The sequence below is a fragment of the Malaclemys terrapin genome, chromosome 11, assembly GCF_027887155.1.
Source record: "Malaclemys terrapin pileata isolate rMalTer1 chromosome 11, rMalTer1.hap1, whole genome shotgun sequence".
Classification (NCBI taxonomy): Eukaryota; Metazoa; Chordata; order Testudines; family Emydidae; genus Malaclemys; species Malaclemys terrapin.
Window position 1 is genome coordinate 21,007,387 of NC_071515.1, and position 115,694 is coordinate 21,123,080.

At 44.7% G+C, this 115,694-nt stretch overlaps 1 protein-coding gene across 2 annotated transcripts; it reads right to left on the reverse strand.

Annotated features, from left to right (window-relative positions):
* Positions 1-10,724: 10,724 nt before the first annotated feature.
* On the reverse strand, positions 10,725-97,716 carry FAM117B (family with sequence similarity 117 member B). 2 transcript variants are annotated; one of them, XM_054044533.1, is made up of 9 exons: positions 96,990-97,716; positions 61,738-61,889; positions 59,727-59,819; positions 53,531-53,644; positions 35,114-35,257; positions 34,048-34,273; positions 30,325-30,445; positions 16,017-16,114; positions 14,799-14,874 (listed from the first exon to the last, which is right to left on the reverse strand). In XM_054044533.1, the coding sequence occupies exons 1-8, from the start codon at positions 97,606-97,608 to the stop codon at positions 16,045-16,047; spliced, it is 1,539 nt and encodes a 512-aa protein (XP_053900508.1). In that variant the 5' UTR covers positions 97,609-97,716; the 3' UTR covers positions 14,799-14,874; positions 16,017-16,044. The 2 variants fall into 2 exon arrangements, with proteins under 2 accessions (XP_053900507.1, XP_053900508.1); XM_054044532.1 differs by lacking the exon at positions 16,017-16,114 and having other exon boundaries at positions 10,725-14,874.
* Positions 97,717-115,694: the final 17,978 nt, after the last annotated feature.

The window sequence follows — 115,694 nt, forward strand, 5'->3', positions numbered from 1 at the left end:
CTCCCTGTCCCGATTGCTCTGAACACTCTCCCCACCCCTGCCCCCTGACAGCCCCCCCCCAGAACTCCCAAACACACCCCCTGCTCCTTGTCCCCTGACTGCCCCCTCCTGGGACCCCTGTTCCTAACTGCCCTTCAGAACCCTACCCCCTACCTAAGCCTCCCTGTGCCTTGTCCCCTAACTGCCCCCTCCTGAGACCCCTCCACACCCTAACTGCCCCCCTAGGACCCTACCCCCTACCTGTACCCTGACTGCCCAAAACCTTATCCCCACCCCCAGAAAGCCCCCCCTGAACTCCCGACCCCCCCCGCTCCCTGTCTCTTGACTGCCCCCTCCAGAACCTCCCTACCCCTTCTCTGACCCCCTTACCCTGCCACTCAGACCAGTGTGGCGGGGAGGAGGAGCAAGGGGAGGAGCTCCAGACTGCCGGTGCGAATGGCCAGCTGGTGATCTGCAAATGCAGGGAGGGAGGAAGTGATCTCAGCTGCAGGGGAGAGGAGGAGGGGCTCTCTCGGGCTGTCGGAGCCCCATGTAAGTGGCACCATCTGGCCAGCTGCCCTGTCAGCAGCGCGTGCTCTGCATGGGGGGGGGGGGGGGGCGGGAAGTCCGGACATTTACAGATTCCCCCCGGACTCTATTTTTAACTCTAAAAGCCGGACATGTCCAGGGGAATCCAGACGAATGGTAACCCTATACTGGAGCACCATTTTGCAGCACTTAGTTTTCAGGCTAATATTGAAATACTTCATATAAGCAATTACACCAAGAGGGATGCAAAAAGTGTTATCCATTACAGACGTGCTTCTGTATCAAAACAAGTCCAAGAGTCTTTGATCTGTGGCAAGGTGCTGGGTTAGGGCTGGGGACCTTTTCTGATGCATATGCTTTTGCTGCACACCAAGGCCTTGTCTACACTAAAGGGAAAAGTCGATCTAAGCTACGCAATTTGAGTTACGTGAATAGCGTAACTCAAATCAACATAGCTTAGATCTACTTATCACGGGGTCCACACTATGTGGTGTTGACAGGAGACGCTCTCCCGTCCACTCCCCTTACTCTTCTCAATCAGGTGGAATACAGGAGTTGATAGGAGCTATTGGCAGTTGATTTAGTGGGTCTTCATGAGACCTGCTAAATCAACTGCCGATGCATTGATCGCCGCAGCATTGATCCTCCTGTAAGTGTGGACAGGCACTTAGAGACAAGAATTTACATACCCCCGGATGCAGAAGAGTTTTGTATTAACACTGTTAGGGGCCTGCCTAGTTCTCACTACACATTGCATTGGGGAAGATCTAGAATAGTTCTACTTAGACTTGTAGACTTTAAGGTCAGAAGGGATCATTATGATCTTCTAGTCTGATGTCCTGCACAACGCAGGCCACATAATCTTACCCACCCACTCCTGTAACAAACCCTGACCTATGTCTGAGCTATTGAAGTCCTCAACTTGTGGTTTAAAGACTTCAAGGTGCAGAGAATCCTCCAGCAAGTGATCCATGCCCCACGCTGCAGAGGAAGGGCCTCTGTCAATCAGCCCCGGAGGAAAATTCCTTCCTGACCCCAAATACTGTGATCAGCTAAATCCTGAGCATGTAGGCAAGACTCACCAGCCAGACACCCAGGAAAGAATTCTCTGTAGTAACTCAAATCCCACCCCATCTAACATCCCATCACAGGCCATTGGGCATATTTACCACTAATAGTCAAAGATCAATTAATTGCCAAAATTAGGCTATCCCATCATACCATCCCTTCCATAAACTTATCAAGCTTAGTCTTGAAGCCAGATGTGTCTTTTGCCTCCACTGCTCCCCTTGGAAGGCTATTGCAGAACTTCACTTCTCTGATGGCTAGAAACCTTCATCTAATTTCAAGTCTAAACTTCCTGATGGCCAGTTTATACGTGATCAAGGTAGATCTGGTGACTACCTTTCTTCTATTCAAAATCTTCAAGGGATTTGGGGGCAGCAGGGAGGAGAAGGGAAGGCAAGTTGCGTCCCAGTGGTAAACTCTCTTTGAAGTGCAGGTACGCTGCTTGGGGAACAAGAGCAAGGCGATACTGGGAAATGGGTGAAGTCTGAGCCCAGGGTTGATAACTGGGAGTAGAAGGTTGTGGAACTAGGGCCAGGATGCTGCTAATGAATTGGGAGGTGATAAGGCTTACTTGTACATGGCAGTTCTACTGGGGGAGAGGGGAGGGGAACTGGAGAAAAGGTGTAGTGGTGATATATACAGATGGAATAAAATTTCCTCAGGAGTCTTGGGCAATACAGCATTCACCTGAATATTTCTTTCAACTGTTGAGGGAAATGGGCAATCAATGGATTCCCCAAAGGCCACTCTAGCTCCTATAATGTCTCCAGGAGTGATGGCTTCAGATAATATATAAAACTAGTTGAAATTCTGGAAAGAGTAATTAAAATACAAAAATGAGGTTGGAGGAGGGGGGTATTGTTCTTGTCACATGGCAAGAAAGCCCTTTCCCACTCCTCTATTAAGCAATAGTGGAAAGGCAAGTCAGTCTCTCAGTTGTCCTGAGGACAATTTGGGGTGCGGGTGGGGGAAGAAAACAAACAGTAATGTAAATTTTCTTACCCAATAATTTCCTTTCTGCTAGCAGCATCTCCTACAGTTCTGTTACATCTGACATCAAAATTGTGCCACAAGTTTCTCAGTTGGATGCAGTAGCCTTGGGCAGAATGAGGGAAAGATAACGTCCTGGGAAACAAGGAAAGGGGAGTTCACTTTGGGGAGAAATGTCTGTGGCGTTCTCAGCACCACCTTATCATGGAACATGCAGTAAGTTTCCTGCATAAATAAGGTTGCCACCTGGTATACTCACCTAGCAGACCTAATGACCACCAACAAACAGGTTTTGATGGAGAGATGGAATGCTGATACTGAAGTCAGAGGGTTGAAGCGGTGAGCTATTAGGGCTTTCAACACCAGTGGTATGTCCCATTTTGGGAAGACTGACCTGACCACCAGTTTGGCCAATTTCACTGCTCTTGAACCTGGGTACTTGGGGGTTCTTTGCCAAGGAACACAAGGATCCTGCTACTAGAACGCTACTAACAGTGGATACCTGGCTGAAGATCTTTGTCCATGCCTTCTTGGTGAAAGTCTGAAATAGCTGGGATCCCTGCACCTTACTGCAGTGTGCTCCTGGCACCGGACACTGACCTTGGCCCAGACGGAGTAGTAGGCTTCTAGTGCAGAGACTCTCCTGAATGAGAGCAAAATGTCTTATGACTGGAATGGAGGCAGTGTGTTGCTAACACTTCTTTTTCAATAGCCAGGCTGATAGTTGCCATTGGTCTGGAAGGAGAAGAGGACCCTGGAAAAGAATGTCTGGTCTCACTAGTAGCTATAATGTTGGTTCCAGTTTCAGCTCTCTTGGGTCAGAAAACCAGGGTCTCCTTGACCAGTGCGGGATTATCACTGCTTGTTCCCACTTTGTCTGGATACCTATCCTTCCCTTTGCTAGGGAAAGTATGTGGATAGCAGGCCTTAGGGCCATTTGTGTGACGGGGCATCTGTTTTCCTGGTGTAGTTCTTTGGACTTTTTGCATTCCTTTCTATTTGCTAACAGGTCGGCTGACAGCAGACCGAACCTGTGCAAGATCAGGTTAAAAACTTCTTGGTTCAGTCATGATTCCAAGTTTTTGACTTTCCATCTGCTCAGCCAATCCACTTTCTGGTTCAGCTCTCCTTTTATGTGAAGTACTCTTAAGGAAGAAAGAGACTGTTCTGCACATCTGATTATGTCCATTGCTTCTACATGTAGCATCAGGCTCCTTGTCCCTCCTTGGTTGCTTATGTATGTGACGCTGGTCATGTTGTCAGACTGAACTAAGATGTGATTTCCCTGTGGCTCTGGACCCTCCATAGGGCCAGTTTAACAGCTCTCAACGCCAGGAGATTGGAGCCTTGGGAAGAGGAAACACAGCATCGGATTCCTTGTGGTGTTTCAGGTCCCCAATCTGTCAGCTGGCATTGCTTTCAAGAAGTAGAGGGTCTGGAAGGTCTATAGGGAGGTCCTTGTGGACATACTCAGGACTGTGCACCATCTTAAGGAAAAGAGCACCTGATTTGGGACCAGCACCTGATCTGTCATGCACTTGGGGAGTGGTCCCATATTTTGAGCAGGCAAGCCCGGACACATCTGAGATGTGATCTTGTTGATGGAGTGATCCCCATGCATGATGCCAGGAGGCCCAGTAGCTGAAGACACCAAGCTATGGTATCATGCACTTGCACAATATGGATAAGAGATTCTGGATCTTCTGGAACCTGTCAAGTGATGGGTAGATCATCACCACGGTGCCCATGTCCACTCCCAGGTGAGTGATCCTTGTTGAGGGAATCAAGGAACTTTTTTGATGTTTATTACCAGGCCACACCCTTGTACTAGATTCAGAATCTGAGTCACGGTGCTGTGCACTGAAGCCTGGATTGAGGCTCTGATTAGAATGATGTCCAGGAAGGGGTATAGGTGAGTGTACGTGACGTGAACCTGGCTATGGTCACCACCAGCATCTTTGTAAAGACACTAGGGGCCAAGTAGAGACTGAAAGTGAGCTTTTGGTACTGTCAGCGATATGTGCCAGAAGCAAATCTCAGAAGCCTGCAATTACATGGATGTATGGGAATTTGGAAACAAGCATCTGCCAAATCCAGTAAGGTCAGGAGGTTTCTTTGAGACAGGAAAGACACCGTAGAAGTAGAGTCTCCATCCAACATTTTGTTTCCCTCACTCACTTGTTAAGCCTCTTGAGATCAAGGATGGCTCTGACCCTTCCACCCCCGCGGGTTTCTGGATGATAAGTAGAAGAACTCTGAGAACCCCTCTTCTGAGGGAACTTCCTTCTATCGCTCCTATGTTCAGGAGATGAGAGATCTTGTTCCAGACGAGTGTGCTTTTGGTAGAGTTGCTGAAATGGGAGACTGGATGAAGAAGGGAGTAACCCTGACTCATTGTTTCTGTTACTGGCTTGTCTGTGGTTGATGCAGACCATTCCTCTGAGAAATGGGTGATTTTGCTCCTCTGTTCAGATCTGGGTAGAGGCACATTCGCTTGTTGTCTTAATGGGGTTTTGGAAGCTGTGGAGTCTCCTCTGGGGTTTCTGCTTGTGCCTACGTGCCAAGACTTTCCCTTGGCACATCTGCTGTCCTTCCTCTGAGACTTTTGTGAGGAGCATCTTTGCCTAAAGGCAGGTTTGTATTTCCTTCTTAAAGCACTCAATGTGGAAGGAAGGGACTGTTTATATTTTGCAGTATTTTCTGCTACTATCTTACCTAATGCTCTAAAGAGGAGATATCCCATTGTAATATTACCCAGTGTACAATCTGGACTGATTCTCCCCACAATTCTCCAACCTACAGTGCCTTCTACACTGCTTCACTGTGAGAGCAACCATTCCTGGTCTGCCCACACACAGCCTCCAGCATGTAAATCACCCCCAGCTATACTGTATGACACCAGCATTCCCAGTCCCAGACCTCCCCCCAGAAATGTGCATGTCAGGGTAGTTTGTGTCTTTTAGGCAGGGCTGGCTCCAGGCATCAGACGAGAAAGCACGTGCCTGGGGCGGCACATTGTAAGGGGTGGCATTCCGGCCGCCCTGCCGTGTTTTTTTTTTTTTGCTCTGGCAGCCTGGGCCGCAGCTCCGCCAGTCCCAGCCCAGCCCTGCAGGGGCACAGGCCCCGACGCAGCAGGAACTAGCGATCCCTGCCGCTCACCATGCCGCCGGGCTCTCTGGGACGCGCCACTCCCTGCTGCCTGCACCGGCCTCTGCCTCCCGCGCCACTCTGGGCCCAGCCTGGCTAAGCCGCCTTTAGAGGAGCGGCTGAGCCAGCACCTCCTGCATGCCCCAGGGGCTCCGCCTGCCAGGCTGGGAGAGGCACCCCAAGGCTGGAGGGGGGAGCCCTCTCGCCTGGCTGCCCACGGGTGGAGGGAGCGGGCGGGCGCCGCCCTTCACCCCCGTGAGCCGCCTTGACCGCCCTCCACGCGCTCCCTGTGGCTGCTGGGTTTTTTTGTTTTGCTTGGAGTGGCAAAAAAAGCTAGAGCTGGCCCTGCTTTTAGGACCCTAATATCCTCCAGGCAGGACATCGTATCTATCACAAAAATGTGGCTGTGAGGAATACTCTGAAGGTGGTGGAGGAAGCTTCGAAATCCCTTCTGAGGGTGGCTTCCACTTTGCTGTCTATTGGCTCCTTAGGGAAGAATTCCCCTTCTGAAGAGAGAACCAATGTTCTGAGCTAGGGATGCTACTGCAGCATCAACTTTTGGGACTTCAGTAATAGCATACATTAGTTTCTACAAGCTCCAAGAACCAAGGTCACTCATTAGCAGGCATATCTTTTCCAGGTTTTTCCCATTCCTCTCAGATGACATCCTCAAAGGAGGAATGCACGGGAATCGCTCTCTTGAGGGAGCATTTTGAGGGGAGATATTTGCTTTGAGGCTTATCCTCAGGAGCCTGCTCAGGTTGGATCTTGACTGTGGACACAATTTTTTTTGCATGTTGCCTCAAATTTCCCACGGGGAAAATTTTCTGTTGCATTTTTCCAAGTCCTGCTCAGATTTGGGGTCCGAAACCTCTCCCTCGAAAGAGGAGAGGTCTGCATTAGGGGATGAATACCTTCTGGGTTTTTTTGGGTACTTCTTCCTCCCGTTCTTGTGAGTTGGTGGTTACTCACAAAGTGAGTTTGTGGAGGGGTTAGGGAGGCTAGACTTTTTGGTGTGTTTTATGGGCATGGGTGCCCAACCGTGGCCAGAGTGAGTCCTTTTGTGGCTTGCCTTACGCAAAGCCCTCTAGAAATTTCTTCCTCGGTCCTCCCCTTTGAGGTCCCACTCCCCTCTAACTGGGCTGAGGACAAATCACTTCTTAATAGGTCTCCTGCCTCAGGAGCCCTGATAAGCATTAAAAAAAGTGATCTTGTTCTATTATTCTGAATTTCTGATTAGCAGCCTATTTATTTTTCTGTTCAATCTATTCACTTTATTTTTGAAAAGAAATCTAATACAGTTGGAAACTCACCTTGATTTTACTCCTTGTGGGCATTTCCAGGAAAGTTTCAGTCCCACTCCTCCATCCTGAGCTCACATATGGCTCAGGATGATTTGTCAGAAGGGAAAATGTTCTGGCCTTCTAAACAGAAAGGACCTACCTAGAGCAGGCAGATCTTAGCAACCATCAGCACTCTCACCTGACTTCGAGGAAGTGAGCTACTGTTGCTCACAGGCATAGGATGAGCATAGTTCCAGTCTTGCTGCTCTGCAGCAAAAGCCTCCTCTATCAGTAGGTCTGATTGTGTGTGTGGAGATCAGCAAAACAAGCCGATTCTGACTCAGGGAATGAAAGGGGATTTCGGGAGGCTCCTCGAACCAAAATCCATTAAAAAGAAAAAACCCAGACCAGTCTGGAGCTTGATTTGCAGGGAACGTCTGAGCAGCTTCCTCTGTAAGGCTGCCCACTCTATTGGCCACTGAGTTAGTAATGAAGTGCAGCGGCTTCAGTGAATTAGGTTCCAGAGGAGTGCAGGTGTCCTCTTCTCTCCACTGATCCATTCAGGGAGCCATCTGCTGGAGCTTGCCTCTCCAATTCTCTAGATTGCTGTTATTTTCCTTAAACAGGTTGGACCATAGGCATGAGGGGTGCCAAAGGATCTATACAACCTATCAAAGAGGTGGGAAAAATCACTCTCAATGTATCTTTGAGGCAGTGGGGTGGGGTGGGGCGGGGGTGGGGAATAGGGGTGAGGATTAACCTGTCTTCCAACCTAATTTTCCCTATATCCCCCCTTGCTAACTTTGCCTTTGAAAGGGCCATGGCTCAGGTGTGATGTAGCGAAAACATCCACCACCCTCAGGATAATAAATGAAGCAAATGTTCAGGCCACCACAGCACATAAAACCTTCTCAGCTGCCAAAACAACCATCAAAGGTAAAAAAGGAGCTGGAAATTTTACTACTTTATTTTAGGCAAATTCACCTATTCTAGATTTTGAATATTTTCAGTGGAAAGAGTTCACAAATCAGAACTCAGATTCATGCTTTAGGCAAAAGTAGCATGGGTGCAAATAGCATATCAAAGACAGAATACTGAAAATCCAGAGTAACTCCATTTAACTCAATTGAGTTATTCCAGATTTACAACAGCATAAACTCAGAAATAGGTCCTTTCGTCACAGTGTTCCTGGAATACACCTCACTCACTCAGCTTACATGTAACAAAGCAATCTACAGCAGAACCTCAGAGTTACGAACACCTCAGGATTGAAGGTTGTTTGCAACTCCGAAATATTTGAACAAAATGTCACGGTTGTTCTTTCAAAAGTTTAGAACTAAACATTGACTTAATACAGCTTTTAAACATTACTATGCAGAAGAAAATGTCACTCTCCCTTTATTTTTTTAGTAGTTTACGTTTAACACAGTACTGTATTGTATTTGCTTTTTTGGTCTCTGTTACTGTCTGATTGCGTACTTCCAGTTCCAAATGAGGCCTGTGGTTGACTGGTTAGTTCGTAACTCTGGTGTTCGTAACTCTGATGTTCTACTGTATCAGTACAATATATATGAGCATCTCCACAAATTATCACTGTAACAGAGAAAAAAATGACTGCTAACAAAATAAAATTGAAGGGCACTTTTGGATATCTTCTTACCGATAGCCTCCCAAATTACAGATTTTTATAAAAAACAAGCAGTTCACAAAGTGTAAAATCAAAATGATATTCTTGTTTAATTATCAATATACTGAGGATTCAGATTGGAAGAAATGACTAAATAGGTTATTTTTGAAGCTGTGAATGCTTGCAGGATGCATTTCCTATGAAGATCTGATTTGAAAGGTTGACTGCAATTTTTGATTACCTTTCTGCAATTCAGACAAATAGCCCAGCCCAGCCCTACGAGAGCTGCTGCTTTGCCCAACATCAATCCTTTAGCAAAGCTGAAGTTCACAAAACTGTGTGTAAAAGACCAAACGAATCCAAGAAAGCAGTAACAGGATGAAATATGGTTAATATTGTTTCCCTGTAACTATACACACAAACCAACATTTGCAAAAAAGTGTCTCAAAATTAAATTCCGAAATATACAGGAACCTATATAACAGCAGTTTGATTTTCTGAGGAGCTGAGCACCCCCACATCCCATCTAAATCAATGGGAGCTGCGGGACCCTGCATTTTTAAAGTGCTCTGATTTTAGGTGCCTATGTATCCAGTTTTGGAAACTGACACCATAATCTCATAAAAGCTCTTTAACAGTAATGACATTTATCTCTTACATTGTGCTTTTTCATCCATTTTGATTACGCTGGATGATCTCTTTACTAACTTGAGCTTTATCAGAGAAAAACAGCTTTGGTCCTGAGAGCTCTCAACTTCTGTTGAGTACAATAGGTGTGAAGGGTCCCTTGACTTCAGGACTGGATGAAAAGACCCTGGTCCTCTAGCAACAATCATTTTGGGTGCCTATGGCCAGGCCCTTTATTTTTGGTCATTCATTGTTTATTGTGAGGGCAATAATTAAATAAAAACAAAGAATAAATGGAAACAACACACAAGCCCTGTTTTGGAGATATTTATTGAAAATGTGTGAATAAATTCTGGGTGGGTAGGACAAGTCTGAACGTTTGTTCAAGAAGAAATTTCTAGCAGACATAAGTCTCACATCAATCTATAAAAATAGAGGAAAAAGTCCCCAAACAAGACTAATATGTGCATTAAGAGACAGAGGTGGATCAAAATACCTGTGGGTACCCAAATATTATTGGTCTTTGCAACTACACATTACACATTTTATTTCCATGCAGTTTACCAGATCAGATTTTTCCCCCCTAAGGTTTTTGTGGAAAAGATGACTGGTCTTCAGCAAGAGAGAAAAATAAATCAGAAAGGGTAAAACCTTTTTGATACCACTGGCAGTGAACTGATGTGTGGAAGTCACACCACATTATTTTAGAGATGGTGGTGAAGGAAAAAAAAATAGGGTACTCTTGTAAGGGACTTTTGCATTACCATTTATTTGCCACCAATGACACCAATAGCAAAGCTAAATAAGTCCTGAGATTGGGGAAAGGCTAATGGATGTCCCTAGTTGTTAATTTCCCCCCTCATTACCAAAATTTATTTATTAATTTCTCATAACTCCTTGCTTGAAAAGCTTTCTTGGCAACTTTAACCCATTGGGAATAGGAATTAAAAGTGGTAAATTGGTGCATAAGCACTGAGAAATGCTATTCTTGCCGTAGGCCTAAAACTCACCAGGATTATGGTTTTTCATGTGTTTGCTAACAGGTGCATAACGTTCATCATATTTTAACTTCCCCAAATACTACAAGGATGAGGGATATGTAAGTGCCTATCGATACAGGCTCCTATTTTCCCCAATAGGATCAACTTCCACAGTATTCTCCAATAATTTCAATGTTTTGAGATCAGTAAACCATAATTTAAAGTAAACTAAAAGAGTAGCTTCGAGAGTAAATATCCTTGAAGAACTGCTGTTGGCTTTATCAAAAAGAACGAGGAGTCCTTGTGGCACCTGAGAGAGTAACAAATGTATTTGGGCATGCGCTTTTGTGGGCTAAAACCCACTTCATCAAATGCATAGAGTAGAAAATACGGTCGGAAGATATCTATAACAGTACATGAAAAGTACATTTTTTCTTGTACTGTTATAGATATCTTCCAACTGTATTTTTCACTCCATGCATCTGATGAAGTGGGTTTTAGCCCACGAAAACTTATGCACAAATAAATTTGTTAGTCTCTAAGGCGCCACAAGTACTCCTCGTTGTTTTTGCTGATACAGACTAACATTGCTACCACTTTGAAACATGTTGGCTTTATGGAAATCTTAAAAAGTTAGCCAGTTTTGCTTCAATATTTTCTGTATTTTCCATCCTTTCTTCTTTACTGGGGTCACATGGATGAAAACAGGATTTTTCTTGAAAGTTAATACTCCTGACATGTCATTCTTTTTTCTCTATATCCCATTAAACTGTGATGTCACACATGGGATTATGGCATCAGGTGAGGAGTAAGCAGCAGAAGCAAATGAAAGTTTAATAAGATCCTATTATCCTGTGTCTTGAGTAAAGAAGGAAGAAAAATATTTTAATAGTTGCAACTGCCAACCTAGAGCTATATTACTACTACTACAATAGCACAGGCCTTTTATACTCTACAGAGCTTATGAACTCCACAGACATTGGACTGTTTTTAATGTTGGTAGAAAATAAGGCCAACAAGTGTTCACTAACTTTGGATGCCTCACATTTGGGATGTCCAGTTTAGGATACTAAGGGCCTGATTTTCAGCGATGGTAAGCACTGAACCACCCACTGCTTTGAACTGTAGTTGGGAGTACTCAACAGAAAAACAAGTCCTAGGTGCATCAAGTTGTGAACCCATGTAAATGGTCACTGGACAATTTTTGACTAAATAATTAAGAATTAGAGAATTCAAAAAGGTAGCCAGAGTTGTGCACTAGTTTTCACTGGGGATAGGTATGTCACAACTAATTTGAAGTCTTTATGTCAGACCATATTTGAGAGATGTATGGAACACCAACACCCCCCATTTTCAAGAAGTTAAAAACCCATACACTATTCTAAGATCCATGTCTTTAAAAAGACCTATAAAACTTTACCAAATACCTCTGTTCTGGAACAAGAAAGAGCATGAAAAATTTAAGGCTAAAGAATTTTTTTGCAGAAGTTGATCTTCAAATAGAAGCCATCTTACCACCTTAATATGAGTCATTGCTGTGGCATGTTAAAAAAAATTTAACATTAAAAACGTCTAATTCAGTTTTGGGGTTTTTCAACTTTTATAAAAAAAACTAGAATTTACATTTGGTTCCTAGTGGAGTAGCCCACTATTTTATATAGTACATTGTCTCCTAATGCACTTCTATGTGAACTAACTAAATGAGGGGGTAATGTTCAACTATTACAATGATTGGTACTACAGAAAAATCTAAGATAGGAGATCCCATTTCCTATTTTAAAATATTCACTATGTTGAACAAAGACATTAGAATGCATTTGGACGGAGGACGGTTAATAACCCCAGACTAAAAGTTTTATTATATGCTGACTTTAGCCCTTTGGTACTTAACTATCCAGTTAAGATCTCCTGATAAGCACCATGCTGTTTGGCATTAATGGCAGAAGCACTTTATCTGTTACTATGAAAGAAGTAGAAATTAGTTTGGATGCCATACAAAAAGTCCCCTTGCCTAAGTATTTCCATCTTCCACAAAGACAAAAATATCAGATTTTGTCCAAACCCTAACGCTGTCTAAATAAGCTACCATGATTTTTAAATGTTTTAGAAAGGAGACCTCTCTTAGGTGTCCATAGAATTTACTAGTAATGTCCCATTATTCCTAAAATGGTAATCTTTTATAATGTAGCTTGGATGTACTAACCACTACTATTTTATCAAACTCTCCCCTCCCCCAACTTTATTGGTGTGCACCAAATGTTCATTCATGACCAAGTGCTCTTACTCACATGAGTAATCCCACTGATTTCAATGGGAATGAGTAAAGTGAGTAGGATTTGGTCCTCAATTTGTTAATTAATTTAACAGATCTAATAACCCTATAAATAACCACAATGGACTAAGTGTTGAAATTTGGTTATTAGGTAACTTTAAAAAGGGTGCTCATTATACCATAAATGCAGCACTTATGTAGGCTGGTGCATTTTACAGTTATTCTTTTAGTAGATTTATTGCTATATGTTATTATGTGGGATTTATAGGAACTACCCAATGTGCATCATAAGTACATAGAAACTATTAGCTGCTAAGACACACAAGTATTTTTCCTGGCTCACGTGTCTGCAACCAAATTCTCAGTGTGTTACACAAAGAACAAAACGATTACATTTGCGATATGGTTCTTAAAAAGATGTAATTACAAACAGGTGTGTGATTATGCAGCTGATCCATGGGAGTTGTTGGTATGTAAGTCAATGAGAGCTGCACATATGCAGTGGGTGACTATTCAGGCCCAGAGACTATACATTGAAACACCTACTTTGAAATGACTGAAGCCACCTCCCCAAAACAGGGATTCTGTCAACTGATTTTTGTAACCTGAAGATACTTTGGTATTAAAGCAGTTGCAGATGTTTGGACTGGGATATTTATCTAAAGAGAAGAAGTGCATTTCAGTACTCTGGGAGAAATCTCACTGCAGTCCCTGAACAAGCTCTCTTTGAACATCCCTCCCCATTTTCATTTTTTATTTCAACTGTCAAAGAACCACAGAGGCATAAAGGAAATTGGTAACAGCTGCAAACCAGAACCAGGCATCAACATATCCTCTCTCTGACACACTCGACAATGTTGCTAGTCAAAAAGGGAGAACATATCTGTTGCTGTTGACTGCTGTGTAACAAATACCATGCCTAACAAACTACTACCCTCAACACACCCACAAAACAGCATTATGACAAGGATGAGGAATCATGCATAGCCATTTCAGTATCATGTGGCTAGGGTCTATAGTACAGTGATCAGCCACAACAGAGTGAATTTTGTGCCAAAAACTGATGCATGATTCAGACTGTATTACACAAGTAACCAAGAGATCTCTCAAGAGCCAAGTGGCAGGTTTTGTTTTTGTTTGTTTGGGTGGAGGCAGGGAAGAGACATTTTTTAACCCAAACAAAAGTTCTAGGGAAAAGTGATTACGCTACTGGGACAAGTGCTCTAAAATGCTATTTTCTGCCCATGTAATTAAATGTACACAGGAATTCTATCTAGGGAGTAGCAGTTCAAGAACAATGTGGTTTACCAAAGCACAAACCTCTGATATCAAAACCAAATGCACATAACATACTAATATTGTTTTTTCTTTCCTTTTGTTTTACATTTTGTATGCATTAATTTATTTGCTTTTGTTGGAAGTAGGGACCGTTGAACAAGGTCACATGACGGAGACTGCTAAAGTATTTCAACAATCCTTTGGTCCCAGCAGCTGGAAAACAGCTGAGAAAAACGTACCACCCAAAGAAGGGAAAACAGTGGCTATGAAAGTGTCTTTTGAACATCCTGCTCTGTATCAGAAAATGCAAACTTGTTATAAAATATTCATTTTCATACAAAAGATGGGTCTTGCAGTGCCATATGGTTACCCCTCCCTCTGCAAGTTACAGTGCTTGCTGGCATCAGCTGTCTCTCAAAATGTTTTTTGTTGTTGAAAAAGTCTAAAGGACACAAAGCATCACAATCACTGATCCTTCCAATGGCAAAGAATTAGTAACAGTCTTTGTCTTATCAGAGCTTGGGGAAAAAAAAAAGCAGGCGAGAAATTGAACGCGAGTCTTCACAAGTAGAGTACGGCACTGCTTCCTCCTAGATTTCTCAGCATGCTACCAATATAGTCATGGAGATCAGGAGAATATGACTATGACAATGTCATGAGCTCTTAAAATGAACAATCAGGTGTGACCAGTCACAACTAGTTTAAACAAGGTCTTCCTAGCAGTCTCTCCAGAACAATGCCTGCACAATGGAGACCCATCACTCAGCTTCTTCGATATGCCCTGATTGCTGGAGTATAGAGGTCTGTGGTATTACTGTACTTGTTCCACGAGAGATCCGGTCTTGCTCAGTGTTTGCAGACAGGGAGGCCATGGCAATGGGCTGTAGCAAATTAGGTGTCATGCCGGAGGAGACAGTCAGGCTATGAGTAGTGCCTTTGAGCGTAAGATCCGGTGTGGGAAGAAGTGGTTTGAGAATACTGACAAGGCAGAAAGCAGAGCCACTTTTAGGAATGAAATTCACTTTGTTCTTGTCAGGACAGTAGAAGGCTGGAATTTCATGCAATGGCTTTGGCCTGCAAATAAAACACAAAACAAAATGGTTTAAATTCAACACAGAAAAATCAGATTCACCCTCTGGCAGAAAATCATAGACTATCTTTAAAAGGTGACCTGTACATACTGTGACAAAAAATCAACATATTTAGAATAATTTGCAGCATGCCCATACAGCAAGAGTAAGAGCATTCATCACATAACTGACAGCATTTGTGACTTGGAGAAGAACTGAAGATCAAACACTTACGTCACACCTTGTAGACGAACTGTCTCCTGATTCCCAAGATGCACTATGGTATAACTATGGAAGTCTGCTCTAGACTACATCAGGCTTTTTAAGTGTGATTCTACTCTGAAAAGTAATTCTGTTCAGAAGACATTGTGGGTTCCCATGTGTTGTTTCTCAGACTCTGCCTTATTTAGAGAGAGACTTTTTTTTTTTTCTTCTAACTGCCAGCCCTAGGCACTGAAATGAAAATCAAGCTGCGTTCTGATTTTTGCATCACTGTTACTATAGATTCTACCAACAAAAGTCAGCTCAATTCAACCCAACTGAGCCTCTGCAACCCCAGGTCATCTGCAAATGTTACACATTAGTAATGGAAAGTAAAATACAGTCCCAAACGAGTTAGTTCCTGCTGATGTAGAAACCAAAACAGAGCACAATTTACTCCTCCTTAGGCTGAGTTGGTGTAAAGTAGGAGTAAAAAGTAGTCAAAGCTTATATTTTTTACACTAAAGTTAGCGAATAGGACTCTGACATACACGGAGAAGTGGTACTGATTAAGAAAGTGCCCATTTTACATGATGCCTTTCCAAAGCAAAACCACATTTGGAACAAAAGTTTGTAACTGATACAAGGAACCAAGGTATAACTGCAAAAAAACAAAACAAAACAAAAGAAATTCCCCCACACATTTGGGAGCTTGTTGAAGAGTATGCAGAGGAATAGCCTCTTTTACTATAAACATATCCATTTCCACTCCCACTGCTACCCTTCCTGATGTTTCCCCAATTCTCATCCTTGTTTCCCTTCCAGAATACTATTTCTTTATTCCAATGTGGATACAGTAAGGAGGAAGGGAAGTGATGAGATGGAGGTGGTAGCTGCATAACAGCATCACCAGCAGGGAGAAAAGACCAAACACTGCAGTTTTACCTGGTGCCTCATTTGTCAACACTTGTTGTCACCAGGATTCGGCTGGCACAGGGTGTGGCATGGTTGTGGTGAAAGGAGAAAAGCAGCAGCTGTGAGATCTATAGCATGAAGGGGAAAAGAATTTTCATTTTTGTTTCCCCCTACAATGTATCAGCAGCGCTGTGTACGCACGTGTACAGAAAAGCACTAAGAGGAAGGAAAATGTGTGTGTGCAGGTGGAGGGGAACTATGTCCCTTTTATCTCTGTCAGGTTGTGTCTATGCATATGATGCAAACTAACTCCAATTTAGATTTTACAAAATCATGGTATTGGTAAATACACACATTAGGATATATTTTTCTTATAGGACAGCTTCTCCCTGGCTTCTAGTACACACCCATAAAGGAAGATGTCCAATGGGAGTACAGTCCCTGAGGGAGCCATGCTGTTGTTGGTGGAAGATAATACTACAGGGGGCCAGCCTTCCTCAGAGGAGCTCCATGATGCGCAAAGCTGATAGCAGAATTCCCCTGAACTCTGGGTTTGGGAATTCAAACCCTCTGCCTCATCTAAACTCTCCTCCTTCTGCAACTGAGGGTAGTGCTAGAAGGAAATTAAGGTGAATTTTGAAGTTTTCTGGAACCCCAGTCATCCTTCTATGGGTTTGACTGCAGGAGGGTACAATATGGTCCTATATTATGTGCAGAATACACCTCTTACTATTAAAGATATTCATTATATAACTAAATTTATTTGCAGGTCATCTTAAAAAGGGTAAAGGTCATAATTTGAAAGGTGGATTCTGGATTGATGATTTCTGCATGTAGTGTCATGTCAGAGCTTCAACAGCATACCATTTCAGAATCAGGAGTGTTTAAAGCTTTAAATCCTCCTTTCTGTATAACTCTATATAATTTGGAGACCATATGCAGCCTACACTGCACTACAATATACTTTATACAATATATATTAAGTGTCCTACGTGGAGCAGAATCCTGGAAAAATATTAAGTCCGTCCACTGCAATTTGAACAACTTTCAATATACAGTAACTCCTCACTTAACGTAACTACAACTGAAAAACGCAACTTTATGCGAAACCATGTTAAGCAAATCCAATTTCCCCATAAGAATTAATGTAATTGGGGGGGGTTAGGTTCCAGGGAAATTTTTTTCACCAGACAAAAGACATTATATACATATACAGTATAAGTTTTAAACAATTTTAAACAAACAGTTTAATATTGTACACAGCAATGAATGACTGAAGCTTGGCTGAGGTCCTGGAGTAAGAGGGTGGAATATTTCCCTTGCTGCTAAATGAAGGACTAGCACTTGGCTGAGCCCTCAAGGGTTAATACGCTGTTGTTAATGTAGCCTCACACTCTACAAGGCAGCATGGACTGAGGCAGGAGGGAGGAAACACAATAGATGCAGGGCAGTCGCTGCAAACACTTCCCTGCAAAAACTGAACACTATGATTAGCCCACGCTATCCAGCTGGAGCGCACCCCTCCCTCCTCCTGACAGCACATGCACGGCTGCACAGGTGCTGACTTTCCAAAGTGCTGGGGGGTGCGTGCATGAGTGAGAGAGAGAGACGTGCATTGCCCCTTTAAGTACGCTGACCCCACTTCAAGTATTTGCCCTTTTAAGCAGATCAGACAGGAAGCAACAGCTTCCAGTAAGCTCCCTCCTTTCTGTCACTGAACCCTATACCCTCCTCCACTTTGTGGAGAGGGAGTACAGAGTGGGGGTCGGGGGGCAGGAGCAGGGGGACATCCTGATATCAGAACCCCTCTCTCTCCCCTTCCCCCCCCCCAAGCAAGCAGGAAGCTCCGGGGAGCAGCTCCAAGGCAGAGGGCAGGAGCAGCACGGCAGTGGGGGGTGGGGGTGGGGACAGCTGAATTGCTGGCTGGGCAGCTGCCAAGCCTCATACCTTACAGGGAATTTAGGGGAGCTGCCGCCCCACCCTGGTTCTAATCCCCACAAGGAGGGGCTGCTCTTCCAGAGAATCCTGCAAGCAGTGAACACAGGTTATAAGGGATCATTGCGCAACTCTAAATGAGCATGTTCCCTAACTGATCAGCAATGTACCAACGTTAACCGGGACAACTTTAAGTGAGGAGTTACTGTAGGTGTCTGCACAGAATAACCAAAGTAAAATAAACTGGTAAAATAAGTAATGAAGAGACCCTAAAATGGACACCTACCTAAAACAATACAAGTAGTACAGAAAAAGAGAGACATATTTGAGACGTCTTTTAAAAATACCCAATCTGAGGCTACGTAAACAAGCAAGAGAAGGAGAGCCAGGGATCGCTAGGAGGCTGCAGGGCCCCAGCCATAGGTGTCGAGTTTCTATCTGCCGGGGGGATGCTCCTCTGCTGCTCTGCCCAGGCCGCACCCCTTCCCCCAAGGCCACACCCTCTGCTCCGCCTCTTACCTGCCCAGTTCCACCCCCTCCCCCTCGTGTGCTGCGCCCTCGCTCCTCCCCCCCCCAGCCCTCCAGACGAAACAGCTGATCAATGGTAGACACTGGGGGGAGGGCTCCTCCTCACGCCCCCCCCATCCACCACCTCACCTCCCCGCCTGCCTCCTCATGAAGTGCAGCGGCCGGGGCAGTCGCCCCAATTTGCCATACCCTAGGGACGGCTCTGAGGGGAGCCCAAGCTAAAGGCATACTCCATAGCACAATATTGGCTGAGGTGACATTACTACATCCAAATACAGAAGACATGGAAAAATGGGCCCAAGATATCATGCATCTGATAGTGCAGGAAAAATTATGATGATGATGACGACAACTGATATGTACAATGCCCTATCTCTCAGAGGGTGAATTATTATTGATTCCTGTACATATTTCTGTCACAATGCTCCTATGACCTAAGCTATTCTTTTGTCTAACACACTGTCCCATATACAACAAACACAGGTTCAGATCAGGGACTTTGAAGTACTTTACTTCTATACTGGAAAATGACTGTCAAAATTACTTGACTAAGAAGTTGTGGTTAAGTGACACACACAAGTTTTTACTACTTCTTACTCTGGATAGCACTGCAGAGTTAACAGAGAACGAGCTGGATTCTATTCTGGCTCTTGCATCCTAAGGCAGAGCTGTTAACTAGTGGTGGCATTTTTCGAAAGCATCTAAGTGACAGGAGCACAAGTCAAAATTAAAGAGAGTAGGACTCATGCTCCTAACTCACGTAGACTCTTCTGAAAATACCCATCTAACTCCCCAAAACACAGGGCCAGATCCTACCCTCAGTTACCCTTTGAAACATCAGTGGATAGAACAGGGGTAACTGAGGATAGAATTTAGTCTGTTGAGTCTTCATTGGTGGTCATGCTGCACAACATAGAAAAACGGAGCTTAACTTTCAGATCCCATGCTGAGTTTGCAGGGCTGGCCATTAAACACATTTTTATATCTGTACATGAGCAAATACGATCTGGAAATCACTGACAAACATGGACTGAATTATGCTATTTTTACTAATTCATTTTTCAGAGCAGAACTAATACATTAGTGTACCAAATTCATCACCAAGTTATTTACTGTCAGCTACCCTTTTCTGCCTCTTAAGGCAATGACGCTGCCTGATACTCACATTTAGACTAACCCTTAGGGTTACCATATTTAAAAAATAAAAAAAGAGGACACTCCACAGGGCCCTAGCCCCGCCCCTTTCCCACCCCAGCCCCGCCTCAACTCCGCCCCTACTCCGCCCATTCCCCAAAGTTCCCGCCCTAACTCCCCCTCCTCCCTCCCAGCCACGCGAAAAGGGCTGCCCAAGCGCTACCAGCTTCACGGTTTGCCGGGCAGCCTCCAGACCCTGCACCCCGGCCGGTGCTTCCCCAGCACAGCTGGAGCCCGGGAGGGGAAGCACCCAGCCGGGGGCGCAGGGTCTGGAGGCTGCCCGGCAAAGCCGTGAAGCCAGTAGCGCTCGGGCTTTGGGCAGCCCCTATGCCTCCAGACCCTGCGCCGCCGGAGCAGAGCAGCTAGAGCCTGGGAGGGGAAGTGCCCGGCCGGCGGCTGGGGTCCAGAGGCAAGGGGGGCTGCCCGAAGCCGGTAGCACTGGCTCGGGCAGCTCGGCTCTTAAACAGAGCCGAAGTCTGAGTCAGGGGAGGAGCAGAGCAGCCGCAGGAGAGGAAGTGCTCGTCCGGTATTTTTCCTGGACATGTTTGGCTTTTTGGCAATTCCCCCCGGACGGGGGTTTGATTGCCGAAAAGCCGGACATGTCCGGGAAAAACCGGACGTATGGTAACCCTACGTGACTGGTGCTCGGGGCCGGGGCGCAGCTCCAGCCCCAGGGGGGACGCAAATTCGGACAGTGCCGGCTCCCCGCAACGCGCTGGCATCCACAACCCCCCCGGGGGCGCCCCCCAGCCCTCCGATGGCTGCCGAGCGGCACCCACAGACACCCCCCACCCAAAGGGCAGGGGCCCGCTGGTCACATCGCAGGGGCCGCTGGGAGTTGTAGTTCTCGGCCACTCCCCTCTCCCAGCTCTCCCTGGAGCGTGAGGCCCGGCCGAACTACAGCCCCCAGCATGCCCTGGGCAGGAGTTGAGTGTAGCACCGAGATGATGTCACAGTGGGCGACCCACACATACAGATTTGGAGATCCTAGCCTCCCTATTTCCCCGGACATGTTCGGCTTTTTGGCAATTCCCCCCGGACGGGGATTTGGGGACCAAAAAGCCGGACATGTCCGGGGAAATCCGGACGTATGGTAACCCTAACCATCCCTAGATCATACATCTGTCTCTAGGGATGGTGGTTTTTCTCCCTAGAGAGATCTCTTCTCTGCCCTACTTTTTTTTTTTTTTTTTTTTTTAATATTTAACACCATTATAAATGCTGGAGGTGAAGTGGGATTTGGGGTGGAGGCTGACAGCTCGCAACCCCTCATGTAATAACCTCACAACCCCCTGAGGGGTCACGACCCCCAGTTTGAGAACCCTTGGCCTAGGGATTGCAGGCACTCTATTTTTTACATTGTGCCTCATACTGTGGCACAACAGCGGCATGCGGTTTAGCTGTGTAACTAGACACCTTGCGTTACTGCTTCAACTATTATTATATACTCATTCACTCCTCAAAACTACAAACCAAAAACCCAACCCTGTAAAGATTTACATCCCATCTTAACTTCAAGTTAATAGGACCAATCACATAATTACAAATTAAGCCTATGTGTACTTTTGGGTTGGCAATTTGTAGATGGCCAATTAGTCAATTTACAAGCCAGACATTTAAAAACCACAAATTATATTTTAAGTAAAGGATGAGGTGATAGGCAACCAATGGAGATAACCTTTCTTGGCTGAGAAAGTCTGGGAATTAAGCCTGGCAACGATGTGATTCACTACATATCACAGCACTGAGGCATTAATTTGACCTTTTTAGGAAGACTTCCACAACTTGTCATTATATTTTTTCTTTGACAAAAGCTGGCCTAGTGTATCAGCATCACAGAAGACAAGGAGGAAGACTTTCTAAAATGAGTGTCACTTTGTGTTCTATTTTCTGAAACAGGTGTTATGTACCATTTGGCCCGATTTTCAGAATGCTAAGCATTCACAGCTCCCATTGACTTTAGTGGAAACTATGGATGTTCAGTATCTCTGAAAGTCAAACATTTATGTTAATGCTTTCATCTGACACATTTGAAGCATTTCTCTTTAGGAACTGTCACCTACTTATTAGACCTGCACTTGGTAACAGAGTAAAAAGCCTGGATGTAATCCTCAGTTCAGTATTTTGAAATCTGTAGTCTTTCATTCTCCAAGTCTAATTTCTTTTTGAGTTGGAGCCCCTTGAAAAGCTACACAGTTTTTGAACTAAGCGATAACTGAATTCTCCTCAGAGATTAGAATTCTGAGGAGATAATATGCTCAGTTCCTAAAGACCTTCCCTCCTCTTCAAGTTGAAAATAAAAAGCAACACTATTTCAATATTACTCTTACAATGTATTATGTGTGTTCCTACATCTTAAATAGTTTTAACCAGTAGTCAGACCTTATGGCAAAGTTACAAGTTTATTCCAGCATTTTCAATTAAACCTAATTTTTAGGGGATTCAAACTTTCCTAAAAGATGCCTCCATATGGTACTCCTGGGGGAATTCTGCACCGCTGAACAATGCAAATTGTTGCAGAAATTAATGTTGTGCGTGCAGAATTTCCTTTCCCCCACAGAAATGGGCTGCAGTGCTACTAGCCACAACTAGGGGCCGCTGAGCCCAGCTCACACCTAGAAGACACTGCTGGGGCAGACGAAGCTAGGGGGTTCCCGGCAGCTGCAGTTCCCAGTATGCCCTGAGGGAAGGAGATGGCGGTGAGCAGGAAACGCCACAGAAGTCTGGGACCGAGCATCAGGCTGTTTCTCCCTCTAGATCTCTGGGCTCTCAGGGGGCGGGGGTCTGGGCTGGGGGTGTCCTGCAGGTGGGCTCTGGAGGCGGGTGTCGGGGCAAGGGGGGGCCGTGGCTGGGCTCGGGGGGGGGGAGGTGCAGGTGTCGGGGCAAGGGGGGGCCGTGGCTGGGCTCGGGGGGGGGGGAGGTGCAGGTGTCGGGGCAAGGCGGGAAGCTGTGGCTGGGCTCTGAGGGGTAGGGGGTTCAGGTGTATTTGCTGGGCGGGCCCCCCCAGCTGGGCTCTGGGGGGCGGAGGGGGAAGAGAAACAAGAACTGGGTTATCGTAGGGGTTTCTTTAACTCTCTACTCCTGGGGGGAATTTTTGTGTGTGTCTGCATTGTTACAGACATACTTGCTGACAGGTATTTTGAAATAAATTACCAAAATAATTGAAACTGGCATGATTATGTAGTGTTATTTTGACAAATAAAATTTGCAGAATTTTAAAATATTGTGTGCAGAATTTTTATTTTTTTGGCACAGAATTCCCCCAGGAGTAATATGGAAACTACATCTACAGGTGCCTGTCATAAGAGCAATTATTTTTTCTTAACAGACTATTCTTTTCTTTGCAGAGAAATAGGAAACAATTTTTACTGATTCTACAAGTTACAAATACAAAAAGAGGGGGGCAGAAAGTCACATGAATTGCAATTTTTATGGGAGCTAAACCAGTTTGTAAAATGTGCCTCAGGACCTTTAATGATTACATGTGGTCAGGGTTTTGTTTCATCTAAAAGACATCAACTCCAGTAGCCAAGTCCCCCTAGCAGTAAACAGATGCACTAGTTCTGTGCCAACTCAGAGCCAAAATCTGACTCCCCTAGTAGGTACGTAGGGTTGTAGAGGACACAAAGAGCCTCGCCAACACATCTGCAGATCTTCTGTAAAGACCAGTCACAATTCCACTCCCTGTGCTCAAAGCAGCAGAACGACAGCTCCCTCTCTGTCCTCCCTGGGAGGTAAGACACCCCCCAGGGGTGGGGAGCAGTCACTGCCCCACTGGCTCTGCACTGGCCCATGAAGAGAAACCAGACACTCCAGGGAGAGCAAGTAATGGACTGTGTTGCCTGTAAGTCCCTCCTTCTCCCAGCGTATGCACCAGTGAGCGCAGGGAGGGATCACGTCTCCCTAAGACAATTCCTTTAGGACTCTCCCTTGGGGCAATGGATATCCACATTGTCTGTCCACTTCCGTCAGTGCCTATCAGGAACAATTTGGTCCTTCAAGAGAAAAGTGCCACCCGCTGACTCACCAAGGGACCAATCCAAAGCCTACTGAAGTCAATGGAAAAAGACACTCATTGACTTCACTGGGCTCTGAATAAGGCTTTTGCTCCTTTTCCTCTAACACATTTTTCTTGGACAGAAAAACTCCATGTGCTGAATGTAATTATACATAGTTTATAAGATCTACTGAGATCATAGCCAAGGTGGTATATATAAACTCAAACCAATTCACACTCACCCTATTTAGGCACTGACTTACACCTGTTTAAAATATTCCCACCATTCTGTAACTAACCTGGGAATATTGCTGTACTCTACACATACATTGTTATCGTCTACTGTACACTGTTGTTGGTTATAAAAGTCCTGTAAGCCTCAAGGGTGTATTTTTTTGCACAAATTATGAACATTTACATAAGAGTAAATGTATCTCCATAGATTATCCTATGCTAAATTTTCATTATTTTTTAAATCAGAAATAAGAAAGTACATGAAAGTACTGAAAGCGGCGTTCCACTGCAACAAACCAAAGGAACTTTCTGTGGCTCGGCAAAATCGCCACATGAAAGTAGGCATCCTGAAGGTCCAGAGCAGCAAACCAGTCGTTCTGAGACAATGCAAGGAGGATAGTCGATGGAGCGACCATTTGGAACCTCATGCACCTGATACATTTGTTGATGCCGAGCTCCCAAGGATTGTGAAAGCGGGTCAGCCTGTCCTCAAACTGGGGAGATGAGAAGGGTGGAAGCAACCACTGGAACAATGCTTCGGATCAAGGAGTCAAAATTGGCACTTGGAGAGTGCAGTGGGAGGGCGTATGGATTGACCAAACCCGCAGCCCACTTTCTCCTTTGGAATCTGTCCCTATTTCTGGGGTAGCCCTGTTACCTCGGAAGATGGAAAGGCTGTCCAAACATGCACAGCGGACAATACTACTGCTGCTGAATGTGGTAGTGGTGCCTCTGCACTGCCGGCATGTACACCGAGGACCACAGGGTAGCCCTGGAGTCCTTGAAGGAGTGTGGCGTTTCGTCAGTTTTGTCCGAGAACAGCGTTTGGTCAAAGGGAAAATCCTCAATGGCCTACTGGACATCGGGGTAATATCTGAATTCTGCAGCCAGGAATACCTCCTCATGGTGACCACAGAGGATATTACCCTGGCCAAGGTATCCGTGATGTCTAGCGCAGACTGCAAAGGATGTCTTAGCCACCATGCAGCCCTCAGTGAAAAATACCCAAATTCTTCTCATGAGGGGCCTTGGGCAGCTGGTCTGCAAACTTTGACATAGCTGTCCAGTTGACAAAATTGTGCTTGGACAGCAAGGCTTGCTGGTTCGAAAAATTTGCATCTGTAAGCAAGAGGTGGCGTAAATCTTACTACCCATGAGGCAGGGCCGGCTCTAGCTTTTTTGCCGCCCCAGGCAAAAAAAAAAAAAAAGGCGGCCGGACTGCCAAAGCAAAAAACCAAACAAACAAAAACAAACCCCGGCAGCCACAGGGAGCGTGTGGAGGGCGGTCAAAGCGGCTTGCAGGGGGGTGGGCAGCCAGGCGCTGCAGTCTGCTTGCAGCCGGGGAGAGGGGCTCCCCCCTCTGGTCTTGCGGTGCCTCTCCCGGACGGGCAGGCTCCAAGGGGGCCGACACAGGCAGCGCTGACTGGGGTCTGCGACCTCCGTGTGGGGCCGGCCTTGCAGTGCGGCTCAGCACACTGCAAACGGTGCCGGGATCAGTGGGGCCCGCTCCTCCGGTGCCCGCCACAGAACCCTCCCTTCCTGCCTCCGCTGCCCGCCGGGCCGCCGCAGAACCCTCCCTCCCTCCGCTGCCCGCTGGGCCGCCGCAGAACCCTCCCTCCTTCCAGTGCCCGGGGGCTGCAGGAGGTGCTGGTTCAGCCGCTCCTTTAAAGGTGGCTCGGCCAGGCCGGGCTCAAAGTGGCGCGGGAGGCGGAAGCCGGTGCAGGCGGCGGGGAGTGGCACGTCCTGGGGAGCCCGGCAGCACGATGAGCAGCGGGGATCACTAGTTCCTGCCCCCCAGGATCGGGGTCCGTGCCCCTTCAGGGCTGGGCTGGCCACCCCAAGGTTGGCCGGAATGCCGCCCCTTACAATGTGCTGCCCCAGGCACGTGCTTTCTCGTCTGGTGCCTGGAGCCGGCCCTGCCATGAGGTCCAATCATTTAGAAACCCTATCCTTGGGGGTGGACTTAAATCTTCCCTGCCAAGCTCTGTCATTCACTGCAGTTACAACTAAAGAATTTGGTGCCAGATTGGAGCAAAATCCCTCAAATCCCTGCACAGGAATGAAATAGTGCTTTTCCATGCACTTAGCCTCAGGCGATGTGCACCAGAGAGCCATAGCTGGTTCAAGCAGCCCTCCTGATAGGGAGGGAGACTCTCAGGGCAGACAGCTGCAGGATGTCCACCAATTTGTGAGTCTTCTCTTGCAAGAACTCCACCTGGATAATGAGGGAAGCAGGTACATGCTGCAACAGGTCTTAGTATGCCTTAAAATCCTCCGGTACTGAAGGGAAGGATGAGTCAGACAGCACAGCATCATCCGGAGAGGAAGACAAGGCCCTTCACTGAGGCAAAGCCAGATCCTATTCCAGGGCTGACAGGCCCAGCTGGGACAATTCTGGAGGTTCTGCAGCGAGGACGACTACTGGTGCTTGTGCCTGCAGTGGTTTGATAGTCTCCATTGCAGACCTGGGCAGTGATCTCACCCTCCAGGAGATGAAAAGTGGGACCTCCACAACCCGAGGAGCATCCCATGGATTCCACGGAGGCCACAGACATGGATAAGGCATTGCTGACCAGTAGGCACCCGGGCCAGGCACCTCCGTCCCAACCATGCGACGTGCGCCAATCCTGGTACCTGTAATGGTCCAGCAAAGCCCCCTGATGCTGGTCAGGTGGTGGAGAGCAGGAGGATGATGACCCTGATTCAGATGCAGAGGAGCCTCAGGATCCCAGTGATAAGGCCAGGGCAAGACCAGAGGGAGCAAGCAGTCAGTCTGACCTCGTCCATCGCCCAGAATGAGGCAGGAAGCAGTGCTGCCGATGGATGTGGTGCTGATCATGCCGGTGTCGGAAGCACTGTCAGTCCTGAATTGAAAAGCAGTACCGGAGCATCTGAGGGTACTGACATGGAGGGTGGTGAAAGCTGCCGTGGAAGCATTTGCGGTGCACCAGCTGCAGTGGTGAAGAGGAGGTTATCAGTATCTAGGTCCCCCGTACCACTCCAGGACGACAGACCCAAAGGTTCAGTGGCTCATTCGATTGATAGGGCTATAGTTCATGCAGCCCTGGAAAAGTCCTGCACCAAAGGAGAGGTCGGGACCAAAAGGCAGAGGAGGCCTGTAGCTGCCTGGTATGCCACTGATGTGGAAACAGTTGGTACCAACCTCTCCCTCATCGGAGGCCCCTGCTCCAGAATGTGAAGCAGCCGCACTCTTGGAGCCCGAGGGTGATCTCCAGCCCAAGGAGGGCCTGGATACTGAAGCAGGCCACATGGCCTGTTCTAGTAGGTGCTGCTTCAGGCCAAAGTCCTGAGCCACTTGAGTCCGTTTCTTAAATGACCTGCAAATCATGCAACAGCAACACTCTTTGATGTGGGCCTTGCTGAGATAGAGCAAGCACTATGTGAGGGGATCGCTCCCCCACACGAATGACAAATGTTTAAAACCCGGTGAGGACATCACCAAGGGAAACACACTACTATAACTAACACTAAGTATATATAACAAGAGAAAAAACTAAATTAGTTGAAAGGTTGTTAGGTTGAGACCACACAGAGCTCCGACTCCAGCCATGGGTGGTAAGAAGGAACCAAGGGAGGGTTGGGGCAGCACCACGTCATGTAGCCAGGAGAGAGGCCATGACCACAAGGCATGAGCCCTGCCCCTCTATGGGTACTGCTAGGCAAATTTCTCCAGCTCCAGACTGCTGGGCACACCCATATACTTATGTGAAATACACAGCTGCATCTACTTGAAGAATATGAATTTCCTAGCATGCATTCCATGGCTTGCAATAGGACAGGAAGATACATTATGACTGCTAGCACTAGAGGGCTGATATCTAAACAATTCCTAAAACTCTCAGTGAAAATAAAAAATAGCAGCTGCACAGTCTCTCTGCACATTTCCTTCTGAGACCTACGACGTTTGTAAATTACAGGAAAGTACCTAATGAAAGGACATTTTATAATTAGGTGTCAATTAATCAGGGCTAAGGAAACTACACTAAAAGTGAAAAAGAAAACTGATCCAAATTCACTTCTGGTGTAACTCCACTGAAGTCAATGAAGTAATGTCAGGAAGGAATTTAACCTCCGCCCTGTAGTGCCTCCAGTGACCAGCACGGGTCTGCAGGAGCCCTTCCTCCTTTTTATCCTTCTGAATCTATAGGTTCCTGAAATAAATACCACACAGGCTTTTTTTTGTACAATACCACCTCTTCTCCCAAGGTCTAATTTAATGGCATAAAACAAAATCTTAGTCCTCGGGGTTCTCTTCTCCCTTGAGTCTGCTCTCCCTAGCCCTCAGCCTTCTTTTGCCCTCTGGCTTTCAGGCCCAAACCTTTCCCTGGTCAAGGGTCTTGTAGAGGACATGTATAACTCCTGCTCACAGCAGCTCTGAAGTCTCTGCCCTAGCTTCCTTTGGTTGTCCTTTACTTAGTTTCTCTCCCTCTCTCTGCAGCTTCCTGCTGCTCTTGTAGGGGAATCACCTGATCCTACTCAGGTGTTCCTATTTTATAATTAGCATTGGCTGGCCCCAGGCATCTAGCCCTTAAAGGGGCAAGCCACCCTGTTACAGTGATATATTTAGAGCATATAAATTAGGATTGTCAATTAATTGTAGTTAACTCACACAATTAACTCAAAACAAATTAACTTGATTAAAAAAATTAATTCATGATTAATAAAACCCCTTCATACTTTGACCACCATTCCAGAGGACATGCTTTCATGCTGATGACTCTTGTTAAAAAAAAAAATAATGCATTAATTACATTGGTGACTGAACTCCTTAGGGGAGAATTGTGTCTCCTTGTCCATGGTTTAACCCACATTCTGCCATATATGTTGTGTTATGGCAGTCTCTGATGATGACCCAGCATGTGTTGTTCGATTTAAGAACACTTTAATTGCAGATTTGACAAAATGCAATGAAGGTACCAGTATAAGATTTCTAAAGATAGCTACAGCACTCAACCCAAAGTTTAAGAATCTGAAGTGCCTTCAAAAATCTGAGAGGGACGAGGTGTGGAACATGCCATCAGAAGTCTTAAAAGAGCAACACTCTGATTTGGAAACTACAGAACCCGAACCAATAAAAAAAAGAAGTCAACTTCTGTTGATGGCATCTGACTCGCATGATGAAAATGAATGTGCATCAGTCCGCACTGCTCTGGATTGTTATCGAGTAGAACCCATCATCAGCACAGAAGCATGTCCTCTGGACTGGTGGTCGAAGCATGAAGGGGCATATAAATGTTTAGTATATCTGGCACGTAAATACCTTGCAACTCTGGCTACAACAGTGCCATGCGAATGCCAGTTCTCACTTTCAAATTACATTGTAAATAAGAAGCAGACAGCAGTATTTCCTGTAAATGTAAACAAACTTGTCTGTCTTAGCGATTGGCTGAACAAGAAGTAGGACTGAGTGGACTCGTCGGCTCTAAAGTTTTAAATTATTTTTATTTTTGAGTGTAGTTATGTAAAAATAATTCTAATTGTAAGTTGCACTTTCACAATTAAGAGATTGCACTATAGTACTTGTATGAAGTGATTTGAAAAATATTTCTTTAGTGTATCTTTTGATTTAGCTAGTGCCAGCAGCACCAAGGAGTGCTGGGTAAGGATTTCTCACCAGTAGAAGGGCAAGGAAATCCCAACCTCAAGCCCACAGAAAAAGGCCGTGCTGAGACTGGAGCAGTACTGTACATCTTGGTATCTGTGTAAGAGGACTTAAGCACAGAGGGTTGTCTCAGTACCACTGATAGGTCCACTGGAGGATTAGGCTTTAGGCACTGAGAAGCCATATGAATCTGGAGCCACAAGTGTCCCTCCCTTCTAGTGTGGGGTGCAAATCATAGCAAACCTCACACCAGAATATCGAGTGGGTCTCCATCAGACACAAAAGGCACTGAATATGGAGATCAGTCTCCGGTATGAATGACTGGCAAGAGGGGGCAACTCTTGAAGTCCTTAGAGGGCTAAGGGCCTCACATGGTCCCAATGAGAGTCAAAGACTCCCTTGGTAAGGGAAGGCAATGTATGCAGCACTATCCCCTGCTACTCTATACTAACCTACTATACAAGAGAATAAGCAGCTAGAGTAAGGGAAGAACTAGCCCACAGACACAAAGGCAAATTCTATTCGCAGTGAAGGGGATGGGGCAGGATGATCTCTCATGCACCACCTCCAACGTACACAGCTTTTCAAGACAATTCCATAGCTCGACGCCAGGAGCACCATGTTCTACAAACAGGACTACAAAGAGGCCCTTGTAGAAGTAGTAATGTTAACAGTAGTAGTAGTAGTAGTAGTAGTAGTAGTAGTAGTAATAGTTAAGAGACTGTTTGAGGAGCAGTTTCTGTGTCAGACACTGAACTAAATTAACTGATGTCAGATCAGCCTGAATGATAAATGTTATATTTCTTATGAACTGAAGAACTACTTACAAACTTTCCTCAAAGACTTTGACCTTCTCGCAGCCCTCAGGAGGTTCACGCTTGAACATGTAGCTGTTGTTGGGTTTTGGCGAGGTAGCATATTTGGGCAAGGGAGAGTTGTTCCCATTCTCTGTGGGAAAAGAATATCAAATTACTCAAATATACCAAAATATTTAAATGAACGCACTTCTTTTAAAAGAAAGACAAACAAATCCAAACTGACTTCATTACCAACATTACAAAGTTAAATCAAGAGTTTTCCTATTCCCCGTTACCCATGTTCTTTGGAACATTTTTCTCCTCCACCTGTAGATGGACTCCTTCATATATCACAATTCTCAACCTCCTCCCTCCCACAACTCCTTTATATTCTTTTGAGACCCCTGCATATGTTCCACAGCACCCCAATTTTACAATCCCACATCTGAATCTTAATCACAACCTATTCAGCCAAGATGACGGACAGGTCTCATTTGAGATCTATCAGCAATGCACCTTAAATCAGGACAGGTTGCTGCTGAATTGTGTTAAAACTTTTTAATCACACTTTTCTTTTTTAACACTATTTATACAATTTTTTCAATCTTTTTCTTTATAACAAACAAAACAAATTCTAGATTGTCAACATACAGAACAAATACTATAGATCCAAAACAAAACCAAAATATTTACACAACTTTTGGATTGCCATATGTTAACTGCAATATTCCCAACACAGAGATTTTTGTGGCACGTATCAAAAACAACAAAAAATTAAAGAAAAAAGATCAAGGAAATTAAAAGCAAGAGGGAAAATGGAGCATGTGGATTCATGCCTTTCATCCAGTCCTCCTTTAGTCAAGCAGTTCTGGGAAATTGTCCCCAACAGACTCAGATTTTTCAAGGCTGTGCTGTCTTTAATCACATTTTTCATCTGCCGATCTCAAAATGTTTTTTAAAGCTGGATAATTGTTAGCAGCCCCATTTTTACAGATTAGGGAAAAGGTTAGGTGACTTGCCCAACATCACATAATGAGTCAATGGTGGAGCCAGAAAGAGAACTCAGGTATTCTGATTGCCCCAATAAAGCATCTACTGAAATACATTGCATCTCCTACTTCCTGTTGCTGAATAAGCAAAATAATGTATAATTGGCCGAGTTTTGGAAGAGTGGCTATTTTAACAGGTCTATACTTTCTAAAAGTGACTTGATTTGGGGTGCCTCAATTTTTGGTTGCCCAACATGGACCCCTTTAAAGGAGTCTGATATTCAAAAAGTGCTAAGCACTTTCCCTGTAAAAGGGGGGGAGGGGGGAAGCAAGATCCCTTATAAGTGTTTCAAGTTGGGGAACGTAAAATTGACATACCCTAAAATCACTAGTCACTTTTGAAAGTTTAGGTTAATAATATCTGTTAAGATGGCTTACCCGAAATCCAATTTTAGTTAGTGTAATGTTTATATAGCACCTAGTTACCAGAATCTCTTGCCAGGTAATTTAGAGATAAAAGGGAAGAAAAAAAAAAAAAAAGAGTAATTTCACCCTCTTTTTAAATGTTTATCTTGTATTTTATTATAAGCAGAACTCAATTCTACTAAATAAAATATGTCATTCATAAGCCCAATGATAGCAAACCTTTAGCTAGTAATAAGATACTTTAATAAGCACAGTATTAAAAATCCAGTAACCTTTGGAAAAAATTATGAAAATATTCTAGACAGTAAGCTCTATAATTTGTAATTACTAGTAACATCTTTATAAAAACGAGACCTTGCTTATTAAGAATTCAAGTATGCTGTTTTATTCATCTTGCAAAATCAATGGGAGATAGCCCATGTTGGCCTGATATAGCAGGTCTGTCTGATTAGGCCATCAAAATTAGTTACCCTAGAGATACAAACAGTCTTCGAGTGAAGACTAAGCAGCAGCAAGAGATGAACCCTTAAACAAAAATCCTTTGACTGTTACCATTTAAATGTTCCTAGTAATCAAAGAAAAATTAAATATAGCAAATAAGATGCACCGAATGCTAGGGTGTTTTTCTACTATTAGGCATTCACTACTTTCTAATTGGCGTTTAAACATACAGAATATTCAACGATGTGCAATTCTCCCATTAAAGGTCATGTTTTATATGAAAGGATATGATAAAATGGCTATTAATAGCATGTTCTCCTGGGATTTATTTTAAGGTATAAGTAGAACAGAGACATATTCCCATGTTAAGATGACATTTTCCTTATAAGTAAAGGAACCCTATGCTTTTATTCTCAGTCTATAAAACACAAGAAAAAAGGAATGGGCTACAGAAACCCTTGTCAGTGAGTTAATTTAAGTAAGGTTTTTGTAAGCATTCATTTTCAGTCTCAGATAAAGACATATCAAAACATAAGTCGCTAAACCTACTACAGAATTTATGAAAATATTTGTCATGATGTTGCCATCAAAAAGTAACCTTATATAATGGGCTAATTTCAAAAAGTTGGTAAACTGACAGGTTCCATGGCAAGTTCCATTTACTCTACTTCCATCTTGATGTTTATCAGTCACTGGTTTATTAAACTTTTAGAGGAGTTTGGGTAGTGTTTTTCACTGTTGTCCATAGGCTGTCTTTTCTTCACCATTTATGAACACAAATCATCCGAGTGCTCTGGCAATTTTTTAGAAATGTGTGTGTAGTACATAAGAATGGCCGTACCGAGTCAGACCAATGGTCTATCTAATCCAGTATCCTGTCTCAGACAGTGGCCGGTACCAGAACTTCAGGGATAGTGTACAGAACAGGCAATTTTGGAAATTTAGGGTCATGCCAAGTATGGCATTACATCCCTGATCATCTTGGCTAACAGCCATTGATTAATTTATCTTCATAAACTTACCTAGTTCTTTTCTGAACCCAGTTATATTTTGGCCATCACAACATCCCATGACAATGAGTTTCACAAATTAATTATGCATTATGTGCAATAGCTTTGGGTTCTGATAACAGGAAACCTATAACTAAATAATCACACAATGGGTCTGATCCAACGTACACTGAAGTCAACAGGAGTCTTTTTATTGACGTCAGTGTATGTCCGATCAGCCTTATGCTCCAAATAGCATGTAGACATCACTTACATATCCAAAATATATTTGTAAGGAAGTTTACAGGTCTCTCTCTCTCTCTTTTTTTTTTTTTAAAAAAGAAAAGAAAAAAGAAAGAACAAAAACAAAACAAACATGCGCGCGCGCACACCCACACACCCCAAAAAGCCTGCAGTAAGTTACCCTTATGGCTTGTTTGGTAGCAGCTATGGCAACATGCACCTCATGGGCTGCAGAGTTGGAGCTCACAGTCTCACACAAGAAAAAAAAAGAAATATAGTATGCATTGTCCTTGCATTCTCTAAAAACTAGCTAAAGCAGCAGTTTCTGATCAGAATTTCCCCCTCTCAATTACCAAACTCTGATAGGTGTATAAGAGCGCACATCCACACAAAGTATCTTCACATATGGAGGAATTGGGAAAATAAGGTTGCCTAGAAGAAAAAGAAAAGTTAACTTTCCATCACTGTACTAGGGAGGTGAAAACTCCTTCTCCTAGTATACATCTTGGGGCAGAACAGTGAATGAGGAAAATCCATCATTTGAATATGGGTGGCTACCTGTTATTAAAAAAGAATGAAATAAATACTAAGACCAAGTGCTGAATAGTGCAACTCTTTCTTAAATTGTAAGAGCAGCATAACAGTAGAGCCCATTTATGTAGTACCTTTATCTCTGGAGTCAGCAAGAAGGTCATCAGCAGAGCAAGGGCTCTCCTCACTGCCCTCATTTGAGATAGTAAGAAACGAGGTCGGGGACACAGACTGGGAACGGCTGCTGTTGTTACTGCCTCTGTCTGCTCCACCGGGTGTTTGGGTATCCATGTTGCGAGTACTGCTACTGCGCTGCGCCAGCGGAGGGGGAGCACGGTGCCCATCTGGAATATCTTGCGGCTGTTATCAACAAAACAAAACAAAACAAAAAAATCATACTTTTTCCATATGCGTGAAGCTGCCCATCTTATCAGGAAAGGGATTACTATACAGCTTAAGAAGTTTCTTATACCCGGTCCACTACATAACAGAAGCCTATTCGGATGAAGATGAATTATTGTACTACACAGACTCTAACAGATGATATGATAGGTCAGACTTCAGGAGAGTAAGAAATTCCTTGAATAACAATACACTTAAAGAAAGCCATGAGGACAATGTTTTCCAAAAGGCAACAAACAGTCATATGAAAACATAGCTAGGCAATCACTGAAGAGTAACAATTTAATATAAAACACCAGTGGTTCCTTTTTGGGGTTGGGCTTGGGTATGTGAAATAGTTACTTTTGAAAGTCACTTATAAAAAAGGACAACCATGAATTCTGATGCAAAATAGGCAAGAATTTTCCTGATTTTTTTTGGGGGGGGGGGGGGGGGGGGAGAGAAAGAAGTAAACAAACGCTATAAAAATGACTAAAGCAATTCTCACCAAAATAAGTTTTAGAGAATTGTTCCTTTTTCTGTTGATTATTTATGGCATAAATGCATCAGTGTAAACATTGTAAACATGAAGAGAACAGCAAAAGATTTAAAGGAAGTTATTTTCTATTCATGTGGTGGTAGAAGACAGTTAATCATTAGGAAATTTTTTATTCTGTTTCAGTAGTAGAAGACAAGTTAATCATGTGCAAATTTACATTACCAAGTTTGTACAGTAAGTCAATGTGAAAAGAAAAATTCTCTTAAAAAAAAAAAAAGCTTATTTTGAAAAACAGTTTTTTTGGGGCAGTAGATACTTACAATCAGCTGTTCTTCCTTGCCTCCTGTCTCCTTAATTATTATCTCAATCTCCTGATTCAGCCCCTCTATGCTGTTCCGGAAACGTGATCCTGTTGATTTGGTTATGGGTATAACAGGAACAATTACACTTTTTGGGATGGGAGCCTGGAAAACCAAAGGGAAGATGAGTAAATAAATATTGTAGATTTACACTTAAGAAAAAAAGCTAAAAAAATTAAAGAATACTGTTTTCCACGGAAAGAATTTTTATCAAAACAAAGCACAAACTTAGTTTTGTTAAGACGAAAGATGTGCCTTTAGATGAAAACAGATGTTCTGAGATGATTTTTCAAGTTTATATGCAACAGGAGAAAAACTATTAACTAGACAATTTCTAAACAGCGCCTAATCTTGAAAAGTCTTTCCCTGACCACTACCCAGTCTGCCGCCAGCTCCCACGTTGCTCCACAACACAGGAAAGCTAACCTTGAATGCTTATTGTTATTAAGGAATAAAGGAAGAAAAACCTTTGTAATAATAATAAAAATCACCATAGCCCATATTAAGAAATTTTCCATTTGGAGAAGTAAATTTTCCTCAGAGATACCTTCCTGCTCTCTACCTGGGATTTCCTGGATTTGTGAGTGCTCTACTTTGGAAACAATGTTATTTTAGCAGTATTTTTTAAAATGTAGTTTAAAATACTCAGTTCCACTCCATCTGCATTTCACTTACTGTGAAATTGTAAGGCAGTTTTGTTTAGCAAAGGAAATTATTTTTTCTCCTTAAAAAGTACCTCCAGAAGGTTACTTTAAATTTACACTGACTTAGTACAACTGATGAAGAAAAAAATTACATAAATACAGGTCTATGTTTTGTTTCCTCAACACATATTAGATATGAAGACATGGATGTAAAGGGATTTTACCCTTAGTGCCAGATTGGCCAAGGTGAAGGTGGGGGTTTTTTCGCCTTCCCCACAGCAGGTTAGGTTGAGGGGCTTAGTTGGGCAAACATGAAACTGGAGTTAGGCTATGATGCTGCAACTCATTATGTAAATGTGGGGTGGATGTCCAATGCAGGTACTCCATAGGGAAGGGATACAGTGATCACATTACATGGATTGGTAAAGGATTTAAAGGAGGTATTCTTTAAAGGAGTAGAAATGGGAGCGGGGAGTTGGGGCTCTTATGTCTACCTGCTGCATCAGTTCACACCCCCCCATAGCCTCCCCTTAATCCTCATTCGACTGGGGGGGGGGGGGAAAGGGAGGGAGATGGTGAAGTGTCAGCAACACGTTGTCCGGGGACCAAGATTGGTAAAGGAGAGGATTGATGAAAACCTCTGTGTATACATTGAAATGATTATGGAATTACCTGCACTGTACACTTTTATCCACTGGGTACTCCCAGAAATTTAAGAATAGAATTGTGGCCTAATTAAACCACATCCAGTGTTTCCTATCCTTCTTCCAGTGTAGCCAGACAATACTTTTAGAGTCTCTTAAACAAAGTAATCCTCATTAGGGTGGTGTTGCCAACATGTGACCTTAATGTGGGGCCTGAGCATGACATAACAGAGGAAGAGATGACAAATGCAGTCCAGAGAACAAAGGCAGCGGGACCTGATGAAGTGACGGCAGACCTCGTGGAAGTCTGGGAGTGAGAAAGGCATAAGATGGACCAGCAGAGTGGTTAAAGCAGTGATCCCCAAACTTTCTATGTCGCATCCCCCCTTACCCGTAATGTAATCTGTCTGCACCCTCCCCTCCCTTGGGAGCTGGGGTCAGGAATGGGACTGGAGGCCGAAGACGGGACTGCGCCTGAGAGTGGAAGCCGGGGGCTCAGCTGGGGGTGGGATTGGGGCCAGGACAGAGTGGGGCTGGGTGGTGCTCCTTCCCCGCCCCCTGTGGGGGCTGGCCCGGTGCCTGCTGCACCCCCCCCACCAAAAAAAAAGTTCCTCCACATCCCCCCCTTAGTGGGCGTGCACCACAGTTTGGGGACCCCACGGGTTAAAGCCGCATGGCAAGACAAGAGAATTCACGAAGACTGGTGCAAGTCTCTCTTGGTCCCAACAGATAAGAAAGGAAGCATCCAGGAATGTGGAAACTATCAAGGGATAAAGCTATTGTCGCAGGGCTGAAGTTACTGGAACACATCTTAGAGATTATAAGATTAGAAGAATAATGGAACCCCACATCAAACAAGAGCAGATCAGCTTTAGGAAAGGACGAGGAACCACAGAGACAATGTTTTTAATTCAGCAAGGAATAGAAAAATGGCTAAGAGGATAGCTTCTGGGCTTTTATAGACCTAGAAAGATATACAAGAAGGCTCATAGAAGGATTCTCAGACCAGTGCTGAGGAAAGATGGAGAGTCTGAGGACTTAATAACTATGGTGAATGCCTTAGATAGATCACCAAAACAATTATCTGAACATGTTTTGGAATGACACACACTTTTGAAAGTGAGATTGCGCTGGGTTTGGCTCTCAGTCTGCTGCTGTTTATCATATTGATGAACTATGTTAGTAGGAAAAGGTGAGAAGCTGCTATATGCAGATGACATAGCAAAAACCGCATCCTCAAAGTATGACCTAGAGGAAATATTAAACCAGTAGTGTGATCAGCTGAGTAGGCGTGGAACGAAAATGAGCACGACAGACTGAAGTCATTTAGGTCAGAAGAGATGCTACAAGAAACTGGACACAGTGATTAATGGAATGAGACTAAATCAGACTGACCAGTTCAAGTACCTTGGCGATTGGGTTACTGAAGACGATGTGTTTGAACATGAGATACAGTGCAGACTGGGGAGTGCTGGACGAGCATCAAATACGATATCAGGGGTTGCGTAGGACAAGTGTATGCCACTGAGACTAAAAGCCCAATGGCATGCAATGCTATATGATACAGAAACATTAGTGATACAGAGATGGTAGTTCAACACCTTCATGTGTTTGAGATGAGGCATCTTTGCCCCATAAGAGGAGTTTCATTTTGAAATCTATTTGTGTAAGTATTAGGATGAAAGTCAAAGTTCATGATGTGGTGAATAAAATCCAGGAACCATGACTTTGCTGGTTCAGATACATACAGAGAATGAAGGAAGGAGACCTGGCAAAGACAGCATGGAAAAAGAGGTGGTAGGAATGAGACCCTGAAGAAAGCTGAGGAAGCGATGGATGGACTCCATCTAAGCAGATGGGAAGGAGGTGAATCTTTGGCCTGGTCTACACTACGGGTTTAGGTCGACTTTAGCAGCGTTAAATCGAATTAAGCCTGGACACGTCCACATGACGAAGCCCTTTCTTTCGACTTAAAGGGTCCTTTAAACCGGTTTCTTTACACCACCTCCGACGAGGGGATTAGCGATAAAACCGGCCTTTGCGGGTCGGAACTGGGGTAGTGTGGACGGAATTCGACGTTATTGGCCTCCGGGAGCTATCCCACAGTGCTTCATTGTGACCGCTCTGGACAGCACTCTCAACTCAGATGCACTGACCAGGTAGACAGGAAAAGACCCGCGAATGTTTGAATTTCATTTCCTGTTTGCTCAGCGTGGAGAGCACAGGTGACCACGCAGAGCTCATCAGCACAGGTAACCGTGATGGAGTCCCAGGATCGCAAAAGAGCTCCAGCATGGACCGAACGGGAGGTACGGGATCTGCTCGCCATATGGGGAGATGAAGCAGTGATAGCTGAACTCCATAGCAGTAAAAGAAATGGCAAAGTATTAGAAAAGATCTCCAAGGCCATGAAGGACCGAGGCCATAACAGGGACACACAGCAGTGCCGCGTGAAAATTAAGGAGCTACGGCAAGCTTACCACAAAGCCAGAGAAGCAAACGGAAGGTCCGGGGCAGAGCCGCAAACTTGCCGCTACTACGCGGAGCTGCATGCGATCCTAGGGGGTGCAGCCACCACTACCCCAACCATGTGCTATGACTCTCTCACTGGAGAAACACACAGGGAAGACGGTTCGGGGAACGAGGAAGATGAGGATGGAGGTACTGTAGGTAGCTCACAGCAGCAAGGAAGCGGAGAAACCGGTTCCCCAACAGCCAGGATACGTTTGTGACCCTGGACCTGGAACCAGTAACCCCCGAACTCACCCAAGACCCTCAGGGCACACAGGAGACCTCTGGTGAGTGTACCTTTGTAAATATTTGTAAACATTACACATGGTTTAAAAGCAAGCGTGTTTAATGATTAATTTGCCCTGGCAATCGCGGCCAGTACATCTACTGGAAAAGTCTGTTAACGTGTATGGGGATGGAGTGGAAATCCTCCAGGGACATCTCCAGAAAGCTCTCCTTTATGTACTCCCAAAGCGTTTGCAAAAGGTTTCTGGGGAGGGCTGCCTTATCCCGTCCGCCATGGTAGGCCACTTTACCACGCCAGGCCAGTAGCACGTAGTCTGGAATCATTGCATAACAAAGCATGGCAGCGTATGGTCCCGGTGTTTGCTGGCATGCAGACAATATCCATTCCTTATCTCTCTTTGTTATCCTCAGGAGAGTGATATCATTCACGGTCACCTGGTTGAAATGGGGTGATTTTATTAAGGGGACATTCAGAGGCGCCCGTTCCTGCTCTTCTGAACAGAAATGTTCCCCACTGTTAACCACGCGGTGGAGGGGAGGGGTGAAGTGATCATCCCAGAGAATCGTGTGTGTGTGTGTGGGGGGTGGTTTACTTGTGTTTGTGCCGCATGTTAACCGGGAAACCGCAGCCCCTCCTTTTACATTGAAAACCCATTTTAAATGGACAACCCAATTCATCCTTGATATGGGAAATGCGCTGCTGTTTGCAACCTTTCCCGCATGTTAAGAAGGTTAAAAAAGCCAAAACACTGTGGCCTACCATGGCTGCCTGCAAGCCGAAATATGCGACCTTGTAATGAAAGAGTGTACCCATCGTTCTCTAAAATGTGTCTTTTTTAACCACCTCTCCCTTCTCCTCCACCAGCTGCAAATGTTTCTCCTTCGCAGAGGCTAGTGAACATTAGAAAGAGAAAACGTAGGACGAGGGACGATATGTTCACGGAGCTGCAGATGTTCTCCCACGCTGATAGAGCACAGCAGAATGCGTGGAGGCAGTCAATGTCGGACATGAGAAAAGCACAATATGAACGAGAGGAGAGGTGGCGGGCTGAATGGCGGGATGAAAAGAGCAAGTGGCGGGCTGAAGACGATAGGTGGCGTCAGCTTGCAGACAGACGGCAAGAGTCAATGCTTCGTCTGCTGGAGCATCAAACTGATATGCTCGAGCGTATGGTTGAGCTGCAGGAAAGGCAGCAGGAGCAGAGACCGCCGCTACAGCCCCTGTGTAACCAACAGCCCTCCTCCCCAAGTTCCATAGCCTCCTCACCAAGACGCCCAAGAACACGGTGGGGGGGCCTCCGTCCACCCAGTCACTCCACCCCAGATGATCGCCCAAGCATCAGAAGGCTGGCCTTCAATAAGAGTTAAAGTTTTAAAATGCAGTGTGTCCTTTTCCATCCCTCCTTCCCCACCCATCCCAGGCTACCTTGGCAATTATCCCCCTACTTCTGTGAGGAACTAATAAAGAATGCATGAATGTGAAAAAACAATGACTTTATTGCCTCTGCAAGCGGTGCTCGAATTGGGGAGGGGAGGGTAGGGTGGGGTGGTTGGTTTACAGGGAAGTAGAGTGAACCGGGTCGGGGGGGGAGGGGGTTGGAGGGTTCATCAAGGAGAAACAAACAGAAGTTTCACACAGTAGCCTGGCCAGTCACAAAACTCGTTTTCAAAGCTTCTCTGATGCGCACCGCGCCCTGCTCCTCTAACCGCCCTGGTGTCTGGCTGCGCGTAATCAGCGGCCAGGCAAGTTGCCTCAACCTCCCACCCCGCCATAAAGGTCTCCCCCTTACTCTCACAGATATTGTGGAGCGCACAGCAAGCAGCAATAACAATGGGGATATTCTTTTCGCTGAGGTCTGAGCAAGTCAGTAAGCTGCGCCAGCGCGCTTTTAAATGTCCAAATGCACATTCCACCACCATTCGGCACTTGCTCAGCCTGTAGTTGAACAGGTCCTGACTCCTGTCCAGGCTGCCTGTGTACGGCTTCATGAGCCATGGCATTAAGGGGTAGACTGGGTCCCCAAGGATCACGATAGGCATTTCAACATCCCCAACGGTTACTTTCTGGTCCGGGAAGAAAGTCCCTTCCTCCAGCTTTCGAAACAGAGCAGAGTTCCTGAAGACGCGAGCATCATGTACCTTTCCCGGCCATCCCACGTTGATGTTGGTGAAACGTCCCTTGTGATCCACCAGGGCTTGCAGCAGCATTGAAAAGTACCCCTTGCGGTTTACGTAGTCGGTGGCTTGGTGCTCCGGTGACAAGATAGGGATATGGGTTCCGTCTATGGCCCCGCCACAGTTTGGGAATCCCATTTCAGCAAAACCATCCACTATTGACTGCACGTTTCCCAGAGTCACTACCCTTGATATCACCAGGTCTTTCATTGCCCTGGCAAATTGGATCACAGCAGCCCCCACCGTAGATTTGCCCACTCCAAATTGATTCCCGACTGACCGGGAGCTGTCTGGTGTTGCAAGCTTCCACAGGGCTATCGCCACTCGCTTCTCAACTGTGAGGGCTGCTCTCATCTTGGTATCCTGGCGTTTCAGGGCAGGGGAAAGCAAGTCACAAAGTTCCATGAAAGTACCCTTACGCATGCGAAAGTTTCGCAGCCACTGGGAATCGTCCCATACCTGCAGCACGATGCGGTCCCACCAGTCTGTGCTTGTTTCCCGGGCCCAGAATCGGCGTTCCACGGCATGAACCTGCCCCAGTGACACCATGATTTCCACATTGCTGGGGCCTGTGCCTTGTGAGAGGTCTATGTCCATGTCAATTTCCTCATCACTCTCTTCGCCGCGCTGCAATCGCCTCCTCGGCTGGTCCGGGTTTCGCCTTGGCATGTCCTGGCTCTGCATATACTCCAGGACAATGCGCGTGGTGTTCATAGTGCTCATAATTGCCGCGGTGATCTGAGCGGGCTCCATGATCCCAGTGCTAGCTATGGCGCCTGATCAGAAAAAAGGCGCGAAAGTAGTATCTGATGGACCAGGAGAAGGAGGGAGGGCAGGAGGGAGGGAGGGCCGAGTGACGACATGGCGTACAGGTACAGGAACAGGGAATTAAAATCAAGAAAGGTGGCTGTGCATCAGGGAGAAACACAAACAACTGTCACACAGAATGGTCCCCCCCAAAGATTAAACTGAAAACCCTGGGCTTAGCAGGCCGATGATTTCACGGAGGAAGGGGAAGCAAATGAATATAGAACAAATCTAATTTTTTACATCTTAAGCTGGCAGCCGACGGTGCAGCACGAGTGATAGCCTCTCCAGTATGATGATGACGGATACCAATCATAATATACCATCGTCTGCAAGGGGCTGCTGCTGTGTAGCAATGCAGCCCCAAGTCTGCCAGCCCCACGTCCGCCAGCACCCAGCATCGCCCTCGGCCTCTTCTGGGTGCTTAGCAGACAATACTGGGCAATTGGCAGAAAATAGTATACTACGACTGGTAGCCATCATCATCGAAACAGTAGCATGTCTGCCCAGGTGGCCATGATTGACAGCCACTCCAGTACGACGACGATGGGTACCAGTCATAATATACCATCGCCTACCAAAGGGCAAGGGGCTGGTGCAATGCAGCCCTACGGCTGCCAGCCCCATGGCTATCACTCATGCTACACCGTCTACCGCCAAAAGGCAGTTAGCAGCTGCTGCTGTGTAGCAATGCAGTCCCACGTCTGCCGGCACCCAGAGGACATATGGTGACGGTGAGCTCAGCTGAGCTGAGCAGGCTCCATGCTTGCCGTGGTACGTTGTCTGCACAGGTAACCCAGGTAAAAAGGCGCGAATCTATTGTCTGACGTTGCTGTGACGAGGGGGGAGGGGCCTGACGACATGTACCCAGAACCGCCCGCGACACTGTTTTGCATCATCCGGGCATTGGGATCTCAACCCAGAATTCAAAGAAAAGGCGCGAAAGTAGTATCTGACGGACTAGGGGAAGGAGGGAGGGCAGGCCGAGTGACGACATGGCGTACAGGTACAGGGAATTAAAATCAAGAACGGTGGCTGTGCATCAGGGAGAAACACAAACAACTGTCACACAGAATGGTCCCCCCAAAGATTAAACTGAAAACCCTGGGTTTAGCAGGCCGTTGATTTGACGGAGGGAGGGGGAAGCAAATGAATACAGAGCAAATCTATTTTTTACATCTTAAGACGACGGTGCAGCGTGACTGATAGCCCTCGGCATCTTTCTGGGTGCTTGGCAGCAAATACTGGGCGCTTGGCAGTTAGTGTATGACGATGGTCTTCAGGCCTATTGCACGATCGGCTGCTCGGGGAAGACTCTGCTAATGTGCGATGACCTAACTTGTAATAGGATGGTTAACAGTCGTAATACACCATCTACTGCCAAAAGGCAAGCCCCACGGCTGCCAGCACCCAGATCGCCGATGAAGGCTACCAGTCTACTGCACCGTCTACCGCCAAAAGGCAGTTAGCAGCTGCTGCTGTGTAGCAATGCAGTCTCACGTCTGCTGGCACCCAGAGGACATATGGTGACGGTGAGCTCAGCTGAGCTGAGCGGGCTCCATGCTTGCCGTGGTATGTTGTCTGCACAGGTAACCCAGGTAAAAAGGCACGAATCTATTGTCTGCCGTTGCTGTGACGGGGGGGAGGGGCCTGACGACATGTACCCAGAACCGCCCGCGACACTGTTTTGCATCATCCGGGCATTGGGATCTCAACCCAGAATTCCAAGGGGCGGCGGAGACTGTGGGAACTGTGGGATAGCTACCCATAGTGCAATGCTCCGGAAGTCTATGCTAGCCTCGTACTGTGGAAGCGGTCCGCCGACTAGAGCACCTAGAGCATTTTATGTGGGGACACACACAATCGGCAGTATACAACCGATTTCAATAAAACTGGCTTCTATAAATTCGAACTAATTTCGTAGTGTAGACATACCCTTAGTGTCACCTCAGACAGACGAAGATGGCAGATGCTTGCACAGTGACCCGACACCTATCGATGGGATAAGGGAAAGAAGATTTGGAGCAGAGGGAAGGGACTTAACATGAGAGATGGAAGGCTGATTTAAGCATTAGTGTTTTTTTGAACTAAGTGGTAAAGTTGAATAGCAGATGAAGGAAACAGAGAAGACACCAATAACAAATGGTTATTTACTCCACAGTAACTGTCGCTCTTTGAGAAGTTGTAGTGAATGTGAATTACATTGTAGGTGCATATAGCCCCATGCACACAAGCTTGTAAGTTTTTCTAAGGGGGGGATCGACCTAAGATACACAACTTCAGCTACGTGACTAGCGTAGCTGAAGTTGCGTATTTTAGGTCGACTTACCTAGCTGTGAGGACGGCGGCGAGTCGACCGCTGCTGCGCTGCCGCCGACTCCGCTTCCGCCTCTTGCCGCGGTGGATTTCTGGAGTCGACGGCAGAGCCATCGGGGATAGATTTTATTGTGTCTTCACTAGGCACGATAAGTCGATCCCCAATAGATCGATCACTACCCGCCGCATCGGTGGGTAGCAAAGACTTGCCCTAAGTAGCAGTATCCATCAGCATGCACCCTGACCCTTCTCATGCTCCCATGTGAGGAACATAAAGGGAAGACTAGCCTCAGCACTCCCTCAGTTGCAGTTTGAAACCTGTGTCTGCTGTGCACTCCAAAAAGTGGGGATGGAGGGCGGGGCAGGGATCCACATGGACTACAACTTCTCAAAGAAGCACAGTTTCTCTAGGGCTAATTAACCATTCTCTCTTCAAGTGTCAGTGTGGATCCCATTGTAGGTGGCTGATAAGCAGTATCTCTCAGGAAGGTGGGAATAAGTCACATCAATTGAATAGAGATTGGAGCACTACTCTCTCAAATTTGGTATCCAATCTAGCAGCTAAATCCAATCCATGCTTGACAAACACAAGTGGATTGCTCCATGTAGTTGCCTTGAAGATTTCAGATAGCTGCACGTTTCAGAAACGGACAGGATTGTCTCCACCACCTAAACAGCAGTGGTAAGACTGGGACCAGCATCACACCTAATACTTAACAAGGAAGGTTGTAGCTGCTCCCAGAGAGTCAAGGGGGGGTAGGGAGTTTCATCTCATGATAAACTTTTTTGAGGATGAGGGCTATCAATATAGCTCTTGGTGGAAACGAAAAGAAACTATGGCCAAACTGGCCACCAGGGCTGTGGTTTCCAGTCCCTCCCCTTCCTGCTACAGGCAGAAACAATCTAGGCACCCATCTTCCTGTAACACAGCATAATGGTTCTTCGAAATACTGTGAGTAGAGAGCAGAATCTGACCTTAAAGGATATGTCTATATTGCATGCTAAGCCCAGGTCTGTGGGACCTGGGCTTGTCAACTTGGTGTTTCCCAGCCTGCACTTGAGCATTAGAACATAAGAACAGCCATACTGGGTCAGACCAAAGGTCCATCCAGCCCAGTATCCTGTCTACCAACAGTGGCCAATGCCAGGTGCCCCAGAGGGAGTGAACCTAACAGGTAATGATCAAGTGATCTCTCTCCTGCCATCCATCTCCACTCTCTGACAAACAGAGTCTAGGGACACCATTCCTTACCCATCCTGGCTAATAGCCATTAATGGACTTAACCTCCATGAATTTATCCAGTTCTCTTTTAAACGCTGTTATAGTCCTAGCTTTCACAACCTCCTCAGGCAAGGAGTTCCACAAGTTGACTGTGCGCTGTGTGAAGAAGAACTTCCTTTTGTTTGTTTTAAACCTGCTGCCTATTAATTTCATTTGGTGACCCCTAGTTCTTGTATTATGGGAATAAGTAAATATTTTTTCCTTATTTACTTTCTCCACATCACTCATAATTTTATATACCTCTATCATATCCCTCCTTAGTCTCCTCTTTTCCAAGATGAAAAGTCCTAGCCTCTTTAATCTCTCCTCATACGGGACTCTTTCCAAACCCCTAATCATTTTAGTTGCCCTTCTCGGAACCTTTTCTAGTGCCAGTATATCTTTTTTGAGCTAAAGAGACCACATCTGTACGCAGTATTTAAGATGTGGGCGTACCATCGATTTATAGAAGGGCAATAATATATTCTCCGTCTTATTCTCTATCCCCTTTTTAATGATTCCTAACATCCTGTTTGCTTTTTTGACTGCCTCCGCACACTGCGTGGACATCTTCAGAGAACTATCCATGATGACTCCAAGATCTTTTTCCTGATTCACTGTAGCTAAATTAGCTCCCATCATATTGTATGTATAGTTGGGGTTATTTTTTCCAATGTGCATTACTTTACATTTATCAACATTAAATTTCATTTGCCATTTCATTGCCCAATCACTTAGTTTTGCGTGATCTTTTTGAAGCTCTTCACAGTCTGCTTTGCCCTTTACTATCTTGAGCAGTTTAGTATCATCTGCAAACTTTGCCACCTCACTTTTTACCCCTTTCTCCAGATCATTTATGAATAAGTTGAATAGGATTAGTCCTAGGACTGACCCTTGGGGAACACCACTAGTTACCCCTCTCCATTCACACTGTACTGTAAACCCAGGTTTACAGTTGCTGAACCCGGGTCTCACAGCCATGCTAATGTGTCCATACTGCACTACCCTGACTTTCTGACTTCAGTATGTAGCTTGACCTGCATTACAGTGCAAAATGAAAGGGCTTGGACCCAAGTCACAGCAGGACGACTCTGGCTCTGACCCCCCAGCAGTGTCCTAGGACCCAAGTCTTAAGTGCTTGCTGACTTGAGTCAGACTGATTTGTGTGTGGACAGAAGGGTGGCTTGGGCTCAAAACTGAGCCAGAGTCCATGCTTAGTGTGCAGTGTAGACACACTAAGGTATATGTACTGAAATGTAATATATTCTTAGAGTTGTACCTTATATAACTCAAATCAGGGTCCAACTTTATAAATTTAGGAGGTCACCATTTTCTTCTGTAACTATACATTACCTACTGTACATTGTAACTCTTGGTTTTTAAATCCTGCCATAGGTTTTTAAAACAGTAAAGCGGGAGAGGGGAGCAACAACTCTTCTCAAAAGAGGGAAGGAAAAAAGTTAAATGACAATGATAATGGAACAACTTCCCAAACACACTGATAATGAGTGATTTTTAAATCATTCTTATTTACCAAAAGACTTGCTTATTTAATTCCATTGAAATAAAAAAAAAAAATCAATCTAAAGTATTAAGGACACCTTATTTATGTATATCAGCATTCATCATACTAATGCTATTTTTGTTTTAAATTTCAATGTCCTTGAACTCTTACCTACATCCTCTCAGAGGCCCACTTCTGAATTTTTAATGTACTAAATGGCTTGTTTGAGACAATTATTAGTTTTCAAAACTTTATTAGTTCACTTTAGGGTGTTGGAAATGCTTACTTAGATTGGACAGATCTACACATTATCTGTACTGATTTTTGTACAGAAAACTGAAAAAGCATTGAATCATTTCATTATTATGAAATTACCATAATTTCTAACATTTATTTTCTACACTGAGATCATAATTATCTTAATTTAAAAGGAAGTAAATTATTGTATTTGAAATAGTTAAGAACTACAACATCCAAAGCAGCTATAGAGAGTTCAAGGGAATCCACTGACAGCACAGTTAACTTGGATACAGTGAAATACCATGTACAGGGCAAAATTCTTAAGTCTTTAAATGCTATTCCCCCACCCCCTACCCCCCACTAAACTATCACTATTCCCCTCACTAAACTATTAATATACAGGAATTTGTTCCAATAAGGAACTCAAGTTTGGCTCACAGCCAAGTAGAATGAAAGTCCCAGTTGTTTTAAGCACTGCAACTCAACTTCTAGGGAAATTGTTCCGAGTGTGAGGCAGAGGAGGAAGGGCCAACAATTTAAGAGGAGTGCACTGTATATGTTGTCAAGGTTCCCTCCCCACTCTGAACTCTAGGGTACACATGTGGGGACCTGTATGAAAGACCCCCTAAGCTTATTTCTACCAGCTTAAGTTAAAAACTTCCCCAAGGCACAAATTCTTCCTTGTCCTTAGACAGTATGCTGCCATCACCAAGTGAGTTAGACAAAGATTCAGGAAAAGGACCACTTGGGAGTTCCTGTTTCTCCAAAATATCTCCCCAAACCCCTTCAACCCCTTTCTTGGGGAGGCTGGAGAATAATATACCACCCAAATAAGTAAACAAGGTGAGCACAGATCAGATCCTTGGGTTTTTAGGACACTCAAAACCAATCAGGTTCTTAAAAACAAAACTTTATTATAAAGAAAAACGTAAAAGAAGCACCTCTGTAAAGTCAGGATGGAAGATAATTTTACAGGGTAGTAAGAGTTAAAACACAGAGGATTCCCCTCTAGGCAAAACTTTAAAGTTACAAAAAACAGGAATAAACCTCCCTCTTAGCATAGGGAAAATTCACAAGCTAAAACAAAAGATAACCTAACGCATTTCCTTGCTATTACTTACAATTTGCAATCTTAGATGCTTATTTCAGATATGACTTTAGGAGATGTATTTTTCCTGCCCTGGTCCCTCTCTGTCCCGGAGAGAGCAACAAAGAGAGACAAAACAAAAACCTTCCCACACAGATTTGAAAGCATCTTCTCCCCTTATTGGTCCTTTTGGTCAGGTGACAACCAGGTTATTTGAGCTTCTTAACCCTTTACAGGTAAAAGAGGGATTTTATGCTACCCTTAGCTGTATGTTCATGACATATGTACTTTGTGGAAATCACTTGCTTATGCTTTTTGTTTTGGTCTCTCACCGTTCGCAGTAGGGGAAAAATAAATGAGTCACTAGTTGCTTTGGAAATTTTCCACAAGAGTTACATGAACTTTCTTGCAGCTTAATCTAGATCATTTTCCTGGAACCAGCGGCCCATAGGGGATTCCACATGAAGAATGGAGATTCATGCTGTTTTCCAAAAAGTTTCTGCAGCTCTCCTATACTGGGGTTAGGAACATTGTAACATCCACACTGCAGTTTTTAAAGTAACTGCAGATGAGGCATGGTACAGTGTTCAAGAAGGACCTTTTCTTGCATCAGCAGGAACTTTAGGGACTGTCCTGAGTGGTATCTTCTCTAACAGCAAGAAGAGGTTCAGTACTGGTACCCCAACCATAAGCTAGACAGATCAGTGGAATGCTCTGAAGAAGCCTTTGCTCAAGTGCAGCTTTAGTCATAGGCTGATTAGAGAATGGCCTAAACCAGGGGTCGGCAACCTTTCAGAAGTGGTGTGCCGAGTCTTCATTTATTCACCCTAAATTAAGGTTTCACGTGCCAGTCATACATTTTAATGTTTTTAGAAGGTCTCTTTCTATAAGTCTATAATATACATACAACAATAGTTTAGTTATAAAGTAAATAAGGTTTTTAAAATGTTTAAGAAACTTCATTTAAAATTAAATTAAAATGCAGAGCCCCCCGGACCGCTGGCCAGGACCCGGGTAGTGAGAGTGCCACTGAAAATCAGCTCGCGTGCCATAGGTTGCCTACCCCTGGCCTACACTGAGAGAGAAATATTTCATTACTGTCAATCTCTTAATCTTTTTGCATTTCAAGATTTAGTACATTACAAATGCTCACTTGGTTTGTTTTACGTAATTTATCTTCTGGGCTTTTTTAAAAACTCAAGACGTTTTCCAGCATTTCTATTCTAAGACTTTCCAATTACTTTCAGCTTTCCTCTGTTTGTAATTGTTAATCTGAAACAGAGAGTGGTACATACAATCAATCAACCTGCTTCCTCCTGGTATTCATTCTAATTTTTACTGATGGTGCTGCTCTGGGATTTGCCGAATGTTCTTCCTAGCAACTGAGCGCTCTCTCCCACTGAGCTCTTGCCAGTGATTGGAAGTGTGAGGCACTTTCAAGTGTTCAGGCACATTAGATTGGACTCTCCAGGATTGGAAAAAAGTCTCTCCACAACACAACTAGTAGGTCTTCCTCCAATTTCAAGGGGTTTAAATTGGTAATTGTTAAAGGGAAAAAAAAAAAAAAAAAAACAGTCTCTTCATAGAGCTGAGATTAGTTGTGTGCTGATCTCTTGAAGGACAACCCCTAGGCCCAGTGTTCCAGTTACACCTGATCAAAATACAAGAGAATAACTCATGATTCCTAACCCCCCATTTTGGTCAATTTTAAACTGATTTTTTTTTCCTAACCTGCTCGAGTTCTTTTATTATGGAATGAGAAACATGAACTGTGTACTGTCTTCCTTACTTCTCCTGGAAAAGAGGTAATCTATTTAATGAAGCACCTGTTCTGCATCAGCTGGTATGGTGAGTTTAGATGAATTGCACATCATAAAAGACACCAGGAGACCCCACAAGTTTGGAAATCTTCATCCGTGTTATAACAAAAACACTAGCAGCTCCATAGTTCAGGTTGTCATTACTTTTTCAACTCTTGCTTCTCCACCTTCCACCCCTGCCCTTCTCGTTTGAAAAAATTTAGACTTTTCCATAAGAAGAAAAATAACTGAAAGCCAGTGTAGGAAATTACTTCTGTTTTTCCCAAACATGTCCAAAATCTTTGGCCCCAATATCCTATACCTCCAAGTAAGTGTATGTTATGCTTCTCTACATATATATTCTTTGTTGGTCAAAGATAATGTCAAGGAAGTGATTGGGAGGGGCGGGGGGAAGGGACAGACTGATCCAAGGCAGTAAATCAAGAAAGCATGTCAGTAAGTAAGAGCCAAACAAGTCAGTGGGATCATCAAATATCCCAAGGATGAATGTGCGGAGACTGCGAGAGAAGATAAAGTAGTGAAGTCTGAGGCTGGGGGAAGATAAAGATGGGAGGGCAGATCTTTAACTGGTGTCAAATCATCTTAGCTTGATTTACAGATAGGTAGGGCAGCAAACTGTGGAGAGAAAACAATGTTCATAGGAACAAAATACGGGGGAGGGAAGACATTTGAGCTAGAAACCATAAAATGGTCTGTAAATCTTACCAAAGTGAAAATGCATTGCAACATTAACAGCAGAACCAAAGGACAAAACAACAAATAATGGAAGAGGGATCATCAAGCACTTTCAGTGCTACCCACTGCATCAGGAGTAAAAATTCATGTAAGAAAAATAAATTTAAAAATAGCTAGAAATTCAAAGGTTTGCTGAAGTAGTGGCCCAAATCAACATTGAACCTAAAAAGCCAATCCCACTCTGTTCTTGCATCACTAAAATAAATGTAACAATTGCCTCACTACAAGAAGTTAGGAATATTGTCTATGTATCTATTAGAAACATGTTTACACCTGGGGTATGCCCACTAGGCAAAAGATTGTCAGTCTAGATGGCTGGCTGGGAAGGGCCCATTCGGGAGAACAACAGGTCTTAGAAGAAGCTAATCTTCCACTGGGGAGCCATCCGGAGGATGCTACAAACAGCCTCCGAGTCATGGCTGCAATGACACTACCGGGGCACGTGACCATATCACCTGGTACTGGATTCCATCTTGGAATACCAGTGTTTTTCCACTGAAACGCATCGGAACCAAGCTGGGAGTCAAAGGGTTCCCACCATATCAAAAGCTATTTAAGGGAGGGGAGTGACATCATCGTGGTTCTTCACTGACAGTGCCCAAAGGAGACTCTTGGAAACACCTGAGGAACAAAGACTGAACTGGGGGTGGAACTGCTGGACCCAGGCTAGAGGGATTTCTAGCCTGTGAAAGGAACACCTGGAGTTTTTAAGCTGCAAGCAAGGGCAGCTGGCCCCCTAAAAATCTCTGCAGCCAGCTTAAATCATCATTTAGGGTGAGAACTTGCTACTTATATCCAATCTCTTTAGTATATTAAGATCAGATTGCATTTGTGTTTATTTGCTAGATAACCTGCTTTGATCTGTTTGCTACCCCTTATAATCACTTAAAATCTATCTTGTGTAGTTAATAAATTTGCCTTTGTTTCATCACAAACCAGTGTGTGGGAGTTGTACCTTGGGGCAAAAAGCTGTTGTATATTCTCTCTCCACATTGAGGGAGGTGGCAAATTTCATGAGCTTACACCGTACAGATCTCTGTGCAGCACAAGACGGTATGATTTTGGGTATAATACTGGGCAGTTCCTTAGCTGTAGCTTCCCCATGACGAGCTGATCACAGCGGCCTGTAAATTCTGCAGCTGAGTGTGTCCCTACCTGTGTGTAGGCTGGTGAAAGAGCAAGCTTGGAGGACTTGGCAACTTAGCATAGCAGCACAGTGTGAGGGGAAGCCCAGGCTGGGGGGTCAGAGGGGCTCAGTGGTACCCTGGTTCCAGGTGGCACCCTGGGGAAAACCCATCAGAGGAAACTCTCTATTAGGAACAATTAACATGACCATGAAGGAGAACCTTTTTGTCAAATTCACATTGCTAGATACAAAACGGAACTGATTTGAAAATTTAAGATGTGCAGAGATCATGATCTGCAACTCCAGCAATTTCTTCAGCTGGTTGTACATGTCTGAAACTAAAATTTAAAGAAGTTTTTTTGAGAAATCATGGTAGGAATTCATCACAGTGTGATAAGAGACAAGAACATGCACCTATTGGGAAGACATCTATGCTACTCCCTTCATCCTAAACACAAGGATGAATTTAGTGACACAGAAGTAGTAAAGAACTTTTGAATGGACATTTTCATACCCTCTACAGTTCTAGAGGAAAAATTATATGCTTTGTAAATATATCATCATCATCCTTCCTCTGCAGTTTGTCTCTGGGGATTCACTATTCTTCCCTGAGTCACTCACAAGCTACCATCTTTCCACCTAAAGGTAACTGAATGGCACTCCTTTCAAAGGAAGTCAACATCTACGCCTAATCCCTTCATGTCTATCTGATGAACAACTGGGATCCCTCCATAGCACTCAGCCCAGGACTGCCCAGTGCCCAAGAGTCAAGAAGAAACTAAACTTCACTCTCAAGACGCTACTACGTATACCACCAGGCTGGTTCTATGCAGTTTTTTATATGCAAATTCATAACCCTAGACACATCACTTTACCTGTAAGATTATTTCATAGAATTAGATTAAATTTATCCATACTGATTGACTTCTAATTCGGTGAATTTAACTATATCATCCTTCTGCCTCAGAGTCCTTACAAATTATGTTGTAAATCAGTATATTCTTCACCAAACTCCCTTTATTATTTTTTTTAAATTTAGAGAAAAAACACAAACACACCCCACTTCAGCATGCTAAAGGAAATCAGTTTCATCTCATAAGACAAAAAGGTTCTATATATTTCACAGATATACATCATTGAGCAGTAATCAAGTATTTCAAAACAGATGCCAGTATTTTTTCTTTAAAAATCACTACTTGGAACACCCAGGAGTTAACATTAGGTTAACTCCCACAATGCCCTGAGAAGTGGCATAGCCTTACCTGACACTGATTAATGGCTGCATGGTTACCATGGAATGGAGACTGTCTTTCTTTATCCCGATGATGCCTGCTGCTGTGTTTACTTCTCTGCAACTGCTGACGCAATTTTGCAATCTGACAGGGGAAAGAATAAGAGTCTCAGATTTCCCTTCGCAAATTCAATTCAATTACTACATTGACTATTATCAAAAAAGTAAAAGCTGAAACACTGCTAATTATGAGAATCTACTTCATATAATGTTGAGTCAGCTACTCTACAGATAAATCACCACAATACTAAAATATTAGCTTTCATTTTTCTATGAAGACCTGCACATATTCCCAGTTCTCACATACCAGTATGACAGTACCTGAAGATAAGGAGGTTACTTACCAGTAAACGAAGTTCTTCGAGATGCATGGCTCCTATCTGTATTCCAGTGAGCGTTACTTGCATGCACCATATGCCCAAAGCTGGAGCTTTTGAAAGTAGTGCCGCATTATAGTCTCACCTGAGCCAATAAGGGTACGGCGGACTGCCTTCAGTTACAGGTAAGTAACCTTGTTTTCTTCTTCCAGTGATGGTCCCTTATTGTATTCCACTGAGGGCAATTAACAAGCAGTAGCTATACGGGAGGATGGTGCGAGGACACTGTGGAACGGAGGACTACTGCTCCAAATGAAGCATCCATTGTGGAATCATGCACTAGTGTGTAGTATATGGAAAAGGTGTGTACTGAACTCCACATGGCCGCACTTCATATGTTACTCCTGGGGGAATTCTGTGCCACTGCGCACGTGCAGAATTCATGTCCCCCCCAGATTTCTTTGCTTCCCTGCAGAAAAATGACTTCTGACAGGGAAGCAAAGGGAAGCTGCAAGAACAGTCACAGGCTCCTCCCTGGCAGCGCTGGTGCATGGTGGGGGTGGGGATAGGGATGTCTCAGTTGGTGGCACCTATCTTGCATTGGGGTCAGCTACTAGCCTGGGCTGAGGATAGGGAATGACCGACTTCCTCTTCACCTGCAAGGAGAAGGCGGGGCTGTGGCTGAGCCACCTTCAGAAACCTCCCCTGGCTGCAGGAAGCTCTGCACCCCCTCTCCCCTGCTTCCTGCACCCATTGCTCCTCAGCCAGGGGGATGGGGTTACTGTATGGGGGGTTACTTCACCATCTGCCCAACCCCCATACATCTGGACCCTCCCATACCCAGATTCCCCCTGCCAAGCCTCACCCCCTCCACACACCCCTGCTGAGCACCCACGCTAGAACCCCCACCCCAATGAGCCCCATCCTCTCTGCATCTGGACCTCCCAGATGAGCTCCCCACACCTGGACCCCCACCCCACTAAGCCCCAACAAATTGAACCCACCCACCCCACCAAGCCTAACTGCCTAAGCACTCAGCCCCTCCCGGCAGAGTCCCACACACCCAGACCTCCATTTCAAGCCTCAGACCCCCCCCCCACCCGCTGAGCCCCAACCACCTTCATCTGGACCCCCATCCCGCAGAGTCCCATTCCCCCTGCATCCAGAACCCTCCAACAAGCCCCTGTGCATCCAGAATCCCCCCACACCCAGACCCCCATGGAGCCGCCCCACACCTAGATTGTCCCACACGGAACCCTCTCACCCCACACCCAGATCCCTCCCCCCTCCACCCCCCACACACAAAGCCTCTCCACATTTGGATCTTGCCAGGCTGAGCCTGCCTGCCCCACACCTGGATTGAGGGCCAGGGCTGCGGGTTCAGGCAAGACTCCCTCCCTCTCGCTTGTATCTTGATGTACCTGGTATGGAGGGGCAGGGCCCCGGGATGTTTCTGGGGCAGGCCCTGGCCCTTGCACTTTGTCAGGGCTGGGTGTAACCTCACTGCCAAGTCCATGTCCTGGGGGCAGGGGAAAATGCAGCATGATCTCCCATCTCTGTGCAGCCAGTGGCCTGTGCTCCCCACTGTCATGCTGGACCCTCCACATTTATTTACTGACAAATAAAATATGCAGAATTTTAAAATATTGTGTGCAGAATTTATTTTTCTGGCACGGAATTTCCTCAGAAGTAATATGTCTGAGAGAGACAAATTGTGGAATGCGGTTGTGGTTGATGCTTGTGCTCTTGTGGAATGGGCCCGAATCCCTTCAGGGGGGACCGTCCCAATAAGTGATAGCAACACGTAATGCACCCTGAGACCCACTTGGAGATTTTCTTGGTGGAAATGGCTTGTCCTTTAATTCTCTCCACTATGGCAACAAAGCCTGGGAGATTTCCGGAAGGTCTTTGTTCGCTCAGGATAAAAAGCCAGTGCCCTTTGAACATCTAACAAGTTAAGCCTTCTTTCCTCATTCGAGGCATGAGATCTGGGAAAGAAGGTAAGTAAATCTGAAGTGGAATTGGGAAACCACTTGGATAGGAACTTGGCGTGGAGTCGTAAAGAGCCCTTGTCTTTATGGAAAGTAGTGAAGCAGGGGTTAGCCATTATGGCCTCGAGTTCACTAACCCTCTTAGCCGATATAACGGCAATGAGGAAGGCGACTTTCATGGAGAGATAGCGAACATGAGGCCATAGGTCCAAATCAGGTAGTTAGCAACGTGAGAATTAGTTTAAGTTCCATTGGGGGGTGGTAAGTTGAATGGAAGGGTATTTTCACAGGAGCCCCTTCAAGAACTGCACAGTTAATGGGTGGGTAAAGATTGAATGACCATCCACCAGCAGATGAAAGGCACTAATGGCAGCTGCATGCAACTTAATGGAACTGAGGGTCAGTCCTGAGTCTTTCAGATAAAAGAAATATTCCTTTATATAAAGGAGTAGCGGGATGCCCCACCACTTCAGAGACAAGGCCCTGTCTGGTAACCAAGGAAGTGAAGCGTGTTCACTTGGCTTGATACGAGTGTCTTGTGGACTCTGTCCTGCTGCTTAAAAGGACATCTCATACCGCCACAGAGCATTCCTGCGCTAGTAATGGTGTCCATCCAAAAACCAAGCTGTCAGGTAAAGCGTGCACGGATTGGAATATCTGAGTCTGCCATTGTGTTGGGTCAGCAGCTCTTGCAATGTTCGAAGTGTGGAGTTTGCTTCAACATGCAGAGGAGGAGAGGAAGCCAAAATTGGAGAGACCAGAAAAAAATGGTTACTCACCTTCTTGTAACTGTTGTTCTTCGAGATGTATTGTTCATGTCCATTCCAATCAGGTTTCTTTGGGGGTCCTCCTCCTTCCCCATCGTTTCTTTGGGGCCATAGCATGCCGCGGTTCCCCAGGTTTAAAAGTTGTGAGGCCTGCAGTAAACACATGCCCAAAAGTGACCCGCACACTTCACGCTTGCAGTGTCTAGAAGAGTGACCAGAAAGACGGCAGGGCAGCTGGAAGATTTTTCCCCTAGCAGCATCCATTGGGTCAACCTGGGCACCCCCTGGAGTCGTGCCTTCATGGCGCTCAATATAGAGCCCTGCCGACCTGCCACCTCCTCAGTTTCTTCTTGCCAGCTACTCCAACAGAGGGGTAAGGTGGGTGGTTATTGGAATGGACGTGAACAACACATCTCGAAGAACAAGTTATGAGAAGTTGAGTAACTTTTCTTCTTTGAGTGCTTGTTCATGTCCATTCCAATCAGGTGACTCACAAGCCTAAGATTCAGAGGCGGGGTCGGAGTTCAGATATCCACTGACTGGAGCACTGCTCTACCAAAGGCCACATCGTCTCTGGCCTGCTTGGTAATCATATAATGTGAGGCAAACGTATGTATGGAGGACCACATGGCCGCTCTGCATATTTCCTGTGTCAGAACCTGTGCAAGGAACACTGCTGAAGAAGCCGGAGTCCTAGTAGAGTGTGCTGTGAGCGGAGGAGCAGACACCTCTGCCAGGTTATAGCATTCAGGGATGCAGGACTTGATCCACAATGAAATTTGTTTGGAGGAGACTAGAAGACCCTTCATCCTGTCTGCCATGGCCACAAACAGTTGAATGGACTTCCTAAATGGTTTTGTTCTTTCAAAGTAGAAGGCTAGTGCTCTGCGGACATCCAATGAGTGAAGCCTCTGCTCCCTGCCGCTTGAGCGTGGCTTAGAATAGAACACTGGGAGGAAGATGTCCTGGTTCATGTGAAATTGGGAGACAACCTTTGGGAGGAAAGCTGGATGTGACCTGAGCTGAACCTTGTCCTTATAGAATACGGTGTCAGTGGGCTCTGATGTTAGGGCCTTGAGCTCAGACACCCTCCTTGCTGAGGTTATCGCTATCAGAAACGCCCCTTGTACGACATGTAGAGCAGGGAACAAGTTGCCAGTGGTTCGAAGGGTAGACCCATCAATTTACAATTGACTGTCTAGTACCTCCTCTATGGTAACGTGTTGGGCATTAGCTAGTCTCCGCAGCAATTCCTGGAACTGGTGATAGTCACCCAGTGGGGAAGGAGGGGATTGAAGAGGCAGCTGCATCCTGGGAAGATGAGGGATGCTTCTCAGGATCTGTCAGTACCGTTGGAGTCGGGCTAATCGGTGCAGCATCCAGGGTTATGTCGGAATGCTTACCTGACGAGGGTTGTGGTGATGAAGTGGGGGAGTCCTCCCAGACCGAGCGGGACCGTTCAGAGGGTGAATATTGTGGCCATGATCTCCAGTATGGCCAACCCAGTTGACCCTGCTGTTGTGCAACTTGGGACCACAGTGCCAGATACAAACTCTGCAGACAAAGCAAGGTGGGGAAGTGCCCCAGTGTTGTCGGAACCTTCCAGTAGTCATGCTTCCAGAACAGGAGTGGTGGACTGGGTCAGAGATCCATATCATCCAAAACAGATGATTCAGAAACCTCACCAAATGGTGGTGCCATTAGGACTCTTGGAACGGGAGGTAGCAGGAGCATAGCGGGCAAAGGGTCCCTTCGACTTGGTGATCGGATCGGTGGTCGTGGAGTGCAAATAACTCACGGGGATCCAGGGCACCTCCAATTCTCCCAGAGGTCAATGGTATCCGTTTCGCTGGAGGAGTCGGTATCAGGAACTGCATCTATCTGGAGACCAATGGTTCAGGAGATGCCAGCAGAGTCGCTGGGTCTGTGATCGAAACCAGTAGATCTAGTGATCAGTCCTGCCATTTCTTATTCTTGTGAGACTTACAACGCATGGATACTTCGTGGCCGGAAATCGTGGATGGTGCCGAGTCCTCATTAGATTTGGAGGAAGACTTACTGCCATGCTTATGTGCATGCTTCCTTGGTTCATGACTAGGCCCCAGTGCAGGGTTCTGCAGTAGAGGGGGCGGTCTTCACCTGTTCAGGCCAATGCAAAGGGGGTGCTCCCCAACCAGGATCCAGTGTTGATCCCATGGCAGCCTCCATAAGGTGTTTCCTGAGGCGGAGCGTCTGGTTCTCCCAAGTACGAGCAGGTGAGGCAGATACTGTACCTGGATGCAATGTGGGGCTTCCCCCAAGCAGTATATGCTGGTGTATGTTGCTGATGGAAAATGAGTGGGAGCAGGAATCACAGGTTTTGAACACTGGCATCTTCAGCATACCTAGTACCCAGGACCGGGTGCTGGGGTGGGGTAACGGTTGGCAGAAAACATCACTGAAGCAGTGTCCCAAGTCCTAAATCTGATATGAAAGGAAGAATTGAACAGAAAACAGAAAAAGTAAATGCAGAACCACTAAGAAATCTAAGCTACTAACAGTACTAAGGATAGGTTTTGAAAAGTTTCAGAAAGTGTGTCACAAGGACGATTGGAGAGTAGAAGCTCTGGCTTGGACCATGAGGTGGTGAGAAGAAACTGGAGATGTCGATAGCCCACCATGCCCTTTATCGCCTCAGGCAAGGCCATGATGCGGCACAGTGTGCACGTGCGGACCGCCGAACAGTAATACTTTCAAAAGCTCTGGCTCGGGGCGCATAACCCTCAGTGGAATACAATATTGGATCATCACGAAAAGAAGAATTAAGTTTGACAGGAATTATACTACCATTTGAATTCCTCTCTCAGCTAACGGATACTTCCTCGATTTCTCATTGCTTTCCCTACCCCACTTCATTAAATATTGGTGTCTTGCACAGTGATCCTATCAGTTACAAAACAGATCAGCCATTATGTATTTTTATTTTCTCCACCTCCAATCTTTATATGGAAAGACTAAACACGAACATTTGCACTTTCTTCAAACCTCATGATAATAAAACATGCAGGCAACAAGCCTGACCCAACTTTAGTTCAAACAATAGCTTTCCTGACCTCCTTGAGTTGGTCTGTGCTGCCCCAGGATGCTGAACGCTTGTGAGATCCTTTCTTCTTTTCTAAATACTCTTCAGCCCAGGCACTCTCTGTCTGTAACAAGAAGATTAAAGGATTAATTTTAAAAGGGTATGCTTATTCTTGCCAAAAAACAAAAGAAAAAAGAGAAATTAGAAGCAAGTAAGCTAAGAGAGGGCATGCAATTATGATTTTCTGGATTCAGACACTGCTGGAAAGCACAAGTCACTGAATGAAAGCCCTCTATGGCAACTTTGATATTCCTATAAGTAATCAGTATGAAGATGTCACCTCAGCCATTCCTATAATCTACATAGTAGGTCTCTCCCCTATTTCATATGAACACTTATTACCCCCACCTATAACAGAAGTATTAACTCTAATTTAGTTTCACTTAAAACACGGAAAGAATTTGACCCATTAGGTTTAAGTGGGTACAAGTCCCAATCACTTTAGTGCTCTGACCAGGGATTAATTTGATCCTGTGTGTTAACAGACATTTCTAGTACTGCTTGAGTACGTGACTAAAGGCCTGGTCTACACTACTGAGTTAGGTTGACCTAAAGCAGCTTACATCGACCTAATTGTGTCAGTTTCCACACTACAGCCTTGCTTCCACCGATATAAGTGCCCTACTACAGCGACATAACTCTACCTCCATGAGAGGCTTATATCAGCTTAGTTTGGGAAATGCAGGTTACTTATATCAACTATTGGCTCTCATTTTATCAATTTCACGGCTCTGTGCTAGAGTCAGGAAATTGACAAGAGAGCCTGGGTCACAGCCAGGGCTGTCAGCCTGGGGCAGGTGGGGGGCTCCCTGCCCCAAGCTGGGGTCCTGTCCAGGCTCTGGACTCCTCACCGTGAGCTGAGGCTCTGGGCATATAGCTCCCCACAGAAGCCACGGGGGAAGCCATGCTCCCAGCAGGGAGTCTGGGGGGGACGGGGAGGCTCCCAGCAGGGAGCTGCACACAGAGCTGAGAGCCCAGGCTCTCTCAGTTCCCTACACTGCCCCTCTTAAATCAGTGGATGCGCACCACCAACAGAAGGAGGCCAGCATGGACATGAACCACTGTAGTAATTACTGTGGTGGCTGTAAGTCAATCTAACATTACATCGACTTAAGTTTGTAGTGTAGACATGCCACAAGCAAACATTCTGGTATATAAGCAATACTGCACAATTAATAATTGCAATATCACACAAACATCTATAGTCAAGCATACAAAAGTTAGGAAATACTAGAATTAAGTTGCCTGGGCAACTTTAATTCAACCTCCTGGTGTGTATGCATTATGATACTGTCTTTAAATTACATGATCACATATTTTTCCCACAGGTCATCTACCTCATTCAGTGCACAGAATGGACGGTGCTTACTGAATGACCAACTATTCAACAGCTTGTTTCATCTTTATTGTTCAATATGTGGCCTAGGCATTATTTACTGTATACTATTCAAATCCTGTCCTGAATACAGAAAGAGGCTATTGTGACAGATGCAGCCATTTCCTGCAACATACTTGATAAACCTTACTGATTGAAGTTTTAGTAGGTTTGGAGTCCATTGTATTAAGATGCAAAGTTCATGACTTGTGGAATTGTATGTAATTTCTATAGGAGGAGACATGACCAATATAAATCCTGGGAAGTGTCATGAGCTTCAAAAGACTACATGAAGCTATGTGCCAGATAAGAATGAATTTATGTGACAAAGTTAGGTGGGTTTCCCAGAAAATTTCTTGGGGGAAGGCATATGCAAACATGCATCTCTATCCCAATATAACGCAAATTCGGATATAACGGGGGTGGGGGCCACAAGCGTGCAAGGGTGCAAAGAATTTGGGAATAAATAGAAAAACAAACTCTCTCCAGGAATTTGGGAAGGGAAGGAAAATTCCAAAGAAGTGAGCTTGGAAGATGAATGTATACAGAAAAAAAAAAAAAAGCAGTCTCTTACACTGAAATACACCACCTAACAAAACTGTCTTACCTGCGTGGCTTTGTCCCTCATACAGGGAGCAGCCTGTCCATGATTATCACGAGGCCATTGTCCAGCGAGGTAGGGAGCAGCAAGTGTATCCAGTGAGGAAGTGCGGCGAATTATACTGGAAGGGCTTGATGAAGGCGGTCGTGATTTGTCAACTAGAAAAATAAAAATAATAATAAGATTTCACAAGCAAATCGTGTGTATCAAGAACAAGTAAAATTCAATAAAGCAAATTTTCAATTAGCCATACCGGAAATAGAATTGTTATGTATTCAGTACAGAGTGCACACACACAAAATGTAATACCATAGGAGCTATGAGAGACCACTTGGAAATTAAGCTCAAAATTTCCTTTTTGTTGTTGTTCTTTTAACATTTGCCCCATGATTACATTGCTCTCATGAAATGTGTTTTCAGAGTTTTCCTAGAAAAGCACAGAACAAAGTAATTACCAATATTATTAGGGCGTTTTTTTTTATTGTTTTTTTTTTGCTGTGACTTAAGTACTACCAAAATTTATGCCTAATTTAATATAGGATTTATTTTTAAAGCCCAGGCTGTTGATCCATATGCCAACTACTGCATAGTTTATTTCCACAATGATCAACAAAACTTATACTACTAAGCAGAAAACAGCCATCCTGATGGACAGTTATGAAGGAGACTGCTTATGACTTTGGACTATGCGTATGGTAACCTAGCCAAACAAAACAAAACAAAACCACACACACATGATCAGAGTTCAGAATGAGACACTTCACAGATGTAAAGATAAAGAGTTAATAGTTTAGCTACTAGACATTTCAGTATGCAAAATATTTAGATTTGTTTTCCTAATATTGAAAGAACAAGTAATTTAGACTCAAAATGTGATCTACCTATAATATGGTTTTAAAATGATGCATGGAATGCTTGTCCTCCATACTGAAAATAAATGTCTCAGAAAAACAGGTTACCAATAGCTTGTTCTTAGAGAGGCACCACTGTGCATTCAGACTTGTGGAATTCAGAGTCAAGTTGTGAAACAGCATTGAAAAGCAGTACAGGAAGGATGTGTGTGTACATCAGCATTCTGATGCATAAGTGAAGTCCTCACCCTACTCTATAAAAAGGGGTGTACCCCCAAACACCTCAGTTCCTTCTCTCCAAGGACAGAAACCTGATGTTACATATAAATCCTAAGTAGGGGGTAGGTGTGTGGATAGTGTGACTACACAGAGGCAGTTCCCAAAGAACAGTAGTTACTGATAAGTAACCTTTTTCTTCTTGGATGGCCTCTGTGCATACCTACTTGTGGGAGATTAGCAAGCCATCAGGTGGATGGCGGGAGAGGAATACTCAGGAGTGCAAGTAAAGTGGTACACTCCAATATGCAGTACCGGCAAGAGATTTTTAGCGAGTAGGGGGTACCGGAAACACTTGGGGAGGCTAGCCCCCCCTCTGGAGGGGGGTGGAGCTGCATTCTGCTCCTTAAAAGAGCAGAATGCGGCTAGGGAGGGCATTCATTCTTTATATGGGTTTAACAGCACAATACATATGCTAACAAACTTAAACAAAGGCTTTGTTTAAGTTTGTTAGCATATGTATTCTGCTGTTAAGTTGGTCAGGAGTCCTCAAGAGGGGAGGGGTGGGACGGACGGAAGGTGTTTAAATAGTGGTTTGGATTCCCGCTCCAGCCTCTGGACTACGAACATATACTGACGGGAGCATTCTAACCAAGGGACTGAGGACTTTAAGGTAATCTGGAGCCTTCATATTTCCTTGATCCTTTGCAGATGGACTTATGAGTTGGATATAGTACAAAGACTGTTCTAGCCTCATTGATTGCTGATTTCTCCCTTGCAATGGACAAAGATCAGATGTCTGCTGACTTTCTCACATGAGTCAGCAGCCTTTGATACCTGTGGTATAAGCAACATAGCCCTTGCTTGAGTGGTTTTGTTCTTTCCTCTCCAAATGTCAAAGCCTGTTCCCATTGAACTCAATAGCAAAACTTTTTTTTATTTCAATGGGAACAGGATTTGGCCCCAAGAGATCAGAGAATGGGATTTTGATCAATTGCTCATCTGTCCAGAGACAGTTCTCATGCACGTTCTGCCAGGCTGATTTTGATTGTCCCTCCTGTATGTCACGGACAGGAGTTTCCTCTGGCTGCGAATAAGATCTGGGGGAAAATAAAAGGAGGGAAATACATAGAGACCAGTGGGAATATGAGAGCACCTTAGGCCATAAAACCAGGATGGGGTCTCATGGTAACTTTGTCTTTGAGGACCACATTATAAGGTGGAGTGGCCACCAAAGCACTAAGCTCACTCACCCTCCTAATAGAGTGAATTGCTATCCAGAAGGCAATTTTGATAAATAAATGCTTGAAATATATTATTATTTTGATAAATAAATGCTTGAGCAAGAGACTCCTAGGGAAGGCCTCCCACACCTATCGGTTTTGTTAAAACAAGTTTTAGGACACAGAACCAGATACTTGAGGTGACTGTTTGCTAAGTGAAGACAGGTGTCCTTTAAGCTGAGAACTACATACCAATTTCCCTTGGTTAAGGAATGGATAACATCCTCGATAGTGGTCATCCTGAACTTTAATATTCTTATGTACTTGTTGGGGTTTCTAAGGTCCAGTTGGCCCTCAGACTGTTCCTCTAATTGGGATTCAAGGAATTTGGGGGGGGGGGGGGGGAGAATCTCTTTTCCTTCTGTATTCCCGTTGAATCCCCCCATGGCTCATTTCCTGAGGAGTGAATCCACTTCCTCCATTACGACACTCTCTTGAAATGGGTCCCTGAAGAGGGAAAGAGTGGGAGGATGGTGAGGTAATCTGGTGCAAAACTGAACTGAGTATCTGTCCTGGATAGTGTCTAGCACCCAGTTATCTGAAGTAATCATGCACCTGGAGCTGCAGGAGAAATGAGATCTGAAGGGAGGGGAGATGGTGACGGATGTCCCATCAATAAGCCCAATAAGATATCAGGTAGTAGCATCAAGAAGCCAGGTGAGCCCGGAGCCTCAAATGTCTCTCCCTTTTGGTGCAGAGCATGAAAGTGTGGCAAACTGTATATGGGTTATTAAGTGGGTCTCACTAAGGGCTTGTCTACACTACCACGCGGAGTCGATCTAAGATACGCAACTTCAGCTACGTGAATAGCATTGCTGAAGTAAATTTACTTACATCTACTTACCGCGGTGTCTTCACTACAGTAAGTCAACAGCTGATGCTCTCCCATCGACTCCACTTGTGCTCCTCATTCTGATGGAGTACCGGAGTCAACGGGAGAGTGCTTAACGTTCGATTTATCTATACTAGACGTGATAAAGCGACCCCTCCTCCCCCCGGATTGATCGCTGCCCGCCAAACCAGCAGGTAGTGTAAACAAGCCCGGAAATAGAAAAGGCACCAGATCTCCAGTATGATAGCCAGGTAAGAGGCACACCTCTTGAAGCCTTTACAAACCTCAGGCCTGACAGTCCTGGTAAGGGGCAAAGGCTCGCAAGGAAAGGAAAGGGATATTTATACTAAGATAACCTACACTACTCTAAACTAGCTATTTATAATAAGGATTTAAGATAGGTTGAGGGAAGCTCTAGTCCACAGGACATGAAGGCAAATGCCGCTTGCTCTCAGAGGTGGCAAAGTAACTTAGGCTGTTAGGGATGTATTCCCTTATTCAGAAGAGAGTGATGCCATCACCTTTACACAAGAAATGCTTATGGCACCACCTCCCCTCAACCAACAGCCACAACTTTTCAAAGTACTTTTGCAGCTTGATATAAGGTGTACCACTACAAATGTAAATGCACAGAGGGCATTGAAAAAGAACAAGAAACTACTTAGGAGTTGTCCTTTAGACAGGTTTTTTGTACATTTTTTCAAGAGCGTATATAAAAAAAGCCCTATCTATTTTAGATAAAAAGGGTCTAGGAAGAGGAAAATTAAACAAGTTTTCAATAGCTCTCTGGAAGGCAGCATTTACACAGTACATATATGAAAGGATCTGTGTCCACTTTGCTGCTTTTTAGAAGAAAAAATATGTCTAGTTAGTTATGCAGTCCTACAGACATCTGATTAGTAATTTATGTAAGCTTCTGCTTTCTATGTTTACATCTATGCAAATATCTTGTACTGTTTAGTGCATAGTTTATCAATTTAAATACAGTGCAAGTACCTTTTAGCATGATGGGGTTACTAGCTTTTACTGGAATACAAAAACCATTATAACAATGTTACAATTATATATATATCATGAAGGATTTCTAAGCTCATTATAAACCATGAATACTAAGGAATTCCTTTGCCTGAAATGCAGCCACCTCTGGAATGGAATGCACCAGCTGCCTGGCTGCAAATAACATTCAGTTTAGAACAGGAACTGCTGAACTAAAGTTTAAAGAGGAATTCAGATAAACAGTAAGTACGCTAACTGAAAATTGGACTGGATTTCTGCAGAGCTGAAGTGGCAGGACTTTATGAGAAAGGAAAGTGTGACATATATGAGTAAGGACAGACAACATTAGCAATCAGGACTCTTGGGTTGTAATCCCAGTTGGCCATGGACCTACTGTGTTGCCTTGACCAAGTCACTTAATCTCACCTTACCCATCTGTAAAATTAAATACAGCAGTTATCCATCTCACAAAGCTATTGAAAAGCTTAATGTTGCTAAAATATTTTGAGATTCTCAGATGAGGTGCGCTATATACCTGGAAGTTTTATTACTCTTGAGGGAAATACCATATAATCTTCAAAAGCTTTAAGTGGCCTGCATGTATGTTTTACATCTCAAAAACATGGCACTTCAAAACTGAAAATGCCATAACTAAGGCTATGAGTCTGTCACGGAGGTCACAGATTCTGTGACTTTCCGTGACCTCTGCAGCAGCCCCCTGGCCATCATCAGCAGTTTGGGTGTGTGGGAGGGGGCTCAGGGCAAGGAGCCGCAGTTTGGTGAGTGCAGGGGGTGAGCGGCCTCCCTGCAGCTTCTAGGCGGCAGAGGGGGTCTCCGCGCTGCCCGTAGGCCCCACCCCTGCAGCGCCCATTGGCTGCAGTTCCTGGCCGATGGAAACTGCGGCAGCCGGCACTTGTGGCGGGAGCAGTGGAGGAGCCCCTGCCCTCCGCCGCCTAGGAGCTGCAGGGATGCGGAGCCAGGTGGGGAGCCCCTGCCAGCCCCGCCAACCCTCCCTCACCCAGTACCAGTGGGGTTCCCAGGCCACTTGGCGCAGTCCGCCCCACCCCCTCCCTCAGTACCAGCAGGGGTCCTCCACCACCTCCAGCACCTGCAGAGCCCCCGGACCGCCCCCTTCCCCAACCCTCCAAGTTTTAGTAACAGCGGGTATTTTTAGTAAAAGTCATGGACAAGTCACAGGCCCATGAATTTTTGTTTACGGCCCATAACCTGTCCATGACTTTTACTAAAAAAATACCCGTGACTAAAATGTAGCCTTAGCCATAACACCTTTATTTGTGACTTGATACATATTAAGAGCTATAGTTCAAAAGTATGCTCAAAATGGACCAAATAGTCTGTAGAAGTTACGCAGGGAGATTTACATCAGAAAAGCTTGTTGGAAACCTTGAAAGAAATAACCTGAGTGCACGACAATGTGTTGCTAATTTAGTGTCTTTATTCTGTGAATGAAGTAGAGAATCAAAATTTAGCAGCATAGATTTGAGAGCAGATTTCAAGTATTTGCACAAGCATTCCCTCCCCCTTTAAGGTTTATTTCCTTTTTTTTTTTTAATTATAAACAAAAAGAAGTCCGATGACAATTTATTTCTCTCTCCTACTTTTCTCTTAAGGACACAATACATAAATTGAAAGGATTCATCAGTTACTCAAATTTGGTATCACCCAAGGTATGGTACAGAAGAAATCTGGAAAGGGACATATATGATAATCAATTTTGTTAGTCTAATTTGAGAAACAAAGTGTTGAATTACATTTCAAAAAGAATTTTTGAAAAGTAACCTTTTCTCCTTCTATATTACATCCAGAATGGTCTGCCATCATATACAGTTTGCATGAAATTTACCAAGATATTTTCTTTTCAAACTGGTTAATATTTATTTTAAGTAGAGCTTTCAATTAATCACAGTTAACTCACGTGATTAACTAAAAAAAATTAATCACGATTAATTGCACTTACAACAATAGAATACCAATTGAAATTTATTAAATATTTTTGGATGTTTTTCTACATTATCAATATTGATTTCAATTATAACACAGAATAGTGCTCATTTTATATTATTTTTATTACAAATATATGCAGTGTAAAAATGATAAATGAAATAGTATTTTTCAATTCACCTCATGCAAGTATTGAAGTGCAATCTCTTTATCGTGAAAGTGTAATTTTCGAATGCAGATTTTTTTTGGTTACATAACTGCACAAAAAAACAAAATGTAAAACTTCAGAGCCTACAAGTCCACTCAGTCCTACTTCTTGTTCGGCCAATCGCTAAGACAAACAAGTTTGTTTACCCTGATGGGAGATACTGCTGCCTACTTCTTATTTACAATGTCACCTGAAAGTGAGAACAGGCGTTCGCATGCCACTTTTGTAGCCGGTGTTCCAAGGTATTTACATGCCATATATACTAAACATTCGTATGCCCCTTCATGCTTCGGCCACCATTCCAGAGGACATGCTTCCATGCTGATGATGCTCATTAAAAAAAAATAACGCGTCAATTAAATTTCTGACTGTACTCCTTGGGAAGAGAATTGCATGTCTCCTGCTCTGTTTTACCCGCATTCTGCATATATTTCATGTTATAGCCATCTCGGATGATGACCCAGTACATGTTCGTTTTAAGAACACTTTCACAGCAGATTTGACAAAATGCAAAGAAGGTACCAATGTGAGATTTCTAAAGATAGCTACAACACTAGAACCAAGGTTTAAGAATCTCAAGTGCCGTCCAAAATCTGAGAGGGACAAGGTGTGGAGCATGCTTTTAGAAGTCTTAAAAGAGCAAAAAGAACAGGAGTACTTGTGGCACCTTAGAGACTAACAAATTTATTAGAGCAGCATCCAAAGAAGTGGGCTGTAGTCCACGAAAGCTTATGCTCTAATAAATTTGTTAGTCTTTAAGGTGCCACAAGTATGCCTGTTCTTTTTGCGGATACAGACTAACACGGCTGCTACTCTGAAACCTGTCATTAAAAGAGCAACACTCTAATGCGGAAACTAGAGAACCCGAACACAAAAAAAGAAAATCAACCTTCTGCTGGTGGCATCTGACTCAAATGATGAAAATGAACATGCGTCAGTCCGCACTGCTTTGGACCGTTATCAAGCAGAACCCATCATCAGCATGGAAGCATGTCCTCTGGAATGGAGGTTGAAGCATGAAGGGACATATGAATCTTTAGCGCATCTGGCACGTAAAAACCTTGTGACGCCAGCTACAACAGTGCCATGCGAACGCCTGTTCTCACTTTTGGGCAACATTGTAAACAAGAAGCAGACAGCATTTTGTAGCCAACCTTGTTTGTCTGAGTGATTGGCTGCCCAAGAAATAGGACTGAGAACTTGTAGGCTCTAAAGTTTTACATTGTTTTATTTCTGAATGCAGTTTTTTTGGTACATAATTTTACATTTGTAAGTTCAACTTTCATGATAAAAAGATTGCACTACAGTACTTGTATGAGGTGAACTGAAAAATACAATTTTTTTGTTTTTTACAGTGCAAATATTTGTAATAAAAAATAAAGTGAGCACTGTACACTTTGTATTCTATGTTGTAATTGAAATTAATATATTTGAAAATATAGTCAACATCCAAAAATATTTAAAATAAATGGTGTTCTATTGTTGTTTAACAGCGCGAATAATCGTGATTAATAGAGATTAATTTTTTTTAAATCTCGACAGCCCTAATTTAAAATATTTGTGTAGAGACAGCTTCCAACAGCTTTCTAGAGACCAAAAAAAAAAAAAAGAATCCCAACCCCAAAGAGCCAGAAGATTTAAATTAGACTAATGTAGAACATGAAAGTAACACAGGAAAGAGGAATATGGGTTAAATCAAAAATAACTGAAGTTGTACAGTGAGTGATTCAGACCAATTCTGTATTTTTAAATAGCAATTTGTGACTGTGGAAATGAAAAAAAAAAGTAGCACATGAACTGAAGTTGATAGAAAGCAAGGCAAAAATAGGGAATTTTGAGGAGGGATATGAAGGAAAGTGAAGATGCCTTCAAGACAGAAAGAAGAAGGTTGTTCCAAGTTAGGCTGCAGCATGTAAGAAAACACAAGGTTAAAGTGGAAAGGTCAGCCTACATCATTGAGTTGACTCTGTGTAACAAAGGCCTTAAAATTTTGTCTAGTAATTCCCACATTAAGCCTATCTATAAAAGAGAACGCAAAGGGGCAAGGTGAATGGCTAGAACACGGGACAAGGAGAGGAGCAACAGGAGAAGAGAAAAGATGGAGGCAGAAATGGAGCTATGCAGAGGCCTATATTCCTCCTGACTGTACCAAGATAAAAGTGATATATATGAAAAAGGTAGCCATATTACCAGCAATATTCCTCATACAAATTTATGTGCAACTGTAAAGTTATTGACGAATATTGGCCTAAGTTGCTGGGCAGAGGACAAACCCTAAAATCTACACTTTTAGGGTGTTGTATACATTGCAATTGACACAGCACATGTAGGCCTACCTGAGCTAATTTTAACTGAACTACCTTGCTAAAATTAACAGTGTAGCTCAACAGCTTGGGCAGCGGTATATGCTAGCCACCCAAATACATACCTAAGGTAGCAGCCAAGATTGTTCTTGGATGGGTAGCCCGTACTACCACTTGTGCTGTCATGGCTACACTGCTTTTTCAGCAAGCTAGATCAAATCAAAGCTAGTTCAGATATGCCTACACACCTTGCAACTGCCCCTCCTAACTGCTGTTTAGACATACCCTTAAAGGCAACATAGTAGCAAGTCAGTCTGTTAAAAATGAGTGAGGGGGGATATTAGTGAAAAGAGCCTTATTTTCAAGCATCTAACAGTGTTGCAGCTGACAGTGTCTCTAAAAACTTATATGGAGAGTGGGAGTTGTCACTTCTGGGACTATGCATTTAGCCAGGACAGTGGCTGATTAAAGTCAACACTAAAAAATGTGCAAACAAATACCAGTGTAAACTTGGACACCGACATTTAAATCTGAAATTCTTTTAAGTAGGAAAGGTGAGAGAAGCCTTATAAGCACAGCTATACTTGCAATACTTTTGAAAAGACTACTTTGAAATTTATATTAAAATATAGCATTGAAATAAACACATTAGCTTCATTATATTTGTTATTAATACACACATTATATACTAAAAGTATTTCTAGGAAGAGGTCTGATGACAAGAAAAAGAGTGGTTTATTAATAACAGCAGTACCTGAATTTATTTATTTTTTTAAACACAAAGAGAAAAACTGACCATCATTATTTCTGAATTCCACAGCTGGCTGTTTCAGTTCCACAACCACAATTTAAAAATTCTCACAAAACTACATAGTCAAATATGATTTTTCTTGGTGCACTGTACTTTATGTACTACCAAGAATAAACCACCCCATCCTACAGTGACAGGCACACACCCTCTTACTTCAAATTCCTCTCCAAAATCCACTTGTGGAGCCTACAAACATTAATCCCTTTTAAAACAGGCCACCCAAAATTGTTTTAAAAAAAAAAAGTTAACTTTGAACTATCATCTGGTCTCTCAATGTGTTCTTGTCTGAGCTCTAGTTTTCAAAATATAATCTCTTTAGTGCCAGGGACCAAGTTTTCCAATCTTTTGTACAAGACTTCCCAAGTAAACAACAACAGAATCATAGAAATCTATGGCTGGAAGGGACCTCAAGAGGTCAGCTAGTCCCATCCCTCCAAATTGAAGCAGGATTAAGTACACCTAGTCTATCCATGACAGATTTTTGTCTATCCTGTTCTTAAAAAACCCCCAATGGCCGGGATTCCATAACCTCACTCAGTAACCTGTAATGTTTTCAAATGAATTCTTACTCAGTAGAGAATTATATACTTTTATAATGTTCTGTTGTTTCACATACACATGTGTACTTAGTATTAAATGCAAAAAAGTGTTAATGCAAAATTAATGTTGCAAGAATAAGCACTTAATTCTCAAGAAATTCCAACAACTTTTGTTGTATGTGGCAACTTGAACTTGGGCACAAACAAAAATACATTAAGTGTACCATGTTAGAGAGTTACATTTAATAAATGAAAAAAAAAAAAAAAAAAAACCCAAAAAAACAGTAATTCTACAGATGCCTAACATGGCCAAGTTAAACACGGTCCTTACTGGAGAACAGCAATATAAAAGAATCTTCAGAATAACAAAATAGTTTTGCTTTTTAGTTTTATGAATTTTAGAGTTTTAAAACTTGTCAAATATATATTTTCAAATGCTGAGAATTAGAAAATTGGTATGGCAAACTTTTACTGATAGGGGAAGAAATATACTATGAATTGTTTACAAGCTGATTACTGAATAAAAGCCTTCCAATACTTGAGAAAAAAAAATCCATACAACTTCCAGCAACATGCAGTCATGTGCCAAAACTGTCAGTTTGACTTAAGTAAATTGCTACAAAACATATCCTATGCTATTCTGAAGCTCTTCATTTTGTTGAGTAAACAAGAAAACGTATGATCAATTGTTTAAAATCAGAAATATCCTATCAGCTATGACAGCTGAGGTCCTCAAAGTTTTCTGTAGCGTAGACCACATTTTAATAGGAACATTGCAGTTGGGAGGAGAGGCAGTCCATGAGACAATCAGATAACATTCTATTGTTACTACAGCAACAATTGCTTGCATGGAAAATATCAGGAGAGTGTTTGCACTAAAATAAAATAAAATAAAATAAAATAAAATAAAAAAACCAACACCCACCCAGCTAAAAATGCTATAATTTAGCAATCGAAAATGAAAACTAGCTTCATGTGATTAGCCTTCTAACTATGGTCCACAGATCAGTTCAGGAACCTCCAACTCCACCAGTGGCTTATTCTTAATGACATTCAATAAAACCTAGAGAAGGTCTGTCCTGAATATGTCCCAAAGACAAATTGCCTTAAAACTAAAATCTAAAAAAAAATATCCCACATGGATGTAAGGGTTTGAAGAGGCTTTTTCTATATCAAATAAATTCACTAAATATTACTATGTACCACACTACATTGTTTTGCTGGGTCTGTATTCTGTAGAAGAGAAGCTGAATCATCAAAAAGGTTCTTTCCAGTACTCTCCACATCACATACTACAGGGAATTGGCATGTTAACACATGGTCAGACTAGCAGCCTTGTCAGACTCCTCAGGATCACACACAAAATTGCTGCCAACAGCATACACGTATGCCAACCACCATTTTGACAAGATTTGTATCCAGCAAGGCTTAACCACTGCACGAGTCTCCATGGTGTCACTAAGCTGCTCCATGTTGGGGCCAGGGTGGACCAATAAATAAAATAAAAAATAAATTGCTGGCATATTTGGCCCCAACACTCCTCACACTACCATCCCACGCAGCAGCATCACTGCTGAAAGGGCCAATCTGAATCACTTTCTGCATTCCAGCCTAAATAAAGTCAAGGGTTCTCAAACTTTTTCTTTCTGAGCCCCTCCTCCTTCCCCCCGCCCAACATACTATAGAAACTCCCTGGCCCACCTGTGCCCCAATAACTGATTTTCTGCACAGAAAAGCCAAGGGCGGTGTTGCAGGGAAATTGCCTGGGGCCTCATGCCACAGGGGCCCCAGAGAAGCTACATTATTCAGGCTTTGGCTTCAGCCCTGAATGGCAGGGCTCAGGGCCCCTGCCTTCAGCCCCATGTAGTAGCTTTCTGCTCTGGACCCCAGCAACTCTATTGCTGGCCCTGCTTGGTGGACTTCCTGAAACCTGCTTCTCCCCCTCCCCCGAGTGGGCCCCAGAGCCCTGGTTGAGAACCGCTGCCTTAGGGGATTCTCAAAGAAAACATGTAGTAGTAGTTCATTCAACCTGGCTCTCAGTACTATCAAACTGGTCAGTTACATTTAACATTATAGCACAAGGTAAAAAAAAGCACTCTCTTTGGTCATTTAACCATTTAACCCCTCTGCTCGTTTCAAAATGTAAATTTCCATTTCAGTCAACTATTCATGGTGTTCTCATTGTAGTATTTTCCTCTACAGTTTCTCATGCTATATTACTTGCACCAAGTGCTCATCTGCTAGTTTCCCTTGATGTGACCTACATAATAAGAGATCCACTTCCATCAAGACAACAATTACAACAGCTGCGCTGATGAAAAACAATAGAGCTGTTTCAACGAACAGAAGAGTATTAGGTCTGTTTTAATTAGCCTAATTATCAACCCTTCCACCTCCCACAACTAAATCTATTTTTCAACAAAGTGTTCCTGCAACTAATTTTCAATTAAGAAAAGCAAAAAAAAAAAAAAAAGTATCAATAGAGCACACAGGATGTTGTGTAGGCCTATAGAGAAAAGCAAGTACTCTCTTTCATTACCTGTACATACAGATTTTGAGGCAGCAAGGAGCCTAACATAACTGTAACTTAACAGAACAAAGCTAGAGTAACAAACTTCAAATCCCTAAAATAATTTTTAAGTGAAAGTACTTTAAAAGTTCTATAATTTAGATCCATCACTGCAAATGATGGGTATTTCATGAATTCTTTCATAAGAGAATGAACAATGACTCCCATAGGGAGTCTAATTCAAGCTCAACAAGGAGTCTGGTGGCATCTTAAAGACTAACAGATTTATTTGGGCATAAGCTTTCGTGAGTAAAAACCTCACTTCTTCAGATGCAACTGAAGAAATGAGGTTTTTACCCACGAAAGCTTATGCCCAAATAAATCTGCTAGTCTTTAAGGTGCCACCAGACTCCTTGTTGTTTTTGTAGATACAGACTAACACGGCTACCCCCTGATACTTAATTCAAGCTATCTCCTGGAGCCTGGGGGGAAAGGGGGGAAGAGGACCGGAGAAAGAGAAAACAAGAGGGAAGGTTTCCTCCCTATAAGGACATCACACAATGAAGTTAAAGCAAACTTGAAACTTCAAATTCACAACAGTGGATAGGGGAAATAGAGGGAACATTTAAAGAAAAATATAATTATTGTAAACATGAAAATACACTTTGAAGATTGACGATCTTTGAATACTCCACATCCAAGTTGTTTCAATTAAAAAAATACAGGTACAAAAGGGAAATCTTTGATTCTGGTTCTCTTGAATGTAATGGACCCCATGAGAAAAAAAAATACATATATGGTCCTTTATTTTGGATGTCAATATCTTTCACCAATTGTGTAGTGTAGAAGAAACATTTAGGTGAGGACCATTTGGATCTTTTGTTTCTAATAGTCCAAAATTCTGTCCTCTGGTAGGAGCATGCCCAAAATGTACACTTTACAAATGCAAGTTTTACAAATCCCAAAGAAACCAGATTTTTTGTTTTAAGACCAATTTTAAAAAGTTTTAAAAAACAAATATGCATTACCCTGAACTCTTTGTAGCATGGAACCTGATAATGAAGTTATAAACAAAAATGACATTAGCTTCATTAAGTTTTGACCTTTTGGGGGGGGGGGGGGGGTTAGGGGAGGGGGAAGGAGGATGGGCACAGTTGGGATTCTTACTTGACAGGCTACCTAGCCTTAGCCAGAAGGACAAACATTTTATCAAGATTCCAGCCCAGATCTATTTCAAGGTTGGTGAGAGGAACTCCATCCACTTCAAAAGCTAAAAACCACTGAAAGTAGCAGTGAACTGAGTACCTGTTCAGTTTTACACCAAGTTGACTTCCCTATTGTTATGTCTGTTCTATCTGAACATATAAAAACTTACCCAGTGACTGTGACTAACTTACTTATCTGGATTATCTTTTCTGCTTCAGCTTATACTTTATTAACTTTAAATATGTATATCAGAGAGATAAAGGAATACCTGAGACCAAATTGGTCTCATGGGAGTGAATTGTCTGCGGATTTATTTAAACAGTGTATTGGCAATATTAAGTACCTTTGCTTCTCTATTTGTATTGGGAGAGTTAATGAAATATTTGACATCATTCCTAACTGACATATCAACACAAACCAATGGTTTGTGGATTATACAAGGTATGTGCTAGTACAGCACCAAAGTACATCAAAGATACTAGATGAGCGGCAGTGAAACCCTGTTGTGTTGTAACAACTTGAGGGCACTAATTCAAATTTTTTTTTTTTAAATGGCAATGGCAGGAGACTCCGCTGTGTCGTCATGACTTACCATTGGGGGTCTTCAAAACTTGGCAGTTTGACATTGTATATCCCGGAATTATGAGACCCTGTCCTCCACTCCACAAGAGGTCTTGGAAAGATTCACAGGAGCTAAGCGATGTAATTGTACCTGCTATTAGCCACTGGATTGTGGAGGACAGTATCCAGCTCCACTCAAAGATCGTGTTAAATGACACTTCCCATTTTTCACAAAACTGTGGCTCTGCAGCCCCTTAACTCGAGGGTGCAATCTATGACCGCAACACCGTATGAGGCTTGGATAAAGGCGCTTGCCCAACGTGGGATAGACATACCTCCTGCCCTTTCAATCTGAGAGCTACTATTGACACTTTCATACACACTTGCAGTGCTGTTGCTAAACCTCAGGGCAAGTACCTGTACTGGTAGAATTTTGCTCTAAGAGCAAAGTATAGGAAGTATCTGTGAAACTGTCGAATTGAGAGATGGGGATAAGTATCTTTCAAATATACTTATGTATCATGAAGCCCTGTATGTTGATGGCAGCTAGCGTTCCTTTGAAAATCTGTCTTGAATTTTTATTTCTTCATAGATCTGTTGAGATACAAGCTGTTCTACAAATGCTCTGTAGCCAACTTTTATTGGACTAGAAACAATATGGAGTAAATGCCTTGTTTCCTCTGTAGGGACGGGATAGGTTCCATTGCTCCCAATCATGGGAGAGCTAGGATGACAGTCTGCATGCCCTGACTTCTCCTCTTCCTCAAAAAAAAAAAAAAAAAGTGCACTTAAAACAAAGTCTAAGTCTGAGGGGAACCATACCTTGCAATACTCCCTACCCATATTAGTATTGCTTGTGAAAGCATGCAGGGGGCACTTATATTCAGATGACAAGTTCATTTTGGTTTATTTCTTTCTGTTGTTGGCTCTGAGAGTGGTCATGTCCGAAGGAGAGGGCTGAGATGATGCCTGTCTAGACTTGGCTACCTTTGAACAGCCTGTATAGTGAAAGGGCCACTCTCTAAGGTTAAAAAAACAATACAACAAAACCGCCCAGTTAGAAGTGACAATTCCCTGACCACCAAGGAAACAGGCATATTTATCTTTGTTAGTGATGCCAGAATAAATTTTTACTGGTGTACACTGAGGAACCTTCAAGCCTTACAAAATGGTGGCTTGGGGAAGGAAGGGATGACAAAAATTGGGGACCAAAAGGCCTCTAAAAGCCTGCCTATTCTTCTACATCTGAGCTGATGTCCCTCTCCTCATTCAATAGCAATCTTCAAGGGGAATGAAGTGGTGGGGGTGGCGGGGCCTGGCAACCTTCAGAAGAAGCTGTGAACAATAATCTGGACATTAGGGCATGGTGACCTACAGCAGCAAGAAGAAATTACAACCCAATTCTTTAGAAGTCTTAGGTGTGGCAGGAAAAACCTATCCCGCTTTATACTTTCCCACAGAGGAAAGGTATAGTTGTAGGTTGCCTTGGGCATCTGTGGTTGTCATAAGAATAGTTTACAATACTCAGCATGCTCTTGACTGAAAATCTATCCTCTGTCCCCCCAATATATTTTAACTATCTATGTCTCTGATTTGGAGTGCTGCCTTCTTCCCTTAAGGGAGAATTCCCTTGTGGGAGGCAGCAGGGTAGTACATCCAAGACAAATTGACAATGTCTACGGCGTGGGTCTTTTCTGCCCTGATTTGCCATGAAGCATCTGTAATGGCCATGCTGTCCAGTGAGGTGGCATAGAAGAGAACACCCACGCATACCTGGCAGGGATATCACATCACTTTGGCAGGAATAGTCACTATGGTGTTCATGGACTGCTGGTTTGGCAAGTACACCGTTTGAAGCCACACCTGAAAGCACTGAAGGTGGAGCCAGGCATATGGTGTGACATAAATGCAGGAAGCCATATGACCTAGGAGAGTGAGAAATCTTGATAGGTACTCAAGGACTGCTTATGATCTGGTCTATGAGATCATTCATAGTATGAAACCTGTCCCTTTGCAGGTAAGCCCTTTCTGTGACTGAATTTAAACTAGTCTGCATAGGAGTAAGGGTGAACTTTTTGGTGTTTATGCTGACCCCCAAAGAGAAGTTGCAGCATTGTCAAAGTTGATGCATAAGCCTCTTGGTGTGACTTGGCAACAAGGAGCCAATTGTCAAGTTAGGGGAAGACCGTGAAACTACAGCATTTGATATAGGTTGCTACTACAGAGAACACCTTGGTAAAGACCCTACGGGCAGTAGCAATGCCAATAGGGAGTCCTTTGTATTGAAAGGGATCAGAGTCCAGTATGAATCCGAGAAAGAATCTGTGAGCGGGATGAACGTCCACGTGAAAGTAGGCATCCTTCATGTCAAGAGCTGTAAACTGCGTCTTTTTCCAAGGATAGAATTACAGATGCCTATGTGACCATGTGAAACTTGACTTTGCAAACAAAACAATTGAGATGGCAAAGACCAAAAATTGGTCTCCAACTGGCCTTCTTTTCTGGTATCAGAAATTAAGTTGAGTAAAAACCCCTCCCTTTCTACTGAAGAGGAACTCACCCTATTGGGCCCCACTGTAAGAGGGATTCAACTTCTCGTTTGAGAATCTTCTTGTGAGAGTGGCGCCCGAAAAGGGCTGAGAAAAGAAGTTTTGAAGGGTGTAGGGAAGTATGCTATTGTATAGCCAGAATGGATGATGTTCAATACCCATTTGTCCATTGTTATTGCACTTCAGTTGTTGAAAAAGAGTGGACAGCTAACTCTAAAAACTATCGATAAAACTCTAAATGCTATTTACAGATGTCTACATATATGTCCACAGAAAAAGGAATAAAGCTGAAGCTTTGGACACTGGAGGTTCCAACACAAACCGTGTGGTTGTGAAAGGGAACTGGAGAAGTGGTCAGTCTGCCCTGCCTTTTAACTTCTTGGTCGGAGATACAAGGGGTGCTAGGGTGCAAATGCGGACCAACAGACACTGCTTTCAAAACTCTGTCTCCAGGGGCACATAGCGAATGCATACCCACTGTGCAATACCCATAGGTACCAGCACTCAAAGAAGATTTGTTACTTGTCCTATTCAATCTGTCAGTGCTTTAAGGACTGATTCTGTGGCTACATCATTTGGCATTTTTCAAGATGGCAAGGAATCCAGTATCACACTGAAGCCAGGTACTCAACTTTTTTTCCAGTCTCTCTATCATGCTGGGCTTGCTTCCAGTTGCCTCTTGTCCTGCAACTTTCCCCACAAGGGGGAGTTAATTTAATTACTATGAAAAATCCTAGCTATTCCAAGCAGCAGCAGCACTTGGAGAGCAAAAGACTGAATCCTGCTTACAGCAAACAAGTAGTGGAGACAAAAGCATAGACTAACAAGCTAGAAAGCATGGAGATCACGGAGAACCAGTTGAAGTCAGATACAGGCTCTCAAGGTCCCTGGGCACAAAGGCAGGAGGTGGTTCCAAGCTAAGTAATTTAGGATATGTTTATATTGCAAAAGACCACCCACATCACTGCCAATACTGGCCCAGGTCAGCTGAATCAGGCTCACGGGGCTATAAAATTGTAGTGTAGACATTTGGGCTCAGGCTAGAACCCAGGCTCTTGAGACTCACCCCTTCCCTCACAGGGTCTGAGAGCCCAGGCTCTAGCCTGAGCCCAAAACATCTACACTGCTATTTTTAGCCCCACAGCCCAAGTCAGCTGACCCAGGCTCTGAGACTTGGGGCTGCAGGTCTTTTATTGCAGTGTAAACATACCTCTAGACACAGCTCAGTAGTCTGGAGAGCATAACAAACACCCGTCCTTGAAGACAAAGTGAACAGCTCCTTAATCACTTATCTATAATGTGTATGGGAAAAAAGCTGTGTTATCACAGAGCACTTCAGTGGAGTGACATAGGTTGGAGGTCTCAGAACCATAACATCCTCATGATTTCTAAGAATTATATGGGTGGCAGTTTCTTAACTCAGAGTATTGTATCCAACACAGGGGAATTCTATACTAGACCTTGTCTTGGCAGATAAAGAGGAACCGATCACAAAGCTAAATAATTAGTGTTGCCTTACTTGCTTACATTTCTTGTGTGCAAACAAAATAAAGCCCAAATGAGTAACATAACTGGTGCTTTAGAAAGAACGAATTTCACAAAAGTGAAGATTCTGAGCCAAATCAGTGGACAGAAATAATGTCAACAGAAAAACATGAATAATAACTGGGAATTGTTTAAGAATGTTTTACTAGATGCCCCAAAGTCCACAACCCCACACCTAAGAGACAGTAGTTGTTAAAACAACCACCTAACTTAGAGGGAAGGTCGAAACCACTATTTTTTAAAAAATGGAAAAAAGGGGAAGTTGATAGTAGTGAATATAAATTAGAAACTAAGAATTGTAGAAAATTAATAAAGGAAGCAAAAGGACACAAAGAAAACTATATGGCGTTAAGGGCAATAAGCAGTTTGTTTTTCAGTATATAGTGAACAAAAGGAATCCTAACCATGGTATTGCTCAATTTACAAGATGGAAATGGTAGATTTGTCAATAACAATGCAGAAAAGGCAAAAGTACTTAAATATTTTTCTTCTGTATTTGGGAAAAATGCCTGATGTATTCTTATGATAATGAAATACTTTCCACCCAGTAATAATTCAGGAGGATGTTAAAAGAGCAGCTATGAAAGTTAGACATTTAAAAAAATAAATCAGTGGGTCTCAGTAACTTGCATCTGAGAGTTTTAAAAGAGCTGACTGAGGAGCAATCTGGACTATGACTACTGATTTTCAATAGGTCTTGGAACACTGGGGAAGTTCCAGAGGACTAGAATAAGTTAATGTTGTGCCAGTATTTAAAGGAATAAACAGGATGACCCAAGTAATTATAGGCCTGTCAGCCTGACATTGATCGCAGGAAAAACAACAGAATGACTAATATGGGACTTTGTTAATAAAGAATTAAAGGAGGACAAGAACCGTGAATGCCAAACAATGCGGTTTTATGGAAAATAGAGCCTGTCAAACAAATTTGATTTTTTGACGAGATTACAAGATTGGTTTATAAAGGTAATAGCGTTGATGTAATACAGGGTTTTTGTAAGGCAATTGACTATATATTGCATGATATTTTGATCAAGAAAACTAGAATGATACAAACATCAACATGGCACACATTAAATGGATTAAAAACTGGCTAACAACCGATAGGTCTCAAAATGTAATTGTAAACAGGGAATCACTGAGGGAAGGTGTGTTTCTATTGGCATCCTGCAAGGATTGTTTCTTGGCCCTAAGCTATTTAACATCATCAATAACTTGGAGGAAAACAAAATCATTACTGATAAAATTTGCAGATAACACCAAGACAGGGTGAATAGTAAATAAAGAGGGCAGGTCACTGATACAGAGCAATCTGGTTCACCTGCTAAGCTGGGCACAGGCAAATATACATAAAATTATACATCTAAGAACGTAGGCCTTACTTACATAATGGGGCACTCTATCCTGGATAGCAGTTACTCTGAAAAGGACTTAGGTAGAAAGTCAGCTGAACACAAGCTTCCTGTGCAATGCTGTGGCAAAAAAGAACTAACATGATTCCCAAACATATAGATGGGAATATTGAGTAGGTCTAGAGATATATTATATTACCTCTGTATTTGGCAATGTCTACTTGACTACTGTATCCAGATCTGATGACTACAATTCAAGGACGATGTTGATAAAGTGGAGAGGGTTCAGAAAAGAGCCACAAGAATGAAAGAAGGATTGGAAAACATGCCTTACCATGGGCCTCAATCTACTTAGCTTAACAAAGAGAAGATAGAGTGATGAATTTCGTCTATAAGCACCTATATGGAACAAAAGTTTAACTGTAGAGGGCTCTTTAATCTAGCAGATATATATAACTTGATATAACGGGACCCGATATAACACAAATTCAGATAGAACGCAGTAAAGCAGTGCTCCCGGGGGGGGGGGGGGGGGGGGGGGGGGCTGTGCGCACGCCGGTGGATCAAAGCAAGTTCGATATAACGCGGTTTCACCTATAACACAGTAAGATTTTTTGGGTCCCAAAGACGGCGTTATATCGAGGTAGAGGTGTATGGTGCAATTTTCTTTAATAGTGACAATAATTAACCATAAAAAATACTTCCCAAAGGGTAAAGCAGATTCTCCATCACTAGTAACTTTTAAATCAAGATCAGATGTTTTTCGAAAATATATGCTCTAGTTCAAATAGGAATTCGGGGAAATTCTCTGGTCTGCATTATACAGGAGGTCAGACTAGATGATCACAAAGGTCCCTTCCAGCCTTAAAAATCCACGAAAATAAATGGCAGTAGAAAACAAGTTTTACATCAATGCGTATTTTCAACCATAAACCATAGCTGCGGGTATCTGTGTGGGAGAGATGGGATGGGAATGAGGATATTTCATGGCAACAGAATAAATTAGCATTGCTGTGAAATCTGGGGTTGCTGCCACAGAGTTCAGTCCTACAGTGCCACTATGTACAGAGCCTCAAACATACTCACACATGGGATCAAGTTTGCAGAAAGCACTGAGGAACATTCTTGAAATATGCAATAGTTTAACTATAGTAGAACCTCAGAGTTACAAACACCAAAGTTACGAAATGACCAGTCCCCACACACCATGTTTGAAGCGGAAGTGTGCAATCGGATGGCTGGGGGGGAGAAAAAAAGCAAATTAAGTACAGTACCTTGTTAAACTACTAAAGAAAAATAAAGGAGAAATTTAAAAGGTAAGGCAACTGTTTCTAAGGTAAGGAAGCTAAGGTCTATGCTTATTTCATTTAAATTAAGATGATTAAAGCAGCATTTTTCTTCTGCTGCATTAAAGCTGCATTAAGTCAATGTTCAGTTTTTTTTAAAGAACCGTAATGTTTTGTTCAGAGTTACAAACAATTTCCATTCCCGGGGTACTCGTAATTCTGAGGTTCTATTGTATCTGAAGGGGAGGATTATTAATTACTAATAAAATGCTTGTATTTTGACAAAAAAAGTTACTGCTTCTGCCTTCAAAAATCCCCAGCGAAACTCAGACCACACATTTTAAAGATCCTGATTTTTTTAAAGAATTTAACTTCTCTAAGCAGAAATACATTGCCTTGTACTTAGCATCCTGACAACTTTCTTTTATCTTGAAAGTACTAATTTGTGATTTTCATTAATATTTTTCAAGCACATTCAGTTTCTCTTTCTACTCTAATTTGGTCCTTTTTTATTATAAAAACTACTGGCAAATTATTTGTGTATACAATTCAGTGAGAATTTATAAGGGCAACATTCCTCTTCCATAAAAATGAAATTCAGTACATTTACTTTACACTGAAGTATTTTCTTCCATTTCCTCCCCTCCCACCCCTTCCAATAATGGGGTCCCCTAAACTAGGACATCTGCCAGCCAATGCATCACAAAGACTGGTATCACATTTCCTAGCTGCTGACACAACTGCAAGAATTGGAAAACACACTTTTTAAAAAGGCATATTTATAATGGAACATTAAGTTATCTTAATTGGTTCTTGGAATCTAAACTACTTGCATAGGATGATCAGCCGTCCCATTTTAAGCCCTCCTGCAAGCGTCCTGACTTTTTCTTAAAAACGGGCAAATTGTCCCGTATTTTCTGTCTCCTCCCCATCAGTACTGGCAGTTCCTGCTGCTGGCCGGATCCCTGCTCACCAGAAGCCTGCCCACCAGTGGTGAGTGGGGGGGTGGGTCCAACGGCAGATAATGGGGGTGGGTGTGGGATAGGTCAAAGATGCAGCACGCAGGGCCGGCTGCTCCCCCTGCTGGTCCGTCAGCGCAGCCCTTGTCAGCTCTCAGGCCCCACCCCCGTCCCGTTTCTGGCTGGCACTGGCTACGTGCTGCCAGCTGCAGTGGCTGGTGTGTGGGGGCAGGCAGCAGCCAATTAAATGTTACCTCTGCTGCCCACCACGAGCTCCCCCTCTCACTGTCCTCTGCTTTCCCCCCTCCCCCCCGCCACGCTGCTCCTCCATATTCCCCGCCCACCCACGGCGGGGCGCATTCTGCTCCCAGTGCGGTGCGGAGAACCAGCCCCTGGTCAGAGCGCTCAGCTCACCAACAGCCTGAGCAACAGGCTCCTTCCTTTGTCCCCTGTCTCTGGCTGGGCTGGAGCCCTGGGAAAGCCCAAGACACTCCAGCCCGGGGCACTGACTAGGAGGAGCCAAGCCCTGCATGTGCCAAAGCTCCGCACAGCGCTGGGGAAGCCTCTCCGCCCCTCAGTGAAGCTCTGGAGTGGCGGGGGAGGGAGGGGAAGCAATTTCCAGCTTCTTTGCACCCCAACCCTGCAGACTGCACAGCAGCCCCCCAGGCAGGGGCTTAGCTCTTCTGCCTCCCCCACCGCAGGTCCTGCCCCAGGAAGTGTGGGGCTGCTCCATCCTGTCCCCTAGGCACCCTTCTGTGCTGAGCCACTTCTCTGGCTGGGTTAACTGAAGCCTCAACAGTCAGGTTCCCTGGGCCCTATTGCACAATACATCCTTAGGGCTTAACCCCTTCCTGCCCGTGGTTTAACCAGGGGACAGGAGGTGGTTGGGTTATGTCGATGACCAGCAGCAGCCTGGAGGTGTTAGCTGCCTTTTAACACTGTGCAGGCAGGAAGGGACAAGCTGCTTCCAGCCACAGGGGAGAGGGGGCAGATGGGCACTGCAAAGACACTGGCCAGGTCATTCCTCCCCTTTGCCGCTGAAAGCAGCTCCTGTCTCTTCCCCCCCGCACAGTGCCAAAAGGCTGCTGCTGGCCAAATTCTGGCGTGAACCCTGACAGAAATCTGGGGAGGGGAGGCATGTGATCCTGCGTGGCACCCCCCACTCCACCCCAATGTGTTGCCTCGGGAACACATGGTACCAGGTACCAGGAGAGGCAGGTCCATCCTGGGGGCCCAGCCAGGCATGGAGGGCGGAGAGTGCCAATCAGCGAGGGTTTGGTCAGATTAGTCTGTCATCCCCCTCTTTTGAGAGAGAGGTGTACGGGAGTGTCTATGTGTCACCTCTCTCCATGTGAGCCCTAAAGCCTTAAAGATAAGAAGGTAAATTAAAATAATGCAACTACTTAGTATTTCTTTTTAACAGGGGCTTAGTTAATTTGATGTTAATTTGAACGTTTGTACTGCATAGTTCTGATTGATTGCTGTAGAACCCATTTAAATACAAGAAATGTTACCATTCAGCATAGGGAAATATGGTCACCCTATACTTGCCTGTTACAACAAAAAGTGCTACTGAAACTTTAGTTTCAGACTTTTAAGCTAAGATTAAGTGCTTACTTCCTGAACCTTACTAAAAAAAAAAGGGGGCACCAACTTGTTCTTTTTTAATTTTCATGTTTTAGGACATTACAACTTAATAAAAATGTATTTTGTGCAACACACACAAGAGACTAAGTACACATTGGCATCAAGTCTTCAGTAGTAGATAAGTGATTAGCAAGCCAACATTTAAGCCACATAGCCAGTACAAGTAGACAAAAACGATTATACTGAAACAGAAGATTTAAGTTCCCAATTAATTATAACTGACACAATAAACCTCTTCATTCTACTCAAATGTAACTGAAGCAGTTTAACTATAGTAAAAGCTGTGATATCTGGCATTTAATCAACTGGAAATTGACCGGCATTTCTCTACCTCCCAATACAAATCTTCAATCTAGTAACCAGGACTACTATACTGCCCAGGAGGTTATGCAATTCCACATTCTGCACTCTACTTCTATGCAAAAGAGGCAAAAGACAAGTAAGCAAGCTGATATCAGGGATTTATTCAAAAATGCAGCTTCCAGGGTGTGTCATAGGGTCATTACAGATTCAGCCCAATCTCCTACACCTACAGTGATAATTGATGTTGATAATGATGACCAGAGGCATTGCAAGATCCTGAAGTGACTTCTGAATCATCAAAGATAAAATTATGTTCAGTATAGTTTTAGTGTTACATTGTTTTTAGTGATCTGGGTGTATGCCCGTAGTGATATGCAGTGTCATAAAATAACTTACTGTATAGAAAATTTTACCCGTATACACATAAGTGCTTCAAGAAACCAACCACTCTGCAGTGCAGTATTACTACTGGATTGGTGAGAACCTGTACACTATTTTATACTTCATTCATTTTATTGTATTTTAATTCTTTGAAAATTGGTATTCCATTGGTAAGTATAACTCAGTTAACTGGAATTTTTTATTAACCAGCACTCCCATTCCCACAGCATGCCAGATAACAAAGCTTTTACTGTACTAGAAAAAAGTTAAAGGCCTCAAAAAAATCAAGGTAGCGTTAGCTTCCCTAATCGTAATTTTATCACCTTTGGCTGGGTACCTACTGCTTCCTCCATCTAACTACTGATAAGTAGCAGCAAACAACTTCCAGAGAAGTATATGTATTAATCTTCAAAAGCAATGTAATAATTATTTAAATTATAGGATTACCACCAAGAAGGCAGAGGGAAAGTAACCAAATTGGTCTGTCAAACCTGGGCGTGTCACTTGCAGGAGCAACTTCTAATCTTCCCATTGGGCGAAGCTGTGAAGGTGGTGTATGGTGCAAAGGGACCATAAATCTACTTGTGCTACCATAATCCCTCTTTACTTACAATTGGCTCCTCAGCAGTCTGAAGAAGCTTATTTCCACAACTTTTTCTTCGAGAAGTGAAACAAGAGTGAGGTTGGGTCAAGAATGCTCCTAAAGAGAAGTTTGTGACATGAAATCAGGGAACTCTTCTGGCAATTCATGATGAAACCATGAAGATACAGTACCAGCATTGCACTGCACATAAGGACCGCTACAACCTTGTAAAAAGTAAGCCTTCACTAAAAGGTCATCTAGATAGTAGTGTACCTGGATCCTTTCCTTTCTCTGGCTGGCTATCAAAAACAACCATTAGGTTCATAAACACCTGTGATCTAGTAACAATAATAGGGCTCAATAGTAACAATAATAGGGCTCAGATGTTCCTAGATGTGCTTGCTGATGAATTCCTTCATCAAGTAGTAGCTGAACCGACGAGGGGGGAGGCCATTTTAGATTTGGTTGGTAATGAGGACCTCATTGAGGAAATGGTTGTAGGGGACAACCTTGGCTCGAGTGATCATGAGCTAATTCGGTTTAAACTAAATGGAAGGATTAAACACAATTAAATCGGAGACTAGGGTTTACAATTTTAAAAAGGCTAATTTTAATAAATTAAGAGGACTGGTTAGGGAAGTGGATTGGGCTAACATATTTATGGATCTAAAGGCAGATGATGCCTGGGATTATTTTAAGTTAAAGTTGCAGGAGCTGTCGGAGGCCTGTATCCCGAGAAAGGGAAAATGGTTAGTAGGCAAGAGATTTAGACCGAGCTGGATGAGCGAGCGTCTCAAAGGGGCGATTAAGAAAAAACAGAAAGCGTACAAAGAGTGGAAGAGGGGAGGGATCAGTAAGGAAACTTACCTTATTGAGGTCAGAGCATGTAGAGATGGAGTGAGAAAGGCCAAAAGCCGTGTAGAGTTGGACCTTGCGAGGGGAATTAAAACCCAATAGTAAGAGGTTTTATAGCCATATAAATAGGAAGAAAACAAAGAAAGAAGAAGTGGGACCGCTGAAGACTGTAGCTGGAGTGGAGATTAAGGATAATCTAGGCATGGCACAATATCTAAACGAATATTTTGCATCGGTCTTTAATGAGGCAAATGAAGGGTTTAGGAATAGCAGCAGCGTGACAGAGGGGAATAAAGGAGGGGGGATTACCGTATCCGAGGTAGAAGCCAAACTTGAACACCTTAACGGGACTATGTCGGGCGGACTGGATGATCTTCATCCAAGAATATTGAAGGAAGTGGCGCGAGAAATAGCAAGCCCCTTAGCGATAATTTTTAATGAATCTTTAAACTCGGTGGTGGTACTGTTGGATTGGAGAATAGCTAATGTGGTTCCTATTTTCAAGAAAGGGAAAAAAAGTGACCCGGGTAACTACAGGCCTGTCAGTTTAACATCTGTAGTATGCAAGGTCCTGGAGAAAATTTTGAAGGAGAAAGTAGTTAAGGACCTTGAGGTCAATGGCAATTGCGACAAATTACAACATGGTTTTACCAAAGGCAGATCGTGCCAAACCAATCTGATCTCCTTCTTTGAGAAAGTAACAGACTTATTAGATAAGGGAAATGCGGTGGACCTAATATACCTTGATTTCAGTAAAGCGTTTGATACGGTACCGCACGAGGAATTATTGGTTAAATTGGAAACGATGGGGATCGATATGAAAATCCAGAGGTGGATAAGGAACTGGTTACTGGGGAGACTGCAGCGGGTCATACTGAAAGGTGAACTGTCAGGTTGGAGGGAGGTCACCAGTGGAATTCCTCAAGGTTTGGTTTTGGGTCCCATTTTATTTAATCTATTTATTACTGACCTCGGAACCAAATGTAGGAGTGGGCTGATAAAGTTTGCGGATGACACAAAGTTGGGAGGTATTGCCAATACGGAGGAGGATCAGGATATTCTGCAGGGAGACTTGAATGACCTTGTGAATTGGAGTAACAGAAATAGGATGAAATTTAATAGTGAAAAGTGTAAGATGATGCATTTAGGGATGACTAACAAGAATTTTGGTTACAAACTGGGGACGCATCGGTTGGAAGTAACGGAGGAGGAGAAAGATCTCGGAGTCCTGGTAGACCGCAGGATGACTATGAGTCGGCAATGTGACGTAGCAGTGAAAAAAGCCAATGCGGTCTTGGGATGCATTAGGCGAGGTATATCTAGTAGGGATAAGGAGGTGCTGCTTCCGTTGTACAAGGCACTGGTGAGACCTCATTTGGAGTACTGTGTGCAGTTCTGGTCTCCCATGTTTAAAAAGGATGAACTCAAACTGGAACGGGTACAGAGAAGGGCCACTAGGATGATCAGAGGAATGGAAAACCTGTCGTATGAAAGGAGACTAGAGGAGCTCGGTTTGTTTAGCCTAACCAAAAGAAGGCTGATGGGGGGATATGATTGCTCTCTTTAAATATATCAGAGGGATAAATACCAGGGAGGGAGAGGAATTATTTCAGCTCAGTACTAATGTGGACACGAGAACGAACGGATATAAACTGGCCGTGGGGAAGTTTAGGCTTGAAATTAGACAAAGGTTTCTAACTGTCAGAGGGGTGAAATATTGGAACAGCCTTCCGAGGGAAACAGTGGGGGCGAAGGACCTGTCTGGCTTTAAGATTAAGCTAGATAAGTTTATGGAGGAAATGGTTTAATGGGATAATGTGATATTAGTCAAATCAACAGCGTGCCATCGCTGGTAAATAGTATCAATGGCCAATGAGGGTCTGGCTGGAGAATCTTGCCTACATGCTTGGGGTTCTACTAATCGCCATATTTGGGGTCGGGAAGGAATTTTCCTCCAGGGTAGACTGGCAGAGGCCCTGGAGGTTTTTCGCCTTCCTCCGCAGCATGGGGCAGAGGGGTCGCTAGCTGGAGGATTCTCTGCGACTTGAAGTCTTTAAATCACAGAATTTGGGGACTTCAATAACAGAGTCAAGGGAAAGGGGTTGGGTCAACTTTTGTGGCCTGCATCATGCGGGAGGTCAGACTAGATGATCATAATGGTCCCTTCTGACCTTAAAGTCTATGAGTCTATGAGTGATGGGTGTAAAAATCCCACACTAGGGAACAAGGGGTTAAGGGGCAGCTCTGGTCACAGGAGGCTCCACCCAGCCACACATGTTGGGTGTGCTCTCAACAGATGTGTAGCTTAAAAGGGCGCAGCACAGCTCAGTCATGGCAGTTTGTGCAAGGGAGCAGACCCGCAGTGGCAGCTCTATGGGCATCCAGCAGGAATCTCATATTGCCATGGAAGCCAACCTCAACTCAGAACTACTAGCCACCACAGAAGAGACAGCGGAGTAGCTGCTCCTAAGTGGGGAAGGCAATCTCTTGAAGAGGGTACTGTGCAGACCATAAGCCAGGCTTTCACTTTGCCTCTGGAGAGGCCAGGATATGGTAGAAGTAACCCAGGGAATAAGCTGGACGATACCCTAGCCCAGATCACACACCTGAATTGCCTGCCTCAGGGCCCTGGGATGGAACCCAGAGGAGTGGGAGGCCCCAGGTTCCCATTCCACCACCTCCCCGGACTTGAAACACTATGTACTACTGACAACCCCCTGGACCTGAACCACTAGGTGGTATTGCTGACCACTGTTCTGACCAGTAAAGAACATGGTCTAAGGAGACAATTCCCCATCACAACACCCAAGAAGCAGATACCAGCCCAAAAGGCATTGCTTGCAACTGGCAGTTTGTCTCTTGGCTTGCGAACCACAGGAAGCATTGTGGTTTGAACATATTGGAACATGCAGTAGGCTTCTTTTAGGTTGGTAGAATGCACATGCATGCACATCCCCAAACAAGCAGAGTTATTTCCAGGATTAATGAACTACATCCTCAAGGTATCTTGCAAATAGGGCTTGAAGAAGCAAAGCTAATCAAAGGTGTTAAAATGCATGACTGGAAGGGGCCAGAAGGGGAGAATAGAGAGAGACTTTCCTGAGTCAAATAGGCTGTTCAAATAATTTAAATCTGGGGTGATCAGTGAAACCTTGGAGAAACTGGGCAGTTTTAAACTAGGACCCCCTGTTTGGAGAAATCCAAAGATGTGGATGGGAGGCAAAAAGTAGTAACATGCCCATAACTGTGCTCTGCCTGGGACATTTTTGGCAAAAGGATACTCTAGTCTCATAAAAAGAACAGGAGTACTTGTGGCACCTTAGAGACTAACAAATTTATTTGAGCATAAGCTTTCATGGGCTACAGCCCACTTCATCCCACAGTTTATGCTCAAATAAATTTGTTAGTCTCTAAGGTGCCACAAGTACTCCTGCTCTTTTTGTGGATACAGACTAACACGGCTGCTACTCTGAAATCTAATCTCATAGTGACAGTTTGGAAGCCAAGGTTTCCCAATAGCACACATTTTCTCCCCGCTTCTAGTACTAACAACCAAATCAGTAAGAAGATATAATTTGAGGGGCACTGTATCAACAGGGAGAGATGAATTACTAGAATACTAAATTGCGAGAACTTGTTCCCAGATCATTAATTTGGCCCCAAATGAGAATGTCATTTGTTGACAGTGCAGCCCGTTGATCTTACTGCTGGGTTTGGCTACACCATTACAATTGCTTAGAAGCGCTGTGAAAACAGCTCCTGTATTAAGAACATCCAGCACCTTCCTCTGCGGTTCCAGAAAAGAACTCTCTCCCCCCTACCAGACTGCAGCTAAGCATAAGGGAATGGAAGATGTGGGTGGTGGGGGGGGGAAACTGAAGAGATGGCACTAATAAGAGCTCTGAGAGGAACCTCTCTGCCTTCCCAAAAGCAGCCTATGTCAATGGTCAGGACAGTGAAAAATCATCTCCTGCTTATTCTACTAAACTTGGCTATCTTTTGTTAAACCTTTGCCCAACTTTCAGTTGGCTCCTCTTTCTGTCTATTTCATCCACTGTTTATGCACTTTCTGGAACAGAGATTGTCTTGCCTGTTTGTTTGTTTTCAGTGCCTAGCACAACAAAAACATGTTCCTTTGTGGAGGTTCCTAGATCGCACTATAACACAAGTTACTATGAATAATAATACATGGTCCTGACAGGCCAAAGGGAGCTAGAGCTGGCAAATATAAAAATCCAAGAAAGGACACTCTGAGGAGGAGCCAAGAGAGTGGGAATAAAGTGAACAAATTAATCAGTATCTAGACTGAGGGAGCTGGAGAAAGACATTTCTTGTCCTCAGTGAAAGCAGCACAGAAAAAAATATGGAAAAAATACACCCCGTTGTAGTTAATTCACCATTAAGGCAACAAAATCTTTATTGGTGCATTGGTACTTTTTTCATATTATTTAAGAACAAGAGTTCTGGAGCCAAGATCTATTGAACTCTCACCTAAACAAACATGAGAATCAAGAAACCAATCACATATGGCTAAAATATATTATAATAGATATTTTATATAGCTACTAATTAGGCTACTAGTGGACATAATTACAGAGGGCCATTCCCACAAGGAAAAATAATTTATCTTCATCTGGTGCCTAATACATTTCTGACCTCTGAAGCATTTAATCAAAGGCTGGTGATCAGTATGTGAAGGTTTTTTCCAAAGAGTGATGCCAATACTTAGCCTCCAGTCAAACTGGAGCACAGAAAAGGCTTAACAGCAAGAAGAGAGTAAAGGTTGATGGACCTCAACTTCTGAGTTTACAAGTCAGATGCATAGGAAGGACTAGACAGCAGTAACTAAGGAAAAAAAAAATCAAACAGCAACTCAAGTTAAATGTCAATCCTCATCTAAGTCATAACTCAGTTCAAAATCCCTAAACTAAAAATCAAAAGACAGCTAGTCATATTTCTAAGCTTCGAGTATCAGTCCTAGTCAAACACTGAGTCAAGCAGGTTGTAGCAAGCTTATCCATTCAAAATTTCTCTTCAGCTGCTTGCTAGAAAGATCAGACCTTTTAGTAGAAAATTGCACAAAGGTTATGAAGCAGCATCTAAATTTAGAAGCAGACATATTTTGGCTAACCCCAAGGCACATTTTAATCTCCAAAACTTGTGGTTACAAATCATAGGTGCAATAGTTTAAGCCATCATTAACTGGTTCCAAAAGCTAGAAAGCTGAAATTACTATTGAGCAGTAGATTATCTAATCACCACCATGAAGTAGTTTGCACGTCCTTAGCTCGCATTTTATTAGCAAAACCAGTTAACAATACTCCAATTTTCCCCGCTACACAAGAGGGAAAAAAGACTAGTCAACTCATTGTAACTACCAACAATATATAAAGTAATGGACCACTCAGTATAAAATAGTAATAACCATAATGAAAAACAAGCTTCCTTTGTTTCCTAATTCCAGGTCAACACAAAAGCTGCTGTTTAAGATATTTAGACACTTGCTACTTGTGAAATGCATGTTATGGTACAAAGTGTTTCCACATCCTGATAGAGAACAGGTAGTTCCTTTATATATTTAAGATATGTTTGCATAAATATGTACAATTAGTGACCAAGTTATTGGTTTGTTTCCAGACCTTGATTTTTATGTAAACAAAATAATTAGCCAGATAGACAGTAAAGTAGGTTTGTCAGTTTTCTAGACTAGGGAACTGAAGACTGTGCAGACAGGACTGTGCTCCTATCTAATGGTCTGATAAAGGACTGTACACTACCACCTGAAACACAGGTTCAGAAGCAATCTTGTAGATCTTCCCTGACCAGATAAGACAGCCTCATTTTGCTCAATATTTCTTTCAGTCTGGGGGAGGTGAAAGAATTGAAAATTACAACTATTGAGACACGAATTCTATAGTGTGGATCAGCACAGGCAACTTCATGAGACAGTAACAACTTCAGTAGCCATAACTTGTTGTCACATGCTTCACAGTCTTGTAGGGAAAAATAATTATAAATACTCCCTCATACTTTTTCAGGCTAAGTTTTTGACCAAGATTGAAAAGGCCTTACATTCAACTCAATAACACTTCTCTGCATCTGTAACGTGATAACTTTTGAACGCCACATCCACTCTATTCCAAGATCCCAGGGAATGTTCTAGGTATCAATGGCCAGAACCCTACTGATTATATTTGGGGCAGAGGGGTGGTGGTGGTGGTCAGAAAATGGAAAGAGGGAAAATAGGGACACATGAAGCCCCTGCTGACTTGTTAGCATAACCACAGCCTCAAGCACCTATGTAATTGTCTATAGATCATTCAAAACAACTGCATTCATGGTACCCATTAATGTCTCCCATAATCTCCCCCTGCCAAGAGCTCTGTGTGTTCCTCCGTTCCCCCTGCTCCCATACCAGGGTCCCCCATTCTCCTCCCAATACCAGAACCTCTGTTTACACTGTCAATCCCACTCCCCCGCTATGCCCTCGATAACAGGGGCTCTGTGTCCCTCCTTCTGAGGTCCCTCCATCTCCCCCCAACAAGGAGACGGGAAGCTGCAAGGTGTCCGGGGGAAGGGGGGAAAGAGGGAAGATGGGAGGGGTGGCATAAAGGAGCTTGTGGGGGGAATGCAGGGATGCAAAGAGCCCCTGGTATGTACAATAAGCCCAGCATATAAAAAAGAAAGCAGGGGTCTCAAACACGCAGCCCACGGAGTTATTTCCTGCGGCCCGCCATAGCTCCCCTCACCTCCCACCTCCGTCCCCCCAAGTGCGCCACATCCCCGCTCCTCTGCCTACCTCCCAGCGCTTCCCGCCGCCACACAGCTGTTTGGCGGCGCTTAGGACTTTCCAGGAGGGAGGGGAGAGAAGCAGGGACGCAGCGTGCTCAGGGGAGGAGGCGGAGAAGAGGCAGGGCTGGGGCGGGGATTTGGGGAAGGGGATGGAATAAGGGCAGGGAGGGGGCGGAGTTGGGACAGGGACTTTGGGGAAGGGGTTGGAAGAGGCAAGGCAGGGGCGGGGCCTCATGGAAGGGGTGGAGTGGGGGCAGGGGGGCTTTTGTATCTTTGTATGAAAAAGGTGTCAGTAATGCGGCCCTCGGGCCAATGTACTAGTCCTCATGTGGCCCGCATGGTGATTTGAGTTTGAGATCCCTGAACTGAAGTATGAGGAGTGCTCCTGCACACACACTATTTAAGGCATATGCAAGCATTCAGTACCATCTTCAGCTTCTACATATCCCTTAAGTTTTAGTTTCCTAGTAAATGTATTTTAATTATCTACACAATTTACTAATAGTAGCATGTGCTGTTCCCCAAATGCTTCATTATATTGAAAGTCTGTCATCACTCCCCTGCATACACATTATTCTGCAGAACTGACACTGGTGGCAGTTAGCGAGAGAGGCACTGCACATACATTTAAAAAAAATTGTGAGTACCCTAAAATTAATACTTCAATTACCTCCTCCTGATCACAGACTCATGGGCAGCACTATGATGAAAATCAAGGAGTTCTCATTGTTCCCTTTGTATGGTCCCAGTGCAATCTTACAATCTAGACAACAGTTTCCAAGTATCACACAGCTCATGGGTCTGAATTGGGACTAGTAATCTACAGCAGTCGTTCAAAACCTCTTTTTTACTCCAGGGCCCCTAAACTTAAATAGACAAACCTGCAGACCCCCAATCAGAGGCAATGCATGGGGCAATGGAGGGACACAGAGTCATGTGTCATGTTCCCCCCTCCCCCCCAGATTTCTACCTTCCTTTTGGCCCTGCTCCCTAAAGTGCTGATGTATGGCATGGCAGAGCAGTGGTGTCTCCCCTCTAGCTGCTGCCTGCTCATGGAGTCAACGTCTGTGAAGTATCAGGGGGGTAGCCGTGTTAGTCTGAATCTGTAAAAAGCAACAGAGAGTCCTGTGGCACCTTTAAGACTAACAGAAGTATTGGGAGCATAAGCTTTCGTGGGTAAGAACCTCACTTCTTCTGAAGAAGTGAAAGCTTATGCTCCCAATACTTCTGTTAGTCTTAAAGGTGCCACAGGACCCTCTGTTGCTTTTTAATGTCTGTGAAGTAACTCCTCCTGATGGCAGGGAGAGAGCTCTCCTCTGCAATGATGCTGCAATTTTTGGTTGTGTCTCCCCCCCCCCCCCCCAACCCAGAAAGGCTGGGTGGCACATTGACATGAGTCAGGGGGTGGAGGTAGCGGGGGCTCAAGCTCGGTCCTTGGTGGACTCCCTGAAATCTGATCAGGGACCCCCAGGGGACCCTGGACCCCTGTTTGAGAACCAGTGCTCTACAGAAGGGCTGAGTATTTTATTCATTTTCTTCTGCCTCTACGCTCTTTGCTTTCTGTAAATACTAAGAACAAGCGTAAAAAAATACTGCAATACTGACTGCCATTCTGTAACTGAAAGATGATGGAACTAGCAAGTGAAAAGAGTAATAGTACCATCAGCCATTCACTACCTAAACATTACAGCAAGCCAATAAGTGACGTTAAACTGGTCCTGAAGAAAAAGTCAGACAAGTCTGAGCGCATCCCCATCTTTTCCTCACCCTCCCAAACCTCCTCTGCCCTCCAGAAATACTTGTTCTTACATAGAACTTTATGTACGTAAATTGCTGTTCAAAAAGTTAATTATCATGTCCCCCTCTGCCACCAAAACAAAAATCATTATTCCCAAGTTACAGACAGACATCACTTTGTCTGATTCTAAAGTGACTTGCTCAAAGACACATAAGTCAGTGGAGGAACCAGGCATAGAACACACAATGTCCTGACTTTCAAGCCCATACTAAACAATACTTACCTCTGCAGCAAGTGATATGCTGAGGAGCTGGAACATTGATTACTGCAAGGATATGTCTACATGGCAATTAAAAATCTGTGGCTGGCCCAAGCCAGCTGACTCCTTTGAGGGGTCCCAAGCTGCAACCCAAGCTCAAACAACTACACCATAATAAACAACACCTTAGCCCAAGCCCTGCAAGCCTGAGGTTAGTTGGCATGGGCCAGCTGCAGGTTTTTAATTGCAATGTAAACACCCTGACAGAAAAAGTTTCCACTACTACCTTGGATGCAGTGGCACTTCAGCACTCAGTGCAGCCACACTGGGCCAAGCACTGCCATCACCCCCAGGAGATGAGGGCATCTCCTACCCACCTTAACCACACAGGCTTTGAGCCACCACAACCCACAGTTCCACTGCCCCATGCGGACCTCTCCCAACCACTATTGGGCCCCAGCCACCATCACCCCCATGACCCACATTTCCAATGCCCAAGCCAACCACCTTTCCACCTGACAGGGTCCCCAGCTACCATCCCTTCCCCCCCCCCCCTAGGCCCACCCACAGACATAGGGCCTTGCTGCCACCCCGTCATGCAGCGCCTCGCCCCCGTCACACCATCGTCCCGCAGACGAAGGGGGCCAGCAAGGCAGCCAAGAGAGGAAAGGCTGCGCCCCAGGGCCTCCTCCCTAGGGGCTCCATTGCCCACACACTCCCACTCTCTCTCACCTTTGCAGACGGGGGAGCTGGGGCTCTTCCTCTCCGGGGAACTCCTGCCCTGCTCTGGGGAGCGCCGCCGCTGGCGATGCCGGACCCTGCCAGCCGAGGCGGTGGCACTGCCCTCCGGCAAAGGCGGGACGGGGGAGGCGCACGGGGACAGAACAGAGCCTGGCAGCGGAGGAGGTGGCGGGGGAGGAGGGGGCGGCAGTTGGTGAGGGCGCGGGGGGCTCCCACGCGCTCCCGCCCCGCCGGCGCGCGTGGGGCTGCCACGCGAGGAGACAGAGGCGGCGGGGCCGCTGCCACCCCCTCCCCCGGGCGTCTGCGTGGCCACCGCGGGGCTGGCGCGCGCGCTACCGCCGTTCGGGGGCGCTGCGCGCGTGGGGCTGGTGCTGCGCGAGGCAGGCGCCGCGCGTGAGAGACCCCCGCCTGAGGCGCACGCGGCGCCGCCGCCGCTCCTCGTGGGGCTGCCATGTTGCTGCTGCTGCTGCTTGAGCTGGAAGGGCACCGTGGCCCGCATGGGCTGCAGGCGGCTGCTCGCTCCCCCGCCTGCCGCCACGGTTGCCCCCCCTCCCCCCAAGGAGGTAGCAGGGGTGGGGGAGCCATTGCGCCTCACGCGCTGGTGGGACATTGCGTGTCCAGCTCCGGGAGAGACCGCGACCGCGGACGGCTCCTCAAGGGGGTGTAAACACCTCGCACCCCCCCCTCCCCGAGCGCAAGGCCCCTCGCGCTGCCAACAGCCGAGCCGCCTGCTCCGTGTGCCTCATCAACAATAGTGCCCCGCACGCCCGCACCGCCCTCCGCCGCCTGCCATTGGACACGCCTCAGCCCCGCTCGCGCCGCTACAGCGTCCTGATTGGCTACGGGGCGCGCTCCTGAGTGGCCGGGTGCGGGCTCTTAAAGCGGCACCGCGGTCTGTGCATGTGCGCGTGCCCTAACCCCCTGCACACGCCACCGGCCCTGTCTCGTGCTGCCTCACGCTGTAGCCCACCCCACCGCTTCGCCTGGGCTCTTGTCTCCCTCGACGGGCCCCAGGCTTCCGTTCCTCCATGCACGCCCCTCACCTCCGCCTCGGTCCAGCAGGTGCCAGCAGCAGGAGGTGGCCAGGTAGGTTAGGGTGTAAATCTATAGGCTACAAGGGTGCTCTTGGTACACTCACAACCAGTACTCAGACTCCCACCCACCGCCCCTGCACGGGCTCCACACATTTACCAAAGGCATTTCTTAGCAGCTACCACAACTAAGGGGGTACTTTCCAGACCAAGCCACTTTAGAGCTATGAGGTACAGAAGTGGCCTGTAAAAGTGAGGTAGGGATTTAAATCCAAGCAGCGCTGTAGCATACCACTCTCTGAACAGATCTTTGATTTAAATCACATATGTGCGCATGTAATTTTTTGCGTCATTTACACAACTCACTCATTCTAGCTAACAAAATCTGTCTAAAATTCAAGTGAAAGTACATAGCTGGCCCCTATCACCACAATGACTCAGGGTTCTTTAATGTAGTTCTGCTTGGAGCGACCCTGCCCACCCCAGGCCAAGGACTACTATAATCCCTATTTTACAGTTGGGAAATTAGGGGACAGAGAGACCAAGTAAGGTGGCCAAAGTCAGAAAGGAAGTCAGAAGATGAACAGGGAATTGAACCTAGGTCTTCAAGAATTGTCATCAAGCTGTCCTAAGTGTCTTTCATTAGTGTGGAACTGCCCAATTAATTGTTGTTCGTTCTAAATGCAGAAAACCAGTAATGAGAGCACAGTTACTCAACTCCAAATTTAAAAAAACATCACTCTGGCTAATTGGCTTTACTAATGATACCAGCTATCGGGAAGACATTCGGGAGACAGCAAAAAGTATTAGCTGTAATTGTTTCAACAGTAGTTATCTGATGGATTCCTATTTCATATCCCTACAATGAAACCTGTAAAAATAACTTGTTAACTGCCTTATAGTTCAAATGTTCAGATTATTTGGAATACAAAGAAAAGCTCTTCAACTTCAAACCATGACAAATTGATACATGAACCTCTCTTACCATAGCTCCCTACCTACCACAACTGGCAAAATACCCTTCCTTCTTTGTTACTGAAAAGAACTTTCTACACTTGAAACTCACTTCAGTGATGGCTTGCAAACACGATATTGCTATTGAATATTATCAGTGTGATTACCTATTTCTAATCACATAATCAAGTAAATGTTAAATTGTATCCCATAAATTATTAATAATATTGTTACTGTGCTTAGCCCTGCTCTATTCGTATACATTATCTTCTTTGTATTAAGTGTTTTCAAAAATATTTTAATTAAAAGACTATGGAACAATATTCTGATGGAAACAATCCTTATACAGGTTTGTGCTAATACCAAATATTCAAATAAGTGGTTATGGGCATGAACTCAGGAAGGCCTTAAGACTAAAGTAATTTAGGTGAAACTCTTTCACGCCCTAAATGTATGAAAGACTGGTAACAGGCACAAATAAGATATTATTTTAACTGAGGAGCACTATCTGCTCTTTGAGTTTGTTCCATATATGATATTATTTGTCACTGGCAGCGAGGATTGTGAATGTCCTTGAGCAATAATAGACAATCTTTTTCACGATTTATCACCTCCCTCCAATGCTAGAAATTAAATGCAAAAAAGTTAATGCAATAAATTAACCACACATAGGTCAGGAAATTCAATAGTAAAGATCTGTACAGCAGTGTTAACTTAGCCACATTATGTTTGTGAGAGTACATTTTACTTGAGTTCTTTGCCCATCTCAGGTACGCCTTTAGTTGCTGGGGGCAAATCACTTAGTCCAAAATTTGCAAACTTCAGTGCCTAAAGTTGGGTACCTACAAAGGCGACACTTGGGAGGGTAAAGAAGGGTCACATACTCCTCCCCAGCCTCCTCCCACATACTGAACCCCTCATTTCTGCCCCACCCTGGAACCCGCACCCCCTCCCACACTCCAACCCCCTGCCTCAGCCCAGAGCCCCCACTCATACTCCGAACCCCTCGGCTCCAGCCCAGAGCCTCCTCCCGCACCTTGAAAAAACGGTTATTCACCTTCTCGTAACTGTTGTTCTTCAAGATGTGGTCATGTCCATTCCAATAAGGTGTGCACGCCACATGCACAACAGCCAGAAGATTTTTCCTCTAGCAGTATCCGTAGGGTCGGTCTGGGCATCCCTTGGAGTCATGTCCTCACGGTGCTCAATATAGTAACCTGCTGACCCAACCCCCCTTCAGTTCCTTCTTGTCAGCTAGTCTGACAGTGGGGCAGGAGGGTGGATATTGGAATGGACATGAACACCACATCTCGAAGAACTGTTTTTTCTTCTTCGAGTGCTTGTTCATGTCAATTCCAATCAGGTGACTCCCGAGCATAAGTTACGGAGGCGGGGTCGGAGTTGTCCACTGATTGGAGCACTGCTCTACCAAAGGCCGCATTGTTTCTGGCCTTCTGGGTGATGGCATAGTGCGTGGTGAAAGTGTGTATGGACAACTACATCGCCGCTCTGCATATTTCCTGGGTGGGAACCTGCGCCAGGAATGCTGCTGAAGAAGCCTGCGCCCTGGTGGAGTGAGCTGAGGGGCAAGCACCTCTGCCAGTTTGTAACACTCTTGGATGTAGGATGTGATCCTCGATGAAACTCATTGAGAGGAGACTGGAAGACCTTTTATTCTGTCTGCCACAGCCACGAAAAGTTGTCCAGGCTTTTGGAATGGCCTTGTTTTCTCGATGTAAAAGGCTAATGCTCTGCAGATATCCAATGAGTGAAGTCTCTTCTCCCAGCCGCTTGAGTGCGGCTTAGCATAAAACACTGGGAGGAAGATGTCCTGGTTCTTGTGGAAATGGGAGAAAACCTTCGGGAGGAAAGCTGAGTGTGGTGTGAGCTGAACCTTGTCCTTATAGAACATCGTGTAAGGAGGCGCTGATGTTAGGGCCTTGAGCTCAGACAACCTCCTGGCTGAGGTTATCACTATCAGAAATGTGACTTTGTACGAGAGGTAGAGCAGGAAGCATGTCGCTAGCGGTTCAAAGGGCGGTCCCATGAGCCTGGAAAGGACCAGGTTGAGGTCCCTGGCCGGGACTGGCTGTCGAACTTGCGGATATAGCCTGTCGAGACCTTTGAGGAAACTGCTGACCATAGGGTGGACAAGACTGACCAGTCCTCTGCACCTGGATGGAAGACAGAGATGGCGGCCAAGTGAACCCTTATTGATAACATGGACAATCCCTGCTGCTTGAGATGGAGAAGGTAGTCCAATATGAGTGGAATAGAGGCAAGCGTCGGGGACGAACAGTGCTGTGCCGACCAGATTCAGAATCTCTTCCACTTGGCAAGGTAGGTGGCCCTGGTTTTCCTATTGCCAAACAAGACTTGTCTAACCTGGTCCGAGCAGGAAAGTTCCACCGGATTTAGCCATGGAGCTTCCACACCGTGAGGTGCAGGTGCTGGAGACAGCCGTGATCCTGAGTTATTAAGTCAGGGAAGAGCGGCAACGTCACTGGGGCTTCCACAGATATTTCCAGGAGAGATGCGTACCAGTGTTGCTGGAGCCAGGCTGGGGCTATCAATATTACCACCACTCGATCCCTCGGTATCTTGAGGAGCACCTTTGTGAATGAGAGGAGTGAGTGGGAACACATATAGGAGACTGCCTCCCAGGGTTAACAATTATGGTGCCCTACGCAGCCCAAGCCCCTGCTCCTCCCCCACCCCAAGGTTCTGGGCTGTGCTCAAGGCCTGCAGGGCTGGGGAGGCAGGAGCTGTGGGGGGCCCCCCAGACTCAGAGTGGCCCGGGGCATTAGCGGGGGGCCAGGAGCAGGAAGTGGAACAACCCAGCCCCAGCCTGCTCCCCACTCATGTCACTCAGGGGAGCGGGCTTGGGGGAAGGGGTCACCCCCACACTCACCGGCAGCGGTGGGAAGCGGAGCAACCCAGCCCCAGCCTGCTCTACTCCTCAGCTTCCCACCACCGGTGAGTGCGGGGGGCGGTCCTTTCCCCAACCCCCCCCCCCCCCACCTCACCCTATTGACACGGCTGGGGCCAGGGAAGGGGAGCAAGTTGGGGCCAGGTCGCTTCGCTTCCCACTGCCGGTGAGTGCGGGGGGTGGTCCTTTCACTGGCAGCGGGAAGCGGAGCGACGTGGCTAGGAGCTGGTGGAGTAGAGCGGGCTGGGGCCGGGTTGCTCTGCTTCCCACCGCTGCCGGTGAGTGCGGGGTCATCGGGGGAAGAGGCGGAATGGAGGCGGGCCAGGGCAGATCGGGGGGGAGGCTAAAAGGTGGGGCAGAGGGAGTTGTCTGGGGCCCCACACTCCCCTAGGGATGGCCCTGCCCCTTGCAGTGGGCGCAGCCCGTGGGGGGAGCCGGCCCAGGGATAAGGCTGGTCGCCGGAGCTGGTACTGCCACGTATGTAGCACGCAGCTGCCTAGGTGTGACGAACTGGGACTGTTCTTACTGTGGTCTGTGAATGCTGACAGGGGAGTGTGGCTAGGATAGTCTGCATCGGGGGATGGGAGTCTGCCCGAAGGCGAATACCTGAGCGTGTAACATGAGAACCCAGGAAGGGGTTGGAGGCCAGGTGACACCTTGGCCCGGGAAACTGAACAAAGGCTGTGGGAGGGGTCGCTGAAGGCAGAGTCTTGGAAGCTGGGTGGTGAGATGGCTGGGAGGCAGAGATTGCTCTGACCTCCCAAGGGGGGCTGGGATGCCCTGGGACCCCCAGATGGACCTAACTGAGGGGGGCCCTGTTGTCTGTGCCTGCAAGACCTGTCTTGGACTGTATTCCTGTCATCCAAATAAACCTTCTGCTTTACTGGCTGGCTGAGAGTCATGGTGAATCGCAGGAAGCCGGGGGTGCAGGGCCCTGAGTCCCCCAATACTCCGTGACACTAGGGTACCATGAAATTTGGGGCAATTTAGGGGTATCCCAAATTTCATGGTGCCCTACGCAGTTGCATATTCTGCGTATGCCTAGGGACGGCCCTGCAGCAGAGGCACTGATTCCATGGGTGCTCTGAGGCTGGAGCACCCACGGGGAAAAATTGGTGGTCTGCATCCACTGGCAGCCAAACTTCCCCACTCCGAGCATGCCGCTTTCCCACTCCTCTGCCTACCTTCCAGCATTTCCTGCCTGGCTGTTTGGCAGCGTTAACAAGCTCCAGGATGCAGGGGGGAGGAGCAAGAACATGGTGTGCTCAGGGGAGGAGGCGGGAAAGAGGCGGGGCCGGGCAGGGATTTGGGGAAGGAGTTGGAATAGGGGCAGGGAGGGGGCGGAGGCTTTGGGGTAGGGGTTGGAATGGGGGCAGGGGTGGGAGTGGGGGGGAGGGAAGGTTGAGCACTCAGGGGAAAGTGGGGAAGTCGGCGCCTATGCCCTGCAGCCTCCCCAGGAAAGGGAGGACCATGTCTGCTACGGAGCCCAGGCTGTGATTCAGGAAGGCGCAGAACTGCTGACACTTCCTGTTGTGCCGTGTGGCAAAGAGGTCTACCTGAGGAAACCCTCACTGATGGAAAATGGAGTTTGCGACGTCTGGGCATAGGGACCACTCGTGGAGCGGCCTATTGAGATAGTCTGCTAACTCGTTCTGTACCTGAAGGAGGTACAATGCTTACAGGTGTATCTACACAAAACTCCCACAGCATGAGGGCTTCCGGCAAAGGGGAGAGGAGCGCGCACCCCTCCCCCTCCCGTTTGTTGATATAGAACATCGCCATGGTGTTGTCGGTCATCACTGATACACATCTCCCACTTAAGTGGGCTCAGAAAGTCTGACATGCCAGGCATACCACTCTCAGCTCTCGGACACTGATGTGGAGAGCAAGCGCCACCTGAGACCAGAGGCCTTGTGTCCTGAGGTCTCTCAGGTGCGCCTGCCAGCCCATGTCTGATGCATCCGTAACCAACAAGAGAGTTGTCTGGGGGCTGACAAAGAGGACCCCTGCGCACACTAGCTGTGGCTTGAGCCACCACAGAAGGGAGTTGAGGACTGAGCGAGGCAAAGTCACGACCCTGTCCAAACTGTCCCTGACCAGCCGATACACTGAGGCTAGCCACAATTGGAGCGGCCGGAGTTGCAATGAGGAATCTGACTTGTGCATCCACTTGAGCCTTGGAGCAGTCCTTGATCAGCCAGTTGTCAAGGTACAGGAACACCTGTACCTAGGGTGACCAGACAGCAAGTGTGAAAAATCGGGACGGGGTGGGGGGTAATAGGATCCTATATAAGAAAAAGACCCAAAAATCGTGACTGTCCCGATAAAATCGGGACATCTGGTCACCCTACCTGTACCCGGCGCCTGCGCAGAAACATGGCCACGACTGCCATGCATTTGGTAAATACTTGAGGCACCGCTGACAGGCCGAACAGAAGGACTGTGAACTGGAAAAAGCAACAGAGTTCTGTGGCACCTTTAAGACTAACAGATGTATTGGAGCATAAGCTTTCGTGGGTGAATGCCCACTTCATCGGATGTGAACTGGAAGTGGTTGTTGTGCACCACAAACCTGAGGTATTTTCTTTGGGATGGTGCGATTGCTATATGAAAGTACACATCCTTCAAGTTGAGGGCAGCATACCAGTCCCTTGGATTCAAGGAAGGGATGATGGAGGCCAAGGAGACCATGTGGAACTTTCTTCATGAACTTGTTGAGCTCTCGCAGGTCTAGAATGGGCCTGAGCCAGCCTTTGGCTTCCAGCATTAGGAAATACTGGGAATAGAAGCCCTTGCCCTTCTGCTCCTGAGAAACCTCTTCCACTTGACCCAGCAATAGGAGCGATTGCACCTCCTGTGTGAGGAGTTGCTCGTGAGAAGGGTCCCTGGAGAGGGACGGGGAAGTGGGGGTGGAAGGGCAGGAGGGCAGAGAACTGGAGTGAATATCCCCTCTCTACCATGCGTAGCACCCAGCGGTCCAACGTAATATGGGCCCACACCTGGTAGATAGACAGGATGAAAAGGTAAGGCGGGATGGATCCAGTCTTTGCACTGGTGCATCACCCCTGGACGCACCTTCAAAAGACTGGTTGGGGGCCTGAGGAGGGTTTAGACTGGCCAGAGGAGGGATGAGATCTCTTCCTTGAGTTCCTATTTCATCCTGCCTACCCTGAGGTTGATAATTCCTCAGAGGGGCTGGGGTCTAAAGTGCCTCCGTTGGGTGGCGGGGTGTGGAGGCCCAGGGACTTCAAGGTGGCTCAAGAGTCCTCCACACAGCCAAGGAGACCCCAAATGCCCTCTCATCCCACCACCCCACTCTCCAACCACCCACCTTGCCCCAGCCCACAGTCAGCTGGGTGATGCTTTAAAGGTAGTGAGCTGGGGCATGTGAAGGCCAACTGCCCCAAGAGCACCAGCCGACTACAACTCATCACCCCGGAGTCCCACCAAGAGCCTTCAGTCCCAGACGTCTCGCAAATACCCCCAGAGCAAAGGGAAACTGTGAGTGTGGGTGGGAGGAAGATTATTGCATGGAGAGACACTGGAGCACAGGTGTCAGCTATCCACCAATCCCTGGTAATCCCCAAATTCATCGACCCAGAGGCCCAAGTGACAGTGCAACCCTTTAAGGCCAACTCTTTTAACTTGCTTACAGCCAGGTTGCCCGTCCAGTACAAGGGCTGGTCAGGAATGTGGACTTTTGCAGTCTATGACGATTATCCCATTCCCATGCTGCTGGGAGAAGACAGCCAACCATGTGAACCTAACAAAAAGGGTGGGGATGGTCACCTGCAGCCAGGCTAAACAGGCCTCTGCACCTAACTCCATTCCTGAGCCTCCTACAGGAACCCAGCCAGAGGTGGTGGAACAAGACTCCAGACCAGAGTCTGTGGCAGCAGTTGTAGATCCAGTTCCTGGAAGCCAGTGTTTGCAACCCCACCAGAGTCGGGGAGCCAGCACCAAAGGGCGCCACAGAGCCTGCACTTGCAGCAACAGCTGAACTGACGCAAGAGGCTGAACCAGAGCCTGAAATACCACTTAATGCACCAGCGGAGAGCGGTTCACAGTCCATTAAAACAACCCCATCACCTGTATCTCTTCCAGTGGAACCAAGCCCAAGTTCACAACCCAGCGAGGAACTAATGCCTCCAGCATCAAGGGAGCAGTTCCAGGCAGAGCAGGAAGCAGATGAGAGACTCAGCACGGAGCAACCCACTGCCTCCTAACTCTTCTAATAGGTCCAGGTTTGTTATAGAAGGAGAACTCTTATACAAGGAGACCCTTTCTGGTGGGCACAAGGAGGACTGGAATCCTTAGAGACAGTTGGTAGTTCCAACTAAGTGTAGGGAAAAGCTCTTGAGCTTAGCCCACGATCACCCTAGTGGCCGTACTGCAGTGACAGGACCATGGACCATTTGGGGAAGTCATTCCACTGGGAGGGGATGGGCAAGGACGTTTCTACCTATGTCTGGTCTTGTGAGGTGTGCCAGTAGGTGGGAAAGCCCCAAGACGAGGTCAAAACCCCTCTCTAGTCACTCCCCATCATTAAGGTTCCATTTCAGCGAGTAGCTGTGGATATTCTGGGTCCTTTCCCTCAGAAAACACCCAGAGGAAAGCTGTACATACTGACTTTCATGGATTTTTCCACCCGATGGCCGAAAGCAGTAGCTCTAAGTAACACCAGGGCTAAAAGCGCAAGCCAGGCATTGACAGACATTTTTGCCAGGGTAGGTTGGCCTTCCGATATCCTTACAGATTTGGGAACTAACTTCCTGGCAGTAACCATGAAACGTCTTTGGGAAGCTCCTGGGGTAAACCACTTGGTTGCCACCCACTACCACCATCAAACAAATAGCCTAGTGGAAAAGTTTAATGGGACTTTTCATGAATGAGCACTCTAATGATTGGGACTTAGTGTTGCAGCAGTTCCTGTTTGCCTACTGGGCTGTACCACATCACAGTTTGGGATTGTCACCTTTTGAACTTGTTTATGGCCATGAAGTTAAGGGGCCATTACAGTTGGTAAAGCAGCAATGGGAGGGGGTTACATCTTCTCCAGGAACTAATATTTTGGACTTTGTCCAACCTGCAAAACACCCTCAAAAACTCCCTTGCCCTTGTTGAGCATCCTGTAGGTTTTCTTGAGCAAGAGCAAAAGGCCTGGTATGATAAACATGCCAGAGAGCGTTCCTTCGGAGTAGGTGATCAAGTCACAGTCCTGAAAGCACTCCAGGCCAATAAGATGGAAGCGCCATGGGAGGAGTCACATGGGAAGGTCACTTGCTCTCCCCTTTAGCTGGTGCCCTCTTTGTGTCCCTCCCATGAGTCACCCAGGGGTACCTAAATCCACATCAAGCCAGTTAAATACAGGTAGCCTGATTTTCTGAACACCCACAGCACCCACTGATTGAATTGTAGGTGTTCATCACTTCAAAAGTTAAGCCATTTTTACTCGGGTAACTAAAACTGGAATTAGGTGCCTGAGATTTGACAATATTGGTTTTAATCTCTCCACCCAGTTTTTCAATCTGTAAGATGGAGATAAGATCACCTCATTCACAAAAATGAAGGAAAAAAAACCTTCAGGTACTTCACAAATAACAATAAGACATTTTAAGTGTTAAATATTAACCTTTCTTGTACAAGGGATGTATTGATATGACAAAGAGCTTTTAAAAGTGTTTTACAAGCTCAATCTCCTCATCAAGTATCAACTGGATACAATTTTATATACATTAAAGGCCATATTTTTGACTATATAGTACTATATGTATATTGAGTGCATACACTTGTGTGTGTGTGTGTAAACAAACAGACTCACAATGCTGTCTAGTCTAGCTTTTTCTTGGCAGTTGTTGCTCAACGTTCAACAGATATACCTGGATAGTAATTTCTGTCATGTGACTAGCCATCTTTTCCTTGATATTGCTAATACTACTCAACTCGCTTCTGCATAGTGTTCCAAATGCCAGTTATCTGCTGGATGCTTGAGGGTTCTTAATTTTAAGGATGTCCATGAATGTTTCAGTTCTCTGGGAATTTTACCACTGATTTCATATGTAGTAGAAAGAAGGATCATTTGCATTATACCTAATAAGGTCAAGGCATAATTACATGCATCATGCACCATAACCACATAGCAAAACAAGGGAGCAGGAAAGCATCCCTCACTCAAGGAACAAGTAGACAAGTATGAAAAAGGATCCTGTTTGATAATACCGTACATGCTTACTGCAGGGAAGAGTTGAGGAAACAAAATCCATAAACGTATATGGTGAAATCTCCGTAGGTTTGGTGTGGTGAAGAAAGAACCACCAAATAAACAATTGGAGAAAGGTCACTGTGCTGGTGTGTTGCTAAGGCACATTGGTCATTCAAGGCCTACAATGCCGCCAAAAAAAAAAGTGACCTCTATCCCAGGCAAGTAAGGCCTTTTGTTGTACATGAATACATGGTCTAATGTTAGAGGAGGCAGCTACATAATTTTCAGCTCCACTTCCTGGATTTGAGGGGATTTCTTTTAAGAATGGAATGGCCAAGGAATGTGCAGAGTAAAGTTAGCTCTTCTTTTTTTCCAAGAGTTGGATTTGTGGGTTTATGATATACTTGATCTTGGGGGTCAGTAGTGATACTTAAAATGTTTCATTGCCTCAACATGAAAGGTCAACTCTTGTTCTCCTTACACAATTAGGTCACAACCACTGGGCTAAATTCTGTCCTCAGTTTTTACATTGGGTCAAGGAAGATGACAAATAGGATTTGGACTAATATAGCTCTTCTTATACCAGTAGAATGAAAGACTTTGTGGAACAGCTCTATTCTGTGAAAAACAAACTCCTATTGCCTCTAGGTGGCCTTGAGTCTCATACCCCATAATCTAAAATGAGATTAAATGAACAAAGGAAGAGATCTCTGGAGCAGTTTGCCATTGGTTCAGTCACAATGGAGTACAATTATAAAATTGAAAAATACATGTCCAAACGCATGCAAGCATACACAATCATTTACTTAACAAGTATGTTTTCTAGCTTCCTCAAATCTACTTTATAGGGGAAAAAAAATCCTACTTTCTCCTTTAAATTTAAAAACAAGCAGGTCAGCAATCCTCCTATTCAGCTCACTCCTTCTCCAAACAGTTGGGCTGTGGCTGTGTGTACACACACACACACACACACACACTTTCTCCTACAGACTGCTACTGATCGTTCTCCCCAATCAGGGACAAGCTGAGATTATTACAGTGTTGCTGCTGCAAGAGATTGCAATGGAAACTAGCTAGTTTAAAAATTACAACAAAAAATGCCTTAAATTAAATAATCAAGATTTAAGTGTGTGACAAATCAAATGAATAAAAGATTCTACATGTGATAAACCTCTGAAATTATACATGAGTTTGTGTTGCTGGTATGTTGTGTTTTCCTTCTATTGTACATTTGAAGTTTGTACACCTGTTTCTCCAGTGCAAGGTTAGATACTCTTCTGCTTCTAGAGAAGAATAGGAAGAAAATTCCATCAAGGGAATATTGGAGTTTCCAGCAAACTTATCCTCAGAGTGAGGATTTTTCTGTAGGAGGTGATGATCAGGCCCATAGTATTTAAACCTACTTCAAGCTTGTATCTGGTGATTCCAATGCATCAAGGTTTCTCTCACTTCTAAAAGCATTAAGTTACATTAACCCTATTGGGCAAGGCCTCTCATCACATGAGCGCCTCCTAGTGGGTGTACAAATGCCTGCTCTCTCTCTGCTCTTGCAGTGCTCCCCACCAACAGTCTCTCTTTTTCACGTGGGTTTTCCAGTGACTCAGCCCTCCAGCTGAATCTCACACAGTCCATGTGTGAAATAAAATAGACTAGGGTATACAGTCCAACAGGGCCTATCACAGTACCCTTGCTGGTCTTCTGCAGCCCTCTCTGGGCTGATTCTCAAATAGTCCCTGCTCTGGAAAGGAGTAGTGCCCCCAGGGGTTCCTCCCTGTAGACTTTTCACTCTATAGCGAGCTACAACTGACCCACTCTTTCAGTTCAGTTCATCCCTCTTCCAGGGTATTAAAGTTCAATGCATACTGACCCCCTTTGGGGTCTTCAGCTTCTTCCCTGGACCTATGTAATCTCCCTTCTCAGGGCACTCAACCACTTCACCTGCTGGCTGATAGAGCAGGGAAGGGCAGAAGGAGACCTGGACCAACCCGCTACACCGGGTCCCAACCCAGAGACCCTACAAATAGCAGCCACCTGCTGCATCCCTTTAACTAACTTGTTGCTGCTGCTGTTCCCTAGACTACTTCCCCGCAGCCCCAGCATGTTCAGCTTTACATTTACCTCAGGCTGAAGTCTTGCTTGAGTCCCAGTAGCCAACCAAGAGCACCAGCCTTGCTCCTCTGGCTCCAGGAACAAAGGAACAAAGCCACAATTCTGACTGTACTTATCAATAGAAATTTCAGTAAGGGCTATAGCACTCCCCATATTATAGACACACCCCAAGAAAAAAATGGCCCAGTTCCATATGGTTGCTATGAGAAACAAAAACAAAGCGTTTAAAAACACTGTTCACTAATTAACAGTTTTGATGGCTTTACATGCATTATGCCTAGTCAAAGTTCAGCATGTAAAGTCATGTACCCAGTCCTAATCAAACAGCACGTACTTCATATATTCATTTGTGTTAGCTGTAATGAATGTGTTACAACAGGATTTTACTCCCACAACTCATGGAAGTGATATAAGCAACTAAGCCAGAGATCTCAAACGTTTGAGAAGACATTATAGGTAGGTTGAAAGATTTTTAGATTCTTTTAAAAATTAAATAAAGTTCCAAGCCACGAAGTTTGGATCCAAATTCTAACTTTCCTCAATATTCTAGTTTCTTGAATCTGGGTATTTGATTCACGTCCTGGGAGCAAAGCCATTGTTAGTAGATTTAATTTTAGATCTACCAGTATTACAAGGATCCTGTTAAATACATGTATTGCAAACAGTGCCCAAGAAGAGCTAAATACACAACACTCATTCAGTTAGGTTTGCTTAAAAGCATGTCAGGTAGTAAATTCTTAATGCCCCTAGAGACAGAAAGGTAAAACCTACAAGAAGAGTTTTCAAATCAGGTGGAATGTACATAAAACATGAAGGTAAACAAGGTAGGGAGAGGGGCAAAATAGTAACCATGACAGAAAGCAGAGAAATCAAAGAAAGAAATCTAAGTAAACCAATGGCCAAACCTGCAGTCCTGACTCAGGGTACATCTACACTACCCACCGGATTGGCGGGTAGCGATCGATCTATCGGGGATCAATTTATCGCGTGTAGTGCAGACGTGATAAATCGATCCCCAATCGCTCTCCCTTCGACTGCTGAACTCCAGCTCGGCGAGAGGCGGAAGCAAAGTTGACGGGGGAGCGGCAGCCGTCGATCCCACGCCATGAGGACGCGAAGTAAGTGATTCTAAGTCGATCTAAGATAAGTCGACTTCAGCTACGCTATTCTCGTAGCTGAAGTTGCGTATCTTAGATCAATTCCCCCTCCCCCCAGTGTAGACCAGGCCTCAGTTAAAACCAATAATGTCACAGACAGTTTTTTCAGACCAAGGGTTTGTGAGTAGAACTGTCCACTACTCAACCTAATGTACACAGAAATAGCATTGTGCTAAAAAGAAAAAAACCTGTTAAAACAGACAACACTCAAAAGTAATTTCAAAACACATTACAACTTTGTCCCAAACCTAAATCAATGGGTTAGGAGGACCTGGCTACCAAAGATACTGCCTCTTTCCCCATGCAACAGCACAGCCATTATGGAAAGCGGTAGAGTTAAAGCTCTTCCAGGCTTAAAAGGATGCTTTAGAAGTCACACTTGTGTCTGAATCTTTTTAACCTGCTATTATTACAAACAACAGCTATGATTGCTGTAATTAAAAGATTGGAGAATTCTAATTCTAATCCAAAAATTAGACTCCACCCCACAACCATCTGACAGAACTTTGCATATAAATCCCCTGTTTAGTCAGCACCCCTGTAGGTGACACAGGAGTAGGCAAAATATTCAGTTACTTTACATTTTTTTAGCTGACTAGATTCCATGTTGGTGTCTCTTTTAACAAGAGGGACTGCTGATAAAGCTTTGGACTCTGAGGTTTTCTTGATTCTGAAACTTGCACCTGGTCTGCAAGATCCTCAATTTGTTAACCTTCCAGAGGAGCTGTAAAGCTTATTTCTTCTTGACATCTGGGGAGGTGGGTGGACTGAAGGATGGGAGATATTTTGATAGTGTGTGGTTTAACTTATGTAAAAGCAACCTGATCAATGGATGTGTGCTTGAATATAAATCAAAGTAGATACCATAAATAAAATCTTGTTACAAATTTGAACAAGCAGCACTACCACATTTACATTATTAAAGCCTTTTAAAAAATGTTTTAGTATAAAACAGTATCCCAAGCCTTTGATCCACTTACCTTAATTTAGATAATGCATGTTTGTCTGGCAAACCCTGTTCTCCAGTGTAACTGTGGGCTGGTCCCCACTTAGTCCGGACTTCGGACTAAGGTACGCAAATTCAGCTACGTTAATAACGTAGCTGAATTCGAAGTACCTTAGTCCGGACTTACCGCGGTCCAGACGCGGCCGGAAGTCTCCCCCCGTCGACGCCGCATACTCCTCTCGGCGAGCTGGAGTACCGGCGCCGACTGTGAGCACTTCCGGGATCGATCCGGGATCGATTTATCGCGTCTTAACCAGACGTGATAAATCGATCCCCGAACATCGATGGCGTGCCGCCGGACCAGCCGGTAAGTGAAGACTAGGCCTGTGTTACAAAAGCAGACAGTACTTCCACCTGCAAGCCCACCATATGCAACATATTCTTGCCCCTTTTTACCCAAGTAGGTAGTCAAAGTTTGGAGCTCTGGGGATGTTCCAGTTGGGAGCAGAAATCGGTGATAGTCGTGTATTTCTTTGATGCAGTTTTGTTGATCTACAAAGAATGCAGAAAATCCTGTGTCTCTGAATACAGAGAGAATCAAATAGCAGGAAACAGCTTTTTTTCCCCTCACAGTACCAAGCACACTTTTTTCAGCCTGCACCCACACTCCAAAAACCTCTTCCCAGGTTTCTTCATGGGTCAGATCCTGTGCTTTAAGCTGCTCCTTCCAGCTGCATGTCTCTCTCCCAGTTTTTTTGTCTGCGGGGGGCCTTAACCTTGCAGTTTTGTTAATTGAAGAGTAAGTTCAAACCTATCAATTTCAGTGAGGTTTTAACTCAACCCATAACAAGGTTTCACCCCACTTATAACAATGTAATTACTCAGGAAGAGGCACCAGGCTAATTTCTTTAAGAGTCAACACATGACATGTATTTACATGATTATAGCATACATAATGAATTCATGATCTGATTTAAGAGACAGCCTCATTGTGGGCAAGATTCAGCTATTGAGGAGAATGAGGGACTTGAGTTACTCAAAATTCATCCCTCTGCCTGATAAGGAACAGCCTAAAAAGCATCTGACGGGGAATGTGGTCCATTTTCTCTTAACTAGAATGAAGTGACTGAAACCTGTTATGGACTTCTGTTTGAGGAAAGGTTCAACAGCAGTAAAAAGATATTATCCACAGGATTTCTGAGGCATACTGATTTTTGGTTTTGGAGTCAGACACTAGCCTCCCTTCCATCTAAACAAAGCACAAGAAAATAAAATATATGTTTACCTGTTGCAGACAATGTACTGAATGTTAATTTGTATTTGGAGAGAAAAAAGTGCATCTTCCAACTTTAAACATGGGGTGTGGCCATGAGCAAGCAAATTATTTTTCCTGAGGTGTATTTGGGAAAATTTAAGATTTTTAAAGCCTAGCCACATAGCTTATTATAGCAGCACGATTGAGGTGGGACCCATATTTATATGGAGATGTAAAGTGTGCTTCTCTAGTTCCAATTTCAAGACAGAAGACTCCATTTGAACAAGACAGAACTCTTTATTAGTGGCACTTACAGTGGCTGCTATTAAAAGTTATTCACACCATGAGTATTATTAGAATAGGAAATAACCATGGCAGCTCAGATATAATTTATCCAATTACCATACTGTGGTGATAAATGATCTATAAATGATTGATAGAAAGCTATACATATACTTGGGTTTTTAGAGAATGTAGTGAAAATATGTTCCTTGTCCTCAAGAGTTCAGTCTTGTTTTGCTTATTTTTATATAACATTAAAGGGAGTATGAAATACAAATAAATATGGTCTCTACACATTATAAAGGAAGAGATTTTGAAATAGTTTTGGTTGTATATGTACTAATCTTCTAGTTAGACAAACCAATTAGCTCTATTTGGCCTGGTCTACACTAGGAGGTTATGTCGAATTTAGCAGCATTAAATCGAATTAACCCTGCACCCGTCCACACAACAAAGCTATTTAGTTTGACATAGAGGTCTCTTAAATTCGATTTCTGTACTCCTCCCCGACGAGGGGAGTAGCGCTAAATTCAACATGGCTATGTCGAATTAGGGCAGGTGTGGATGGAATTCGACGCTAATAGCTCTGATAGCTATCCCACAGCGCACCACTCTGTTGACGCTCCGGACAGCAGTCCGAGCTCAGATGCTCTGATCAGCCACACAGGAAAAGCCCCGTGAAAATTTGAATTCCTTTTCCTGTCTGGCCAGTTTGAATCTCATTTCCTGTTTGGACATCGTGGCGAGCTCAGCAGCACTGGCAACGATGCAGAGCTCTCCAGCAGAGGTGACCATGCAATCTCAGAATAGAAAGAGGGCCCCAGCATGGACTGATCGGGAAGTCTTGGATCTGATCGCTGTGTGGGGCGATGAGTCAGTGCTTTCAGAGCTACGCTCCAAGAAACGGAATGCAAAGATCTACGAGAAGATCTCAAAAGCCATGACAGAGAGAGGATACAGCCGGGATGCAACGCAGTGCCGCATGAAAATCAAGGAGCTGAGACAAGGATACCATAAGACCAAAGAGTCAAACGGATGCTCCGGATCCCAGCTCCAGACATGCTGTTTCTACGAGGCACTGCATTCCATTCTAGGTGCGGCCGCCACCACTACCCCACCACTGACCGTGGACTCTGAGGATGGGATATTGTCGACGGCCGCTTCCTCAGAGATGTTAGCGGACGGGGAAGATGAGGAAGGAGATGAGGAGGACGAGGCAGTCGACAGCACTTACAACGCTGATTTCCCTGACAGCCAGGATCTCTTCATCACCCTCACAGAGATCCCCTACCAATCCTCCCCACGCGTTAACCTGGACCCTGAATCAAGGGAAGGATCAGTCGGTAAGTGTGTTAAACATGTAAACATTTATTCTGAACAGAACAGGAACATTAACAATGGGTTTTTCATGATTGGTTTGCCCTAGGTGCTTAACGTTTTAGTCTTTGGCAGTGCAATTACTGCAAAAGAATCTAACAATGTCCGGTTTATCATGATTACTTTGCCCTAGGCGCTCTACTTTGTAGTCCTTGCCAGTGCAGCTACTGGAAAATAAGGTCTATATGTCCAGGGATAGAGCTGAAATCCTCATGGGACATCTCCACGAAGCTGTCCTGGAGGTAATTGGAAAAGCCTTTGCATGAGGTTCCTGGGGAGAGCGGCCTTATTGTGTCCTCCATACTAGGAAACTTTTCCGCGCCAGGCTATCATTGCCTTGCAGAGCATGGTGGCATACGGCCCTGGTTTTTGCTGGCTTTCACGCAGCATGCGGTCTTCCTCTGTTTCAGAAATCCTCAGCAGAGTGATGTCGCTCATGGTGACCTGATTTGAA

Excerpts from the sequence above, each read along its gene's own strand:
- FAM117B (XM_054044532.1), bottom strand. The coding sequence starts at position 97,608 with ATGTCCCACCAGCGCGTGAGGCGCAATGGCTCCCCCACCCCTGCTACC. Across the intron at positions 59,820-61,737 it reads TGAGGGACAAAGCCACGCAG|ACAGAGAGTGCCTGGGCTGA; the intron begins GTAAGACAGTTT and ends TTCTTGTTACAG. Across the intron at positions 14,875-30,324 it reads AAAGTCTTTGAGGAAAGTTT|GCCAAAGCCATTGCATGAAA; the intron begins GTAAGTAGTTCT and ends TTTTATTTGCAG.